A 144,179-nucleotide genomic window follows, 5' to 3' on the forward strand; every position below is an offset into this window, starting at 1 on the left:
AGAAGGCTGGAGGATGTCTACAGGAGCCTCACCTTATAACTGTGATCCAACAATCGCAACTGCAATGCTTTGCAGTGCTGGCTCCCGTGGGGAAAAATAATTGCACAAATTATTTCCTGCAAAAATATGTGCATTTATTATTTTAGATTTGACTAAAAACCATGTTGTCCACCTTTTGCAAAAAAACAAATGCACATATATGCAGAAAGAAAAATCATTTTTTTTGTGACCTCAATCAGCAAATAGTGCACACAATGCCAACCTCCTGCAGACTCCTCCAGCTCTATGTCCATCCCGAGGTACAAATTTTCAGTTGGGATGCACAAACATGGATGTTTATCCATGCTGCAAATTCCAGCAGCAAGAATCTACTGATTCCTGCAGCTGGGATCGACAGTCACGGATTTATATGTTGGGACTTTATTTACTGACTTGCCTATTAATCACAAGAAGCGCTGCACACCTTTTCTTTATGATTATTTGAAGGCCGTATGTTCACCTTTTGTGTCAGCTGCTTAACGATTATGCAGAGCTCCTGTTTTCTTTTCTTAACCGTACATCATGGGACACAGAGCCATAGTAATTACTATGTGGGCTATAGGCCACCTTCAGGTGATGAACACTGGCACACCCTAAGACAAGAAGTCCACTCCCTATATAACCCTTCCCACTACCAGGAGTACCTCAGTTTTTTTTGCCAGTGTGTTAGGTGTTGGTCATGAGTAGAGATGTGCTGTGCTGAGCTCCTCTGGAGCAATTTTTGCTGGGGCCAGCAATGCAGGCGGATCCATTCAAAATGTCTTTTTAGGTTGAATTGAATGGTACCCAGGCCTCGTGGCACAAGAAATTAGGTTTAGCCCATAATGCTTCTCTTTTTAGAGAGCCACACCCCGGGATCCAGTACTTTTGGTTTTTTCAGCCATAAGGTTTTTCTGGCAGTCTTTTACGGGTCCAGGAATGTGGATCCCTCCATTAAAAAGGGGCACCGGTTCCTGAAGGTTTTTAAAATGGAGCCCACTGACTGGGGAAGATTGGGTCTGTTGGTTTTACTACAGAAATCCCTGCGCCGGGAAAGGTAAGTGGAGATTTTTAAGGAATTTTTAAGTTTCTTACGAATTGTCTCCTTTAACCACTTGAGGACCGCCGTATTGCCATTGTACGTCAGCACAATGGCACAGGCAGGCATAATCACGTACATCTACGTGATTGCCTTCCAGCGGGTGGGGGGTCCGATCGGACCCCCTCCCGCTGGTTACGGCGGTCCGATTCGGTCCAGGAGCGCTCCGTGATGAGGGGATGGCCGTTGGTTTTCGGCCACCCCCTCTGGATCGCTCCTGGCCAATGAGAAGCTTCCTCCCCTGTGTATTGTTTACACAGGAAGGAGGAAGTGATGTCATTCTCCTCGGGGCGGTCTTTTTGACCGGACTACGAGGAGAACAGTAAAAGTAAGTGTGCACCAACACTACACTGACATGTAGGTACACACAGGCACACAAACCCCCCCCTGATCCCCCCCCCCGATCGCCCCCCGATCCCCCCCCCGCCCCCCCTCCCCCCCCAGTCACAGTGTCACTGATTGCATTGATCATTTCTTTACTGATCAATGCATTCAGTGTCAGTTGTGACAGTAAAAACTGTCAGGACAGTTAGTGTTAGGTCCAGGGTAGCCCCCTATCACCCCCCAATAAAGATTTAACCCCCTGATTGCCCCTAGAGTTAACCCTTTCACCCCCTTTTGCCAGTGTCCCTAAGCGATCATTTTTCTGATCGCTGCATGTGTCGCTAGGTAGCTAGTTATTTTTTTAGGTTCACCGCCAGGTTTTTATAGCGCTAGGTACCCCGATATACTACCCAATAATGTTTTTAACCCCCTGATTGCCGCTAGTTAACCCTTTCACCCCCTTTTGCCAGTGTCACTAAGCGATCGTTTTTCTGATCGCTGCATTAGTGTCGCTACAGTCGCTAGGTAGCTAGTTATTTTTTTAGGTTCACCGCCAGGTTTTTATAGCGCTAGGTACCCCGATATACTACCCAATAATGTTTTTAACCCCCTGATTGCCGCTAGTTAACCCTTTCACCCCCTTTTGCCAGTGTCACTAAGCGATCATTTTTCTGATCGCTGCATGTGTCGCTAGGTAGCTAGTTATTTTTTTAGGTTCACCGCCAGGTTTTTATATCGCTAGGTACCCCGATATACTACCCAATAATGGTTTTAACCCCCTGATTGCCGCTAGTTAACCCTTTCACCCCCTTTTGCCAGTGTCACTAAGCGATCGTTTTTCTGATCGCTGCATTAGTGTCGCTACAGTCGCTAGGTAGCTAGTTATTTTTTTAGGTTCACCGCCAGGTTTTTATAGCGCTAGGTACCCCGATATACTACCCAATAATGGTTTTAACCCCCTGATTTCCACTAGTTAACCCTTTCACCCCCTTTTGCCAGTGTCACTAAGCGATAATTTTTCTGAACGCTGCATCAGTGTCGCTAGTGTCGCTAGGTAGCTAGTTATTTTTTTAGGTTCACCGCCAGGTTTTTATAGCGCTAGGTACCCCGATATACTACCCAATAATGGTTTTAACCCCCTGATTGCTGCTAGTTAACCCTTTCACCCCCCTTTCACCAGCGATCACAGTATAAGTGTCACTGGTGACGCTGGTTAGCCAGTTAGTTATTTAGGTTCCCCGTCAGGTTTTTATATAGCGCCAGGGACCCCCATATACTACCTAATAAAAATTTGAACCCCCTGATTGCCCCTAGTTAACCCTTTCACCACTGATCACCGTATAAGTGTTACGGGTGACTCTGGTTAGTTTGTTTTTTATAGCATTTTATATTCAAATCCGGAAGGCAGTGCTTGGTTTTCGGGGTCCCGTACGTGGCTAGGCTCCCAAAAAGTCCCCCACATGTGGTATCCCCGTACTCGGGAGAAGCAGCAGAATTTATTTTGGGGTGTAATTTGACTTCTGCACATAGCATGTGTGAGCAATATATCTTTTAGTGACAACTTTGTGCAAAAAAAAAAAAAGTTTGTAATATTCCCGCAACTTTTGGCAAAATATAAAATATTCCATGGACTCAACATGCCTCTCAGTAAATAGCTTGGGGTGTCTACTTTCCAAAATGGGGTCATTTGGGGGGGTTTTGTGCTATTTTGGCATTTTATGGCCTTCGAAACTGTGATAGGTAGTGAGGAGTTAAATCAAAAATTTGCACCCTTAGAAATCCTGAAGGTGGTGATTGGTTTTCGGGGTGCCGTGCGCGACTAGACTCCCAAAAAGTCCCACACATGTGGTATCCCCGTACTCGGGAGAAGCAGCAGAATGTATTTTGGGGTGTCATTTCACATATGCCCATAGCATGTGTGAGCAATATATCATTTAGTGACAACTTTTTGTAAAAAAAATTTTTTTTTTTTTTTTTTGTCATTATTCAATCCCTTAGGACAAAAAAAATAAATATTCAATGGGCTCAACATACCCATCAGCAATTTCCTTGGGGTGTCTACTTTCCAAAATGGGGTCATTTGGGGGGGATTTGTACTGCCCTGCCATTTTAGCACCTCAAGAAATGAGATCGGCAGTCATAAATTAAAAGCTGTGTAAATTCCAGAAAATGTACTCTAGTTTGTAGACGCTATAACTTTTGCGCAAACCAAAAAATATACGCTTATTGACATTTTTTTTACTAAAGACATGTGGCTAAATAAATTTTGCCCTCAATGTATGACTAAAATTTAGTTTATTCGATTTCTCTTATAACAAAAAGAAGAAAATATCTTTTTTTTTCAAAATTTTCGCTCTTTTTCCATTTATATCGCAAAAAAAAAAAATCGCAGAGGCAATCAAATACCATCAAAAGAAAGCTCTATTTGTGGGAAGAAAAGGATGCAAATTTTGTTTGGGTGCAATATTGCATGACCGCGCAATTACCAGTTAAAGCAGCGCAGTGCGAAATTGCAAAAAGACCTCTGGTCCTTAAGGTGTTTATTGGTCCGGAGCTGAAGTGGTTAAAAAGTAAATATTGTCATTCGTCATTTCTCAGATCATGCTGTGTCAGCGGAAGCTGACAGACTTCTCTCCGGCTTGCAGTCACAGGACTCCGGTAAGATGGTGGGGGGCGATTTTTTTCCTAAAAATATCCCCCACCTGGACAAAAGCTCTCCCCCTCTCCCTGAGTAGAGGGAGAAGCCAGAACGATCAGCGGATGCCACTCCATTCTCCACCACCTTTGTACGATGGTTTGTCACAGCTCTCCTCCTCGCCGCCCCTTCTCCCCCCACACACACACGCCGATCCCATTGGATCGGAGGCTTGCACGGGAAAAAAGTCTTTTTTTTAAAAGAGGAGGGGGGCCATGGTGGGAGTACGGAGTGGGTGTGGCTTAGCGTGGCATTATCATGTGGCAACCACCAGCGTGGGAGAATTTTTAAATGGCTCCATTTTTGTTGATTGCAGCTTTTCAAGAGACAAAAGCAAAAAGGGGCATGTAAGTGGTGACACAGGCATTCCCTTGGCACATTTACTGAAGCATCAGGCTGAACGTCAATAGCAGAGACAGTTGCTGGACTATTTGCTCAAGCAGTGAATGCGATTTCTTCTGGAAGTATTTCTGCATTTGTGCATTGGGCTATGGTCAGAAGGGGAGGTAGAAATACCCCAAAAAGTGCTTAAAAGGGACTTCAAGTTCTAAACAGCCTAAATAATCTCTACAATGGCATCCTCCCCTGAGTCTGGGGTGGCCATTCAGGCTAAGCGATCAGGGCTATCAAATATTACTGTCTATATTACTGAAGAGAGTTGTTCCTCAAGCCATGATAGGATTGGCTAGCAGCTTTTATCGCATCCCAGAATGGGATAAAATGCGACGGGTTCCTTTTCATTACCCAGGACCCTCAAACTGAGGATCTGGAGGCAGGAGTAGATAAATTTCCCACAGGGGACCGTGAAAAGGCTGATGACTCCTCTTCTGAGGGGTCAAATACAGGGGGATCGGCTTCAAAATCTGAAAGATTGATGGTGCAATTCATACTGAAATTGTCCGCTCCACATATTTGCTACTTTTCATTGAGGTGGTTGATATGCCCATTTTTTGTTGGGTTCACTAAAGCCTCCTTAGGCTGCGCATGCCTTTCCTGTCCATTCGCTGCTGGAAAGGCTTATGTATTCTGAGTGAGGATCACCCAGATAAGTATTTTTTTCCTCCTCATAAAGTTTTAACACTTTATCCTATGGAGGAGAAATTCACTAAGAAGTGGGAGATACCAGCGATTGTTGCTGCTATATCCTCTGAGCATTGTCTATCAGACAAGTCAAACCTTCATTCACAAATGCTTAGGGATCCAACGGATAAGCAGTTGGGAATTCCTATTAAAAAAAAAACAAAAAAAAAACCTCTTTGTTTCTGTGACTCAACCTGGGCTAGCAGCAATTGGTGTGTGTCAGTCCTTGAGAGACCAGTTTAAACAGGTGCTCAAGGTTATTTCTGACCAGCAGGCCCAGGATTCAGCCGAGTTCCACTGGCATTATGTTTGGCAATAGACGCCATGAGAGATTCTATTTTTCAAGCCCCGAGCCTTACGCTTGGGCTGGTGCATAGGCATAGAATCTTATGGTTGAAAGATTGGCCAGCCGAAGCGTCATGCAAAGTTCCTGTGAATGGCTGTTTGGGGATGATTTGGATAAATATATCCCAAAAAAATTCTAGTGGAAAAGGTACCCTTTTGCTAGTTAGGAAGAGGAGTAAACGTATTTCATTTAAACAGTCTCCTCCAGTGCCAGGAGCATCTGCCTCCGGGCAGTCACGACGGCCTCTGCCGTCAAGTACAAGAGGGAAACTGAAGCACCCCCGCTCACTCCAGTGGGGGGAAGACTTCTGCAGTTCTCAAGGGTCTGGCAGGAAGAGTATCAGAGCCTACGGCCACATCACCCTGAAAATGCCTGATCTCATCTGATCTCAGAGGCTAAGCAGGGTCGGGCCTGGTCAGTACCTGGGGACCACCTGGGAATACCAGGTGCCATAGGCTGCAGGTGGGTGACTTTCTCAATAACTCTAGGGTAAAAGCAGTTCGGAAATTCCCAGTCTCCTCATTTTCTCAGATTCCAGAGGAAAAGAAGTCTCTCTTTCAAGCATTGGACCATCTGTTGTCTCAAAAGATTGATCTTAGTGGTTCCCATGCAAGAGCAGGAATTGGGGGTTTATTTAAACCTTTTCACGGTATCAAAACCAAATGGGTAGTTCAGACCCATTCTAGATTTCACGGATCTAAACCTGTTTATGAATATCTGCTTTTTTCGCATGGAGTCAATCCAATTAGTGGTCTCCATGCTACAAGGTGGAGAACTTCTGGCGTCAACAAACATCAGGGATGCATACCTCCAATATGCCTATATTTCCCGCTCACCAGAAATATCTACGTTTCAAGGTAGAAAATCTTATTTTTCAGTTTGTAGCTCTGCCTTTGGTCTAGCTACTGCACCTCGAGTATTTACAAATGTCCTGACCCCTCCTGTAGCCGGATTAAGGCCCAAGGTATAACGATTATAGCTTCCCTCAACGATCTGCTCTTGATAGACCAGTCGTTGGCCTGCTAAGACCAAAGTAGGATCTACAGTGAGCTACCTGGAATAACTAGGTTGGATTCTTAACCTAGAGCAATCCTCCTTATTGGAATACTTAGGTCTTATTACTGATACAGCCCAGAAAATTGTATTCTTGCCCCAGGCGAAGATCAGTACCATAAAGGAACCAATTCAGGTGGTCAAGGCAAAGAAGAATCCTCCTATACGACTTTGCATGAGGTTGTTGGGAAAGAAGGTGGCTTCATTCAAGGCCGTTCCTTATGCCCAGTTTCATCCGAGGCTGCTGCAAAACAGTATCTTATCAGCTTGGATCAAGAAGGTCCAAGCTCTAGCTTTCCCAGCGTGTCTGTCTCTAGGATGCGCTGAAGCCTCAGTTGGTGGTTGATAACCAAGAATCTGCACAAAGCAAAATCCTTCCTACCAGCTACTTGGAAGATGGTAATAACAGATGCCAGCCTTTCGAGTTGGGGAGCAGTCCTGGAAGAGGCATCTGTCCAAGGGAAATAGTCCAGGTCAAAGATGACCTTGCCCATCAACATTTTACAGATCCGGGCAGCGTGCTTGGCCCTGAGGGCCTGGATGTTCAGGTTATGGAATTGTGCTGTTAGGATCCAATCCAACAATGCCACAGCAGTGGCCTTTATCAATCCCCAAGGGGGCACAAGAAGTCGTGCGGCCCAGAGAGAGGTGAATCATATCTTAACTTGGGCAGAAAACAATGTACCTTGCTTATCAGCAGTCTTCCTTCCGGGAATAGAACATTGACAGGTGGACTACTTGAGTCACCAGCAGTTGTTCCCGGGGGAATGTTCCCTTCATCTCAATATCTTTCTGGCAATATGCCGAAGATGGGGGATCCCAGACGTAGATCTGTTTGCGTGCAGGTTCAACAAGAAGATTGACAACTTTGTGTCAAGAACAAGGGATCTGCTAGCATGCAGAACAGATGCCTTAGTGTTCATGTGGTATCAGTTCTCACTGATTTATGCACTTCTGCCTATTCAGCTTCCATGACTGCTTTGCAGGATCAAGCAGGAAGGGAGATTGTGATTCTTGTGGCCCCGGCAGGGCCCAGAAGATCTTGGTATGCAGAGATCATAAGGCTGGCGGTAGGAGACCCATGGACCCTACCACCACGTCCAGACCTTCTCTCGCAAGGTCCGGTATTCCATCCTACCTTACAAACGCTAAATTTAACGGTTTAGCTATTGAGTCCCACATTTTGAAGAAGCGTGGGCTGTTAGGTCCAATGGTATTTACCTTTATTAATGCAGGGAAGCTGGCTTCTAGAATCATATTATTATAGAGTCTGTAAAGCATATGTCTCCTGGTGTGAATCAAGGGGTTGGCACCCCAGGAAGTATGTCATAGGGAAAATACTTGACTTTCTGTAGATGGGGTTAGAAATTAAGCTGGCCTTGTGTACTATCAAAGGCCAGGTCTCGGCCTTTTCGGTATTTCACATTCCTTGGTTCATAGCTTAATCCTCCGGTTAGTCACCCCTGAACCCTTGAGACTGAATTTAGTTTTGTCTGCAATGCTAAAACAGCCTTTTTTGAGCCGATACATCATATTCCCTTGGTCCTTTTGACAAGGAAACTCATTTTCTGGTAGCCATATCTTCTGCAAGAAGGATATCAGAGTTGGCTGTTCTTTCTTATAAAGAGCCATATTTGATTATTCACAAGGATAAGGTAGTATTGCGTCCTCATCCTAAGGTAGTGTCTAGTTTTTATCCAAACCAGGATATTGTTCTACCTTCATTTTTCCCAGAACCCTGTTCTACGGAAGAGAAATTACTACATTCGCTTGATGTGGTGAGAGCACTCAGTCTACTTGAAGGTGACTGCTCAGATTCAAATGGATTCAGCAAGTAACTGTTCAGGCTTATGGTTTAAAGAGGGAGATTCCACCCTCTCAAATCAAAGCGCACTCCACTAAGACTTTTAGTGCTTCGAGGGAGTGCATCACCAAGCTTCCATGGTTCAAATCTGCAAGGCCTCAACTTGGTCTTCAGTCCGTACAGTTACCAGATTCCATCAGATGGATGTAAAAAGACATGAAGATATCACCTTTGGGCGCAGTATGCTGCAGGCAGCAGTATAAGTCCTCTGATCTCATGGTGCCCTACTTTTGTTGTTTCCCCCTCCCCTCAAGTTGCCATTGCTCTGGAACATTCCACATAGTAATTACTATGGCTCTGTGTCCCGTGATGTATGTTAAAGAAAATAGGATTTTAAGAACAGCTTACCTGTAAAATCCTTTTCTTTGAAGTACATCACGGGACACAGAGGTCCCCCCCCCCTTTCTGGTATACATGTGTATTGATTTGCTACAAAAATTGAGGTACTCTCAGTAGTGGGAGGGGTTATATAGGAAATGAAGGTGGCCTATAACCCACATAGTAATTACTATGGCTCTGTGTCCCGTGATGTACTTCAAAAAGAAGGATTTTACAGGTAAGCTGTTATAAAAATCCTATTTTTGAATAGCTGAGGATGCTGAGCCTATACAGTGCAGTGACAGACTGTTGGCGGATGTATGGCCATATAGTGCTAAGCCTACTGTTGCATCAAAGCACCCCATTATCAGTGAGTCCTACACTATTCATAGAATAAAAGGTCCTGCAGCTCAACCATGAGAGACAAATTCCTCTTCATGGGAGAACTATAATGGGTCCTCCTATAACACATATGGTATAACCAAATCCCCATATTTTTGAATATGTTTAGGTGTTTTAAATGGCCTTGCAGGATTTAAATGTCACTTCTGTATGCGTGCACTGTAATCTATTTTGTTCTGATTGCTGTCTTATAGCAGCACCATCTTGAATGTAAACACATTTTTAGGGTGTGCCCTCCAAGTCTGTATATTGTAAAGGTCCTGACCAGATCCCTTGGGCCAGAGCACCCCCCCTTTCATTACCTTTTCATTAGTGTCCACCTGTGCATTTTTAGGGTGTGCCCCCCCCCCCAAGTCTGTTGGTATATTTCACAGCCAGTGATGACCTGCAGGGATCATGGCTAGATGTACTTTCCTAGCCACACACAGATATCAATCCCAGCCACTGGAATCAGTGTTCTTCCTGCTTGGATTCACAGATTGGTTAAATGTCATGCAAATGTATCCTTAGAAAGTAAGTGTTAAAATGGACTGAATGAAGTAATCATCACACTTGTATTCCACTGGAAACTGCAACTCTATCTGCAGCATTGGAAGATGCAGCGTGTAGTTTATTCATTCACGGATCTCGATAAATGGCACGGTTGTGTGGGCAGAGCCTCAAAGATTTCAAATTTGGCAGCTGCTCCTGGGCAGAAGAATCACCGCATGCTGTCCACTTGACACCCATATTTAGGGTGCAACATGATACCAAGAGGCCCTCTTGTTAGAAATTCTATATATAGCTCTACAGTTCACGTGGATTTGTGTTTGGCTTCCTGGTTCCTGCTTGCCGTGTGCTCTACATTTGTCTCAGTTACTGACTTTGGCGAGTTCTCGACTATTCCTGTCTGCTTGTGAACGTGACCTTTTGGTGTGTCCCCGACCATCCCTGTCTGCCTGTGACCTTGAAACCTTGGCGTGTACTCAGTTGATCCTGTCTGCTAGTTGCCCTGACCTCTGCCTTATCCCTTTACTATCCTTGCTGCTCCAGCCTGCTGTTTCCTTCTCCTGTAGTCTACCGTGAGCGTGAGCTGTGAAACCCTAGGGGCAGCGATCTAGGGCCAGACTGCAGCGAAGTCCATCCTCACCACTGGAGGCTCTGTTGAACACCTGCTGGCTCTTAGACTCTGTGCCCTGGGGAATTTATGCTCTAGCTCCCACTGGGATCTGTGTTAGTGATCCAGTAGACCTGCTTACTGAATCTCCCTGGGTACAATCAGAAGCAGTCAGTTCTAAGGTCCACTACCTTAGCAGTGCACTTCCGAATCCTACGGAGTGCATCTGACACCTGGTCTGAGGTGACCTGACACTGCTGCTTAACTGCAGACAAGAAACGGGTACTTTATTATCAGAGAAAAGACAGAGCATACCATAGATGCAGCTACAAACTTATAAACACTGCCTGAAGAATATAACCTGTGGTTGTACTAAAATACACGAACAATGTATTTCAACACCCCCACTCAACAACTACTCCTTATATTAGTCCCATTTCAGATCTCAGTTCTATAAATCTGTTTCTTGTAAGCGGTTTTGTCAAAGCATCTGCCATCTTCATCAGCAGTTCTGATCCACTTTTGTTTGAGTTGGAAGTCTTTGCATCTCATCCCATGAATCTGGTTTAAAAGCTACGTGAACAACATAGAGAGGTTTGACTGGGATGATTTTATTGCTTCTGGGGGGGGGTCTCCTGATTGAAGTCTCTCGTAGCCTGTCACTTTGTTGGCTATCGTCATGTGATACTGATGTGGAGTTTCCCTTAGTACAGGTTCACACTGGGGCGGCCTCATAGTCTGACTCTGAAGCTGCCCCGCACAGCGCGACCTCGGCACGGCTTGCACACAACTTCTTTAACCACTTGGGATCCGCGCTATTGCAAAATGACGGCAATAGCGCGGACCCACATTTCCGGGACTACGTCTATTGACGTAGTCCTGGTTACGAGCGGCCTGCGCGCCCCCTGAGGGGCGCGCGCGGCGCGCTCTGTGATCGGCGAGTCCGTGAGACTCGCCTGATCACCGATCCGTGTAAGGGGTCGATCCCGACCCCTTATCACGTGATCAGCTGTCAGCCAATGACAGCTGATCATGTGATAAAACGGAGCCGGTAATCGGCTAGTATTCCTCCTCGCGCTGACAGCGCGAGGAGAAAAAAAAAAAGCCGATCGCCGGCGGCCGTGTTCGGGACATCAGTCCCGATCACGGCCAGCAATATAAAAGGACACCTGCCCCCTGCCAGTGCCCACCTGCCACCCGCAGTGCCATCCTGAATAAAGTAAGTGCCCCCCTGTCAGTGCCACCCAGCAGTGCCCATAGTGCCCACAGTGCCACCCAGCAGTGCCCACAGTGCCACCCAGCAGTGCCCACAGTGCCACCCACAGTGCCACCCAGCAGTGCCACCCACAGTGCCACCCAAAATCTGCCTCAGGTGCTGCACCCCAGTGCCGCCCATCAGTGCCCAGCAGTGCCGCCCATCAGTGCCCAGCAGTGCCGCCCATCAGTGCCCAGCAGTGCCACCTATCAGAGCCACCTATCAGTGCCACCTATCAGTGCCCATCAGTCCCATCTATCTGTGGTACCTATCAGTGCCCATCCGTGCCACCCATCCGTGCCACTTATCCGTGCCACCCATCCGTGCCATCTTATCTGTGCCCATCTTTGCCCATCAGTGCCGCCTTATCTGTGCCCATCGGTGCCGCCTTATCTGTGCCTATTAGTGCCGCCTTAACTATGCCTATCAGTGCCCACCAGTGCAGCCTATCAGTGCCCACCAATGCAGCCCATCAGTGCCCACCAATGCAGCCCATCAGTGCCCACCAATGCAGCCTATCAGTGCCGCCTAATCAGCGCACTTCAATGAAGGAGAAAAATGACCCGTTTGCAAAATTTTATAACAAACTATTAAAACATGATTTTTTTTTTTTTTTTTTTGCATCTTTTTTTGTTTGTTTAGCAAAAAATAAAACTCCGAGCTGTAACTAAATACCACCAAAAGAAAGCTCTATTTGTGGGAAAAAAATGATAAAAATTTCATTTGGGTACAGTGTTGTATGCCCGCGCAATTGTCACTCAAAGTGCATCAGCGCTGAAAGCTGAAAATTGGTCTGGGACTGAGGGGGGTTTAAGTGCCCAGTAAGCAAGTGGTTAATAGAAGTCAATGCAAGCTGCTCCGAAGTTGCCCCCAAGTAGTACAGGAACCTTTTTATAAGTAGGAGCGACTTGAGTCGCTCCTTTTGGAACTGTTCCATTGCACTGCATGGAGTGTGATTTGTCAGTGACCTAAGTTGCCTGACAGGTCGCCCAAGTGTGAACCAGTATTTCATTTGAAGTATTTGTTCATGAAATTATTAACACACTGAAGTTTCACCGACACTTACACTTCTGCTGATAGTTACCTTGTTTGTGTCTTGATGTGGAGAATTCTGTATCCCATGTGAGAGTCACTGTACCCCACAAGCCACAAGTATAATTTCCTTTGCGCAAGCTTCCTCATACGTCGATCGCCCTTCTGTGGCAGCCGTCACTGGCTTCTCTCCCCACTGATCCTGCACATCACTCAGAGAGAGCTCACTGAGGATCCTCCTCCACTGCTCAAATGTACACAGACAGGAGGAGGAGGTACCAGGTTGGAGAGATCTTACACTGCAAGAGGCCTGCTGATACATCTGCTACCTGAGGTCTGCTTATGAATGGAGGAGGGGGACACAGTAACCACCAGGAAGGGGGGAGGGGGTGCAGGTAACAGGGATGCACAGGCACCCCCACTCCCCCACTAGCACAAGTCATCTCCCCTCCAAAAGCACCCTCCTAGCACATGTCCTCTTGCCCCCTTCTCCCCCAAATCAAAGATGCCACCTGCCACTATCTGCTCTCATCCCAGGGGTCCCTCTCTCTCTCCTCATCCCAGGGGTCCCTCTCTGCTCTTATCCCAAGGCCCCTCTCTGTGCTCATCCCAGAGGTCCCTCTCTGTCCTCATCCCAGGGGCCCCTCTCTGTCCTCATCCAAGGGTCCCCTAAAAAACAACTGGGGCTTGTTTACATTCACAGTTTGGGGGTGGTAAAACCTCATAGTTTAGCCCTCTTTTACCCCCACCCCAACCACATCTCCTTTAACTGCAGTGGCCAGCGGTGTAAACATGTTGCAGCTGCAGCAGGAATTATACACTCTGTCACTCCTGCCAAATGTGACCCATACAAGTGAATGGGGCTGCTCTGCAAAGGCGGTGCAACCTTGTGCAGTACAGCGACCAGGGGGTTAAAGCAAGCAATAAGGAGGTGTTGTATTGCCTCCTCGTAACCTGATTTAACCCCTTCGATCCCACACTAGCATGCTGCAACTGCATGCATTACACGTAGTTGCAGGATGTTTGCAGAGTGGCCCTATTTACTTGAATGGGTTGTGATCATCCACCAAAAGCAACATGGGTTATAATTCCTGCTGCAGGAAGTGTACCTCTTCAGCTACTGCCTCTGCAGCTGAAGGGGGTAGGGACCAACCTCTGTAATGTGGGCAGTGTGTCAGGGACACAGGGGGGGGCCCAATGAGTTGGCAGTCCACCCCTGGTAAAGACACAAAGGGGGTTTATTTACTAAAGCTGGAGAGAGCAAAATACGTCACATTTTTTATTAAAACCAATCAGCTTTCAGGTTTTATTGTCAAAGCCTAATTGAACAAGCTGAGGTTAGAAGCTGATTAGCTACCATGCACAGCTGCACCAGATTCTCAGTGCACCAGTTTAGGAAATCTACCCCAGGGTCTGGTTACAGATAAGCTCAGAACTTATATTGCAGAAAATGCAAATTACAAACAACCCCAGCGGGAGAGCTCCGCTAGGGTAACACATACAGTATAGTTTTTGGCAGGGAAGCAGCTGGTAGAGATGCACTGACAGCATCTGTCTTCAGAGGGTGGATTGCGACCTGGCTGGTCCAGTACCAAAAGGGAGGGTACAGTGCAGGATTGCGAGTCCATAGTCGCCTGGAGCCTTTCCCTGTTGCTATCACTGCCAAGAGTCATCTTGATGAAGCATAGCTCTCCAAAACGCTGCCACCAGGAAACCACGGAGAAACCACGTTTCCCTTGACTTCCTCTCCAGGCTGTGATACCATTCCAGTCGAACGCCACCTACAGTGGAGAAAGCAGACTGCATCTGCCTACCAGCTATATATTCTGCATCATGTCAAATGGCACTTGATGAGAATGTAAGGCCATCTGTGGAATATTATAATTTTTAAAGTAGAATTCTGAGAGATCACTAACTAATCTTTAAACATACGCATCCCCCTTCTTACACCTTTACTAACTAACTTATAGAAGAACGGTACATACACTTACCTGTTTTTAGGTTGATTTGGTCTGGTCTTGTGATGGCCCCTGTAGCAGCCAGCGCCGGCTACAGGGGAGAGGAAAGAGAGAGAGAGTGCTCCAACAATGGCTGGAATGCCTGAGCTTTGACATCACCCATAGACTTTCTATGGGCCATTCATTATTGTATCCCTCCACCCGAGGCCACAGCTAGCAAAGAGAGGGAAGCCGATCATGTGACTGGACCAGAGTGGCCTGAATATAGATAAGTATATGCATCTTTCAGAAAAAGAGGTGTAAGTGGTGCTGCCAAGCGTCAGTGCTTAAATAGAAACTAAAAAGGTAAAAAAGTGACCTTTCCCTTTAAATAATTATTGTACTTGGTAAAAAGTGCATCTCCCAGCTGGGAACAAGATATGTGCCAATCTAATAAAATACTTCCATCAGTGATATTGATACCAATATGTAAATCATAATAACACAACTCTATCAAAGAATATTCTTAAAAGTGCTACAGTGCAAAAAATAGTAAACAAATGTGCAAAATGGCAAATAATGTTTCCATAAATATACTATTAATGTCCTCCAATTCCAAGTAAATAGTGCTTTAATATTTGTGCAAAATATAACTTGCAAGTGAACGGGTGAGGCCACTCGTGCTCGCACCTCCAGGACCACAGGTACCAAAGGGCACTATATATAGATTTTCCGAATCCCTTGTGTGGCATCTCTTATCTCCTCCACCTCTTCACTGTATTGCAGGATTGCAAATAAATTTTGCTGACAGATTGTAAAAATCTGTGCTTTTTTTTTACAACTGTCAGTAAATATCAGGGGCTGATAATTTCATGCTATGTTGATTTTTGAAGTGTAATCATGCAAATTACTTTGTTATGGTTATTGTCAGTAAAAAGTGTGCTCCGTCAGGGGGCGTGGCTTGGAGCTCGGAGCGGATGGCAGCAGGCTAGAGGAGCTCCGTTATACCCTCAGCCCTGACAGCGCAATATCCACCATAACCACCGGAGATCATGAGCAGACCCACCCGCCACAATTCTGGAAGCCGCTCCCGTCGTTCCACACCGACACCGGGCACCAGGAGCATCCCGGACATCTTTAAAACACAGCCCCGCCGCAGCAAGGCCTTATCCAAGATGGCGCTGCCTTGTGGTGAAGACGAGTTCAGCGAGGATTCCCAATCCGCATATGAGGAGGAGGTAAGGGATGCACAGACGGACCACCCTCTCACCCTCACGGACATGATGAAGATAGCCGCAGATATTAAGGGCACCTTTTCATCCGCCATCACGGAGCTGAAGGCAGACGTTTTGTCTATTTCTGAAAAGCTAGAGAGAGTGGAGAGGGCTGGCACTCACCGAGACACAGCTATAGCACGCCTGGACAAAATCACCGACTCACACACGGCCCATCTCATTGCAATGAACAGACAGTTGGAGGATTTGGACAATAGGGGGAGAAGGAACAATATTAGGGTGAGAGGCATCCCGGAGTCGGTTGAAGCCAGCAACATTCCTTCTGCTCTACAATATGTGTTTAATGAGCTACTGGAACGCCAAACCGACACCCCAATTGACTTTGTGCGGGCTCACAGAGCCCTGAGAGCCAGGCCTGCTGAGGCGGCCCCCCCACGAGATGTGATCTGTTGCCTCTCGGACTTTAAATTGAAAGAGGACATTATGGCGAAAGCAAGGCGCAATGCCCACATCACATTTAATGACACTGAAATCTCCATTTTCCAGGATCTCTCTCCCATTACTTTGAGCAATAGGCGTGCGTTGCGCCCCCTGCTGGAGGCCTTACGGAGACAGAACATCCCCTATAAGTGGAAGTTTCCCTTTGCTTTGAATGTGACTTACTCGGGCAGACAATTGTACTTACGCACCCCTGATGAGCTACCAGGTTTTTGCCGGGACATTCAATTGCCCTTGATTGAGCTTCCTGACTGGTACAGGGACTTTCACTACACACCTGCTTCTCAAGCCTCTCAGGGATCCCCCCATTCTACCCCCTCGAAGCCTCCGCACAAAAGGGGGAAGTTCCTGAAACAACCTATTCCAGGCTCCAGCGCTACCCCACGACGCTCCTCTGCGCCTAGAGCCTTGCAGATGAATCCGGATCCAGAATGAGGTTCGTTCGGCTATGGATGCTACGCCCGAATTTTAGTATGTATAGGATCGGCTAAGACCAGACGAGCACCTCTTCGGATACAAGTTTTCGTTTTAACGTTCGCTGACGTTGCTTACCTCCTTGGTTGCTGGCATCTTTTCTCTTCGTTCATAAGGTTGGTTCGTTTTGTTTTTCGGCTTACTCACCTATAGGAGAACGGTTGCTGATCGTACAGGGGCACACCGTCCGGATGCACGAAGGGCTTAAACCGATTTATTTTTCTTTTTGCACTATGTACCCTTGCAAAGTAGCCCTGAGTGGTCAGGCCTTAAAAACGCATTCTCCCAACATACACTGGAGATGGACTTGTCACCTGCACAAACGCGGCCCATGACTTGCCCTTGCCTGACTCCTGCATACCGAGCTTGGAGACATGTCGTATTGTTATGCTTTTATTGATGGACGTCGTGACCCGCAGCAGCGGTCAGCTGAACTGACTATTTCAGGTGCCACATGCTGGCGTTACACTGGTTTATTCCCGCTACCGGGAACTATGGTTATGGTGATATTTATATGTTACATTTTGGTTAGTTTTAGTATGTTAAACATAGGGCTGGGGGGGCGTGGAGAGCAGCAGATACTTTGGAACAGACCACTTATCCCGGATTATCTGGGATCTGGACTGTTGACGTGGTTCTGGGTGTTACTCCCACTACCCCCACAAGGGGCACCGTGGTTTGGCCCCGTGATTGACTTCCCTGGCTAACTAGGGTTGTCGTCCGGTGGGTCATTTCACGGCCCCGCTTCTTAGAAATCACCTCTGGGGACTGCTCTCCAGAGGCTAATTACCAGTTCTCTTGTCCCACTTCCTTGGTGTCGGTTAGTGGGCTCCCCCTTCTCTTTTCCGCTACTTCTCCCCCCCTCCCACCTTTTACTCTACCCACTTTCCTTCCTCCTCTTCCCTCCTCTCTTTCCTGCCCCCCCCCTCTGCTCCCCCTACCTCCTGTGGCTTTCTCCTTGCTCCCCTCATCCACCTCTTTTTTCTGATTCTCATTTTCTCTCTCCTTCACTCGACTCCCTTCCTGCTACACGATGATTTACTCTGCTCTGGGTGGGAATCCTACTGTAATTTCGCACAACGTGCGTGGTCTCAATACTCCACAAAAACGGTCGCAACTGTTGCGCCACCTGGGGAAGGGGAAACCGTCCTTTGTGTTTTTACAGGAAACACATTTCAGGGCTAGTGAGATCCCTAAATTGACGAACCAATGCTTTCCTAAAGCTTTTCATGCAGCTAGCCCTGACTCGAAAACTAAAGGGGTCTCGATCCTGTTGGGTCGGGACTCTGGCTTCGAGCTCACTCAGCAAATGGCAGATCCTGAGGGACGGTTCCTCTTCCTCAAGGGGAAGGTGGGGGAGCTCCCTGTCACGCTGGCGAATGTCTACTTCCCAAATGTAGCACATGTGAGTTTTTGTCAGAAGTTGATTGATGAGCTTTCTGGGTTTGCTGCGGGGTGCATAATCCTGGGGGGGGATTTCAACATCTCGTTGGACCCCCTTTTGGATACTTCAGACGGCAAGTCTGCAATTTCATATCGCAAACTTAAAAAGATAAGATCCCTGCTGCATTCTATGGCACTGATGGACTCATGGCGGGTCAAGTACCCCCAGGGTAGGGATTTCACTTATTTTTCAGCTATACACAACAAATACACTCGCATAGACTTTTTATTTCTGACACAAAGGGACCTACCCACTATACTAGACGCTCGCATTGGGACGAGATCGGTGTCTGATCACGCGCCGATCTCCCTGACCTTAACACTACAGCCGACCCGCCGACAGACGAGTAACTGGCGACTTAACCCAGCATTGTTGACGGATCCCACGACCTTGGAACAGATAAGGGAGACCATACAACACTATTTCAGTGAAAATACGACTGCTGATGTTTCCCATATGACTGTTTGGGAGGCACACAAATGTGTCCTTAGGGGCAGACTGATGGGCCTGGCAGCACAGAGGAAGAGGGTAGCGGAAAAGGACTTAAAGGATGCTTTTGCAAGAGTGAGGGTTTTGGAAGCACAACACAAGAGATCAGTGGCAGTGTTACTGGCTGATGACCTCTTGCTGGCACGCAGGACTCTCCAGGAGAAGTTAGACCTACAGGCCAAGCGGATCGTGTTCTTCCGTCGGGGCTTCTTCTACGAACACGGCAACAAAAGTGGCAAATTTTTGGCACGAGCTTTGAGGGGGGTGCGGGCCTCACATACCATCACCCAGATCAGGAACCGCGAGAATCGACTGGTTCATGATACGGACAGTATTGCGGCGGGATTTCACGGGTTTTACTCGAAGCTGTATAACATTCCCCCCCCCCGCATAAACCAGCTCGGGTGGAGGGATCGAGACGCGAGATCATAGAACAGTACCTTCAACGCAGTGGCATGCCGGGTCTCTCGGCAGAGGATGCCGGGGAACTGGACAGGCCTATTGCAGCCTCGGAGCTCACGCAGGCTATCCAATCATTGAAAACCGGGAAGAGCCCAGGCCCGGACGGCTTTTCAGCCATTTACTATAAGACCTTCGCACATCTTTTGGTGACACCCTTATTGAAGGCCCTGAATTCTCTTCCCGAGCTCCGGGAGGTTCCACCGACCTTTAACCTGGCACACATTACGGTGCTCCCCAAGCCGGGGAAGGACCCTAGTGCCTGCTCAAGCTACCGGCCAATTTCGCTGCTCAACTTGGACATAAAGCTCCTGTCAAAAATTATAGCTACCAGGCTGAACACATTCTTGCCCGAACTGATTGGTCCGGAGCAGGCAGGCTTTATGCCCGGGAGAGAGGCTCGGGACAATGTCATCAAAGTGGTGAATCTCTTGCATTGTATGAGGGGGAGCGCTGTCGAGGGCCTTCTCCTGTCCACGGACGCGGAGAAGGCCTTCGACAGAGTGGCGTGGGACTTCATGTTCGCGGTTTGCAGGCGGGTGGGTTTTCAGACGCGACTGTTGGCTTGGCTCTCGGCGCTGTACCACCGCCCGACGGCTCGTTTGAAAATAAATGGGTCTCTTTCCGAACCTGTAAGCATACGTAACGGTACGCGCCAGGGATGCCCGTTATCGCCAATATTGTTTATCCTCGTACTCGAACCATGCATCCGCATGATCAATGCGAACCCATCAATTAGTGGCCTCAGGCAGGGACTCACGCATTTCAAGCTAGCCGCCTACGCGGATGACCTTCTTTTCATATTGTCCCAGCCCCACATCTCGATCCCTAATTTATTAACTGAATTTGAGATCTTTGGATACCTTTCAAACTTTAAAATTAACTGCGAGAAATCGGAGGCGCTGAACATATCCCTGGGTCCTGCGTGCCTGCGGACTGCCAAGTCTAATTGTCCCTTTAAGTGGGTAGACCACAAACTCAAATATCTGGGGATCTGGCTCACGCCCAACTCAGACAGTCTCTACGCACAAAACTTCCAACCCTTTCTGAACGACCTGCGTGAGGACCTACAGGCAGGCAACGCTCACCCGTTGTCTTGGTTCGGGAGGGCGGCTGCCATTAAGATGACAATATTACCGAGGGTACTATATCTTTTTCACACTCTTCCCATTAAGTTGCCTAGACGGTTCTTCATTCACCTGCAAGCATTAGTGAGAAATTTCATATGGGCCAACAAGAAACCCCGAATTAATTTTTCTACCTTGACTTTGCCGAAGGTAAAAGGGGGTATCAATCTACCAAACTTCAGATTCTACTACTATGCGACACACCTGGTTCGCATACTGGACTGGAACTGCCATGCCACGACTAAAGACTGGGTGAGATTGGAAGCTGGCCTGTCAGATACGCCACTGAGGTTCCTGCTGTGGGTAGTGAAGGAGGCTAGACCGGCCATGCTTACAACACACCCTCTGATAGGGCCAACTCTAGAAGTCTTTGGGGAAGCATCACGTCGGTGTGGACTGGCATCCACGCCGGGTCCCTTGACACCCTTGGTTCACAATTCTTCATTTGCGTCTGGGCACTCTACGGTGTCTTTCCCACATAGGGCTGATGGGACACCCACGACTGTGACACACTGCTTGGAGAGGAACAAACTTAAGACCTTTCAAGCCCTGGCGCAGGACTTACAGGCAAAACACTTCACTTACTGGCAGTACAGACAGCTACATGACTATATTCACTGCGCGACCAACAGATCGCACGTTTTGAGAGAACAAACGTGGTTCGAACAATTGTGCATCACGGGTGAACCAGTGAGAGGGGCGACATCCCTGATCTACAATTGGCTACAGACCTCCAGGACTGACCGCTCGACCAAACATAAACTGGACTGGGAGAGGTTTTTCTCCAAGACCTTTACGGACGAGCAATGGAACAATGCATGCATACTGGCACACAAATGCTCTATAAGCACTAGCACACAAGAAACAGCGTATAAAGTCTTGACGAACTGGTACCTTACACCAGTTAGACTTAATAAATGGTTCCCAGGCACGTCAGAATCCTGCTGGAGATGTGGAGGTGATGGAGGTGATATGTTACATATCTGGTGGAACTGCCCGAGCCTTAAAGGGTTCTGGGACGGGATCTGCTCGCAGATTCGCGCCATCACAGAGACGGGCATTGACCTCACACCTGAATGCTGCTTACTCCACATCTCCAGCTACTCGTTAAGCAAATACAAAAAATCAATGGTGCGCCACTTGCTGAACGCCGCTAAGGCGATCATTCCCAGACATTGGAAGTCCACGCGCCCTCCCTCTTTGAGGGAGTGGCTGTTAGAGGTGGACTCCCTGTACAAAATGGAAGAAACGGTGGCGATGGCTGCCGAACGGACTGACAAATTTCACAGACTGTGGAGACCTTGGTTTACCTTCAAATACTCAGACGCTTTTGCGAAACTTCAAAATGGTTGAATCCCTAATAGCTATGTACATGTCTGTTTAGTAGTAAGATGGTCTCATGTGATTTAAGCTAGGCCCTACATTTCAGCTCAACTAATTTGCATATTGAATTGGGGTTATGTGCCGGTTATAATGTAACATCTTTGCTGCCGTTCTGAAGCCAGCTGGTGTACCCAGGTCAAGCTATTGACAGGTTCTCGCTTTTTCTGTTCCGCACCTCTCCCAATACGGGGTGCGCCCTGCATTTTTCGGGTCCCGGTTCCCCTCCCCCCCTTTTTTCTCTCCCACTCCCTCCCTTCCTCCCCACCACTTTTCCTTTTACCCCCAATCCCTTTTTTTTCCCCCCCTTTCTTTATAGACACTTAAAATTCACCCCCACCATTTGCAAGTATCTTAATACCTGGATTATCGGGGGTTTATGGTCGATTACCTCATCAGATTCCGCATTTACAGAGGTCCTGATTTATGTTGGGAGGGGGTCCCCCTTTTTCGGGTCCCCTCCCCATGCTGCTTGATGTTACCGAAATATAAAGTACTCTGTAACGGTATCTAGGACTGAACGATATGATATGTTGTGCATTGTGGGTTTGATCCCACGACTGTTCCTTAGTTTTTATTGTACTATATTGTGATGTCAAATGCTTCAATAAACTTTTATTGGTTAAAAAAAAAAAAAAAAAAGTGTGCTCCGTCAGTAAAATGTTCATGTTTTGTCAGTATAAAATGCTGCGGGAGGTTGGCAACCCTGCTGTATGGGTCAGTGGATATGCTCACATGGTAACAGATGGACAAAGGCAAACCTCATAGCATAAGTCTGTCAAGCAGTTAATTTGTTAAATATGCCAAAAACACACTTACATTCATGAGGGAATAAAATGCATGTAATTTCAATGTGTCCGTGATGCCCTGCATTGCACGGACCGAAGAACCGGAAACCAGAAATGACACGCCAAGCCCTGCCCTGCATGGGGTGACATCATCAGGCTGTTTCTGATGAAGTCACGCTGACAAAAAGCGCAAGACGGGGCTTGGAGCGTCATCGTGTCACTTCCAGTTTCCAGTTTTTCATAATAATAAATGCACATTTTTTTTTACCTGCAAAAAGATGTGCTATTATTATTATTGTTATTTATTTTTTTAAAAGGTGAACTTACCCTTTAAGATGAGTTAAATTGTTCCTGGAATATGTGAAGGAGAGAGTGACACCTAGTGGTGAATTGTTATCCTGAATACCAGTGCCTTGCAAAAGTTTTCACCCCCCTTTTACCTATTTTGTTACATTACAGCCTTTAGTTCAATGTTTTTTTAATCTAAATTATATGTGATGGATCAGAACACAATAGTCTAAGTTGGTGAAGTAAAATTAGAAGAATATATACATAAAACTATTTTTCAGAAATAAAAAAATTATAATTGGCATGTGCGTATGTATTCACCTCCTTTGTTATGAAGCCCATAAAAAGCTCTGGTGCAACCAATTACTTTCAGAAGTCACATAATTAGTGAAATGATGTCCACCTGTGTGCAATCTAAGTGTCACATGATCTGTCATTACATATACACAACTTTTTGAAAGTCCCCAGAGGCTGCAACACCTAAGCAAGAGGCACCACTAACCAAACACTGCCATGAAGACCAAGGAACTCTCCAAACAAGTAAGGGACAATGTTGTTGAGAAGTACAAGTCAGGGTTAGGTTATAAAAAAAAATATCCAAATCTTTGATGATCCCTAGACGCACCATCAAATCTATCATAACCAAATGGGAAGAACATGGCACAACAGCAAACATGCCAAGAGATAGCCACACACCAAACCTCACGGACCGGGCAAGGAGGGCATTAATCAGAGAGGCAGCACAGAGACCTAAGGTAACCCTGGAGGAGCTGCAGAGTTCCACAGCAGAGACTGGTGTATCTGTACATAAGACGACAATAACCTGTACGTTCCAAAGAGTTGGGCATTATGGCAGAGTGGCCAGAAGAAAGCCATTACATTCAGCAAAAAACAAAATGACACGTTTTGAGTTTGCGAAAAGGCATGTGGGAGACTCTCAAAATGTACGGAGGAAGGTCCTCTGGTCTGATGAGACCAAAATTGAACTTTTCGGCCATCAAAGAAAACGCTATGTCTGGCGCAAACCCAACACATCACATCGCCCAAAGAACAACACAGTGAAACATGGTGGTGGCAGCATCATGCTCTGGGGAAGTTTTTCAGCAGTCAGGACTGGGAAACCTGTACCACTCTGTGTGTGATTTGAGGCTAGGACGGAGGTTCACCTTCCAGCAGGACAATGACCCCAAACGCACTGCTAAAGCAACACTTGAGTGGTTTAAGGGAAAACATGTAAATGTGTTGGAATGGCCTAGTCAAAGCCCAGACCTCAATCCAATAGAAAATCTGTGGTCAGACTAAAGCCCCATACACACTATCAGATTTTCTGCAGATTTTTTCCTTCAGATTTACCAAAACCATATAATATGAGGTCAAACCTTAGGAGTTTCAATTTGTATGCAATCGGGCAGGCCCCTGCATTACATGGTTTTGTTAAATCTGAAGACAAAAATCAGCAGAAAATCTGATGGTGTGTATGGAGTTTTAAACATCGCTGTTCACAAGTGCAAACCATCCAACTTGAAGGAGCTGGAACAGTTTTGCAAGGAGGAATGGGCTGTGATAGCCACAAAAGGTGGCTCTACAAAGTATTGAATTTAGGGGGGTGAATAGTTATGCACATTGACATTTTCTGTTATTTTGTCCTATTTGTTGTTTGCTTCACAATAATAAAAAAAAAATCTTCAAAGTTGTGGGCATGTTCTGTAAATTAACCACTTAAGCCCCGGACCATTTTGCTGGTCAAAGACCAGAGCACTTTTTGCGATTTGGCACTGCATCGCTTTAACTGACAATTGCGCGGTCGTGCGACGTTACTCCCAAACAAAATTGACGTCCTTTTTTTCTCACAAAAAGAGCTTTCTTTTGGTGGTATTTGATCACCCCTGCGGTTTTTATTTTTTGCGCTATAAACAAAAAAAGATCAACAATTTTCAAAAAAACACATTATTTTTTACATTTTGCTTTAATAAATATCCCCCAAAAATATATAATAAAACATATTTTTCCCTCAGTTTAAGCCCATACATGTTCCTCTACATATTTTTGGTATAAAAAAAAATGCAATAAGCATTTATTGATTGGTTTGCGCAAAAGTTATAGCATTTACAAAATAGGGGATAGTTTTATGGCATTTTTATTAATCAATTTTTTTTACTAGTAATGGCGGCGATCAGCGATTTTTATCATGACTGCGACATTATGGCGGACACATCGGACATTTTTGACACATTTTTGGGACCATTGTCATTTATACAGCAATCAGTGCTATACAAATGCACTGATTCCTGTGTAAATGACACTGGCAGTGAAGGGGTTAACCACTAGGGGGCAGGGTAGGGGTTAAGTATGTCCTGGGGAGTGATTCTAACTGTGGGGGGACGTGGCTACGTGTGACATGTCACTGATCTCTGCTTCCGATCACAGGCAGCAGAGATCAGTGACACTGTTTACATTAGCATCTCCCCGTTCTTCCTCTCCGTGAGACAATCGTGGGTATCCCCACGGACATTGACTCACAGAGCTCGCCGCATGCCCGCAGGCTGCCTTTTAAAGGGCAACATACAGGTACGTTAGTTTACCTGTATGAGCCCTTCTGCCGACATATATCGGCGTGAGGCAGTCGGTAAGTGGTTAAATGATGCAAATCCTCAAACAATCCATGTTAATTCCAGGTTGTGAGGCAACAAAACACGAAAAATGCCAAGGAGGTGAATACGTTTGCAAGGCACTGTATCAAAAAACTGAATTTTTTTCTTTACTAAAAGTCATATTCAATTCCAGACCAGGTATCAAGTAATTAATATATATATGAAATAGTGATAAAGTATTCAAATCGCCCTCACATATCTCAAACACATCGTCCAAAAATTGGAACCAACATTTACAATTTTCGTTAAATAAAACGTTGTTAAAAAAAAAAGTATTTGCATATGGGAGTGCGACATTAGAACCCATCGTCGCACCCCTAATCTGTAGATATGTCTCTTTGAAGAGGAAAACATTCTCCTCTAATACAATTTGCAATAATTGCATAAAAAAAATTAATTTGTGTGGTACTGTATAACCGTGATGCAGTTAGGAGGCTGCGACAGGCTTCTATACCTAGTTCATATGGAATTATTGTATATAAATTTGAGATATCCCAAGTGACCAGAATTGAGTTCATAGATATAGTCAAATCCATAATTTTCAATAAAATGTCATACAAATCTCGTATATACAGCATTGAACACTATGAGACAACCCATAGTCATTTGGATTTTTATGAATCTTAGGTAACATGTATATAACATGATTCCCCCCCTCCTTCCCTATTCCTCTCCCTTCTTATTTTTGCTTTTGTTGTTTTGGTAAAAAAATAAATGCTCTATAAGCAGAGATATTAATATTTAACCACTTCAGCTCTGAAAAGATTTACCCCCTTCCTGACCAGAGCATTTTTTGCAATACGGCACTGCGTCGCTTTAACTGACAATTGCGCATTTGTGTGGCGTTGCACCCAAACAAAATTGATGTCCTTTTTTTCCCACAAATAGAGCTTTGATGGTATTTGATCACCTCTGCGTTTTTTATTTTTTGCGCTATAAAAAAAAAGAACAACAATTTTGAAAAAAAAAAAAGCATTATTTTTTGCTATAATAAATATCCCCAAAAATATATATAGGTATTCTTCTACATATTTTTGGTTAAAAAAAATCACAATAAGCGTATATTGCTTGGTTTGTGCAAAAGTTACCGCGTCTACAAAATAGGGGATAGTTTTATGGCATTTTTATTATTTTTTTTTATTAGTAATGGCGGAAATCTGCGATTTTTAACATGACTGCAACATTATGGTGGACACATCGGACACTTTTGACATTATTTTGGGACCATTGTCATTTATACAGCAATCGGTGCTATAAAAATGCACTGATTACTGTGTAAATGACACTGGCAGGGAAAGGGTTAAACGTTAGGGGCCGATCAAGGGGTTAAGTGTGTCCTAGGAGTGATTCTAACTGTGGGGGGATGGGCTAGTACTCGCATGGCAGCGATCATTGCTCCCTGTTCCCTGCCAGTAAATATCACTGACAGGGAAGGGGTTAAACACTAGGGGGCGATCAAGTGGTTAAATGTGTTCCCTCAGTGTGTTCTAACTGTAGGGAGGATGGGCTCACTAGAACATGACAGAGATTACTGCTCTCGATGACAGAGTGCAGCAGCTCCCTGTCATGTTGCTAGGCAAAACAGGGAAATGCCATGTTTACATAGGCATCTCCACGTTCTGCCTCTCCGTGTTACAATCGTGGGCCACCGGTGGACATCGAGTCCGCGGGACCCAGTGCCACCTGTCCCCAGTGCCACGTATAAGTGCCATCTGTCAGTGCCACATATTAGTGCCATCTGTCATCAGTGCCACATCAGTGTCACGTGCCATCTGTCATCAGTGCCATCTGTTATCAGTGTCACGTGTCATCAGTGCCACGTATCAGTGCCATCTGTCATCAGTGTCACGTGTCATCAGTGCCACGTATTAGTGTCATCTGTCATTAGTGCCACGTGTCATCAGTGCCACATATTAGTGCCATCTGTCATCAGTAGAGAAGCAGGATCTCCCAATCTATGGATAGTGTAGAACCCACTAATCATGGGGTACTTTGTCACAGTAAGTGGGCTTAAGCACCATATAGCAATATGGTGTGACCAAATCTCCATATTTTTTGATAATGTTTTTTTGAAAATGTCTAGGTGTTTTTAAAAAGCCTTGCTGGAGGTAAATGTTAGTTTTGCATGTGTGCGCTGTAATATTTTTGTTCTGTTGTATGGTCTTATGGCAGCACCATCTTTATGCATTTTTTTAGGTTGTGCCCCCCAAATATCTTGTTTGTCATTCGGAACAAAGTCCCGGGACACTTTTTTGGTTGTAGGAGGAGCGTATTATAAATAGGGGGCGGGGCATGCGTTTGTAGACGTGTCATAGTAAAAAAATAAAAAGCTGCGAAGATAAATGGACGTGAAATAGTGAGCGTGGCTTGAATGGGCATGGCTCAAAGGGGTGTGGTTAGAGTCTGAGATGAATGAGGGATGAAGAGGGAAAGGGGGAGAGAAGAATGAAGGGACAGCAGCCTCAGATCCTACACAACAATAGAAATATGTGTATTCTAGAAAGTTTAACAATCAGCAGATAAAGATACTCCAAACACCTGGTGTTGGCGCTTCAATCATCTCGGCACGATGATTGTTATGGTGCTAGGATGATTGAAGTGCATTGTTTCTATGTAGCGACCATAACCCTTTGTAGGGCGGCCTTGACTTACTGGGCTTACCGGTTACCTCCGCTTGGCTTGTTCTTCCACGTCTAGGGGTTCCCAGGGTTGACACTCAACAAATTGAACGCTGACAGAAATAAAGTCCTTTTTGAAAGGTTTTATTTTGCAGTGATAACATCCAATAGCACAGTCTCTTAGGGAACAAAGGGCACGGGTGAAGAACTTAGGTACCTTGAACTGCAGGTCTAAAGCCGCGTACACACGGGCGGACTGTATGGCCTACTTAGTCCGTCATACAATCCGACGGACAGTCCGTCATACTTTCGAATGAACGGACTTGACCACACACGGATGCACAAACAGTCCATCGAAAGCTTGCGCAATGACGTGTACAGCACGTACGACGGGACTAGAAATAGGAAGTCCAATACACAGCAATGCACCCTTCCGCCGTGTAAATCCTTTCTGAGCATGCGCCATTCTTAGTCCGTCGAACTAGCCTACTGACAAGCGGATTGTCCGCTGAAACCAAAGTATGACGGACAGAATTTCGAAAAATCCGAAATACTTAGTACGCCAGACTGCACGCTGAAAAAGTCATCTGAAGCCCACACACGAGCGGACTGTCTGCTGAAATGTGTTTCGACAGACTAAGTAGGCCATACAGTCCGCCCGTGTGTACGCGGCATAACAAAGTCTCTAATTCGTAATTATAAATTATCCTTGTGCCACAATATTTAAACAAATCAAGAAAAACGTATGGTTGCAGCAAAAACACCAGCAGGGGCTCAAACCCTCCCCGAAAAAGATATGCTGTGTATATGTTGAATGGTGTTGCGCTCCACACTTAATACAAATAAATAAATTGATATATATATATATATATATATATCAGTATATAATACACAGATAAAATAACTACTATCACTTTCAAATAGTGAATAAGTGCCAACTCGGTAATATCCAGTCGCATACAATATGACGATAGGACCCTCTTAAACTAAGGTGCATCCAGTGACAGTAATCAATAAAGTGCATACAGTGCTAGAAAAATATAGCCAAACTACAATATATATATTGGAGTTCAAAATTATGGTACAATCCAAATAGTGCATATAATGTGAAACACAAAATATATGATAAAAAATAAAAATAAAAAATGTGTGTTAGCAAATATGAACAAAGCAATAAAAGATCAATGTCCAATAAAGTGCAAAGATAATTAATATCCCATAGTAGTGATAGTGTCTCTGTCTATAGCAAAAAACATCAATCCGTATTGCAACATGCACTCTGTGTCATAAGCATATGATGACTCCGTGAACAGAGAAAAGTTCCACCGGTGATCTCGTGAATCCTCAAAAAAATCAGTGTCCAAACACTAGGTGCAATGGCTACCTTACCTCACTGCTGTGAGGTAAACAGCAAATATTAATTCCAGCAATAAGATGGTGTAGGTAATATAGGTGGTCCCCTCTAGGTCCTCAGCCATAAACCATTACTCATATCCTTACTCTCTTCACAGACGAACTTGGTGTGAATGTCCCAAGCCTCTAATTCCACCCAGAGAGTAGCCACTCGCAGCTGGGTACGTCAAGGCTGAACAGATCTCTAGCCAGAGATCATGGCAGTCAGCACTTTGATTCAAAACTTGGAACAATCGTATGAACGTGTACAAGTTGTAACTAAGAGTGAACAGGAACCCTTTTCCTCAGTACCTGAAACGTTCTCTGTCTCCTTAATAGTACTGGAAAAAGCGTTGATTCGTCAATGTCCTTCCCAACTCAGTAACCAGGCACTTCTCAGGATGCCGCTTGTTGGCCCTCCTCCGAAGAGTCCTCCCCTGGTCACTTCCACGAGCTGTGGTGCCCCTCCAAGCTGAGAGCAGACCCGGACATCTTAAATCCTCCCTCAGTTACTGCGCCTCGGACCAGCCGGTTCCGAGACTCGGGAACGGACGGATCCCTACCCCAGACCAGACGGGTCTACTTGGGGTAACTAACAGGAACATGTTGGGGATGTTGGTCACCCCCTGACCGGGACCCCTCGCGGGGCTACCCCGGTCCTGGAAAAAGAACATGTGAGGTGCACATGACAGGCCTGGTTCTGGCCTGTCATGTGCACCTCACGACACACATGACCAAGCAGAACTTCTAACATAGCCCAGCCAAACTGATGTTAAAGTCAACCTACATAATTAACCCTCAGAACCCCTACTGTTCTGAGGCAAAAACTAAATTTACACCTGTGTGACACTTTAGCCAAAATGTCACCCGCTACATCTATTATTACATTGTAATAGAAAATGAAATCATTCAACTCACCATAATGCCGAATCTCCTTGCATCAGGTGCCCCCAGCAGAGTCCCTCCTTGCATCAGGTGCCCCCAGCAGAGTCCCTCCTTGCATCAGGTGCCCCCAGCAGTGTCCCTCCTTGCATCAGGTGCCCCCAGCAGAGTCCCTCCTTGCATCGGGTGTCCCCCATCACATAGTGCCCGCCCTGTACTGCGCTTGCGCAGTATGGGGGACAAGGAGAAGCTGAACATCTCCGAAGATAAACGGCGCTTGCGCAGTGAGTCCAGGTTCAAGCCCCACCATCCAAGTGGACATGGATGGTGGGGCTTCAACCTGGACTCAGTCCGCAGGTGCCGTTCTTCTGAGACTTTCAGAGTCTCCTTGTCCTCCGTACTGCGCAAGCGCTGCGCCTGCACAGTACGGGCCGGACACTATTCGATAGGCGGACACTTTTTGTCAGAACACCGGCGCCGTGTGTTCAGTGGAGAAGGGAGGGGCCGTTCCGTGCAGCTAACCCTGGCTTCAGTATTGTGAGAGGAGAAGCCGATTCATTGGCTGCACAGATCGAGCCCCCTTCCTCTCTCCACTGAGCACAAGGGGGAATGATGTAGCGGCGGCCATTTTGTTGAAGCCTGCTGCTCCAAAAATTGGAAAAGCAAACATAACTGATTTCCCTGGGCAAAATCCCGAATCGGGACAGCCTCTGATCGGGACGAGGGTCCCAAATTCTGGATTGTCCCGGGAAAAACGGCACTGTTGGCAACTATGCGCTGTCCCTCTTTCCTCCTCATTTGTCCCTCATTTTGGTCTGATCAATATAGTTGTATATAAAATACACTATCTTTCAAAAAGTTTCCCAGTGCTAAACCTTTTATCCAATTTATAAATTGCTGCATTTGTAAATTCTAAGGGCCAGTATAAAGGAATAATAGGGGTAAAAAGCACTTGTGGGTTTAATCAATCTTTTTTTTTTTTGTACAGTTCGCCTTTAAGGGAGGTGTGTCAGGGGACGTGTACTATTCCTGCATACTTTTGCTAATAGGTGTCCCTTATTCCTATCTCAGAAAGTTGGGAGGTATGTTAAAGCAGAGCTCCTCCCGACATGCTGAGCACACATTGTACTCCGGAGATAGAGAGGAGAGCGGAACGTTTGTACAGGGTGAATGTTTCCGGGGGGAAGTTGTTCTTTGCTGCACACGAGTGAAAAGAGGTCCCGGTGATAGCAGAGAAGGTGGGCAGTGTTGTGTCTGGTGTGACAGTGATAGTAGTAATAGTCCCCTGGCTGTGAGTTGGGTCAGGTATGTGTATGGTGTGATCTGTCAGCTGTTTCCTGAGATGAATGGCAGACTGTGCATAGAGGACAGGGGGAGCTCCTCCTATGAAGGTGCTATAAGTCAGGGTTTATTCCAGTAGGTTGAGGTCCTATTCTCACACTATGATACACAAGCGCCAGGTTGTGCACATTGCTGTGCTACACACATAGGACAGCCTGTTCAGTGCGCTCACTTACGTGCCACAAAATCGCTCACGCACCTTTTTGTGCTTCGCGCCTCTCTTGTTGCATGAAACAATGCAAGTCCGCCTGCTGTGTTTGGGGTGTCATTGAATGACGCTGCAAGCTTGACATGCATTTACTAAATGCCATGCTGTGAATACAGTCTAAAACCCCACGTTTTGTTTGCTCAGTTTGTTTTTCCTAAAATACAATTTCCACATTTCTCAGTCTTGTTTGCACCCCTGTGCTGCTGATCTTCTCCGGCCTCTTTAAGACACTTTGGTTCCACTTGTGCCTTGAAGCTGTCAAAGCCAAAAGCCAATCATAGCTGGCGGAGGCGTTCTCTGCCCTGCAGCCCCATGTATACACAACTCTTACATATGTGGAGCAGGGAATGCCTTCGCCACTTATGATTGGCTGTTGGCTTTGACAGCTTCCTGGCGGCATGGCTCAGGCGGATTTGAACTTTTGTCAGAACGCTCCTGAGCTCATCCCTACTCAGGATCGGCTTACTGACAACCATTCCTGCGTAATGTGTGGCAGCATGGCCACAGGTAGACTCTCTGCAGGGGCACGGTGACACAAATGGGAGACAGTGGTGACAGGAACAGGAAGTGCTGGAGCATGTTTTTATGTCAATGAAAATAGATTTAAAAAAAGTGAATCTGACTTGTGAACATGTTTTAAAGTGATTTGTAAAGTCTCTTTTTTTTTTTCCTATAAAAATATCAAACATGCCCTACCTACCTACCCTATGCAGTGGTTTTGCATAAAGCCCCCAGGGTCCTCCTCTTTTCGATGCCCATGTGTTGGTGGTCAGTGGGGTCGATTAAATACCTAATTTGTCAATTGGGGAATAAAAGCCACTGTATCAGTGGGTGTAAAACGTGACCTTGCATTGTGGTCGTTGGGAGTATAACAGGTCCCTGTGTTGCCCAGTCAGTGGGAATAATAAATGATTCTGCATTAAAGGATAAGTTCACTTTAAAAAACAAAACAAAAAAAACAATAATAATAATTTTGCAGATAAAAAAAAATAGGCATTTATTATTATTTTTTTTTGGAGTCTGTAAAGCATTGCACCAGCGATCGGCAGATTGCTGGTGCCATGCAGGTCTGTCAGTGTATCTGTGTGCCTGTACATCCCGTATGGGCAAGCAGATACACTGACGGGAAGAATCAGTTAATTACCACGGAGCTCCACAGTGCCATGGTAGTTATTTGAGAACTACAAGCCAACAGCCACAAAGGATGTCAGGGCTTGTAGTTTATTCACACATATAGCTGTGTGAATAATTGCCACGGCTGCGCTGATTTCAAAAAGTGACAGCTAGTATGGTGACCTGCTACAGGGAGAGGGGAGACTGGGCAGCGGCTGCAGTATTGACAACATGTTCCATCCTAAAAGTGAGTGGAACATATAACATGCTCTCAAAGATCACCTTATCCTCTAAGCTCGGTACACGAGGCAAATATTGGCCAGTGCAACAGAAGCTGGCTGACCTTCATCCCATGTGTACACCAGCCTGTCCTACAGAAGTTGGCTTAAAGGCCAGCTTCTGTTGAATGGGCATGCTGGAAACAGGCAGACAATGGCTGTGAACACTGACCGTGGGGTTCTGGCGAGAGGCAGTCCCCCTGTCACAACAGAATAGCTCAGTGAGGAGACTGCAGTACTAACATTGGATAGTTAGTACAGTGGGTCCTTCCCAGCTTGTCAGTTTATTTATTTTTTGTTCAGCTTGGGGGGGGGGGGGGGGAGGGTTGAACAAAAAAAAAAAAAAAATATGATAGTGTGTACCAGGCTTAAGTGTTTAGTGGGAGGAATCGTGCCACAGCATTGGTTTCAGTAAAAGCTGTAAAATCCCCCCCCCCCCCGCATTAATGAATGGGAGTAGTAGAATGCCCTCCAACATTTGTGTTGGGGGGGTGGTAATTGAAGACCATCTAGATATTCAATCGGAGTAATGAAAGACAGCCAATACTTTACAGGTATTATCGGGTTGGAAATCACCTCAATCGATGGTGCCTTTATATATTGCTGGGCGGTGAAGCATTTTTGTTTCATTGCCTGGCACCCGCTACAACTCTGCACATCGGCTCACCTAGCATGCCACTGGTATAGAGCAAATCACTGCCTTCGTGTTCTCTTTTAAGGCCTGTTCACTGGAGTCCAACTGCCTACATGCTTTTTATGTTTCAAGGTATTTATTGATATTAAAGTGGTTGTAAACCCACAAATAAAACCCCTGCAAGACAAAGGCTTAATGAGCTAGTATGCATAGCATACTAGCTCATTATGAAATACTCTCCTTAGATTGAATCCCCCGCAGCGGTCCCAGCACATTGTTCTGCCTGGCGACATGTATCCTGGAGTTATTTATGGGTATCTCGGGCTCCGGCGCTGTGATTGGCTGGAGCCACCGGTAACTGCACGTCAGCTGAAACAATGGCGCGAACTAGCCGTTGCTTCAGTGCGCGTGTGCCGATGACATCAGCACATGCTGATACAGGGGATATTTCCTAAAACGTGCAGGTTTAGGAGATATCCACGGTAGCAACAGGTAAGCCTTAATATAGGTTTACCTGTAGTGAAAAGTGGTTGTAAAGGGTTTGCAACCACTTTAAGCCACAATGTAAAATCAAAAGCAAGCATATGGGTCACCCTCGCAGGGGCTAAGGAATAATCATGTTTTACTGAAAAATCCAAAAGGAATACAAACATAACAATAATAGTTAAACCTTCTTGGGATTGGGATGATATTGAAGCATAATTAAGGTGAATTGAAGGCCATACACTACAACCTACTCACAGTCCTCTCAGGGGTGGTCCCATTCCTGAGACCAACCCTAAAGGATGGAGTCTGTAAGAACAAGAAGAAAAAAAAAACTGAAAGAAGGTAGAAGGGAGTAAGAAAAGACAGTTTAGAGAAGGAAGGAGAAAAAGGAAGGAAAAATAACTCAGACTTCGATATGCCGCCGGAACCAGTCGGAGAAGGCCTGAACAAGCCCGTTGGAGTGAGGGAAACTCATAGGAAATCCTTGAGGAATTTAGCGTGTGAGTCATTCACGATGCTAGACATCTGCTCATGAAGCATCAAGGCAGTCATACGTGCCTTCACCCCTTGAAAGGCAATGCGACGGGTCTTCCAGGCCTGGGCTATGGGCCAATTAGCAGAAATAAAAAGATAAGTAGCCAGCTTCTGCTGGGATGTATATAGGCCAGGATTTGGGCAATGCAATAGGGCCAACTTTGCGTCCCTGTGGACCGTAATGTGGAAGAGGGTCTGGAGCAGGCCGAAAACCCTGGACCAGAATCCCACCAGTCTCAGGCAGGACAAACCAGGTATGCAGGATATCTCCTCTTTGCCCTCAGTTACAAAAGCATCTGTCACTACTACCCGAGCATGGGCAACCCAGGCAGGGACCCAGTACCACCTAAAAAGAACCTTATACATGGCCTTGAGTGTATTTATTTGTATTAAAAGAATATTTTGCAACTGTTTTCCAAGCCTTACTCCAGTCCTCTAAATCTATTGGAGACTGGAGGTCCCGCTCCCATTAAGATGTGTAGGAGAGAGATGCTGATGATGGGCATTCATTCAGAGATGCGTGGCACAGGCCAGCAATCCAATATTTTTGTTAAAGTGAAAAGTCTCCCTGGCTGGGTCCTCGTGTGTCTTACTAATGGCTTTCCTGAGACAGAAAGGAGTGGGAGGAAAGAAAATCTTGGACCCACATGAAGCCCCGGTAGAGCCACCAGGGAATGCCTGGGGGTTCTGTCAAACTTGGGGGAAAGAGGGGGTTAGGGCGTGATGGGCAGAAAGGAAGACATCAAATTGCCTGAATAGCGGACCGAATCCCATACCCTTAGACTATGCAACATTATGGGGCTCAAGGATGGGGAAAGTGACTTATGGGGAAGCCAAAGCAAGGCCTATATTGAATATGAGTCACAGTTAGGCAGTTCAAGCAACACCCAAAAGGGACATCCAAGGCCGTTCTGAAGCATAGCCAGCGGGGAGATCTGCGCCGCCACATATTATCTAGAAACATTAGGAACCCCCAAAACCCCTTGTAGTCTATAAACATATAGAGTGGATCTAGAAACTCTTGGGTGTTTCTGGGCCCAGATAAATTGGAGAATCAGATTCTTTAGGAGGCAAAGAAAAAAGGGGGGCACTGGTAGCATGCATAAATAGTATAGGGCAGTGATGGCGAACCTCGGCACCCCAGATGTTTTGGAACTACATTTCCCATGATGCTCATGCACTCTGCAGAGTGGTTAAGTATCATGGGAAATGTAGTTCCAAAACATCTGGGGTGCCAAGGTTCGCCATCACTGGTATAGGGTCTTGGGTAAGATTGTCCTTTTGACAGCAGAAATCCAGGAGAGAGAAGGATATTGCCAGAAATGCATAAGGGAGGTTAAAGTGCACAACAGAGGGTAATGGCAGAGAACAAAGAAGAGTAGGATCAGTTTGATCCTTAGATAGTCGATCAAGTGGAGTGCCAAGCGGTATGGTAAGTCCTCTTGAAGCTGTTCCACAACATTGGTGGAAAGAGTTACATTCAGTGCCGTCGTCTTAGAAAGGTTGATCCAAAGACCCAAAAAGGCCAAGAAGCGATCAAGTGTGAGCTGCAGATTGGGGATAGAGATAAGTGGGTTGGTCAGGACCAAGAGGGCCATTATCAGCAAAAAGCTTAGTCTTATATTGAGTCCCCGTGTAGGACACTCCTGATATGTCCAAATTGGCCCTGATTGCTGTCACGTCTAAATGCTTTTTGATGTTTGATCCAGCTCTGAGTTGAAAGATACACAGGGCCAAGGACCCTTGCCTCAGCCCCGAGTGGCAGTGCCTGTTGATTGATCAGGTAGCTAGTTCTCCATTGTGTAGAGTAGAGGAAAGAGTCTTTAGCATTCCTATAAACAGAAGTATCAGGTTTTTCTCCACTGGGTGATCAGCGGGGAAAAAAAGTTTCTCTCTTCATTCATAACCCATGTCAGATTAATTTCCGCCATCATTGTGCCATTGTGGAGATTTCCCTTCAAGTCCTGTCCCTTAGCCAAACAGGAAGCGAAGAGTTCCCCTCTATTTCTTTTCCGGGGGCAACCCAAAATGTGGGTTTTTCTTTTATTTTATATTTTAATCATTAACAGAACAGATAGGGTAAATCTCATTAAAAGAGATAAACGGACAGCAGTAATAACCGACAGGAGTGCTCTCTCCACTCTATCCATCTAAAACTAAAAAAAAAAAAAAGTTTTTCCTTTTAGTTATACTTTAATTTTTCCTCCTTTTCAGGTCTACCAGCAGTAGCTGGTTTTGTGGATTTAGAAAGCTGCAACATTCTGTGGCTGATATTGGTGTTATTGTTATTAAGTGATATTTCCTATTTACCTGATTTAAAAAGAACAAATAGAATTGTACTGTATATATCTCATAATCCATACCTGTTGTTCTATTGTTTAAAGCGGAGTTCCACCAAAAAATGGAGCTTCCGCTTTAAGTACTGGTGACCCCCTGACATGCCACATTTAGCATGTCATTTTTTAGGGGGGGGGGAGCAGATACCCAGTTTTAACAGGCACCCAGCTTCATCTTCCTCCCTCCAATCTTCTGGGACATGTCACAGGTCCCAGAAGATTGCCCAGCCATTCACAATGCTCGCACAGTGCACACCCGGCTGTGAAGCCACAGCCCATCCGCCCACAGTTACAGTACCAGGGAGAGGAGCTGGGCTTTGTGCGCCTGCATCGCTGGGCCGTGGGACAGGTGAGTGTCTGTTTATTAAAGTCATCATCTAAGCTTTTTGTAGCTGCTGACTTTTAAATGGGGGGAACTGCGCTTTAATATCTCCCTCCCTTTGTTTTTCAGGATAAAGCAAAAAATGGCAGAACATTTAAAGGTGGATGAAGAACCAGAAAGAACTAAGCGGTGGGAAGGTGGCTATGAAAGAACATGGTAAGAACTGTGCCTTCATTGTGTGATATATCCGTGATTCCAGGCCACACTACCCATGTGTTTAAAATAAATTGCTTTTCTTCTTCAGGGAGGTTCTCAAGGAAGACGAGTCAGGATCCCTGAAAGCCACAATAGATGAAATTTTATTTAAAGATAAAAGAAAAAGGTATTTTTTTGTTCTTCTAAGTAATGCAATGCATCAGGATAATAAAGGAAAATGAATAAATGTTAAATTTGTTTTATGCATTTTTAGTACAGTTACTTAACCACTTTCAGCCCAGCCTATAGCAGATTGACAGCCGGGAAGTGGTTCTGTTATCCTGACTGAGCATCATATGACGTCCAGCAGCATAACATGCCGGCGCATGCAGCGTGGGGGTCGTGAGTGCGGCGTGTTAGTCTGACACTCTCCATCTCTGATCATAGTAAGGAGCCTCTGTCAGAGGCTTCTTACTACGTGATTAGCTGTGACCAATCACAGCTGATCATCCCATGAACCAGGAAGTGCCAGTAAACAGCATTCCTTGGTTCGCACTGGCAGGGAGAGCCGATTAGCGTCTCTCCCTGTAAGAGGGGGTGTCTGTGCTGATAATCAGCACATTGATTATCAGCACAGCCCCCAGCAGATGTGCAAATCAGTGCCCAACAGCTGCCAGCAGTGCCCCCTCAAAGTCTCTCAGAGCCCACCACCGTGCCAATCGGTGCCCAGCAGTAACACCTGTCAGTACCTCATCATCAGTGTGCCCATCAGTGCTGCATATCAGTGTCGCCTCATCAGCGCCCTGTCGGTGAAGGAGAAAACAAAGTTTTATGACAGAAACTTCGAAAAACTTTTTTTCAAAAATGTTGGTATTTTTTAGTTTATTTAGCAAAAAATAAAAACCACAGCGGTGATCAAATACCACCAAAAGAAGGCTCTATTTGTGGGAAGAAAACTATAAAAATGTAGTTTGTGTACAGTGCTGTATGACTGCGCAATTGTCAGGAAAGGGGGGGGGGGTAGTGCTTGGTATTGAAGTGGTTAAAGGTGATTATAAAATGTATTACAAAACAAAAAACAAAAAGGAAAAAAAAAAGATTTTCATTACCATGCATTATTTTCTTCTTCTTTTCTAATGCATTTTTAATTCATATTTTTTATATACGAAGGATAGTTCACAAACATTATCACATAGGTTCTAGACTATACAAATTATTAAAGAGTTAGTTCACATCAAGTGATGGAATTGATAAAACATCAGAATCAATCGAATCGGACAGTGTTCTGCCAAAAACTCCAACACGCCAAAAGCTCCAACCACATCACTTCTGGTGACTCTCCAGCAGCAATAATTGGAGATTTGGACGAGTTGCCTATTTTCACAGAACAGCGGCAGCGCAAACCGTACGGTACACAGCGAGTTGGCTGTTTTGACAGAAAACCGGGTAAGGAGGAAAAAAGATGTTGCCACCTTGGAGGCGGCTTTGTTGTTAGTGTCAGGTGGACTAACAATGTCCACTCATTATATGGTGTACCATAGTGTATATGCTGCCCGCTGTTCTGTCAAAACAGCCAACTCGTCCAAATCTCCAATTATTGGTACTGCAGATTCACCGAAAGTGACGTGGATGGAGTTTTCGGCAGAAGACGGGAACAGACTACATGGATTATGATGATGGATAGAGAGGAGAGCAACAAGGATTTCAAATACTTTTCAGATGCGTTGTGTGTTTATTTTTTCCTTCCTGCCTTCTAGAGGTAAGGTCTATGTTGCCAGGAACCTAGCAAAACAAGTGGGGGTAAAGTAAAGTTTGTATTTGGCAATATACGTTTAAATTCACTGTATGGTTTAAGAATTATTAAAGAAATTTTGCATGTTTATACAGTAGGTGAAAACTCCGTTACACTAGTACAGGATACCCTTTTTAACATTATGGTAGGCACATGTAGAGTATCTCACAAAAGTGAGTACACCCCTCACATTGTAAATATTTTATTCTATCTTTTCATGTGACAACACTGAAGAAAACGGTTTAAACATTAATGACTGTGTGTTAAAGTTATTTTGAGGGGACAGAAAATTTTAGAAGTTATACAAGCTGTACACTCACTGCTTTACATTGTAGTAAAGTGTAATTTCTTCAGTGTTGTCACATGAAAAGATAAAATATTTACAAAAATGTGAGGGGTGTACTCACTTTTGTCAGATACTGTAGAACATGGCCTGATACAGTGCTTGCACAGAATGGCATATAGTGATTTATAAATGTTATCCAGGTTTTTTTTTTTTTTTTTTTTTTTTTTTTTGCCATACAGAAAAAAACATAATCTGTAAACTGCAACAAATAAAGAAAAGAAAACAAAAAAAACCTAAAGCAATAATGGCTCGCACAGTAATTCGGGGGATCTGTCAGGATGTAAAAATCCTTACTTCTGTTAGCACACCAATATAAATAATACCTAGATATTTTGAACTACAAACTGTAATTACAATAAACGAGGGCCTACTCTAATTGAGTGGGTGATTATAAGAGTTCACAGGTGACAGTAACCGCTACCTACTCTGCCCATGCAATGTATAATTTAATCCATATGGATCCAATTCATTTTTACAGAGTTTTTGAGCATCGTGGACAAGTTCGACTTGGTATGGTAAGCTATTTTAACATTTTCTAAGGATTTAAAATAGTGTGCGCACTGTCTGACCACTAAGCAGCTTTTCCTATGGTATTACTATATAACAGGAAAGAATCTCCCACAGGACTTTGTTGCAGCAATAGAAATCACACAATAGATGTGTGTATATGTGTGTATATATATATATATATATATATATATATATATATATATATATATATATATATATATATATACAGATTGGAGTGGGTCTGTGATGGAATGTTCACCAGCTCATTGGGACAAGGAACCCTGCGGGTCCTCGGTCCATGGATTTTTTTTTTTTCTGCAGAAGTTTGCCTTTTGCACAAGATTAAGATCCTGTGATCTGCTCCAACAGCCGGCTGGGTGACAGGCTTGATACCCTTATCCTTGTAGTCTCCCCAGCCTGGCCAGCAAACGTTTGCAGACCAGAGCTCCGCGATGGGTCGGCCACGACATGCCCCCCCCCCCCCAGGCTCCAGGGGCAGCCGGTGAGCGTAATGCCCCGGGCACACATATGACCGGGCTACTGATGTCTGCGTCACAGTGTGCCGGGCCAGCAGCTCCCCCCCCGTACAGATTGGAGTGGGTATGTGATGGAATGTTCTCCAGCTCATCGGGACTAGTAAGTACAGCTCTCCCTGCCTCGGTGGGGCTGAGCAGCTGGGCATTCCCTGGGAGGTCGATTTGGGGGTCCCTCACCTCCCTCTCTTCTCTCCCTGTCCCTTTCTTCCCTCCCTCCCTCCCTGTGGGGGATGTTGCCTGGGCTGCTGAGCAGTGTGTGTGCCATAGACGGGCTCCCTGGGGTGGGCGCTGTGCTGGGTAGCTGTGCCCTGGATGTCTATAGATCTCTACCCTGGGGGTCTGTGTCTGCTGATCGCTGTAGCACTGTTTGCTGCCATTTATTCTGCCTGTGTTCACTGTCTCTCATTGCATACAGTGCTCGGCGGACTTGTTTGGTGTGATCGGGGAGCAGCATGGCCAGAATCCATTTTGCTATAGTCCGACGGCCATTTTCCCTGTGATTATGTCCTTTGTACTGGACGCTCAGCAGCCATTTTGTTGAAGCCTGAACATGGTTTTCATACTTGGCGCTGTCCTCTGGGGCTCAGAACAGCGCGGTTTTCTCTCACAGGCATCTGGAAGCTGACACAGGACACAGGCACATCTAGTAGGACAGCGCAGAACTCGGTCAGGGTGGTGAGTCCTGCGGAGGGGGTCCCTCAGCCTGCAGCAGTTAGGAGGGTGCCCAAATCCCCAACAGGTGGCAGACAGGGTAGGGTCAGCATGGCTTCAGAAACTGGTGTTTCCTCACCCAAAATCCAGGCAATTGCAACCGGTTCACCTGCAGACAGTGCCCCGGACACTTTGTCGGCAGTCCTTAACACGTTCGTTGCCTAGATGGAAGCGGTGCGCGGGTGCAAAGGTGGTAAAAGTTATCCAGGGCTTCAGTGTCAGCAGTGGTGCTGAGGCGCTTGATTTGGCTAAAATGCTGACCGGCTGACCAGGCATCTAAAAAAGCCCTGACGGATTTTCCCTTCCTTGGTAAGCGGCTCTTTAGAGCCTCATTGGAATGACATTATTAAAAATGCCACAGGTGTTAAGAGTACCTTACTCCCACAGGCCAGGAAGGCTAAGGAGCCACGGTGTAGGCAAGGGCCCTCATTTTCCGCTCACAGATTTTTCGTCCTCCCAGGGCTTTGGCTAAACGTCCCCAGCCCGACAGGACGAACTCTGAAGGACAAAAGCCTCCCTGTAACCGCAAGCCTGCGAGCAAAAGTGCTATCGCATGAAGGTTTGCCCCCGCCCGCATCACGGGTGGGGGGTCGCCTTCGGGAGTTTGCAGCCTGGTGGGCTTCTCGGCTGTCTGGCCATTGGGTCTGCGATCTGATTTCCTCTGGCTACAAAATAGAGTTCCTCTCTTGGCCTCCAAACAGATTCTTCCCCTCCAGCATACCCGTACTCCCGGCTCGCCGGGAGGCCCTAATGGGGGCGGGAAGGGACCTGCTGTGTCGCGGTGATGGTACCAGTTCTGGAGCTGGAAAGGTTCCAATCTTGGACCTGAAAGCCCTCAATTACTTTGTGAAAGTACAGAGGTTCAGAATGGAATCAGTTGGCTCAGTAGTCGCTGCACTCCATCAAGGGGACTCCCTGGCGTCTTTGGACATCCAGGATGCATACCTGCACATACCCATACATGATAAAAATCACAGATCGCCACCATTAATAATAATAATCAAATTTAATAATAAAAATGCCATTAAACTATCCTCTATTTTGTAGATGCTATACATTTTGCGCAAACCAATCAATATACACATTGCTTTTTTATTTATTTTTTTCTTTGCTTTTTCTCAGAATTGTCCCACTTTATTTTTTGCGCTATAAACAAAAAAAAAAAAAAAAAACCACAGAGGTGATCAAATACCACCAAAAGAAAGCTCTATTTGTAGGGGAAAAAAAAGAACATAACTTTTGTTTGGGTACAACGTCACACGACCGCGCAATTGTCAGTTAAATAGACAGTGCCATATTGCAAAAAGTGCTCTGGTCAGGAAGGGGGCAAATCCTTCCGGGGCTGAAGTAGTAAAAAAGTTGTTCTCCAAACCGGCCCTCCCCCCAAGTTTGTTAAAATAACTTGGTTTGAAATGGCAGTAAGGGCCGGTTCACACAGCGAGCCGCGGCGAGGCGTCTCCGACTTACCTCGCCGCGACTTGCGGGGAGCTCAGCGGCGACTTGCAGAGGACTTCTGCATAGAAGTCAATGCAAGTCGCCCCCGAAGTCGCCCCGAAGTAGTACAGGAACCTTTTTTCTGAGTCGGAGCGACTCGAGTCGCTCCTCTCAGAACGGTTCCATAGTACTGAATGGGGGCGACTTGCGGGAGCGAGGCGAGGCGAGCCGTGTCGCCTCGCCTCGCGTCGCAGTGTGAACCGGCCCTAAATGATGTAAAAATGTCATGTTCCCTGGATTTCTTACTTTTCAGGAAAAGTGGATACAATTGTTGCACAGACATCCCTAGTGCCACTGTATTTAGAAAAATCACTTGCATGACCCCTTCGCCAAAATATTCCAAGAATGCTGCTGATACTAAAGTGCGAGTTGTGATGGGCCCCTATTCCAGTCTTTGCCCTATCCTGCAGAAAACTGGACAACAAATATTTAATTTATATGTAAAAGGAGACGGTGGTCATGGGACTTTAAATGAGGCATGTCACTACCCAGAGTCAAAATAACATTAAGTAAGTGGTATAGAAAGTTTATTGCAATCCAAGAATAGATCTACATAATCTTAGAAAAACACGGTACGTGGTAATGAATCACAAAAGTCATAAAAACCAGCTGACATATAAAAAGCACATTTTAGAACCCATAAATAGATCTTGTATTGATGCATGATGGTATATGTACAATAATGACGCAACCAAAAATAGGTATAAATTGCAAGAACCAGACTGTCTTAGCATCCTTTAAAAATCGCAGTGGAACTCGATGCGTTTCGTGGAACATTTCCACTCATCAAGAGTACGGTATAAGTAATGTCTATAATAGTGAAAAAGTAAAAAATATATAATAGTATACGGTCAAAATTGTTGAACACTTTCCTATAACAGGAATGAAAGACGTGATGTAGGAAAAACAAGCAGACTGATACTTATTAGTCAGCTGTAAATTAGCCCGGTTCCCAAAGGGAGGGAGAAAAAGGGGGTGACACCAATACAAGGCTGAGGCAGGAATGAGCCATCCATACCAAAGGAACAGAAAACAGCAGAAAAATCCATGGGATGCAGGAACAGCTCACGTACACACTAATTTAAAAAAGTGACGAGGGCTAAAAGGAGTGCCTAGGGCAAAAAATAAGAAAAAAACAAGTGTATAGGTGGGGTCAACTAGGATCCCAAAGTGAATCTTACAAATGTGATTCCATGGAATAGACTGCAGTTGCAATGCCGCTCAGGTGTAAAGAGGCATATACTGACCTGCTCAGGCTATATGCATGAGATACGGGACGGGGCACCACCAGTGCTATGCCATTGGCCAATGAGCACAATAGGTGATATGTGAACAAACCAACCATACAAAAATGCATGGAAGGAGCAGGTGCAGTGGAATGTAATCGGGTTACTGGGACGATAAAATGTATATAAAATGTAAATATCACGAATGTGACAAGTACTGAAAAAATGTAATGAAAAAATATAAATAATGTGTCTAATTTAAAAAAAGCAAAAACATAAACAAAAGTGTATAGGTGGGGTCATCTAGGGTTCCAAAGTGAATCTTTCAGGTGTTGTTCCATGGAGTAGACTGCAGTTGTAATGAGGTATAGAGAGGCATAGACTGACCAGTACCCAAGATACAGGACAGGACCCCATCAGTGCTATGCCACTAGCCAATGAGCACAAGGGAGTGTACACAGGACCAGCTTTGGCGCATGAGCAGTGGGTGTGTGGATCCCCACACACCCACTCTTGGCATGAGATGTAGAGGTCGGCCGATATTTGGCTTTTTTTTTTAAGAAATCGGTATGTGCCAATTTTATGCAAATTAGGCAGATTAACACAGTTGCGCAGTGTACCATAGTCAGAAGGTGAGTGTGGGGACTGGAGGCAGGGGTGGGCTGGGCTGGGGGGCAGGGTGGAAATCCCCCCGCCCCCCCCGGCCCGCCTACCTTCTATTCAAAATGGCCGCTATCATACGCGCTGTCTGCTGACCCCCCCCCCCCCCCCCCCCCTGCTGGAGAAAGTTGGCCATGGCGGTGGCCGCCTATTGGCTGTTACCATCCGCGCTACATTCTGGGAGTCGTAGTCCGGAGGCAGAGGTGGGACGCGGATCACGTGAGGGTAACTAATGGAGCTCTGTTTTCTGTCTGTGGCGAGGGGAGGGAGGATGGTGGGCACTGATGTGGTGGCAATGAAGGACATTGATAAGCTGCACTGGTGGGCACTGATGGGCTGCACTGGTGGGCACTGATGGGCTGCACTGGTGGGCACTGATGGGCTGCACTGGTGGGCACTGATGGGCTGCACTGGTGGGCACTGATGAGGTGGCACTGATGGGCTGCACTGGTGAGGTGGCACTGATGGGCTGCACTGGTGAGGTGGCACTGATGGACACTGCTAGGCTGCACCCAGCTCTCCACTCTAAACAATAAGCTCCTACCCAGCTCTCCACCCTAAACAATATCCTCCTCCCCCGTTTGCCACCCTAGATTTTATATTGGCCGCAAAAATCAGCAACATATATCGGCCATCAGCCTCCCCAATTTCTAAATGTCGGCATTGAACAGAGAAAAACCCATATCGGTCTACCTCTAATGAGATGGATGGAAGACATTGCCACATCCCGGCATTGATAGACGTCATGGGCAGGCAGCATGTGCATAGCACCAATGTGCAGGATAGAACTCCCCGCCCACAGCCCAATGGGGATGAGGAGGGGAGACAGTGCCGCACATTGCAGCCCTGGAAACCAGACAGAGGCAATAAGACCCCACCCCACCCACCAGCTGGGCTTGCTGGAAGGTGAACAGCAAAACAAAACTAAGAATGACAAACTTGGTGATGTTGGTAAACAATATATATAGATATAGTATGGTAATAAAAAACAAGGGAAACAAGAATAAATACATGAGGCATGTACATTTATTCTTGGATTGCAATAAACTTTCTGTACTATTTACTTCATGTTATTTTGACTCTGGGTAGTGACATGCCTCATTTAAAGTCCCATGACCACTGTTTCTTTTACATATAAAGTAATTTAGGGATAGAGGCATGTCACTGTGGCGATTAATAGGTCATATCTCCTGCCATTTAACAAATATTTAATGTTTTTGAAGCTTTTTATTTTATTTTACTAGATGCGCCACTTGTATGTGATCGTTGATGGGTCAAGAACAATGGAAGATCAGGATCTGAAACCTAATAGGCTCACATGCACACTGAAGGTAAGTTGAAATTACCCTTTTATTTCCTTAAAGCACTGTTTCCCAAATCTATCCTAACACAGGTAAGCTGCATTACATTGCAGACACTTTAATTACTTGACCTGTGCCACTGTGACTTTACCTGCAAAACTTGCACTAATGGTGGGACCTGAGGACACAATGGAATCTTTGTAATTTTAGGTAGTATTTTCAATTCACTACAAATTTGCTTGATTAAAGGCAAAGCAATGCAAATCTTGGTTTTGTAAAATTCTGATCTCAGAACACTTTTGGGTTTGCATTAAAATATAGCAAACTGAAGATGTTGCCTATAGCAACTACTCGGCTCCCTGCTGTCATTTATTTATTTTTTCTAGTGGTATTTTGAATATGAATGGTTGCTATGCTATTTAGTTTTCTCTCTTTCTAGAAAGTATCTTCAAAAAAACTGACTATGCTGATATAATCTCATACTATATTAACACCTTCCCACCAGACCTATAGCAGATTGATGGCTGGGCAGGCCTTTCGTCCTTCTGAGTACACGTCATATGATGTCCTCCCAGAATTCGCAGCTATGCCAGCAGTGCGATCTTTCATCGGCTGTGTCCACCGGCCCATTGCCAGTATTATTTGATTGCGGTTACCAATCACAGCAGATCACATGACAACTGTAAACAATGGATGGCTCCCTTGCATGCCATCCATTGTATACAATTGTGTTGCTAGCTGCGATTGGTCACAGTGATCACATGATATAAACAGGGCCAATCACAGCCCGTCTGAATCATATGTTTAGCTTTTGCTAATTGCAGCTAATTGCAACTAAAGATACTGATTGAATCAGTTTCATTCAGTAAAAATGGTTGCTTATACCAATGAAATGCTGATTGCTTTTTTTTTTTAACACACTGTGACCAGTCAGTGTCCCTGATCACCGCCACACCAGTTGTATGATAATGCTGTACTGCACTGGTGACAGTATGTTTAAAAAAAATTTACAACTTCAAAAAAACTTGCCATGCCACAGATGTGGATTGCCCATATGGGTTGGAAAAGCTGATCTATCAGCATAGAGGTAGCGGCTCAAAATTTGGTTGGCTAGCTACTCTGGGACTGGCCCTGACTGATTTAGTAATGAACAGGCTATTACTGTAAAATGTGGTATAATCAATCTGCATATGTGCACTGTAGATGGTATAACTCAGGGGTGTCCAACCTTTTTTCAAAGAGGGCCAGATTTGATGAAGTGAACATGCGCAAGGGCCGACCATTTTGCCTGACATTCTTTGCACCATTAAAATTCGGTCTAAGTGTGTTCGCTCGAGCTCTAATACACTGCCCAACAAGAATTCTCTTGCCTTTGTGGCTGTGTGTAGTAAAGAGATGAATTCAGGCGTATTATTTGGATATACCGTATTTATTGCCATATAACATGCACCTTCACTTTAAGAGGGACGTTTCAGGAAAAAAAAATTAAAATTTTAAATTAAGAACTGTGAAGCAAAATAAGGGTCAGTGCCCATCTGCAGACCCACCATTGCCAGGAAGAATCTCACCATTTTCCATCAGTGCAACCTTGGTGGGGGCCGGAAAAGCGCCAAAGAGATCCTAAAGGAAAATCTCCTGTTTACACAGCGGCCTCTTTAAGAGAGAGTCCCGCCTCCTTTGGACAGAACAGTCATCCAATGGCAGAGCCGGAGGCGGGACTTCCTATTACAGAGGCTGCTGTGTAAACAGGAAATACTCCTCCTCTGTGCACGGCACTCGTCCCACCTCCTCCCTCCAAGGCAGCCGGACTATATACCTTTTGGGGCCCTGGCGCTGGGAAATCGTTGGGGGCCACAAAAGATGTATATGTTTAAATAACCAGGCCGTTCAAAACCAGACCGTGGGCAAGACTTTGGACATGCCTGGTATAGCTGATAAGCCTATTCGGTCATACTGTGGATGCTCCAGGAGAGATGGGTTAATTTCTGGACCTTACTAATAATATCATTGCTCAAATATCTCATGAGATCTGTTTTCTTAACAAGCCTGTACTGACCTCTAGCTGCAAATACTGTAGAGTAATTCATCCTCAAATTACAGAACCTGATGTTTGTTTAGATTAGAAGGGTGGCAGGTCCTGCTGCCAGGGGAGAGAGCTGCAATACTATTTCAGTTGAGGATACATTTCTCTATAGTGGTTGCAGCTATTGAGATCAGTGAGGGCTTTTTTTTTTTTTTTTAAACTAATTTACTGCTTGTTAAGAAGGTCATAGCCTTGTCCACAGCTTTCATATAAAACAAAATAAATGATTTGGAGTTTGTTATACTTCATGACCAATTAAACTTATTGATTAACATACACTAAAATAATTATTTCCTTTTCCTTTAGCTGTTGGAATATTTTGTGGATGAATATTTTGATCAAAACCCAATAAGTCAGGTATGTGTAATATTTTTACATTTGTTACCTAAATGATTAGTAGTATTATATTACATTGATCAGATTGATTATTCTTCTGTGTATTCAAGCATTGTTCCCTCATGTAAGTATGCATTTCTTGTGAAAAATAATGATTTACAGTGAGGCAAAAAAGTATTTTGTCAGCCACCAATTGTGCAAGTTCTCCCACTTAAAAAGATGAGCGAGGCCTGTAATTGTCATCATAGGTATACCTCAACTAAGAGACAAAATGTGGAAACAAATCCAGACAATCACATTGTCTGTCTGATTTTTGAAAGAATCTATTTGAAAAAATGGTGGTCACCTACAAACAAGCAAGATTTCTGGCTCTCACAGACCTAAGAGGCTCCTCTGTCCTCCACTCATTACCTGTATTAATGGCACCTGTTTGAGGTTGTGGACAGGTGTCTTTCATACTGATAAAAAGTTCAGTCACACTCCAAACTCCACTATGGTGAAGACCAAAGAGCTGTTGAAGAGAAACAAAATTGTAGACCTGCACTAGGCTGGGAAGACTGAATCTGCAATAGGCAAGAAGATTGGTGTGAAAAAATCAACTGTGGGAGCAATAATTAGAAAATGGAAGACATACAAGACCACTGATAATCTCCCTCAATCTGGGGCTCCATGCAAGATCTCACCCCATGGGGTCAAAATGATCGCTGAGCAAAAATCCCAGAACCACATGGGGGGACCTAGTGAATGACCTGCAGAGAGCTGGGACGAACGTAACAAAGGCTACCATCAGTAACACACTACGCCGCCAGGGACTCAGATCCTGCAGTGCCAGACGTGTCTCCCCTGCTTAAGCCAGTACATGTCCGGGCCCGTCTGAGGTTTGCTAGAGAGCATTTGGATGATCCAGAAGAGGATTGGGAGAATGTCATATGGTCAGATGAAACCAAAGTAGAACGGTTTGGTAGAAACACAACTCGTCGTGTTTGGAGGAGAGAGAATGCTGAGTTGCAACCAAAGAACACCATGTCTACTGTGAAGCAAAGGGAACAGAACGACTGATCCGTGTACATGAAAGAATGAATGGGGCCATGTATCGTGAGATTTTGAGTGCAAAACTCCTCCCATCAGCCTGGGCATTGAAGATGAAACATGGCTGGGTCTTTCAGCATGACGATGATCCCAAACACACCGCCCAGGCCAGGAAGGAGTGGCTTCATAAGAAGCATTTCAAGGTCCTGGAGTGGCCTAGCCAGTCTCCAGATCTCAACCCCATAGAAAACATTTGGAGGGAGTTGAAAGTCCGTGTTGCCCAGCGACAGCCCCAAAACATCACTGCTCTGGAGGAGATCTGCATGGAGGAATGGGCCAACATACCAGCAACAGTGTGTGACAACCTTGTGAAGACTTACAGAAAACGTTTGACCTCTGTCATTGCCAACAAAGGATATATAACAAAGAATTGATATGAACTTTTGATATTAACCAAATACGGTACTTATTTTCCACCATAATTTGCAAATACATTTTTTCCAAATCAGACAATGTGATTGTCTGTCTGGATTTGTTTCCACATTTTGTCTCTCATAGTTGAAGTATACCTATGATGATAATTACAGGCCTCTCTCATCTTATTAAGTGGGAGAACTTGCAAAATTTGAGGCTGACTAAATACTTTTTTGCCCCACTGTAACGCTTAACTAATGTTAATGAAACCTAGTATTTTAATGACAAAAATTATATTGATGTAAAATGACAATTGCAGTTAAAGTATTTCGCATATCTTTGTGCACCAACCCTGTGGTCCATTCATCAATAGAATTGTTCTGCTCTGTCTTTAGAACTTGTTTTAGCAGGCTTTGCACTTGTTTCAGTGAATGAATACAGCTTGCTCTTCACATCAGCTTGCAGTGCTTCTGAAATCATTCACGGATGCATTTTACCTGTAGTTTACCTCTGTCTAGACCTCCATTTGACCTACTTCAAGCTGCTTTTACATTCCCATAGGCTTGTATGAGGGGAGAAGGAATCCTGACCATGAAGGCAACAACTTATGCCTAATTCACACATTTTGGTAACTGGATTCAGTTGGAAAATGTGTGAATCCTGGGTGGAAATTGTGTGAAAGTCAGTGGCGGGGCGCCGCCCCCCTAAAGCTACTTTATATAAAAAAAAAATAATGACCGTTTAAGTATGTGCAGGGTGCCGGACACACAGCTGCTATGGGAAGCATGACATGTTTGCAATCACGATTGCAAACAAGAAGCTCTATTGGCTTCCTTTAGAAAGTCCTGAGGGCGCTGAGCGTCTTTTATCTTTTGACATTATTAATTTTCTGTACAGCTGATTGTCTAGCTTTGATTAGACTTTCTAAGCTTGGTAATCGGCTTCTTCCTGTCAGGGACAACCTTATTTCCTTATTTCCGAATTCTGCATGGGGGCCTCTCACTTCCTGAAAACTTTGTCCTTCTCTTCATCACATGCATGCCTACTGTTTATTCTAAACGCCCCTATCTTGCCCAGCCTTGCCCCACCCCCCTAGCCTTTTTAGACAAGCCTTTCCGGCCCCACCCCCATCCCTCCTCTCTTTCACAGATCTCCTCCTGTCTTCATAGCTTCATTTTGGCCAGCAGTTTCTCCTGAGATGCAGGGAGGGCAGGATTTGGAAGTATATTCTGTTTGTTCGAAATTGTAAGATTACAATGCAACATGCTGCAGATTTTTTACAGTGTACAATCATGTGGTGGTTCTACATGGCACTGTGATGACACTGTGTGCATGGTGTGGCAGACGCCCAGCTGAGGGATCTACATGCGAGTATTGATATTAAGGCTCCGTTTCCACTAGTGTGACTTTTCATGCGACCTTGGACACACAAAGTTGCATGACCAGTGACAGCCCATTGATTTAAAAAGCAAACGTTCCCATCTATGCAGCTTTGAAAATCAGGGACTTTGAAAATGTGCCTGCACTACTTTGATGCGACTTTGATCTAGAGTGTAAAGTTGGATCAAAGCTGCGCTCAAAGCCGAACTCCAAATCGCACTGCTTTGGAGTCACGCTAGTGTACGACTTTGGAGTGTGACTTTGATGCAGCGTTGATCCAGCTTTACATTCTCTGGATCAAAGTCGAAGCAAAGCATTGCAGGTACCTTTTCAAAGTCACATAGATGGGAACAGGTGCTATTGAAATCAATGGGCTGTGCGTTGTCATGTGACTTTCTGTCTGAAGTTGCATGACAAGTTGCACTAGTGGAAACAGCCTTAATGTGGTTGCCTGTACTATGATTATTGTAGACTGTGAGTTGAGACCCTGGAGCACTTCCAGCTACACTGACAGTTCCCTCCCCGTATCCAGCTCCTTTCTACTGTGCACACCCATACTGTGTATGTGCCCTGCAGCTCCCACCTTCCTTGTGTGGATGGGGCTTTTTATTTCTTAATTTTCTCATGAATTAGGATGTGCAATGAGAGAACGCTGGGCAGGAACCTATGATAGTTCCTCCCATCCTGTATATGCCCACTGGCTAGACAGGAACAGTGTCCCTCCCAGGAAGTGATGTCACTAGCTTTCTGGAATCACACCCACTAGTTGGTTTTAGTCTCAGAAGGAAGTAGAATTTAAGTCATGTGACAGCACTGAATGCTGCAAAGATAGAAAAACTGGTATTTTTTTCCATTTTGAGACATAAGGCTGAACTTGGCTCACGTTAATGATTGCAAGGGAGAATTTAAGTGTTAGGGTGGACTTCCACTTTAAAGTGATTTTAAAGTCTTCGGTTATTTTTAACTAAAAAAAAAAGGTTATACTTGCCTGCCCTGTTGCAGTAGATTTGCACAGAGCAGCCTCTTCTTCTTGGGTCCCTCCCTCCTGCTGAGTGCCCCCACAGGAATCAGCTTGCTATGGGGGCACCCGAGCCAAGTCGCAGCTCCCTGTGTCCATTCAGACAAGGATCCGTGGCTGTGCCACTCCCCTTTTCTCTCCTTATTGGCTGACTGACTTTGACAGCAGCAGGAGCCAATGGTGCTGCGCTGTTGTCTCAGCCAGTGAGAAGGGGAGCCCCGGACAGCTGAGACATTCCTGCAGCATCGCTGGATCTAGGGGAACCACAGATAAGTATGGGGGGTCGGGGGGGGGGGGTGCTGCTGCTGCACACAGAAGGCTTTTTATCTTAATGCATGCATTAAGATGAAAAAAACCTTCTGCCTTTACAATCACTTGTAAATGTCACCCTCCTTTGGTCATGCATTCAGCCACGCTTATCTGATATTACCCGTTATAATAGTGTTGTCTGGCATTTGTACCATCTTGTATACAAAATATAAGATGACAACTCCATTTTAAATTCTCCTTTTAATTTCTGTCTCAATTAATATTTACCATAACAAATATTGAGTGTGAATTTCTCTAGCTGGGGTACATGCATCAATAAAAACCCAACAGGGGCTCTAACGCTTTACCACACTCTCCAGAATGGGGAAAAAAAAGTTTTGGGGTTTAGGCTTTAGGAATGCGTATGCCCTGATCTATGCTTGACATTCATATACAAATGATGCATCCTATACTTCTTGTAAAAAGACGAATATAGAAAGTAAACTGGAGTTTGTTCCCCCCTCAGTTTCAGCCTGATATAGAGATGGCATGTTCATAATAACATAGAACAAGGGCCTGCAAATTTGCAAAAAAATTGCAAGTTTTTCCAGTACAAGAGATACAATGGAAGTTTTATAGATATTCACTGGTCCCAAAAAAATAAATAAAAAAACTGTTTTTATAAATGAATGCATGAATAAAATATAAATGAATGAATAAGTTGTACTTGGGTGTTTATTTAATCAGGGTGATATGATTCAGCACAACAGAGAAAGAAATGTGGTAAAACAAAAAAAAAATAAAAAATTCTAAATAAACTCGAGCCAAGAATAATATTTGAAGAAAACTCCCAGTCTGCACCTTTCTCATCAGAGTCCCCCTTACTTCAGAGACCACATCAGAGTTCTCCCTTATATCAGGGTCCCTTAAAGTGATTGTAATTTGGATTGGATTTGGCCTGCGGCTTGTAGTTTGGAGACCACTGATATAGAAGGTTCGGTCGTTTTGGGGAAAGGAGTAATCAATAGTGGTGTTTCATTTCAAATAAAATGCTTACCTTGAAAGTAAAAGAAATCTAGAATACATTTGGATGCTGGAGATCTAGAAAATGACAGCCGCATTGGAAGGCTTCCATAGCAATGGAGGTGATTGTCGTGTTCAGTGGTTGGCTTAAAGCATTCGTAAACAGCAACAAAAAAAATAGCATAATGTCCTTGTATGCATTGCATATTAGCACATTATGAAAGACTTGCCATAGAACAAAACCCTCCAGCATTGCGCTGACAGAGCTTCCATCCTCACCCGGTCTTCCTAATCGGTTTGTGGACTTTCACGGTTTGACTGGCCGAGCTGTGATGACGTCACTCTTGCGCATGTGCGCTGGAGTCATGGCTGTGGCACAGTAGAGCTGCACAATTAATCGTCAAGAAACGTCATCACAATTTTTATCCCCATTGCGATCTTGACTAAAGTGTTTCACCATTCTTGTTATACAAAGAATTCTCTCTGCTCTTTTGAAGCCACAGCCCTCAAAAAAAAGAGAAACTGGGCAGTCTGCCAAGAATGATGACATTCTTTATCAGTTGAACTTAAGTATAAACATTGTAACAATTTGTCATTGGAATAGACTTCATGTGTAAGTGAAAGAAGTTTAACCACTTAAACACTAAACCTTTTTTTGACATTTATTGGTTCCTAGTAAAAAAAAAAAAAAAAAAAAAAATATATATATATATATATATATATATATATATATATATATATATATATATATATATATATATATATATATATATATATATATATATATATATATATATATATATATATATATATATATATATATATATATATATATATATATATATAATAGTAGACACCCTAGAGAATAAAATGGTGGTTATTGCAATATTTTATTTCACACTGTATTTGCGAAGCGGTCTTTCAAATGCAATTTTTTGGGAAAAAATTACTTTAATGAAAAAGAAAAAAAAAAACTAACCAGTAAAGTTAGCCCATTTTTTTTTTTATAATGAGAAAGATGTTACGTTGCGAGAATTGTGATCCTTTTTATTCTAAGCAAAAAAATCGTAATTCTCAATTTGTGCAGAATCGTGCAGCTTTATGGCACGGCTCTCTTAATGGACGGATGTCACCGGCTACTACTATAGCAAATATCTCCTAAACCGTGCAGGTTTAGGAGATATTTACTGTACGCACCGGTAATCCTTATTTTAGACTTATCTGTAGATACAAGTAAATAATGTTGGCCTTACTACCACTTTTACTATGCCCTTTATTAGCCCAGAAGTGTGCACTTTTTTTTTCCCCCTTGCTCCTAGGGAAGAGATGACGGCAAAGAGCCCAGAAGCCTCATGTTCAGCCTCTCTGCATGTCCCTGCAAAGGTGAAAGGGAGAGCAGTGGGGAGAAGTATGTAGTGGCAGAGTTGCTAGCTGGCAGGTGCAATATGTGGGGTCTTAAGGACCGTACACACGATACAAAAATTTCGACATGAGACTAGCATGCAACAAAAAACTGGGCAAACTGAAGTCTGAAAACCTGATTGAATATGTGTAGGAGGCTTTAGGCTTGGTTCACACTTATGCCGTTTGCATTTGAACATTTCTGCAATGCTTTTTGCTTTGTGTTTTTGCACACATGATTTTGCAGAAAATTGCATGTTCAAATGTTATGCTTTTTTTTTTTTGCCCAATTTGTTTTTGGGCAGAGTAAAAACTGCACAATGCAAATTGTGTTAAAATTGGGCCAAAAACACACTACATACTTTACTGCAGCTTCTCCATTGAAGTCTATTAAACCCAAAAAAGCAAAAAAAAACAAAACACCATTTTGCATTTACAAAAATGCCTGACCCTTTCCAAAAATGCATACTGAAGAAAGAGAAAAAAAAAAAAAGCATAGAGGTGAACGTATCCCATTGGAAACCATGTTAAATGAACAGTAGTGCGTTTTTGCAAAAAACACATTAATATGAACCGAGCCTTAAAATGCAACTCTTTTAGTGATTAACTTTTGTCATATTTTTGATCACTTTTAGGTAGGCCTCGTTATCACAAGAAATAAAAGGGCTGAGAAGCTGACAGAGCTTGCTGGTATGATAAGTATATTTAAAATTATGTTTCACTTACTTTATTTTTAGCTTTTTTTTTTTTTTTTTTTTTTTTCCACATGCTACAAAGAAATGTTTTTGATTGTGGCATTTGCGTTGGCCCTGCACCAAATACAAAATGCTGTTGATATACATATCAAGTGAAGATGACAGATCTGACTGGTTTAAGAACCAGCAACTCCCATGTTCATTGCTGCTGACTTACATGAAACAAAGTAGATGCTGCTGCCATTTATACTTCTAATATTGACAATACTGAGCAGCAAGGCCAGGAGCCTGTTTTAAGAGACAATATTCAAAATATTGAAATATAATATGTATTTTAATGCCTGTGTACAACTGGGATAATTTATTCATTCCTGGTGGAAAGTCTGGGTTAGAGATCAGCGGTGTGAGAGTGCCGGGGGATGTAGTTAAGTCAGAGATCTGAATCACTTTTTGTAGGTTTTTAAGTGTCACCCCTATAAGAGGGTGTCAGTTGTCTGGGGCAGGAGTCCCATGGTATCCAGAGTGAATGTGTCACAGGTATTGGACCTATATTATTTTCCAACACCACCCAATCCCTATTGTCTGCGTGACATGTCCAGTCTATAATTCGAGTAAGATGTGAGTAGGGATGCACCGAAATTTCGGCCGCCGAAACATATCGGCCGAAAATGCCCTTTTCGGCAATTTGCCGAAAGGAAAAAACGGCCGATAATTGAGCCGAAAATGGGGCGGGGCCTGGGACGGAACTCCGCCCCCGCCCCGCCCCTGGTGCCTCCCATGATGGGGGTGAATAGCGCAGGACTGATGCAGCCAGCGATGCCCCTCTGCAGTGAAGAGAGCCGTCTGGTTGAATAGAGCGCCGGGAACATCACAGCTTTAATTTCAATAGCTGTGTGTTCCCCGTCGCGCGCCGTCACACACAGCACCTCCCCCTTGTCCGGGGTTACTTTGATAGACTGATCACCTGTCCAGATTGGACGGGTGATCTGTCTATCAAAGTGCCTGGACAAGGGGGAGGGGCTGTGTGTGACGGCGCGCGACGGGGAACACACAGCTTTTGAAATTAAAGCTGTGATGTTCCCGGGGCTCTATTCAACCAGACGGCTCTCTTCACTGCAGAGGGGCATCGCTGGCTGCATCAGAGGAAGGAGATTTTCACAGCATTGCCACATATTGATAAGATTATTTACATTAGACTAATGTGTTTATCTAAGAAAACTATTGATAAGAGCGGACATTCCCTGTAAGTAAACACATTATCACCTCCCAGAATTACACCTACAACTGGGGATGCACCAAGACAGTAAGTACTCGCTGATTACCTGGCTGCATCACTGGGGGCAACACTGGCTGCATCACTGGGGGCAACACTGGCTGCATCACTGGGGGCAACACTGGCTGCATCACTGGGGGCAACACTGGCTGCACTTATCTCTTTTATCAGGTCGCCAGTCTCTGACCACCTCCTGTACCGTGTCGCCAGCCTCTGACCACCTCCTGTACCGTGTCGCCAGCCTCTGACCACCTCCTGTACCGTGTCACCAGCCTCTGACCACCACCTGTAACGTGTAGCCAGCCTCTGACCACCTCCTGTAACGTGTCGCCAGCCTCTGACCACCTCCTGTAACGTGTCGCCAGCCTCTGACCACCTCCTGTACCGTGTCGCCAGCCTCTGACCACCTCCTGTACCGTGTCGCCAGCCTCTGACCACCTCCTGTACCGTGTCGCCAGCCTCTGACCACCTCCAGTATAGAAATATTTTCTAGGATTCTAGGTAGGACTGTCATTTTGATAATGGCTGCTCTGCCGAACCATGAGAAATATTTTAAAGACCATCTCTCTAGGTCCCTGTTTTGTGTGGTATTTTTTGTGTTCTCTTTCAGTGTTAAATTTACTGCTTTAGATTTTTTTTTATAGTTTATTTTGAAGTTTTGATATGTAGCTGTATTGTGTGAATATATTCCATGGATCGGTTTCGGATTATTATAGTGCACCATTGAATTTGATTGTTCTGTGCCTGTTAGCTGGTGTGACAGTGGTCTTAAGTGGTTTGCTAGGAATTTTGCAAATAATTTCAAGTCGAGATTAAGTAGGGAAATCGGCCTGTAATAGTGGGGTCCTTGTTAAGCTTGGGCAGCACTGTAACGTGAGCTCTCAGAAAATCATCTGGGATCTCCTGGGGGTTCTTTTAGATAGTTAAAAGTTTTCAATAGATGTGGTATCAGGAGTGTGGAAAAGGACTTCTAGTAGTGAGCTGTAAGGCTGTCTGGCAAATACAAAAACGCAGAAAAGGGCGCCTCTGGGTGCAGATTTTTTTAAAACTTCATAAATGTATTAATAAACAATTTTGCACTCACATATTCCAAGATAGAAATGGGCATTGACATTAGGGTCATGTGTTTCGTTCCGTCATATAGGTGATCCAGTCCGCAGATGTCCTGTTGCTCCACTGGGCGTCTCCACTGTTTAGTTGTTGAATTTGCCGGCTTACAGTGGACGCAGTGTGTATCACCCCAAAGCGAGGCTTGGAGCGCTGTGACAAGCGGGACGCAGAGCTATGACGTCACTTCCTGGTGACGTGTTTCCTAAGCGATCAGGTAGTGATGGATAGACGACCACGCTCTTTCATCAGGCCAATCTTTTGATGTGGAATTTCCCTCAAAAGACTAATACATTTAATTTGGACTTGATTTTTAATATATACAGAGACATCTTTTCTGTAGTTGCATTGCATGTTTATATGCTTTTATGTGGACAGTCCTTCCTTTCTTGGTGATATTACTTTTGGTTCCTTGCGCCTCTACTTGTCTTGTGTAAGGCCGTCTGGACCTGGGCTTTTCCCTGGCTTGAGAGATATAATGGCCATTATTAGTTCTGTTTCCGTGATTGTGACTTCCATCAGTTAGCGTGGGTAGGCCGCTGTCGGTAAGAAATTGATGGATTATTTGTGTCCGCTTCCCAGGATGGTGTATGTGCATTTTGGCAAGTTGTACAAATATATATTTGTGCAATCTTTTGAGTGTCCTGTACTGTTTGATTATTTTTTATGACAGATCTGTAAACTGTAGTCTCTTCCTTGGATCAAGTAGGGATGTATGTAGCCGTTTCTATCACTAGGGAATGCTTGTGTTTTGTTTCCATTTCACCTATTGCATGTGCCAGGTCATTAAGTTTTTTCTTTTCCCTTTATTTCACTGCACCCATCCTGATTCTTTCCCCTTATCACAAATTGTGGGCCTCCCATATTGTCAATGGAGACAACTCATCTGTGTTATTTTCTGTACATTTTCTGTAAAGTAGGTTTTTAAGGCTTCTGTTATTTTACTTAGTCCTGATGTGTCTGTGAGCAAGGATGGGTTTAGGCTCCAATTGCTAGTTCTAGGCCGTCTGTGTCTACAGTGTCAGTGAGATAGGTGCATGGTCCAAAAATTTTTTAATACAAATTCTGGCAGATTGCAAGAGAGGTAGATCCCTTTGGGCGAGAAAAATGTAGTCATTGCGTGAGAACTTATTGTGTAGGGCAGAGAAATATGTGAAAGCTTTACCCGTAGGATTAGTAGTGCGCCATGTATGTAAGTGAGGCTAACAGAGTTGTTTTTTTTTGTTTTGTTTTTTACGCAGTTTTTTGTATATTGGGCTGGATTTGCCATCTGATGTGTCTTGTAGTGGGTTTAGTGATGTGTTAAAGTCTCATCCCAGCACTATGCAGCCTGAGCTCTTTAATTCATCAACCACATGCTGGCAAAAAGTGACTTGGGCAAAATTGCCGTTTTTAAGAAATAGAAAACTACCCTCTGTGTCTGCATGCTGCTGAGATATAGCAAAGCCTGCATTCTTTTGTGGAGTAAAATAGATACGCCTTTAGATTTGGAAGTGGAGTTTGTAGCATGGTAAACTTGTGGGTGTTGCTTTTCATGTAGTCTTGGTACAGTACCTGTTTTGAAGTGTCTCCTGGAGAAACACCACAGACGGCTTCACTTTGTTTAGTTCTCCAAGTATGGAGGTTTACTTCTCTGGTGTATTTAAATCCCTGACATTATGAGAGATAGCAAAAGGTATCAATCATAGAATAGGACATAGTTAACACAATAGACAGTATACCTTAATTGAATGAGTCATTTCAATGAATTCCTTTGCAGATAGAAAAGAATAGGAATTTATGTGGTCTAGGAAGTAGTCTAGTTACTCTCTAGGGGAGTATCATGTGAGGATAGGAAATAGGTCTCCTGGCATCAAACTTTGGGAGAAAGGATTCATGTCCAGTTAAAAAGCCAAACAGAATCCGCTGTTAGGGGCAATGGGAGGTTATTACCACAGTAATGTCAATAATGAGTGTGAAAGAAACCTGTAGTAATAAAATGGTGTAAGCAAAGCCTCCCGCGGCCCTCAAGTAAAGCAATTGAAATTATTCACCCCCCCTTCACCCATTTAAGTGATAGCATGAGCCTATTTCATAAGGATGGCGTTAAGAGCAAATGGTAATTGAACAATGAAACCCAGATTATATCAGATATCCTGATGAATCTGAAAGACCTGGCTTTAATCAGACTCCAGCATGATAAACATTGTAAACAGTCAAAGCATTATAAACTGTATAAACTAACAGACCGACCCCCCCCCCCCCCCCCCCAAATACACTAGCAGGAGTTCTGACAGTAATGTATAGTGGCGAGAATCATATCATATATTAACTTGTTTGCTCTGATAATGCCTTGTTTTGACTTAACCAAGCAAGGGCCACAGTTCGACCAATTTGGAAGAAGAGAGGAGTCCGAATCTAAATAGAATACCCCTCCATATTATATATGTGCCCAAGGAAATACCTTGAGGAAATGTGTATAGTCAAAGACCGAGGGGTAATTGTATGTTCATTTTTGGTCAAGCTGTGGGCCCAGCACAGTAATCAGTAGACAGAAATACTCGTGCTGAAAGATCAGGTTGGTTAGTGGGTGAGGATATTTCTGCATACGCAATTTACATAAGCTTATAACCAATAATATTTCAGGATCCATTTAAGTTCCAGAGATACCGGAAATCATAGACCCGACAGGCATGTCAAGTCTAGGATCTCTGAGTTGGGGAATTCCAAGGTCTGGCCCTCTGAAGTTATCACAAGGTAATTCCAACTTTCACCACAAGATAGTGTCCAAGGTTAATAAATCTCTGTATGGAAAAAGCGTTCTCTTATAGCAGCCATTCTCAACCAGGGTTCTGTGGAACCTTGGGGTTCCTTCAGAGGTTTCTAAGTGTTCCTTAAACTGTGGCTAATGAACCACCTATTTGATGATGCCTGCAGAGTTGAAGGTTCAGCACCGCTTGGCAAAGCCAGCAGCATGACTCCACATATCATTTTTAGCTGTCTTTAAGGGTGGCATTCTGAGCACCACTTTAAGGTGGGACATTCTTCCTATTGACCACTAATCTAAGGAGCATTGTTCCCATTGAGTCCTGATGAATTGGTTTTAGTAAGGGTTCCTTGAGAAATGAAAATTTAATTTTTGGGGTTCCTCTAGGGTTAAAAGGGCTGAGAAAACCTGTCTTATAGGATTAGATATCTGGGAAAGGCATAATATCTCAGGGAAATAGGAATGTCTGTCCTAGGTCATATCAGAGAGGGAGGGAGGGGAAGTTGTAGTTGGCAGATAAATCATTCAAGTTCATGGCCTGTGTAACCATAATCACGTAGATTACCTCTTCTATGTGGTTATTGTTACACAGGCCATGAACTTTATTGACTTACCTGCCAACTACAACTTCCCCTCCGCCTCCCTCCCTCTCTTATATGACCTAGGATGGACATTCCTATTTCCCTGAGATATTATGCCTTTCACAGATATCTAACTCTATGAGATAACACTTTTTCCATACAGAGATTTGTTAACCTTGGATACCATCTTGTGGTGAAAGTTGTAATTACATCGTGATATCTTCAATGTGTAACAATAATCACGTAGCTTACCTCTTAGGGTGACGAGGAAGAGGTTCAGTCCAACATGTAATCAGAAATAACCTGTACAACAATTCCATAGGAGAGGCATAAGCAGGGTAAAGTACCGTGTTTCCCCGATAGTAAGACACCCCCGATTGTAAGACGTATCGGGAGTTTCATAGGGGTCGGCTAATATAAGCCGTACCCCGAAAGTAAGACGTATGTCTTACTTTCGGGGAAACACGGGGGTATTGCCGCCTCCAGTGACGTACGGTACTAAGAGTGGGGCGGGGGGTGCGGGCCGCACCCTGGGGGGGGTGCCAGGCCAGCGCCCTCCCCCTCCGACTGAAGAGACAGCGCCGTTTTGATCAGTCTCGGCCGAGCAGAGTGAAGCCGCCTCCCCCTCCTCTTGTATGGCTACACAGTGCTGTGTATGGAGGAGGAGGAGGGGGAGGCGGCTTCAGTGAAGCCGCCTCCCCCTCCTTCTCCTTCATGGACAGCACTGTGTAGCCATACAAGAGGAGGGGGAGGCGGCTTCACTCTGCTCGGCTGTGAGTGACAGCCGCTGCCCAAGACTGATCAGAACGGCGCGACGCAGGTGTCACTGGCTCTGTGCCCTCCCGGAAAAAGGTCAGTGCATACAGAGAGAGACCAAGGAGGGGGAGGGGGAGGGGGGGTGTGAAGAGATTCTCTGCAGCTCTTGTAACCGCAAGATGCAGCTGAGGAGGACTACAAGTCCCAACATACCGGGCTGTGTGTGCTTACAGTTCTCCTCTGCTGAGCATAGCAGCTTTGTATGCTTGGACTTGTAGTCCTCCATAGGTTAAAACAAAAAATTCGACACTTTTTATTCCAATATAAGACATACCCCGAAAGTAAGACATAGTGGGGCTTTTGGGGATAAAAAAAAAGTAAGACACTGTCTTACTTTCGGGGAAACACGGTAGCTGGCAAAAATCAGGTGTTGTCTTGAGATCTATGTCCTTTAGCAGAGTAAGGTGATTTACCATAGCTGGGACCTTGTGCTTGTTGAATTTTTTTTCTTGGTGGAGGGAGGTTTGGAAGAGGATGTTTGGGGGGGGGCGCTCCCTGTGGGGGAATACGGAATTCCGTGTACCATTCCCGCAGGTCAATCAGGGGTAGTTGCAGTTGCTCGCAAAAGGTTGGAATGTCCTCTGTCATCCTCGGGTAGTATTGTTTGCCCAGAAACGTGCCATTTAAGGCAAAAGGGAAACGCCAGCGATAAAGTATTCCTTTGTCCCTTAGAGCAGCAAGCATAGGGCACATGACTGGCCTGTTCTGCAGAGTAATGTGAAAGATCTTGGAACAGGGAGATATTATGTGCATTAAAGCAGATTTGCTCATTCCATCTGGCTTTGTTCGGGATCTCTTTTACTATAAAACTGTGCAGACAGCATATAATAGCCCTTGGCGGTACTGTGTCTGTGGGACAGGGATTCAGGGCCCTGTGTGTCTGCACAAAATCTATTTCATTGTCTTTAGGGTGTTCAAGTAGCTCATTGAATACCGCCTGAAAATGATATATATATATATATATATATATATATATATATCACCCTAGAGAATAAAATGGTGGTTGTTGCAATTTTTTATATCACACCGTAATTTGCGTAGCAGTCTTTCAAATGCAATTCAAATTTTTTTGAAAAACTAACCAGTAAAGTTAGCCCATTTTTTTTGTATAATGTGAAAGATTTTACGTTGCGAGAATCGTGATGTTTTTATTCTAAGCAAAAAAATCGTGATTCGAGGTATCACGGCGATCGGTAGAGCGAGAGTAATAATTCTAACCCTAGACTTAAACCATGCAACCTGTAGAATTTTTTTAAAAATCGCCTATGGAGATTTTTAAGGGTAAAAGTTTGTCGCCATTCCACAAGAGGGCGTAATTTTGAAGCATGACATATTGGGTATCAATTTACTCTGTGTAACGTCATCTTTCACAATATAAAACAAAAAATGGGCTAACTTTACTGTTTTATCTTTTAATTTAAAAAAAGTGTATTTTTTACAAAAAAAAGTGCACTTGTAAGACTGCTGCGCAAATGCGGTGTGACAGAAAGTATTGCAATGACGGACATTTTATTCTCTAGGGTGTTAAAAAAAAAAAAAAAAAAAAATAATAATGTTTGGGGGTTCTAAGCAATTTTCTAGCAAAAAAACCTGATTTTAACTTTTAAACACCAAATCTCAGAAAGAGGCGCAGTCCTTAACCACTTGCCGCCCGCTGTTGGCAAGTATAGGTCAGCAGAATAGCATGGCCGATGTGTCCGCCATAATGTCATAGTCACGCTGATCGGCGCCATTACTAGTTAAAAAAAAAAAAATTATTAATAAAAATTCTGTAAAACTATCCCCTATTTTGTAGATACTATAACTTTTGCACAAAGCAATCAACAAATGCTTATTGCGATTTTTTTTTTTTTTTTTTTTTTTTCCCCAAAAATATGTAGAAGAATACATATCGGCCCAAACTGAGGGAAATTTTTTTTTATATATTTTTGGGGAATATGTATTATAGCAAAAAAAGTAAAAAATAATGTGGTGTTTTTTTTTTTTTTTCCACCATATTTTTTTGTTTATAGCGGAAAAAACTAAAAACCGCAGTGGTGATCAAATACCCCCAAAAGAATGCTCTATTTGTGGGAGAAAATGGACGTTAATTTTGTTTGGGAGCCACACCGCACGACCGCGCAATTGTCCGTTAAAGCGATGCAGTGCCGAATTGCAAAAAGTGCTCTGGTCAGGAAGGGGGTAAATCCTTCCAGGGCTGAAGTGGTTAAAAAAAAGAAACCACAAACCACACTCAGCTTTTCCAAAAAAAAGCTCCTACAAACGTATGAATCTGATCCCCTGCAGGGGGCTGGCGCCCCTAATGGACCGGCCTCTCCTGGTAAGACCCCTTTCACATGGAGCGAACTTTGTTAAGCAGATCCGCCTGCTCAGCTTAGGATCTGTCTCCTGATCCCCGCTGAGCAGTCACATGACAGGTCCGTGTACTCTCCGCTGATGCAGAATAGACACGGACACAGCTGCTGTTCTCTATGGGCCGGTCGGATGGAAACTGTCCGCCTGTCCAATTTCTTCGGATACCATCCGATCTGCTGGATGGATAGGGGATGGGATCCCCATCAGTCTGTTTTTAGCAGACAGGACACATGTCCATTTACATAGGCCTCGCCATAGGGAACAATGGGTGATCTAAAGGGGCCTAAAGTCTTGTTCACACAGGGCATACACAGCATACATTTACAGGGATGCACAGGTGTTCCATGCATCTCCTGTGCAGGCAGTCCCATTTGATGTCATTTGGAATGTAGCCACGGCACGAACTGAGCCTTTTCTCCCAGTTTTACATCTATGTAGGTCCGCGTGTCCCTGAACTGCCTGCGTTCGGAGTGATGTACGCACACAGATGTCAGATTGGGAACAGCAGCTATGCCTGTGCAGCCATTGCATCCCAATTGACATAAATGGGACTGCCTGTATGGGGATGCATGGAACACCTGTGCGGGTAAACATGGCCCTCCATGGGTGTACACTTTAGTAGGTCACATGTGAATGAAGCTTTAGTAGTAATTTAGCAGAAATTGTGTAAGTAATGATGCGTTTACAGTGCCTTGCGAAAGTATTCGGCCCCCTTGAACTTTTCAACCTTTTGCCACATTTTAGGCTTCAAACATAAAGATATAAAATTTTAATTTTTTGTGAAGAATCACCAACAAGTGGGACACAATTGTGAAGTGGAACGAAATCTATTGGATAATTTAAACTTTTTTAGCAAATAAAAAACTGAAAAGTGCTGCGTGCAAAATTATTCGGCCCCTTTACTTTCAGTGCAGCAAACTCACTCCAGAAGTTCAGCGAGGATCTCTGAATGATCAAATGTTGTCCTAAATGACTGATGGTGATAAATAAAATCCACCTGTGTGTAATCAAGTCTCTGTATAAATGCACCTGCTCTGTGATAGTCTCAGGGTTGTGTTGAAAGCGCAGAGAGCATCATGAAGACCAAGGAACACACCAGGCAGGTCCGTAATACTGTTGTGGAGAAGTTTAAAGCCGGATTTGGATACAAAAAGATTTCCAAAGCTTTAAACATCCCAAGGAGCACTGTGCAAGCTATCATTTTGAAATGGAAGGAGTATCAGACCACTGCAAATCCACCAAGACCTGGCCGTCCCTCTAAACTTTCAGCTCAGACAAGGAGAAGACTGATCAGAGATGCAGCCAAGAGGCCCATGATCACTCTGGATGAACTGCAGAGAACTACAGCTGAGGTGGGAGAGTCTGTCCATAGGACAACAATCAGTCGTACACTGCACAAATCTGGCCTTTATGGAAGAGTGGCAAGAAGAAAGACATTTCTCAAAGATATCCATATAAAGTCTCGTCTAAAGTTTGCCACAAGCCACCTGGGAGACACACCAAACATGTGGAAGAAGGTGCTCTGGTCAGATGAAACCAAAATCGAACTTTTTGCCCACAATGCAAAACGATATGTTTGGCGTAAAAGCAACACAGCTCATCACCCTCAACACACCATCCCCACTGTCAAACATGGTGGTGGCAGCATCATGGTTTGGGCCTGCTTTTCTTCAGCAGGGACAGGGAAGATGGTTAAAATTGAGGGGAAGATGGATGCAGCCAAATACAGGACCATTCTGGATGAAAACCTGCTGGAGTCTGCAAAAACACGGAAACTGGGATGGAGATTTATCTTCCAACAAGACAATGATCCCAAACATACAGCAAAATCTACAAAGGAATGGTTCACAAATAAACGTATCCAGGTGTTAGAATGGCCAAGTCAAAGTCCAGACCTGAATCCAATCGAGAATATGTGGAAAGAGCTGAAAACTGCTGTTCCCAAACGCTCTCCATCCAACCTCACTGAGCTTGAGCTGTTTTGCAAGGAAGAATGGGCAAGAATTTTAGTCTCTCGATGTGCAAAACTGATAGAGACATACCCCAAGCGACTTGCAGCTGTAATCGCAGCAAAAGGTGGCTCTACAAAGTATTAACGCAAGGGGGCCGAATAATTTTGCACGCCCCACTTTTCATTTTTTCATTAGTTAAAAAAGTTTAAAAAATCCAATAGATTTCGTTCCACTTCACAATTGTATCCCACTTGTTGGTGATTCTTCACAAAAAATAAAAATGTTATATCTTTATGTTTGAAGCCTGAAATGTGGCAAAAGGTTGAAAAGTTCAAGGGGGCCGAATACTTTCGCAAGGCACTGTATGTGCACTATTAATGATTTTAGTGTATTTTTGGTGAAAATAGCAATATGATGAACGTTTGCACAATTATTTCAGGGCCCAAAAAATCTGTAGCACTTTTTTTATTTTTTTTTTTATTTTTTTTTAATTCTACAGGTCATGTGTTTCAGAAAATGTCTAGTTTGACAGATCTTTTTAAATTCTGAAAGCTGTAAGTGAAAAATGGTAACCTCCGGATTTCTAGAGTAAATTGTTTGATTTTATTTACAGTTTTGCGTACCTTCAGTTTTCACCATTTCACAAGGTGCAATTTAACCACTTCAATACTGGGCACTTTCCCCCCTTCCTGCCCAAGCAAATGTTTAGATTTCAGCGATGTCGCTGTTTAAATCACAATTGTACCCAAACAAAATTTTTATCATTTTCTTCCCACAAATATAGCTTTCTTTTGGTAGTATTTGATCACCACTGCAGTTTTTTTATTTTTTGCTAAACAAATAAAAGTACGAAAATTTTGAAAAAAATATTTTTTTTCTTCGTCTCTGTTGTAAAATTTTGTAAATAAGTAAGTTTTCTCCTTCACTGATGAGGCTGCACTGCCGGGCACTCATAGGGGGCACTGATGGGCACTCATAGGTGGGCACTGATTGGCATCCCTGATTAGGAGGCACTGGCAGGTATTGCTGGTGGGCACTGGCATCATGTGTGAGCACACAATGCCACCCATGGCCACCAGGGGTTCCATACCATATCCGAGGGGGGCTGCGCACACCCCCCCCCCCCCCCCCCCGGCTGATATTTGGTAAAGCATCTCCGTCGGAGATCTTGCCTAGATCAAAGTTGCGGTGTGTCAGACTGGCACGCCGCAACAATGATCGGCGGGGGCGCACATCGGTTTGTTATCCTGACCACATCGTATATTGCAACCACTTTGCCGACATCATTTTGCTATATGGCGGGTGGCAAGTGGTTAAAACATACAAATATTTGTTGTTTATTAACTCAATACAGTTTTAACTTTTATATTTTCTAGGAATTTAGCTGGTATTTTGTACATTTTGCCATGTATGAATCCATTATTAATGATTTTAGTGTATTTTTAGAAAAAATACTGTTTATATCCACATTTGCGCAAATATCGTACTGCCTTAAAATTAGTAGCTCCTTCTTTTTATTGTACTGGCCATGTGCTTTCAGAAAATGTATGGTTTGGGGGTCTTTTTAAAAATTCTGAAAGCTGTAGGTGAAAAATTAAAAAACCTTTGTATACGTCCAATTTTTACTATTTCTCAAAAAGGCGCAATTTTAAAATTTTACAAATATTTGGTATTTATTAATACAATGCAATACAGGTTAAGCTTTTATATTTAGTAGGAATTTAGCATAATTTTTTGTAAAATTTGCTGTTTATATCTGCTAGAAATTATTTTATAAAAATTTTCGCGAATATATTGTTAAACAACTGCGCAAATATCGTGGGGCCTTAACAGTCAGGAGCACCTTCTTTTTATTCTACTGGTCCTATGCGCTCAGAAAATATATGGTTCGCTGGGATCTTTTAACAAACTCTGAAGGCTGTAAGGGAATAATGAAAACCTTCAGCTTTTTAGAGAAATGTGGTTATTTACATTTGTGCATATGTTCAGTCTTCACCATTTTGCAAAAAGGCGTGATTGTTAAAAATTACAAGTATTTGTTATTTATTACCTCAATACAGGTTAAAGTGGTTGTATACTCTTTTTTTGTAACTTTTACCTACAGGAAAGCCTATAATAAGGCTTGCCTGTAGGTAAAAAAAAATATCTCCTAAACCTGTACGGTTTAGGAGATATTCCCCTCGGTATGCGCTGCTGACTGCATCGGCGCTTGCGCACGAGGGGATTCTCGGCCTGAAAATCCGGCAGTGGCCGGCCGGCCGGAATGAAATCTCCCGCGCGCATGCGTGGGAGTGACGATATCGCGGCTCCGGCCACTCACAGTGCCGGAGTCGCGATACCCGGAAGAAACGCAGAGGGAGCATGTCAGCTCCCTCGGCGTGGATCGTGCCAGATGTCGGGGCCTCGTTCTAAGGTAAGTATTTCATAATGAGCTAGTATGCGGTGCATACTAGCTCATTATGCCTTTTGCTTTGCAGGTGTTAAAAAAAAATAAAATAAAAAAAAAATAGCGGGTTTACTACCGCTTTAATATTTAGTAGGAACTTTGTAAAATGTACTGTGTTTTTATCTGCTAATAATGATTTTAGTGTATTTTTAACGAAAATATTGTTTTGATAAACATTTGTACAAATATCATTGTGCCCTAAAAATCAGTAGCAGCTTATTTGTATTCTAATGGTCATGTGGTTTTAGAAAATATATGGTGGGGGGGGGTCTTTAACAAACTCTAAAAGCTGGAAAGGAAAAATAAAAAAAAGCAATGGAAAAATTGCAAAAATGGCCTGGTCACCTGGGTGTGAAAATGGATCACAGGGCCTGACAGCAAAAGGGTTAAAGCTAACACTGGCCAAAAGAGAAATCGATATATCTTTTTAAATGTTCTCATGTATTTTTGTCTATAGATTGTAGAAAATAAAATATTTGCAAAATGATATTGGCAAAAGAAAGTTTTGCTTGAACCAAAAAAAATGCTTGTATTAATTCCTCATGTTAAATTCAGACAGGGTTTTTGGATAAACAGGGCTGTGGCATAAATGTAAACATTGCTTTGGTCCATAAGGGGTATACAGGTGCGAGAGCTGAAGTGATTAATCGTGGATTTTTAATTTTATTTTATGCAGGTAATCCCAGACAACACATAACTGCCTTGAAGAAAGCTGTAGACATGGCCTGCAGCGGCGAGCCATCTCTTTACAACTCCCTCAACCTTGCAATGCAGACACTGAAGTCAGTAGCCTTGTCTTTGTAGTGTTTATCAATATATTTGGGGAAAATACTCAAAGTGAAACATGACTTTGGCCATTGCTAGTTTTTGCTAGTTTTGTACTTCAAGTGTTTTTTTTTTTTTTTTTTAAATAACAAACATGTTATACTTACCTCCACTGTGCAGCTCGTTTTGCACAGAGTGGCCCCGAACCTGCTCTTCTGGGGTCCCTCTGCGGCTGTCTCTGCTTCCTCCCTCAGATGCTTCTCACGTTCATGCGAGCTCCCTCGCATGGTGAGAAGCACCTTCGGGCACGCTCCTGTGATACAGCCGGTGGCTATAGCCGCTCGCTGTATCACACGACCCCGCCCCCGGCGCTCCGCGTCAGTGGATGTGTTTGACAGCAGCGCGAGCCAATGGCTGCGCTGCTTTCCATCCATTCCAGCCAATCAGCAGCCAGGCTGAACGGTGGAAAGGACGTCGGGGGATGAGCGCGGGACTTTCGAGGGGTCAGGTAAGTAAAACGGGGGGCTGGGGGGGGGGCAGCACTGTCAGATGTTTTTTTTCACCTTAATGCATAGAATGCATTAAGGTGAAAAAACATTTACCTTTACAACCCCTTTAATGCATTCCTCACACACCCCCCCCCCTTTTTTCTTACCTGAGCCCTCATTTGATCCAGCACTGGGCACGTCTGCAGCGCTTCTCTTCCCTCACTTCCAGGTCTTGCTGGCTTTGCTTGGGCAATTGAAACTTTGGGTTCCCAGTGCTGTTAATCAAAGCCAATGACAAGGGAGCAGAGGGCAGGGCCAAGTCCTGCTGTCTATGTCAATGGACGCAACAGCAGAGCTCGGAAGTGAGCACGCATGTGTGCCCCCATGGGAAGCGGCTTCCTATGGGGACACTGGACAGAGAGGAGGGACCAGGAGCGCCGGTGGGGGACCCGAGAAGGGGAGGTTCACGGCCGCTCTATGGAGTTCCATGGTACAGTAAATATAGATCTGTTTTGTTTGTTTTTATTTTTACCTTTACAATCGCTTTAAGGTACTAAATACGTGTTTCATCTCCAGCCGCTGACTTTGATTTTTAAGAAGGAATCTTATATGCTGTAGTTCAGTCACCTAGAGAAATTGGTGATTGTTACAGTATACCACTGTTTATTTATATTGCTAAAATATGTGTTTTTAACATTTATATTGGGCAAATTGTTTTACTGTATGTTCTAACAATTTGCTCATTACATACGTGGTCTGTAAGTAGTAAGTATAATGAGGTTGATTTACTAATGGGAAATAATACTGCGCACTGCAATCGCACTTTAAGGGACAATTTTTATTTTTATTTTCGTTTTTTTGATTAGGTTTTGCAAATTTTACAAGGAAAGCCGTTCAATACCCAGTGAACAGAACAGTTACAATATGCAATAATGAGGTTGTACCATTTACAATGTTGCATAAATAGAAGGTCAATACTCTAAGGTGGAAACCTTAATGCAATGTTTTAGGTAAATGGAAGAAGGCAAAAAATTTGAGGAAAGAAAAAACACAGTACTATTATTAGATATATTATTTGGTATCTATTGTATTGTTAACTAAAAAGAAAACCATGGGAAGTAACATTAATGTGTGCGCACGGTGGGTGGTCAGTCTTCACTTGTTGAGATAGAACAGGTATTAAGGAAGGACTCTATCTCTGCCACACCGCCCACCTATCATGGTATCGCGTGTAGTTCCCACTATTGTACGCCAGTATTTTTTTATAACTGGATAACGTCCATTTTTTTAAACTTCTGATATGTTTGGGGTAGAAGGTGATTTCCAGTATTTTGCGTTTTAATGTGCGAGCCAAGGTTGTATGTTTTTAAATGTCATAGTTCACACCAGTGCTTGCAGTTCCAATGCGTTCCAGAAAAAATAAAAAGTGGAACATTTTGCATTTTCATGTACTGGAATGCCGTAAAACGCATCAAAAACACCTTGAAACGCACCTAAATGTACCAAAAATGCACTGGAACACACATGTCCTTAAGGTTAAGAAAAAGAGTGGGAAAAAACGCACTGGACTGCATCAAAAATGCATCTGGAATGCATCCTGACTGTGTTTATATGGTGGGAACTGGCCCTCAGTGCATTTGCTCTAGATCTGAAGGGAAGCTCTGCTGATTTCGATCATCCAATCATGTACAAACAAAAATGCTGTGTTTTTTATTTTCCTTGCATGTGATGACGTATTCTTTGCAAAATTAAGCTTTACCTCATTTACTAAGCTCTGGAGCAAGTACATCTGCAGTGCACAGTATATTTTCCCCCAATGTGTACATACCTCTACAAACCAACCAGAGTTCACTTACTGAAGTCAAACCATTACAGTATGGAATCTGCTTGGTTGTTATGGGTCCATTGCGCTCTCTGCTGTTTTACTGAGTAAGCCCATATCTGATTCACTTACCAGAAGTGATTTCCAGTAAATATCCTAGTTGAACCTTAAGGTTGGGTACTATCTGTGATTTATTTGCAACTAACCGTTCTATTTTCAGGACAAGTTTTCGAAGGTCTACCACCCCCTCCTCCTCAGTCCGAGCATTATTGATACACTGTGTATCAACAATGCCCGTGTGTACTGCTCATGATATTTTTGTTTGTTTATTTTTTGCATGAACAGTTACATTTACAGGACAAGCTTTTAGGGGTCTACTACCTCTTCCTTCTCAGTCCAAGCAGTATTAATACACTGTGAATCAGTACTGCTTGAGCCAAGAAAAAGGTGGTAGGACCCCTAAGCTCCATTCATACCTGTGTGCTTCCGGAACATGCAAAAAATGTGCTAAAATGGGCAACATGCTTGCAGGTGCCATTTAAGGGAAAGTTAACCCTGATGGGTTTACTTCCTCTTTGATTCCCTGCAAAGGTAAAGCATAATGGACTACTATGCATCGCATAGTAGTCCATTATGTGTCACTTGCCTGACACAGGAGCCAGCGAAGTCACCGCTGTCCCCTGTAGTTCTGAGCGTACATCTTCTTGGTGGGTCTCGCTTCTCCGGCGCTGTGATTCGCCGGAGCAGCGATGACGTCACGCCTGCGCACGGGAGCCGACACTCGCGGCATATCGCCACGATCTGCGGCTTACCCAGTGCGCCCGGCAACGCTGTCTACAGCGCATGCGCCGTAGACAGCGGTGGCTGTCTTCAGGTAAATATCTCCTAAACCGTATAGGTTTAGGAGATATTTCTTGGACCTACAGGTAAGCCTTAATCTAGGCTTACCTATAGGTCAAAGTGGTTTGTAAGGGTTTACAACCACTTTAAGAATTAATGGCACCTGCAAGCATGTTGCCCATTTTAGCACATCTAGTCATGTGACAATGTGCGAGGCTCATCGCTCAAAGAAGGTGCAGGAGCTATTTTGCAGCCCATTAAAAAAAAAAAAATATGCACAAAAAAAAAAAGCCAATGGGCGCATTGCACAGATGTGAATAGGGCTTAAAAGCTTGTTCTCTTAGTGCAGATAAAGTATCATGAACTACTAGTACTTCATTGCCTTGTTGAATCGAATCTTAGAAACACATGTAGCTACTAGAGGGAGAAAGTACAAAGCTACACACAAATAATCATCATAAAATCATGGAATGAAGTCTATATGCAAATCATCATGAAATTATGGAATAGGATCTATACACACATGACCATGGGACAGGAAGCAACTTGAGGTCACATCAAAGAGTAATTTCATTTTTTTTTTAAAAGAAAGTCAAATGGCATCTAGCTGACCAGTACACAGGGAAATATATCCATTTTATTTTTAAACATGTAAAGGCTCTGTTAGGACTGTGCGAATGGAATGTGAGTGAGGCTTTTTATGTATCATTCATGTTAGAGTTCTTGTGCTAAGGTTGATAATTGAGATATGTATCTTTTTTTTTTTTTTTTTTTTTTTATGTAGACACATGCCTGGCCATACAAGCCGTGAGATTCTCGTAATTTTTAGCAGCTTGACAACTTGTGATCCTTCTAATATTTATGATATGATAAAGGTAATTGATGTATTTTATAACATCTATTATAAGAGATGCAGATTCCTTGTTATTAGGCTGCACAGTGTTTAGGTTACAGGGAAGTGCATCTTTATGTTGTAAACATTGTGATTTCCAGATACATAGCTTCACATTCAAACTTATTACAGTAATATCTAAACAATGTACCTAAATTTGTGATATGCTCTATAAATTACTGCCTCTGTGGCTAGGAGGAGAATATTTCTCATGAAAATACTATGATACAGTAATTATAGTGTACAGTATAATTTAGATCAGGTTGTATACAGGCTGCAGTGTTGATGATGGACTTCTTTTACATAGATATGTTAGTTCTAGGTATGGTTTCCTCTTAAAGGGTAAGTCTTCCAGTGTTGTTGTTTAAGTTTATAGATCATTTTAAAAAGTGCTGTGCTCAGATATCAATTCATACAAGCATAAACACATAAATTAGTATGATGAAATCAATTCTCATGTGAAAAAAATAACCATCGAACAAACAAAGTAAATTAAGAAATACACCTCCACAAATGTGAAAAATAGCAAATGCTCAAATAAGTAAAAGTTCACAAAATGTAAAAGTATAATAGAAAGTTCCAAAAAAATAGTGAATCCTCTGAGAGATAAAACTTTGGCAAGAAAACTGGTAGTAGAAAAAAACCTCCACCAAAGCTGTGTCTTGTGTGTAAAGGCACCTTACCAAAAGGCAAGACCAACTATAACAGATGGTCAAGTACGCTCTGTATCTAATCCATGTGCCAAGCGAATCGCCAGACCTCCAGAAAAGACCCTCCGTTATCACTCAAAAAACATCTGTCACAAATCAAGAGAAATGGAGAGAAACTCTCATGGTGTAGTATTTAACCACTTCAGCCCCGGACCAATTTTCAGCCTAAGGACCAGAGATCTTTTTACAATTTCGCACTGCACTGCTTTAACTGGTAATTGCGCGGTCATGCAATGTTGTACCCAAACGAAATTTGCGTCCTTTTCTTCCCACAAATGGAGCTTTCTTTTGATGGTATTTGATTGCCTCTGCGATTTTTATTTTTTGTGATATAAATGGAAAAAGACCGAAAATTTTGAGAAAATATATTTTCTACTTTTTGTTATTAGAAAAATCGAATAAACTCAATTTTAGTCATACATTTAGGGCAAAATTTATTCAGCCACATGTCTTTAGTAAAAAAAAATGTCAATAAGCGTATATTTATTGGTTTGCGCAAAAGTTATAGCGTCTACAAACTAGAGTAAATTTTCTGGAATTTACACAGCTTTTAGTTTACGACTAAACGTGCTAAAATGGCCGGGCAGTACAAACCCCCCCCCAAATGACCCCATTTTGTAAAGTAGACACCCCAAGGAAATTGCTGAGGGGCATGTTGAGCCCATTGAATATTTTTTTTTGTCCCAAGCGATTGAATAATGACACAAAAAAAAAAAAGTTTACAAAAAGTTGTCACTAAATAATATATTGCTCACACATGCCATAGTTATATGTGGAATTGCACCCCAAAATATATTCTGCTGCTTCTCCTGAGTACGGGGATACCACATATGTGGGACTTTTTGGGAGTCTAGCTGCGTACGGCACCCCGAAAACCAATCACTGCCTTCAGGATTTCTAAGGGTGCAAATTTTTGATTTCACTCCTCACTACCTATCACAGTTTCGAAGGCCATAAAATGCCAAAATAACACAAAACCCCCCCAAATGACCCCATTTTGGAAAGTAGACACCCCAAGCTATTTACTGAGAGGCATGTTGAGTCCATGAAATATTTTATATTTTGCCACAAGTTGCAGGAATATTACAATTTATTTTTTATTTTTTGCACAAAGTTGTCACTAAATGATATATTGCTCACACATGCTATGGGCATAAGTCAAATTACACCCCAAAAGAAATTCTGCTGCTTCTCCCGAGTACGGGGATACCACATGTGGGGGACTTTTTGGGAGCCTAGCTACGTACGGGACCCCGAAAACCAAGCACTGCCTTCCGGATTTAAATATAAAACGCTACCAAAAAAAACTGTTAGCTATTGCAGGGATCAGGCCTGACTCTGCGATCGCTGCAGTTATGTGTTTAGTGTTTTGTAAGTGACAGCGATCGATCGATACTGCACTTGGGTGGGCTGGGCGGAGGGGCACAACGCAGGTGCTAGCAGGTATCTGGGCTGATCCTGCTAACAATGCGTTTTTTGGAACCCTAAACTGCTGGGGACGCTAGTATAGATCTGATCAGATCAGATATTGATCTGTTCAGATTCTATACCACTACGGGAGGTTTATGCTTTGCGCGTGGGTGTTAGCGGTACTGGCACTAACCTAGCGCTGCCTAGGGCGACGCAGACCCTGACCCTAAAACCTAATTGATATCACCTGCCGGGTGATCAGGGGGTTAAACCTTTATTGGGTAATAAATGGTGGGTGCCCTGATGCTATAGATCGGGGGGGTTTGTATACCTATGTGTGCCTATGTGTTAGTGTAGTGTTGGTGCACACTTACTTTCACTTCTCCTCGTAGTCCGGTCAATAAGACCGCCCCGAGGAGAATGACATCACTTCCTCCCTACCTGTGTTTACTATACACAGAGGGAGGAAGCTTCTCATTCGCCAGGAGTGATCGAGAGGGGATGGCCAGAAACCAACGGCCATCCCCTCATCCTGGATCGCTCCTGCAGAGAAACGGACCGCCGCATCCAGCGGGAGGGGGTCCGATCAGACCCCCCACCCGCTGGAAGGCAAGCACGTACATGTACGTGCTTGTGCCTGTACATGCCATTGTGATGACGTACAATGGCATGCGGCGGTCCTTAAGTGGTTAAATATGAATGATTAAAAATACTCGCAAAGCCAATGTTAAAAAAAAAAACAACTTCGTATATTGCGGTACACAGGGATCTTAATTCTCTCCTCGTGCTGTAAATCTGTCCACTTTTGAGTCCCGGTTAGCGTGGCCCCGTTGCTCTCACTGGTCCGGTCTGTTGTGTTTTGTCGCAGTGTATGTCATCAGGGGGAGTGTGTTGGTTTTTTTTTTTTTTTTGGTTTTTTTCAAAGCTTAATTGAACAAGCTGAAGTTAAAAGCTGATTGGCTATCATGCACAGCTGTAGCAGATTGTGCATGCTCCAGTTTTAGTAAATTAACCCCTTTGTGTCATTTTTTGCGGCAAGGCTTTCATTTCTAGGGCTATCTCCACCACATTTCAGACCTCACTCAGCACATTTATGTCCCATGCGGTAGCATAATTTTAGCTTGCACCCCTAGAGTTTTTTTATAAATCTTTTCTTAAACAGAAATTTATGAAATATTCTGTTTTATTATAATTCATTACTATGCTGAGCTTAGTATGCATACTAATCTTTTACGTTATAGCATAGCTATATCTGTAATGCTCATGGACAGCCCATAAGAGGAAAAATTCTTCAAGCCGCATCCCTTTCCACCCTTGTTTAGTTCTTGTTTCTGTTCTGAAATCCAGAGTTAGACATATTGGTAACTCTATTTCCAGTAATCTTCCAGGACAGCAGGGTTCCCTCCTTGTTATGATGTTTTGTGATCCTGTATATGATTTATTTGAGATTATAGCCTTTGTTTCTTGTTTAACCACTTGACCACTGGGCACTTAAACACCCTTAATAACCAGACCAATTTTCAGCTTTCGGTGCTCTCACATTTTGAATGACAATTACTCAGTCATGCAACACTGGACCTATATGAAATTTTTGTCCTTTTTTTTCACTCAAATAGAGCTTTCTTTTGGTGGTATTTAATCACCGCTCGGTTTTTTATTTTTTGTGCTATAAAAGAAAAAAGACCAAAAATTCTGTAAAAAAAAAAATGAATTTTTCTTCGTTTCTGTTATAAAATTTAACAGATTAGTAATTTTTTCTTCATAAATTTTGGCCAAAATCTATACTACTACATATCTTTGGTAAAAATAAGTACAAATTGGTGGATATTATTTGGTCTTTGTGAAAGTTATAGAGTCCACAAGCTATGGTGCCAATATCTGAAAATTGATCACACCTGAAGTACTGACGGCCTATTTCAATTCTTGAGACCCTAACATGCCAGAAAAGTACAAATACCCCCCAAATGACCCCTTTTTGGAAAGAAGACATTCCAAGGTACTTAGTAAGAGGCATGATGAATTTTTTGAAGTTGTCATTTTTCCCACAATTCTTTGCAAAATCAAGATTTTTTTTTTTTACTTTTTTTTTTTTTTCACAAAATTGTCATATTATCAGTTTATTTCTCACATACAGCATATGCATACCACAAATTACACCCCAAAACACATTCTGCTATTACTCCCGAGTATGGCGATACCACATGTGTGAGACTTTTACACAGTGTGGCCACATACAGAGGCCCAACATGCAGGGAGCACCATCAGGCGTTCTGGAGCACTCAGGACAATTCTGACATTTCTCTCCTACATGTAAAAATCATCATTTATTTGCTAGAAAATTACATAGAACCCCAAAACATTATATTTTTTTTAGCAAACACCCTGGAGAATATAATGGTGGTCGTTGCAACTTTTTATCTCGCACGGTATTTGCGCAGCAATTTTTCAAATGCTTTTTTTTTGGAAAAAAAACAATTTTGTGCTTAAAAACAAAACAAAAAAAAAAACAGTAAAGTTAGCCCAATTTTTACATAATGTGAAAGATGAAGTTACGCTGAGTAAATAGATACCTAATATGTCACTCTTCAAAATTGCACACGCTCGTGGAATGGCACCAAACGTCGCTACTTAAAAATCCCCATAGGCTACGCTTAAATTTTTTTTTACTGGTTATATGTTTTGAGTTACAGAGGAGGTCTAGGGCTAGAATTATTGCTCTCGCTCTAACATTCGCCGCGATACCTCACATGTGTGGTTTGAACACCGTTTTCATATGTGGGCGGGACTTACGTATGCGTTTGCTTCTACTTGCGAGCACATGGGGACAGGGGCGCTTTAAAAAAATATTTTTTTTTATTGTTCATTTTACTTTATTTTAGTTTGACTTTTTTTTTTGCCCAAAAATAAATTTTTTGATCACTTTTATTCCTATTACAAGGAATGTAAACATCCCCTGTAATAGGAATATGGCATGACAGGTCCTCTTTACAGTGAGATATGGGGTCAATAAGACCCCGCATCTCACCTCTAAGCTGGGAATCCTGAAATAAAAAATTAAAAAAAGATTCTGGCTTTGATCGTATTGGCGAGTCAGTAGAAGCACCGGAGAGCGGCGGGAGGGGGGGATGTCTATGGCTGGGTATTGCAGGGTATCTCCGGGTATGGCTGGGCATCTCCGGGTATGGCAGGGTATTGGCAGGGTATTGCTGGGCATTGCAGAGTATTGGCAGGGAATTGAGGGGTTAAATTTCAGTAAGCAGCGATGTGGGCACTGCAGATGCAGCCCACAGCGCTGCTGACACCGATCTCTTCCCCCTCCGCTGTACCGATCGGTACAGAGAGGGGGAGGGAGGGTTTGTTTACAAGTGATCACTCCGTCATTTGACGAAGCGATCACGTGGTAAACGGGCGCAATGAGCGGCCGTTTACCATGATCCGTGATGCGCCGGGTCCTTTGAACCCGGCGGTCACAGATGCTCTCGAGTGCGCGCCCCACTGTAGATGGACATCCTTTTTGAAGTTTGTCACTTCCTGTGAGCTCTACTGAAAGAAAAAAATATCTTCCTGTAAACTCCTAATCTCTCCTAACCGCTCCCCTCATGTAATGTGTGTGTGTGTGTGTGTGTGTGTGTGTGTGTGTGTGTGTGTATATGTGTGTATATATATATATATATATATATATATATATATATATATATATATATATATATATATATATATATATATATATATAATCTCTCATATAACATATTTTTGGGTCTAGATACGCTTTATACTATAGAAAGGCTGTAATTGCCCTTTAACTTATACCATAGATACTTGGGCAGCAATTTTCAACCAGGTTTCCATGAAAACGTAAGGTTTCTCCAGAAGTTCCAAAGGGTTCCTTGAGCTGTGGCTGATTGACCTCCCTTCTGATAATGGGTCTGCCACTTCAGAGCCAACTAACATGATTCTAATGATCTTTTAGGCTGTCTATAGGGGTGGCCTTCTGACAACCACTGTGAGGATGGCATTCTTTCCACTGACTACTACTGTAAGAATAATTTTTCCCAACTGACCCCCAAGTGAATTCATTTTAGCAAAGATTCCCCAAGACCCGAATTTATTTTAGGAGTTCGCCTGGGGTTAAATGGTTGAGAGAGGCTCCGCTAGAGGATGGCTGGACATGCAGGAACACCGTGGCCTTCCACCAGCATTCCAATGTTACAATGCACATAAGGCTCGGTTCACACAGGGGCGACTCAGATCCGACTTCAGGTCGCCCCTAGTCGCCTCAGGTCGGACAACATTTAAAAATCAATGTAAGTGAATGAGAGCCGTCTTAATGCACGCTACTGAAGTCGCTCCGACTTCAAAAGAAGTTCCTGTACTACTTTAATCCGACTTGTAGGCGACTTGTACCCATTGATTTCAATGGAGGTCGCCTCCAAGTCGGATCTCTGTCTATACGGAGGCGACTTTGACAGAATTATTAGCTCTGAAGGGGGAACTCCACGCCAAATTTCTGAAAAAAATTTGGCATGGGTTCCCCCTCGGAGAGCATACCAGGCCCTTAGGTCTGGTATGGATTCCAAGGGGATCCCCCTACGCCAAAAAAGCGGCGTGGGGGTCCCCCCCAGATCCACACCAGACCCTTATCCGAGCACGCTACCCGGCCGGCCAGGAAAGGGGGTGGGGACGAGCGGGCGCCCCCCCCTCCTGAGCCGTACCAGGCCGCGTGCCCTCAACATGGGGGCGTGCGGCCCCCCCACCCCAAAGCACCTTGTCCCCATGTTGATGAGGACAAGGGCCTCTTCCCGACAACCTTGGCCGTTGGTTGTCGGGGTCTACGGGCGGGGGGCTTATCGGAATCCGGGAGCCCCCTTTAATAAGGGGGCCCCCGGATACCGGCCCCCCACCCTATGTGAATGAGTATGGAGTACAATGTACCCCTACCCATTCATCTGTAAAATAAAGTACAAAAAAAAGCAAAACACACAAGATAAAATAGTTTATTGCACAGCTCCGGGGGTCTTCTCGCCGGACTCCTCCGCTATCTTCTTCTAGCTCTTTTGCTAGCGGAGGAGCCCGGCTTTCTTCCTCGCCGCCGCTCTCTTCTTCCGACTTCGGGGGTCTTGTCCCCCTCTTCGGTTCTTCTGCCGGGCCACCGCGCCTTCTTCTAGCTCTTTTACAGGCGGTGGCCCGGTCTCCTGTCGCCGCCACCGCCTTCCGTTCTTCTTCTTCTCCTGGAGATGTTGACTCAACGCTCTCTCCGGCCGCAATGCCAGGGACGCGCTGCGTGGCGACTTATATAGGGACAAGGGGCGGGGTCATCGGTTGATGTCACATGACGACAGTCCCAGCATCCTCCGGGACTGTGACTTCGTAAGGGGGTGGGGTCACCATGTGACATCAACCCATGTGACATCAACCGATGACCCCGCGCCTTGTCCCTATATAAGTCGCCGCGCAGCACGTCCCTGGCATTGCGGCCGGAGAGAACGTTGAGTCAACATCTCCAGGAGAAGAAGAAGAAGAACGGAAGGCGGTGGCGGCGACAGGAGACCGGGCCACCGCCTGTAAAAGAGCTATAAGAAGGCGCGGTGGCCCGGCAGAAGAACTGAAGAGGGGGACAAGACCCCCGAAGTCTGAAGAAGAGGGCGGCGGCGAGGAAGAAAGCCAGGCTCCTCCGCTAGCAAAAGAGCTAGAAGAAGATAGCGGAGGAGTCCGGCGAGAAGACCGCCGAAGACGGAAGACCCCCAGAGCTGTGCAATAAACTATTTTATCTTGTGTGTTGTGTTTTTTTTTTGTACTTTATTTTACAGGTGAATGGGTAGGGGTACATTGTACCTCATACTCATTCACATAGGGTGGGGGGCCGGTATCCGGGGGCCCCCTTATTAAAGGGGGCTCCCAGATTCCGATAAGCCCCCCGCCCGCAGACCCCGACAACCAACGGCCAGGGTTGTTGGGAAGAGGCCCTTGTCCTCATCAACATGGGGACAAGGTGCTTTGGGGTGGGGGGGCCGCACGCCCCCATGTTGAGGGCACGCGTCCTGGTACGGCTCAGGAGGGGGGGGCGCCTGTTTGTCCCCTCCCCCTTTCCTGGCCGGCCGGGTAGCGTGCTTGGATAAGGGTCTGGTGTGGATCTGGGGGGGACCCCCACGCCGCTTTTTCGGCGTAGGGGGTTCCCCTTGGAATCCACACCAGACCTAAGGGCCTGGTATGCTCTCCGAGGGGGAACCCACGCCAAATTTTTTTCAGAAATTTGCCGTGGAGTTCCCCCTTCAGAGCTCATTCTCTGGCCACGGCAAAAGTCGCCTGGCCTGGGACGACTTAAAGTTGTGTTGTAAGTCGCCCCAGGTCATGTCTGAAAGTCGTGTTCAAGTCGTCTCCAAGTTGCCTCACAAAGTCGTCCTGAAGTCGTGTCGCCCCTGTGTGAACCGAGCCTTAATATGAAAGCTTTGTATATCTAAACATTTGTGTTTATGCCTTTGCTGGAGAGGGGGTTGAGAGGACAGCAGGTGTGGACAGCATCTACTGTCAATGCTTATGGGCAACTTTATATTGAACATTGTTTAGAAAGTGCGATATTGTTTCAGCAATTGTTCAGCTACCTCATTTTACATATATTTGTTTTCATATTTTTGTCAGAGCCTGAAGGCCAGCAAAATTCGGGTGTCTGTCATAGGTCTCTCAGCTGAGGTTCGGGTCTGCACTGTGCTCACTCGGGAAACTGGTGGTAAGATAAACGTTAATAGCTTATATAGAGCACAAGAATCATCCTTCAACAATGTGGTTTACGGCTGTGCTTTACTTATGCCACTTGAAAGCATGGACATCTAGAGACTGCAACATTTCTGACGCTTTCCTGTACACAGGGAGCCACAAACTTGGCCCTTTCAATCTAAGTTAATTTGTTTGCATTGCTTTGTTTGCATTGCTTGAGCAAACTGAAGCATAGTTAAGATTCCAATAAGAATTTCAGAAACTATACTAACAGTAAGCAGTGCAGTATGAAGTGAATAAAAAATGTTTGGCCTATTCGGCCCCTTGCACACACGTTTAGAGACTGTAAATTCCTCTAACGTAAAGTACCTGTTACTTCCTCGTGCCTGGGGAAACTGCAGGTGCCACGTACAGCCGCACATACAAATAAATGGCTGTACACGATCACACTAACAATAAGAAGACTTTACAGCCACACAATGCATCTAGATTCTTGTGGAAGAGACTGGGCAAAAGCAAGTTTGCCCACTTAGTGTTACTCCATCTAGAACAACTAGAATAGTCAACCTACTCCACTAGCCAGTCACAACTAGGTGTACAAACTCAAGATTGTGAACTGAACAGCAACACTGAGCACCCAGACAGCTTGCACTGGCAGGCAGGGTGGCATCCTGGAATCTTTTGTAATACATGGCCAGGTGTTACCGAGGATCATTTTGATAAACGCGTGGCTCTGTGCCTTCCCTGGCAGCCCTGCATCCACCTGCAATTAACTGATTTTTAACCTTAAAGTGGTTCTAATGGCTCAAAGTTTTCATGCATTCTATGCATGCAGGTAAAAAAACCTGTGTGCAGTAGCCCCTCTAATGCTTACTTGAGACTCACTTCAATCCAGCAATGTGCATGGGAGCCTCGGCTCTCTGGGGACTCTCTCACCCCTCATTGGCTGAGGCAACAGTGGGAGCCAAAGTGAGCAATCACAGCCAGTGAGCAAATTAGAGAGAGGGATGGGGTGAGGCCAAACGTGGCTCTTTGTGTGAATGAACATGCAGAGCCGTGGCTCAGGAGCGAGCCCACTTGGGTGCCCCCAAAGCAAGCTGCTCGATCTGGGGGCACTTGGCAGGTGGGAGGGGTCGACTGGGACCCAAGAAGAAAAGGATACAGGCAAACCACTGCACAGAGCAAGTAAGTATAACATGACTTTTTACTTTAGTTTCAATGTTTAGTAGGGAAGGGGTAAACTGCTATTTGGCTTATTTTTTAATCATGTTATCCCACCAGGGTTTTTTTTCTGAGTGAACAGAATTCCCGTTGGAGGATTTTCCCTAACTTCTTGCTCTGGTCACACATTTTGGGGATTTTCCATCTCTTTCTTGATGATGATTGCCAGGAAAAATAGAGGGTCAAATCTCCATAGCAGGAACACAGGCATCAGTAAAAAAAACTGGACAGAGTCTAACCCACCCTTACTCTAAAAACGAAACAAAAAAGTGCTTTAACCACTTGCTTACTGGGCACTTAAACCCCCCTCAGTCCCAGACCAATTTTGAGCTTTCAGCGCTGATGCACTTTGAGTGACAATTACGCGGTCATACAACACTGTACCCAAATGAAATTTTTATCATTTTTTTCCCACAAATAGAGCTTTCTTTTGGTGGTATTTAGTTACAGCTCGGAGTTTTATTTTTTGCTAAACAAACAAAAAAAGATGCAAAAAAAAAAAAAAAAATCATGTTTTAATAGTTTGTTATAAAATTTTGCAAACGGGTCATTTTTCTCCTTCATTGAAGTGCGCTGATTAGGCGGCACTGATAGGCTGCATTGGTGGGCACTGATGGGCTGCATTGGTGGGCACTGATGGGCTGCATTGGTGGGCACTGATGGGCTGCATTGGTGGGCACTGATGGGCTGCATTGGTGGGCACTGATAGGCTGCACCGGTGGGCACTGATAGGCATAGTTAAGGCGGCACTAATAGGCACAGATAAGGCGGCACCGATGGGCACAGATAAGGCGGCACTGATGGGCAAAGATGGGCACAGATAAGATGGCACGGATGGGTGGCACGGATAAGTGGCACGGATGGGTGGCACGGATGGGCACTGATAGGTACCACAGATAGATGGGACTGATGGGCACTGATAGGTGGCACTGATAGGTGGCTCTGATAGGTGGCACTGCTGGGCACTGATGGGCGGCACTGCTGGGCACAGATGGGCGGCACTGCTGGGCACTGATGGGTGGCACTGGGGTGCAGCACCTTTGAGGCAGATTGGGTGGCACTGTGGGTGGCACTGTGGGGTGGCACTGTGGGGTGGCACTGTGGGCACTATGGGCACTGACGGGGGGCACTGACGGGGGGCACTTACTTTTGCTTTTATTTTATTTCAGGATGGCACTGCGGGAGGCAGGTGGGCACAGGCAGGTGGTCCCTTGTATTGATGGCCGTGATCGGGACTGATGTCCCGATCACGGCCGCCGGCGATCGGCTTTTTTTTTCTCTCCTCGCCCTGTCAGCGCGAGGAGGAATAATAGCCGATTACCGGCTCCGTTCTATCACATGATCAGCTGTCATTGGCTGACAGCTGATCACGTGATAAGGGGTCGGGATCGACCCCTTACACGGATCGGTGATCAGGCGAGTCTCACGGACTCGCCGATCACAGAGCGCGCCGCGCGCGCCCCTCAGGGGGCGCGCAGGCCGCTCGTAACCGGGACCACGTCAATAGACGTAGTCCCGGAAATGTAGGTCCGCGCTAATGCCGTCATTTGGCAATAGCGCGGATCTGTAGTGGTTAAGAACATGTACTGCTGCAGATTACAAAAAATAAATGGAAAAGTAATCTGTTATCTGTTCTATATTAAAGAGGAGCTGCAAGAAAAATATTAAAAGCCAGCAGCTACAAATATTGCAGCTGCTGACTTTTAATAAATTGACACTTACCTGTCCCAGGGTCCAGCAATGTCAGCGGCAGATGACGAGCAATCGCTAGTCTCTGTGCTGCCCCCGCCGCCATCCTCTGTCAGGGAATCGGGAAGTGAAGCTTTGCGGCTTCACTGCCCGGTTCCCTACTGCGCATGCACGAGTCGCGCTGCGCGTCTCCACTGGTCCCCGCTGTGTCCTGGGAGCTGTGTGTTTCCCAGAACACAACGGGGGGGGGGGGGGGGGGTTCATTTGAGGCGAGCTGCGGCTAGCTTGTCCCGGGAAGTGGGTGCAGTTACCTGCACCCCCCTCCCCCCTGAAAGGTGCCGATTGTGGCACCGGAGGGGGGGAGGGATCAGATGAGCAGAACTTCCACTTCAGGGTGGAGGTCCGCTTTAAGTAAAAGTTTACTGGTACTTTTTACTGATTGGTGTTTACATTTCAATCTGCTTTCTATATTGGTGAATGTTTGTGATTTTTTTTATTTATTTATTTTTTCTTAGGCGTTTATCATGTCATCCTGGATGAGAGTCACTACAAAGAGCTCTTGATGCACCATGTAAGCCCACCTCCTGCAAACAACAGTTCTGAATGCTCTCTGATACGAATGGGTAAGGGACCTTTAATTTACTTTCTGATTATTTTATTATTTCCAAGCAAAGAAGACAATTTGTTTTTTCAAGTTTCTGATTGTAAAGCATGGTATCATATCATGTACCGTGTTGTGTATCGTTTTTGTATCCGATCATATCATGCATGTATTTGGTTGCATTCTTCCCAGATAAACAATTAAAGCTGAACTCCTGCATGCAAATGGGCACTCCATCCACCATTTCATTATTATATGTGCATAACTCCTCCCAAGGTCCAGGCCACTGCTTGTGTCAAGGCTATGGATTTTTGAGAGGATACTGAGGCAGGGTGTTGTGAGGTTTACAGGAAGCTATATACATCACCTTGCCAGCCCCTCCCACCAGTCACGATCCTCCTGCAGAAAGGCACAGTGAAGACAGGCAGCCCATACATTTCTTTTCTTAGTGTGAATGGTGGAATCCCCCCCCCTCAGAATACACCGATTTAGTGCTGGTGGCACTGATTAGGAAAAACCAGACTAGCTGGTCTGTACACAATTTTATGGGTAGATCGACGTCTGTACAACCAGCCTGCCCATACATGGATCGAAATTTGGGCAGCCCCTGCTTAACTAGAGAATTTCGATCCATGTATGGACAGCTTTAAAATGGGGAACAGAAAGGGTAATTAAGGTATACTGCAAATGGGAAAATGAAAAGGGTTTAATAAATATGCTGCAAGAAGACTATATGGAGACTTAAGATTTAATTAGTGGTTAAATAAAGGGAACAATATCTTACATTTCTGAATGCTTGTGTTGACATACAATGATGACATTTTTTAATGTAAACTTGTTTCCACTCTAGGTTTCCCTCAGCATACCGTGGGTTCCCTGTCTGATCAAGATGCAAAGCCTTCTTTTAGTATGGCGTATGTATCAAATACTATGTAAATGAGGGATATGTTTCAGCAAAATGGTTATTAATTCAAGAGTTTATGCACCAACTGTTCCAGCTGTATAAACAGAATATAAAATCGATTCAGTTACAACTATGAACAAATTGTGAAAATTTTTACAAATAAAGTATGCTGCACTAAATAAATCTTATTTAAATGCAGATTAACATAATTAGATACTTGGTGATCCTGCCAATAAACTTTCATTCCTTTAGTGAATCCATCCATTAATCTGCAGTCTGAGGAGGATAATTATTTATTTATTGCAGGTACTTATATAGCGCTGTCAATTCATGCAGCGCTTTACATATACATTCACATCAGTCCCTGCCCTCAAGGAGCTTACAACCTAAGGTCCCTAACACACATTCATACATATATTAGGGCCAATTTAGACAGGATCAGATTAACCTACCAGCGTGTCTTTAGAGAGTGTGGGAAGAAACCAGAGTACCTGGAGGAAACCCACGTAGGCACAGGGAGAACATGCAAACTGCAGGCAGATGGTGTCATGTTCGGGATTGGAACCAGTTACCCTTTTTGCTGCTAGGTAAAGGTGCTAACCACTACACCACTGTGCTGCCCATAGCATCCATGGCTGGATACCAGACCGGATTGACTTCAGAAAAGGCATGTATATCGATTTTTGCTCCACAGGGCCAGATAGACCAGTCTCAGAATGTGGCTGCAAGTAGATTCAGGGTTAGTTAGTTTTGGCTGAACTTCCACTTTAAAAAGTATTTTTTTCCTACTTTAATGCAGATGAAGTTTGCTTTCTATAGTTCTTTCCCCATTATCGGCAGGCGACGTGGTTCCCGCATCTTTCACAGTGCTTTACTCCTATTGAATGCTGTATGTTTGACTGTAATGGATATTGTTTGGCCCAAAAAACCCTTTAAAGTTGCATTAAACATGGAATTCTGCTTTAATAACAAGGCACTTCTTGTGTGGCTGATATTTTTATCTAAATAGCTGTTAAAATAGACAAAATTTAACTGAATCACCAACAGCTTCCTCTAGTATATACAGATCTAGTTCATATAGATATGCAGATATCGCTTCTGTATAGTTATTAGTGTTGTCACTGGGGATAACCCTACCCCTCCCAATGATTGACTACAGGACTGGTATTTAATGGGGTGCATCTGGAAGAAGTGATGCAAGGTGGCTGCTTGAATCCTGCTTACTGGATGACATCACAAATAGGATTCCCATACTCATTCCAGTAAAAAGTAAAATAATAATCAAAAGGTTGACCACTGAGGAACTTTATAATAAAGTGAAACTTTATTCTTTAAAACTGAGGACATTGAGCAACATTCACTTGGTTATTTTCACTCTTTTTTTTTTTTTTTTCCCCCAAATAGTTTATTTTTATTTTTTATTACAAGTTTTGCAGTTTTACCAAAAATCAACAAAAGAAAGAAAACAAAACACAATAAAACGTCACCAACCATACATTCCCTCAATACAGTGTTAGGAAGTGACAACCACATTTTAAAAAAACATGTATAAAAAAAAAAGGATTGGGTCAATATCCAGAGAGTATATAGAGTGCTACACAAACCCCTCTACAACTCAACTAAAGTGCCTACACACAGTGCACTTTGGCCATTCATACCGGCCTGTTTATTTTCACTTTTTAATACAGTTTATTGATACTATATTCTATTAGTTCGTAAACCTGGCATAACTGCCTTGTAGAGAATGGTAATGAACCTTTTTTGTTTTGTGTATGGAATATGCCAATTCAGAGATGATCTATTTTACTTGCTGCGCTTATTGTTAGTTCAGTAGATGATTACAGACATAGCATTGGTGTAGTGTTTAGTTACTTATATTGTAACTATGTATGTTCGTATGCTCAAAATTTCCTGTTTTTTTCTGTTTAAGGCACCTGGATAGCACAAATGAGCCAGGCCTGACGTTAGGAGGCTACTTCTGCCCACAGTGTAAAGCAAAGTACTCTGAGCTCCCAGTAGAATGCAAAGTGTGCCGTGAGTATATGGACACATTCATTAATTTATTAAATGCTGCTGTAGAGAATATATTTCATTATGGAAGGTTTCTGAAAAATAGTGTTTCCTTTTTCTTTATCGTACATCACGGGACACAGAGCAGCCATAGTAATGACTATGTGGGTTATGCACCACTTAGAGGTGAATGGACACTGGCAGATCAATCAAACAGGAAGTCCTCTCCTATATAACCCCTCCTACACAGGAAGTACCTCAGTTTTTATTTTTGCCAGTATCTGTAAGGTGGTGGTCACCGATGTGATACATGTGCTCTTGGAGCATACTTGGAGGTCTGGAACAGTTCTACTGAGAATCAAGGACATCAATCGGATCCATTTGTTAAAAAGCTGTCATCCAAAATGGATGGTAGCCTCATTGGATAGGAGAGCAGATTCCACAAGGTTTGCCTGTGATGCAGCCTCACTGTGCTGGACGCTGCATAATGGAACCCTGTGCAGTGTTTTTTCTGACCAATGTGCTTTTCTGCAGGGGGCTTTAAAGGTCCAGGGGAGTGGACCCCAGATTAAGGGGGACCCAGTCCCTGAAGGTAATTTATGACAACCCGCCGTGATGGGTGAAGATTGGACTCCTGTTACATTCAGAGTCCTGCAGCAGGAATGATAAGTCTGCATTTTGCTTTTTTTTTTTTTCAAAGTTTTCTTTAAAAAAAAAATCTGACGGTCTGCTCTCCCAGTGGCCACTGGGGCAGTGTTCATGCTCTGTGTACTTCTCAGGAGTACTGGGCTGCAGTATCTCCTCCAGCCGCTAGAGGGGGGTTTGCTCTGTATGGCCTACTCGTGTATAGACAGGAAGTAGAAGGGCAGCCCTTTTTTGTGTTTTCTGGTGGACCATGTGAGCTGAAGCATCTGCAAGGCCTCTCAGACATAGCATCAGCTCATGGCTACATAGGGAAATGCAAACTTTCTATGGGAGCGCTATGCGACCAGACCAGTCTGGTTCTATGTTGCATAAAGGAATATTAATTGTACAACTGTTTGTTGATATACCCCTGTTCGAGTATCACTGCACTTTTAAGGAGTTGCGTCTCCAGAATAGTGTGCATTTGGTCTGCAGGAGCTGTTTTGAAGCAGCATAGAGGCTGTATTGGATGCCTATGTGCTTGGCTAATCCTGCAAAACTTGTATAGGGCCAGGTGCAGTTGAGCAGGGGCATGCTTGCAAACTGGCTTGAATGCATTTTGCTTAAATGCATGTTTGCATGAAGATGAAGATACATGTTTATTAGTGGTGCACCGAAATTTCGCCCGCCGAAACATATCAGATGAAAATTGTGTTTTTAGCAAGCAGCTGAAAGAAAAAAAATGCAGATAACGATCCCGACAAAGGGGACCGAGTCCGCCACGCAGGGTGCCGCACATGTGTCATTCTGGTGCGCCCGGTCAGAGTCCTTCCCTCTCTCCCCTCTTCTCTCTCCTCTCTCCCCTCTTCTCTCTCCTCTCTCCCCTCTTCTCTCTCCTCTCCCCTCCCCCTCTCTCCTCTCCCCTCCCCCTCTCTCCTCTCCCCTCCCCCTCTCTCCTCTCCTCTCTCCCTTCCCTCCTCTCTCCCTTCCCTCCTCTCTCCCTTCCCTCCTCTCTCCCTTCCCTCCTTCCTCCCCTAATCTTCTTGCAAGTGTCAGATGTATCCTCACCAGTGCCTGGTAGTGCGATCTCATGCTGTGTCACGAGCTGGATTGAATCGCTGGGCAGCACTGTAACAATGATATTGTTACAGAGGCTGCCGGTGATTCAGATCCAGCTCTGTGACATAGCGTGAGATCGCACTGGCGGGCTGCATCTCATGGGCACTGGCGGGTTGCGAGGCTGCGTCTGATATGCACTGGTGAGGCTGCATTGATCTCTTGTACCAGGTCTGCAGTCTTTGACCATCTCCTGTACTAGGTCTGCAGTCTCTGACCATTTCCTGTATCATGTCTGCTAGAGGTGCACCGAATCAAAATTTTGCCAATATTATTCACAAAGTAAGAGATTGCAGACATATGATACAAGAGATGGTCAGAGACCGCAGACTGCATTTTTCTTGAGCTTTTCTTGCACTAAAAGTGGCAATAATGGCCAACAATAAATTCATATTAATTTAAATTGATGATATTAAAAGTGGAATTGAATACAGTTATATATAAATATTCATATATTTTTTATAAACTGTAATTTTCAGTTTCGGTTTTCTGCTAAATGCATTTGGCATTTTTGGATTTGGCACCAAAATTTCCATTCGGCACACACCTAATTTTAAGGCCACTACATGGTCTTTGGTTCATACATTTGAAGGATTTTACCAGATGGATATCAAAGCCACGGAGGATCCTGCTTTGGATACAGGATGTTACAGGTGGCAGAATAAGTCCTTCTAAGGTGGCAGTTTCTGTGATTGTCTCCCTCCCCTCAAGTGCATTGCTTTAGGACATCCCACATAGGCATTACTATGGCTGCTCTGTGTCCCATGATGTACGATAAAGAAAATGTTATTTTTCCTACAGCTTACCTGTGAAATCCTTTTTCTTTTAGTACATCACGAGACACAGAGGTACCTCCCATCTTTTTTGGGATATTCATTGCTTTGCTAGAAAACTGAGATACTTCTTGCGTAAGAGAGGTTATATAGGGGAGGACTTCCTGTTTGATTGATCTGCCAGTGTCAATTCACCTATAGGTGACGTATAATCCACATAACTATGGCATTACTATGGCTGCTCTTTGTTCCGTGATGTACTCCAAGAAAAGGACTTTAAGGTGAGCTGTAGGAAAAATCCAATTATTTGTAATGTAGATAAAATATTGAGTTTTAGAAGTGTATTTGTGAATTTGCCTTTTGTTACAGTTGATATATTTCTCTGCTGATATTTATTATATCCTAATTGTACAGTAAAGCATGCAGACTGAATTTTCATAGGCCCTGGGTTATAGGCGTGTACCTTCAAGTGCTTGAACACTGGCAAAGCTTTTGAGAATATGACCCTAGGATCCCTCCCTTATAATTCTACCCCACTCCGTGCGAAAAATGATAAAGACTATGGAGCCGTACAGGGATCCCCGCAGAATGGGATCTATCACCTGTAAAATTGCTTTGGGCACTGGATCCTGGATTTTGGCACTTCATGCAATGCATGTAGTAAGTTGCAGGATGCTGTGGGATGGCCACTGTGACGGGGGAAGCCTAGACCTATACAGGGACCAGCAACTGACCAGAAAGATGAGACAGGTTCTGCCAAGTAGTATTTGTTTTTACGATTAAAACGATATGGGAATTGTGTTGGACTTTTATTCACCTATTGAGTGTTTACATTTTCAAACTTGATGGTAAAATTTGCACCATTCAGGGCTTAGTCTATGTCTTACCTCACACAGCACGTCACACTAATACACCTGTCCTTTAAAACCTGGGTTTCAACAGCCATGGCATTAAAGCCAGTGACTGAGATGCAGAATGGTACAAGGGGCCTTGGGACAGCAGGTCTGGCCTGTTCCAGGGGTCCTAAAATGTGAGAGTGTCTGTGTACAGGCTCTTCTGGGCCAATTTGGTAGGCAGCTTATAACCCAGGATTAATGAGTATACAGCCTATGTCCTGTACTGTGCTCCAAGATAGATTTATTTTTTGTTTGTTTTGCTGCTTTTATAAATCCTCTCTCTTCCCGTTAGGCCTTACTTTAGTGTCTGCTCCGCACTTAGCACGGTCCTACCACCATCTTTTTCCATTGGATGCTTTCAGAGAGGTTTCCACTGCAGAATATGAAGGGGAGAAGTAAGTTTATTTTTTTTTTCCCCACATATTAAAAAATATATACACTTTGGTAGTTTTGTGTGTTCTCTGGCTGATGTCAGAGGTGTTTTTAAGATGCTGCAGTTTTCTCAAAGGCAACCTGTCGATATGGTTTCAGTTTAGAGTAGTTGAAGCTTCCATGTGCTCTAGTAGTATAATTTTATTTGAAAGTAGCAGCCTCCAATACAGGATAGAAATTGGATATCCTGGCTGATTTTGTCTCTTTATTTTTAATATGCGTTTTATTGAATTTTACAAGTTATTTAAACAATAATAGTAAATGAAGTACACAAGTACAAAAATTACAATACAGTACCAGTTTTTGTTCTTGGTCACCGAGAGAAGGAATGGTGCACATTGTTTATCTCTTCATTCATATTTTATAATGTACAGTGGAGGGCACAGGAACATAATTTTGTCTGTCTGGTTCAGATCTGATTGACTGTTGGTGGCATATCATTTTGTCTAGCTGTGCCTATCACTGCCATACAAGGGAGTTACGGGTGCCAGAGTGGCAAGGAAATGTTTTGATATCCAGATTCATCTATCACCACTCATCTTGAGGGTCATAACATTTAATACCGTTCACAAATTGTCCATTAGGCCTACCTTGACAAAGGGGTCTATCCATGGATACAATACAGTATGGTGTTAAAGTCTCCTAAAAATGTAGCTATCTGATGACTCCGGGCTTGGGTCAATATCAATTCAAGCAGTTGAGCGTCAAATAAAAAGGGTACATAAACATTGAACAAAGCTATATTCAGCGACATACTGTATTAGCAATGGACTGATATGGTAATGGGTATCATTCCCCTGTGCCTATTTTAAGGTCTAGTACCTTAAAGAAAAGGCCTTCAGAAATTAGGACTGTGACATATCTTGAGTATAAAATCCACATAAAAACTGATTGCAATAAAATTTTTATTCACAGTAGAAAATAGAAAACATATCAAATGTTTAAACTGAGAAAATGTACCATTTTAAGGAAAAAAATTATTTAATTTTGAAATTGGTGGCAGCGACACAAGTTAAGACAGGGCAACAAAAACATGGCAAAGTAAGTGCTGGAAGAACATTTTGCAACTAAATAGGTTAATTGGCAACAGGTCAGTAATATGATTGGGGTAAAAAGAGCATATATTAGAGAGTCAGTGTAAAGATGGGCAGAGGTTCACCAATCTGTGAAAAGCTGCGTCTAAAAAATGTTCCCATCCAGACAATGTATTTTTAGAGTAGGTCTTGCATGTTTCAGCAGGACAATGCTAAGTCATACTGCATCTGACATCAGCATGACTTTGTAGTAGAAGAGTGGGTGCTTAACTGGCCTGCCTGCAGTACAGACCTTTTCATCAATTGAAAATACTTGGTGCATCTTGAAACAAAAAATATGACAAAAGCCCCAGGACTGTTAAGCAGTTAGAATCCTATATCAGGCTGGAATGGGACATCATTCCTCTGCCAAAACTCCAGCAACTGGTCACAGATTCCAGACGTTTACAGAGTGTTCTTAAAAGAAGAGGGGATGCTACACTGTGGTAAACATGGCCTTTATTTATTTTTTTCTTGTCAAATGAGTAGATGGGTAGTCCTTGGCAAAAATAAAAAGGGCAGTATAAAATAAAATCAACTGGAAATGGAAACCTGAGCTGTGCATATACACTCTCTCCGGCAACTTTATTAGGTAAGCCTGTTCAATTGCTTGGTAACACAAATTGCTAATCAGCCAATCATGTCAGCAACTCAATGCATTTAGGCATCTAGATGTGGTAAAGACGACTTGCTGAAGTTTAAACCGAACATCAGAAAGGGGATTTAAGTGACTTTGAACATGGCATGGTTGTTGGTGACAGACGGACTGGTCTGAGTATTTCAAAAGCTTCTGATCTGCTGGGATTTTCACACACAACCATCTCTAAGATATACATATACAATGGCCTGAAAAAATAATCCAGTGAGTGGCAGTTATGTGGATGAAAATGCCTTGTTGATATTGGAGGTCAGAGGAGAATGGGCAGACTGGCTCAAGATGATAGAAAGGCAACAGTAATTTAAATACCCACTAATTACAACCAAGGTATGCAGAATACCATCTCCTGAATGCACAACCCTTTAAACCTTGAAGCAGATGGGCTACAGCAGCAAAAGACCACACCGGGTGCCACTCCTGTCAGCTGTAAACAGGAAACTGAGGCTACAATTCGCAGAGGCTCACTAAAATTGGACAATAGAAGATTGTAAAAAAGGTTGCCTGGTCTAAGTCTCGATTTCAGCTGCGACATTCAGATGGTAGAGTAAAAATTTGGTGTAAACAACATGAAAGCAAGGATCTATCCTGCCTTGTATCAACGGTTCAGGCTGGTGGTGGTGTAATAGTGTGGGGGATATTTTCTTGGCACGCTTTGAGCCCCTTAGTACCAATTGAGCATCAATTAAATGCCATGGCCTGCCTGAGTATTGTTGCTGACCATGTCCATCCCTTTATGACTGAAGTGTACCCATCTTCTGATGGCTCCTTCCAGCAGGATAATGTTCCATGTCACAAAGCTCAAATCATCTCACCACTGGTTTCTTTAACATGACAATGAGCTCACTGTACTCCAATGGCCTCCAGAGTCATCAGATCTCTATCCAATACAGCACCTTTGGGATGTGGAACGGGAGATTCACATTATGGATGTGCTGCCAACAAATCTGCAGCAACTGCGTTATGTTATCATGTCAATATGGACCAAAATCTTTGAGGAATGTTTCCAACACCTTGTTAAATCTATGCCACCAAGAATTAAGGCAGTTCTGAAGGCAAAAGGGGGTACCAACCTAGTACTACCCAGGTTTACCTAATAAAGTGGCCTCTGTGTATGTATGTATTTTCTATATTATATATGAACCAGTCTCTACTCTCCAATCTCTTAGCCCTTGTACACACGGTCGGACATTCTGACAACCAAATCCGTTGGATTTTGTCCGACGGATTTTGTCCGAAACTGTTGCATACACACGGTCGGACAAAGTTGTCGGAAAATCCGATCGTTCAGAACGTGGTGACGTTATTTCGTTACAATGGGACTATGTTCATGCTATTAGCCAATAGCTTTGGTCTAGGAATTTGATCTGAGCATGCGTGGCACTTTGTCCAATTGGAATTCTCTACACACAATCGGACAAAGTCCGATCGGATCATGTTGTCGGAAAATTTTATAGCCCAGCTGGAAAACTTGGTCCGTCGGATATTCCGATGGAAACAGTCCGATGGAGCCCACACACGGTCGGATTATCCGACAACACAGTCCTATCGGACATTGTCCATCGGAATATCCGACCGTGTGTACAAGGGCTTAGACAAAAACTAGCAATTAACCCATGCAGTGAGGCTGTGACCACAAAATAAATTTTGCCTACAGTTCAATTTTGAGTTATAGCACATTTTGTTGGTATATTGCCGTTTTGCTTTTTATGGTCATGGTGAAATAACTATATATTAATAAAATACTTATGCAACATATACTTAATTTCACCTACTTAAGGTATTGTCGAGGCTGTGATGGAGAGATAAAAGATCTACAAGTAAGTGCCATAATTTTGAAGGGAATTTTTTTTTTCTTTTACTACTTTCCTTGTCTGACTCTTTTTGTAGCCCACTGAAAAAATTGCTGACCTCATTCTGACAATGCTTATTGGCTTGCTGTTGAGGCTGGCCATAGATAGATAATTATCCTTTTTGTTCAGTCGGTTTGAAAAAAAAAAATGACTTGGTTCTCCCATACACACATTCGTTGTGGATGGGGGAATCATCCCTGCTGTGCTATCGTTTTCTGACCATGGGAAGAGTTCTCTGCTGTCAGAATACACCGATCAGTGCTGCCGGCTATAGCTGGTTGTGCTGATCAAGCTGCAAAATTCTGCAGCCACCCTACCTATCAATGGATCAAAATTTGGCCAGTCCCTGAGTCACTGACCACGAACAAGTATGTACAGTTGTGCTCATAAGTTTAAATACCCTGGCAGAATTTATGATTTCTTGGCCATTTTTCAGAGACTATGAAAGATAACACAAACTTTTCTTTCACTAATTTTTAGTGTTTGGCTGAAGCCATTTATTATCAGTTAACTGTGTGTGTATACTCCTTTTTTTTTTTTTTTTATCATAATTACAGCATAAACTACCCAAATGACCCTGATCAAAAGTTTACATACCTTGGTTCTTAATACCGCATATTGCCCCCTTTAACATCTCGCCACTGATAAGTGAACTTGCGGCGAATCCGCCGCAGTGATCAATTCTATCTGAAACTGGACCACTCACTGAAGAAGAGGATACTGGGGTTATGGTAGCTAGCTGCTGCCATAATGATATCCCTCTTCAAAGTGGCGACGTATATCGTTGGGAGTCGGTCCGAAAGTGGTTTAACCAGTTGCCGACCGCCGCACGCCGATGTACGTCGGTAGGATGGCACGGGCAGGCATAAGGACATACATGTACGTCCCTTGCCTCCCGCGGGTCGGGGGCCCGATCGGGCCCCCGCCCGGTGCCTGCGGCGGTCGGTTTTCGTCCGGGAGCGATCCGGGACGAGGGGGCGGCCATTCATTCATGGCCACCCCCTCGCGATCGCTCCCGACGAATAGAAATCCCCGGTGACATCACTTCCTCTCCTGTAATGTAAACACAGGAGAGGAAGTGATGTATTCTCTCCTCCGTGTCGGTATTTTTCGTTCCGACACGGAGGAGAGCGGATCGGTGCGTTGCACCAACACTCTACACACACAGTAGAACATGCCAGGCACACTCACACCCCCCCTTTACCCCCCGATCACCCCCCCAATTACCCCTGCCCCCCAGTCACAGTGACACCAATGTCATTTTTTTTTTTTTTTTTTTTTTTTTGCATTGGTGTCATTTGTGACTGTAATAACTGTTAGGGCAGTTAGGGTTAGCCCCCTTTAGTTCTAATGTACCCCCCTAACCCCCCCAATAAAGGTTTAACCCCGTGATCACCCCCCGTCGTCAGTGTCACTAAGGCTGGGTTCACATTGCAGCGGTTTATGAGAACGAATGTGATTCGCACCGCACTGCAGTGCAAATCACATCCGATCTCTGTGCGATTCGAGTTCAGCCATTCGCCGCACCCGCCGCACCCGCCGCAAATTCGCACGGGACCCTTTTTTTGGCCCGCAGCAGAATCGGATCGCATGGGTGTTCACACCATGCGATCCGAGTTTGCAGATCGCACTGCGATATGCGAACTGATCTGGGGGTGTCAGTAACATTTCACTGACACTCCCAGCAGTTCGCATAGGGCAGTGTGAACTGCCGCCGGGAGGCATGCGGGAACCCGCCGCGGATTCGTGGCGTTCCCGCATCGCTCCAGTGTGAACCCAGCCTAATAAGCGATCATTTTTCTGATCGCCGTATTAGTGTCACAGGTGACGCTTGTTAGGCAGGTAGGTATTTAGGTTCGCCGCAGCTTTTTATAGCGCCAGGGACCCCCATATACTACCGCATAAAGCCCCCTGATTGCCCCCTAGTTAACCCTTTCACCAGTGATCACCATATAACGGTTACAGGTGACGCTGGTTGGTTAGTTATTTTTTTATAGTTTCAGGGCACCCGCCATTTATTACCTAATAAAGGTTTAACCCCCTGATCACCCGGCGGGTGTCATTTGTGACTAATAACTGTTAGGGCAGTTAGGGTTAGCCCCCTTTAGTTCTAAGGTACCCCCCTAACCCCCCCAATAAAGGTTTAACCCCGTGATCACCCCCCGTCGCCAGTGTCACTAAGGCTGGGTTCACATTGCAGCGGTTTATGAGAACGGATGTGATTCGCACCGCACTGCAGTGCAAATCACATCCGATCTCTGTGCGATTCGAGTTCAGCCATTCGCCGCACCCGCCGCAAATTCGCACGGGACATTTTTTTTGGCCCGCAGCAGAATCGGATCGCATGGGTGTTCACACCATGCGATCCGAGTTTGCAGATCGCACTGCGATATGCGAACTGATCTGGGGGTGTCAGTAACATTTCACTGACACTCCCAGCAGTTCGCATAGGGCAGTGTGAACTGCCGCCGGGAGGCATGCGATGCGGGAACCCGCCGCGCATTCGTGGCGTTCCCGCATCGCTCCAGTGTGAACCCAGCCTAATAAGCGATCGTTTTTCTGATCGCTGTATTAGTGTCACAGGTGACGCTAGTTAGGCAGGTAGGTATTTAGGTTCCCTGCAGCTTTTTATAGCGCCAGGGACCCCCATATACTACCGCATAAAGCCCACTAATTGCCCCCTAGTTAACCCTTTCACCAGTGATCACCATATAACTGTTACAGGTGACGCTGGTTGGTTAGTTATTTTTTTATAGTTTCAGGGCACCCGCCATTTATTACCTAGTCTCACTAGTGTACCCCTAAATTTAGGGGTGTCTACTTTCCAAAATGGGGTCATTTGGGGGGGGGTTTGTGCCATCTTGGTATTTTATGGCCTTCAAAACTGTAACGCCCTTAGAAAGCCTGAAGGCGGTGCTTGGTTTTCGGGGCCCCGTACGCGGCTAGGCTCCCAAAAAGTCCCACATATGTGGTATCCCCGTACTCAGGAGAAGCAGCAGAATTTATTTCTCAAATCGCCTTTCAGGACAACCCCGGAGAGAGTAGCTCCACCTTGCAATCAGGAAACACATGCCCACTTTAAAAACACCTCCTCCTCCTCCATGGCTTCAGTTATTGTGTTTCCTCCTTGGAGGAAGCATGTGCCTGAACCAGGGAGAGCTACACTCTCTGCAGGGGAGTAAGGCTTACCTTTTGTTGCAGGTTGTTTCTCTTTGACCCCCAGCAGCATCTCCACGGGGAGAGGACTCCTGGAGCTCCTGGTCCCGCCATCTCACGGGAGTAAGGACCCTCGGAGTGCCGGCGTCGGGTGCCCGGTGTCCGCTTGTTAGCGCAGGGAGGGCTCTGTTGCTGGCGGAGGCCGCTGCAGGTCAGCGGCATGGCTCCGTTTTCGGCGCCGGGTCCCGGGCGGCGACGGCGTCGTTCACGGTGACGCGCGGGCGCTCTGAGGGGGCGTGGCGCCGTGGTTCAGCGCCTGGAACGCAGGGGTCATGGGGCGGGTCAGGTGACCGTGTGCTTCCGCTTCCGGCCGGCCTTGATGACGCGGCGGCCGGGAAAATTTAAAATGAGAGCTGTTTGTAAAATAGCTGCCTCACTCAAACGATGGAAGAGTGCAAGCCAGCTATGGCGGAGACAGGCGCCCCCAGCACCGGTCCAGCCCAGGTACGTAAGGTGCACTGGCACCCTCTGCTTTACTGTGGGTATGTCTTTGTTTGTTCCCCCCTCTTGGGGGCCTGTCGCTGCAGGTCAGAGGTGGACTTCGCTCTGACCTTTTGCAGCCTAGTTCTGGGGTCTCACTAGTAGGTCTGTTTGGTGGTGGGTCTCTGCACTGGCTTGGTGTTAAGCAACTGGTTGTTGAGAGCTTTTAGTGAATTAAACCTGTATGTCGTTTCAGGAAAAATCACTAGGAAAAGCTAGACCAGGTCAGAGAAAATGTCCTTCCTGCAAAACCCCCCTCAGAGATTCATGGCAGAAGGCAATGTGCAGAAATTGTATCAGAGAATTGGTGGAAGAGGAAACATCTCAACAATATAAGGATTTGTTTTCTTCGGTTAAAGAGCTGACAAACTCTTTGAGTTCAGTCAAGTCCATCCTGATACAAAACCCTCCCGCACAGACCGAGCCTCAGAACTTACCGCCCAGCCCCAGGGCGTCGTCATCCAGACAGGTGGAAACTGAAGAGTCTGGAGACGAAGGGGGTAGTACTCTCATCTCCTTCAGGGATTCTGAGGAGGAGGAGGAAGAGGAAGAAGATAGCAGGGGCTCCAAATTCAAGCTATCACTAGAGGAAGTAGATGATATTTTAAAAGCAATCTACACTACTCTAGAAATTCAGGAAGAAAGAGTACAACTGTCAGTTCATGACAAAATGTACCAGGGGTTGGACGAAACAAAACGGCGAGTTTTTCCTGTCCACAGGGTCCTCTCAGACTCAGTGAGAAAGGAGTGGAAGGACCCAGAAAAAGCCCCTTTCTTCTCTAAAGCTCTCAAAAGAAGGTTTCCCTTCGAAGATAAGGACTCAGAGGTTTGGAACAAGAAACCCAGAGTCGATGCAGCTTTCTCGCAGGTATCCAGACGAACGGATCTAGCCTTTGAAGATATGGGGATCCTTAAAGACCCAATGGACAAAAAAGCTGACTCCATCCTTAAAAAAGCTTGGGATGCTGCGTCAGTCAGTCTAAAACCAGCAATGGCAGCTACGGTGGTGGCCAGGAATCTGGAATGTTGGGTAGAGAAGCTGAAGAGCCATATTGAGGCGGGGACACCCCGCAAGGATCTCTTAGAGTCCTTTCCACTGATCCTGAATGCAGTCAAATACATGGCGGATGCATCAGCAGAATCAGTTAAACTGGCCGCTAGGTCTTCGGCTCTTGTAAATTCAGCCAGGAGAGCAGTTTGGCTGAAAACATGGTCTGGGGACACTGCCTCTAAGGTCAAGCTGTGTGGTCTTCCCTTCTCGGGTGACTTGCTCTTTGGTCCTGATTTAGAGTCTGTGCTGGATAGAACAGCCGATAAAAAGAAGGCTTTTCCAGTTAAGAAAAAGCAGATGGCTAAAAAGAATTTTCGTGCTTTTCAGCAGTCCCATAAAAAAGACCAGGAGCACAAGAGCAGATGGGGTTCACAGAAGGGCAAAGGCAGGGGTGGAGTCCTCTTTAGATCTCCCCCAGAGCAGTCCCCTAAGAACAAGTGACAATATCTCCCCAGTGGGGGGGAGACTGTCAGCTTTTCGCGAACAATGGGACAGGCTGTCTCCAAATCTGTTCGTGAAGAGCGTTGTCGATCAGGGGTACAGGTTGGAGTTTTCAGAACTACCCCCGAGCAGGTTTTATGTGACAACATTGCCAAGGGATCAGGAGAAGGCCTCTGCAATGAAGCTGTTGTTACAGGAGCTGATACAGCAAGAGGTTCTGATTCAAGTCCCAGTAAGCCAGCAGGGCGGGGGTTTTTATTCACATATTTTTCTGGTGAAAAAACCCTCAGGGAAGTACCGTCTAATCCTGAATCTGAAATTCCTGAACAGGTTCATTCGGTACAAACATTTCAGGATGGATACAATTTTCTCCATCACAAAGCTGTTGATCCCAGAATGCTTCATGGCATCCCTGGACCTAAGGGATGCCTACCTTCATATACCAATTCATCAGGCATCGCAGCAGTTCCTGCGCCTGGCATTGAAGGTAGGGAGTTCGGTATGGCACCTCCAATTCAGGGCTCTGCCGTTCGGACTCTCGTCCTCTCCCAGGGTCTTTACGAAGATTATGGCAGAGGCTTTGGAACCCCTGAAATTGAAGGGGATTCCAGTCGTTCCTTATCTGGACGACCTTTTGTTTTTTGCAGACTCCAGGGAGCAGGTCCTAGTCAATCTCCAGAGGGCCCAGTCTCACCTCGAGGGCCTGGGATGGCTTCTAAACCTAGAGAAGTCAATCCTGACCCCCTCACAGGAAATGAAATTTCTGGGGTATACATTAAATTCGATTCTCCAGAAAGTTTTCCTGCCGTTGGAAAAACAGGAAAAGTTACAGCTAGCTGTACAGCGGATACAGAGCAACCAGACAGTCTCAGTCAGGATGGCTATGGCAGTTCTGGGCCTGCTTACGGCAGCAATCCCGGCTGTTCAGTGGGCCAGGTTCCATTCCAGACCCCTTCAGAGGGAGGTTCTGTCAAGCTGGTCCCATCAGGATCCTTTGGAAAAACAGCTAAAAATTTCGTCAAAGACGAAAAGGGCTCTTTGGTGGTGGAGAGACCAGGCAAACCTCTCAAGGGGCCTGGTGTGGACCTTTCCTGTGGACAAGCGCCTTACTACAGACGCAAGTGCCTGGGGCTGGGGAGCCCATCTGGATGGTCAGACATCTTAGGGGGTCTGGTCCAAACAGGAAGCTCAAAGATCATCCAACTGGAGGGAGTTGAAGGCGATCTTTCTGGGTTTAGTGGCATTTCAGCAGAGTTTGAGAGGCCACCATGTTCAGGTGTTGTCAGACAACACAACAGCGGTTACCTACATTATGAAGCAAGGGGGAACCAGAAGCAGGAGCTTGATGGAGCTGGCCAATCTGTTGTTAGCCTGGGCAGAACAGAACACAGCCTCACTATCGGCAGTGCATCTGAAGGGCTCTCAGAATTTGTTTGCGGACCTCCTAAGCAGGCGCAAATTGCTAGAGGCAGAATGGAGTCTGAATCAGGAAGTGTTCCTGATGATCTCCGAGGCCTGGGGGGTTCCTCAGGTAGACCTTTTTGCCAGCCAGCAGAACTCAAAGGTGGACAGATTCTTTTCTCTTCACTGAGGAGATGCAGCAATAGGGTTGGATGCATTCGCTCACCCCTGGCATTACCAGCTGTGCTATGCCTTTCCCCCCTTTCCTCTAATTCCACTAGTACTGAGGAAATTCAGGGAAGAAAGGACAGACTTAATACTAGTCACTCCTTTTTGGCCAAAAAGACCCTGGTTCGCGGGTCTTCGAAACCTAGCCTCGAAGCCCCCATGGAGGTTACCACTCAGAAAAGATCTGTTATCCCAGGGGACAGTAAGTCATCCAGAAGTGGAACTCCTGCAGCTAACCGCCTGGTTTCTGAGGAGGACCTGTTAAAGGCTAAAGGTCTCTCAGATAAAGTAGTAAAGACCCTGCTGTCCAGTAGGAAGGCAGTTACACAGGCAATTTACATGAAGAAGAGCACGGTGTCAGTCTTGGAGTTTCTCCATGAAGGAATGGAGAAGGGTCTCGCAGCCAGTACCCTGAAGACTCAGGTGGCTGCCTTATCAGTTTTCTTTGAAAAGACTTTATCTAAAGAAACTTTAATTTCTAGATTTTTTAGGGCTCTTGCTCGAAATAGACCAGTAGCCCTTAAAGACTTTCCCAGTTGGGATTTGTCTACAGTTTTACAGGGTCTCTCGGGAGCACCGTTTGAACCCTTACAGGAAGCTTCTTTGCAGAAGGTGGTTTTAAAAACAATCTTTTTGGTGGCCATCACCTCGGCCAGGAGAGTCAGCGAGCTCCAAGCTCTAGCTATTACAGAACCCTTCCTTAGAATTTATCAGGACAGGGTGGTACTGAGGACGGATCCAGCATTCCTACCGAAAGTATCCTCAACTTTCCATCGATCACAGGAAATAGTGTTACCTACATTCTCTGCAAGCCCAGCAAATGCAGGAGAGGAAGTTTTTCACACATTGGATGTGAGAAGATGTCTTTTACAGTTTCTGAAAGTTACTAAAGAATTTAGAAAATCAAACGCCCTCTTTGTGATATTTTCTGGATCACGCAAGGGGGAGAAAGCTTCTAAAAGTACGCTGGGTAGGTGGCTTAAGTTGGCTATAACAGAAGCCTATAAAGCAAAAGGAGAAATACCTCCCTCAGGTATTGCTGCCCACTCTACTAGATCCACGGCAGTTTCCTGGGCTGAAAGGGCCGGTGCCACGCCTGAACAAATCTGCAAGGCTGCCACTTGGTCCAGTTATTCGACATTTCTCCGGCATTACCGGTTAGATCTACTGTCTGCAGCAGATCAGGCCTTCGGCAGGAAGGTACTGCTGGCAGTAGTCCCGCCCTAGGGTAAGTTTCTCGGTTATCCTCTCCGGGGTTGTCCTGAAAGGCGATTTGAGAAAGACTCAGTTAGACTTACCGGTGACGGTATTTCTAAGAGCCTTTCAGGACAACCGTTACTTCCCTCCCTAGGTTATGCTTAGTAAATGTATTAAGTTCTACCATGGTGTTGTGCTTTCTGTGCTTTGTTTTCCAGCGTCGGAAGGCCACAATAACTGAAGCCATGGAGGAGGAGGAGGTGTTTTTAAAGTGGGCATGTGTTTCCTGATTGCAAGGTGGAGCTACTCTCTCCGGGGTTGTCCTGAAAGGCTCTTAGAAATACCGTCACCGGTAAGTCTAACTGAGTCTTTTGGGGTGTCATTTCACATATGCCCATGGCATGCGTGAGCAATATATCATTTAGTGACAACTTTGTGAAAAAAAAAAAAAAAAAAAAAAAGTTTGTAATTTTCCCGCAACTTGTGGCAAAATATAAAATATTCCATGGACTCAACATGCCTCTCAGCAAATAGCTTGGGGTGTCTACTTTCTAAAATGGGGTCATTTGTGGGGGTTTTGTGCCATCTTGGCATTTTATGGCCTTCAAAACTGTAATAGGTAGTGAGAAGTGAACTCAAAAATTTACGCCCTTAGAAAGCCTGAAGGCAGTGATTGGTTTTCGGGGCCCCGTACGCGGCTAGGCTCCCAAAAAGTCCCACATATGTGGTATCCCCGTACTCAGGAGAAGCAGCAGAATTTATTTTGGGGTGTCATTTCACATACGCCCATAGCATGTGTGAGCAATATATCATTTAGTGACAACTTTGTGTAAAAAAAAAAAAAAATTTTTTTTTTTGTCATTATTCAATCGCTTGAGGCAAAAAAATAAAATATTCAATGGGCTCAACATGCCTCTTATCAATTTCCTTAGGGGGTCTACTTTCCAAAATGGGGTCATTTGGGGGGGTTTTGTACTGCCCTGCCATTTTAGCACCTCAAGAAATGAGATAGGCAGTCGTAAACTAAAAGCTGTGTAAATTCCAGAAAACGTACCTTAGTTTGTAGATGTGACAACTTTTGCGCAAACCAATAAATATACAATTATTGACTTTTTTTTTACCAAAGACATGTGGCTGAATACATTTTGGCCTAAATGTATGACTAAAATTGAGTTTATTGGATTTTTCTAATAACAAAAAGTAGAAAATATCATTTTTTTTCAAAATTTGCGGTCTTTTTACGTTTATATCGCAAAAAATAAAAATCGCAGAGGCAATCAAATACCATCAAAAGAAAGCTCTATTTGTGGGAAGAAAAGGACGCAAATTTTGTTTGGGTACAACATTGCATGACCGCGCAATTACCAGTTAAAGCAGCGCTGTGCCAAAGTGTAAAAAGACCTCTGGTCATTTACCAGCAAAATGGTCCGGTCTGAAAGTGGTTAAAAAGAGTAAACACAGTTGATTTGATAATAAATGGCTTCAGCCAAACGCTAACCATGAGTGAAAGAAAAGTTTTTGTGTTGTTGTTCATATTCTCTGAAAAATGGCCAAGAAAGCATAAATTCTGACAGGGTATGTAAACTTATGAGCACAACTGTAGATCAGGAAAGCAGTGTGAAGCCAGAGGTCATGGTCTTCATACTTGTTCTTTGTTCATGACTTAGATCAGCATCACAGCCAGGTAATTGACAAGAAGTCAGCAATGGAAGTCTCTGGAGTTTCCTTTAAATATGGGTAAAAAGCAGTTTTGGGGAGAAGTTACATTTCAGCATGAGCTCCTTACTCTGTGATCTTTCCTTTTTATTCTTCCTGCTTTTTGCATATTCAATAGTACCATACAGTGACTCTAGTGGGCAGCTGATGCTTCACTATGCCTGTGGATGTGGATTCCAGAGACTAGATGACAAACATACCTATACTGATAATGTTCACGATGGGCCCCATACACACTATCGGATTTTCTACTGATTTTTGTCTTAAGATTTACCAAAACCATGTAGTGCAAGGGCCTGCCTAATTGCATACACATTGAAACGCCTAAGGTTTTACCTCATATTATATGGTTTTGGTAAATTTGAAGGAAAATATCCAGCAGAAAATCTGATAGTGTGTATGGGGTTTTAGTTACTGTGTTTGCTTTAAACCAACTGTCCTCCATTTTTAAGGGATAAATTCACCTTTCATGACATGTTACACCCATATTCAGGGTGTAACATGTTATGAATGCACCGCCCCCGTGATTCCTACTGTGGCAGCAGACCGGAGGATCTTCTCCCCATGTCTGTTGCTACAATTCAAAAAAGTACTCTGTGAATGGAAAACTACAAGGTTCGGCAGCCTTTGCGGCTTGTAGTTTTCAATAAATTACCATGGCACTGGGAGCGCCATGGTAGTTCATTGAGTCTTCCTGTCAGAATGTCTCGTCTTCCTCATATGAGGTACAAGCAAGCCTATACACTGACATATGTGCAGGAGACCTGCATGGCATCAGCGATCTGGAGCTTAAGGACATTTATCAGAACAAGGAAGCTGTTATACAATTTTGTTCCTTACCAGTAGATTTTTCTAAAATTTTCTATTGAACATTCTAATAGTTATAAAGGTTCCAGTTGTAGTCATGTTTTTATGCCTAATACTCTAGTTAATGCTTTTGTTCTTGTCGCCAACCAGCCTGTCTGGTTTTTCTTGAACGCTCAGTGCCGCCGGCTATAGCTGGAAACACTGATCATTGGGAAGGATCCTCGCCGGCAGAATACAATAGCTCAGCAGAAGTGATTTTCCCCATCCATATCGAATATGTGGATGGGGGGAATCGGTTCGTTTTCTTTCCCAACTGTTTGGCCTGCCTTAAGTTCTCTCTGAGCTCTATGCTGCAGTTTACTGATGCAACAGATCTGAATGGTAGTAGCTTGGATAGTTTCAAGGCTGCAGATAAAAAAAAAAAAAAAGATTAAAAAAAAAAAATCATGCTTCAATAATGTTCTATAATACCTTTTTAAGTAGTAATTTTCCAAGCCGAACAGAATATACAGCTGGATGAGTTATTTAAAATATTCTTTGGGCGGCTGTTCTGTAGATCTAATGCCTGTGAATGCTTGCATTTAGAATGAGGTGTGATCAGCCGTAGCTTGGTTTCCAATTTGCTTCTTAGATTCTTCTTGGATTCTAATTTGTTACCTCTTAAATATATATGTTAACTTTTCTCTTTTTATCTTTTACAGGTTTACATTTGCACAGTGTGTCAGTGTGTCTTCTGTGTGGACTGTGACCTGTTTATTCATGATTCTCTGCATTGTTGTCCTGGATGCACTCACGCACAGCCAAACCCCTCTGTAATATGACAGCACCACCTCCTATGGTTTAAGTCAATTTTTCTCAGCATATACTTTTCAACATACTTTTAGTTTGTACATATTGTAAAAATTTGTTTAACATGTTTCTTAAAAAAAAATTAAAAAATTGCAACATGCACCTTAGCTGGCTGCCATTTCTTCTTTCACGGTTTTCAGTTACTGAACATTGCTAAAGTTTTTGGATACAATGACATAGAGCCTCCTTTAGCACACATTGGGGAATGGCAGGTCAGAACGCACAATCTGTTGGTGCTCTGTGATGTTGTTGAATAATATCTATCAATATATGAAGCACACACAAGAATTCAAAGATAAATAAGCAGGGGAAGTTGGATGCGGGAGACTAAGGATGTAAATTTAATCCCATTCCTGTTTTAGGGATCAGACCAAGTGACTGGTCCAGAGTGTTATCATTGTGGGTTTTGTGACAGAAAAATTCCACAAATTTCTAAAAACAAAAAAAAACACCTAGGTTTGCAGAGAAGACAAAACTCACAAGTTTCCTGCTTTCTGTTCTGACAGTAGCGGTGGTGGGGGCAGTATCAGTCACTACAAGAGAAATCTGTGAATTTCTCCCAATCTCCAACCTAAGGCTCAGTACATACTATGTTTTTCTTTCATTCAACCCAACGGGCTGGAAAAAAAAAAAGATTGTCATACTAACACACTTGATGTTAGTGTGGAATTCACCCACGTTGTACCTTTGTGTTCTGTCGGGAACTATACTGTACCCCCTGCCAGAGCACACTAACCAGCTGCTAGCGCTGGTCGTATACAGGTTTTCAAGCATGCCCATTCAACAGAAGCCTATACTACACTGAAATATTAACCAAAAACTAAAACTTCCCTTGTTCCTTACCAAGGCCATTTTTGTCTGGTATTCTTCCAGATTCGGGATCTTTGGCCATCTTGATATGCCACCCCAGTTGATGCAGCTCCCGGATATATGCACAGAAGTTCATATGTCTTGGCAGATGCCAGAATGTATCCTCAAGAAGATGGGAAAACAGGCAGATAAAACATCCTTTATTGCAAAACTATGTATTTTCTGCAATAAAATTCCTGGCTGTGCACAAAGTTTGTATGTTAAGTTCCCCTTAACAGACTTTCTTGGAAGGATAGAGCATAAGTTATAGGGTAAAATAGTTACCTTTCCTAAAAAAAAAAATTCTCTGGACTTCACCCTTTCGATAGTCATGTTACTCCCATCTTTTTCTTCAACCTAGGCGTTCAACCACATGAGCTACACAGGAGGATGGAGTCTAGATATCGGTTGTCCTCAACTCTTCGGTACGGAAGTCTTGGTTCACACTGGGGCAATTTGTCAGGCAACTGCAATGGGAACTGTTCTAATCGGATTGACTCAAATTTAACAGTGTGCTTAATTACAGTCCAAAAGTGCTCCAAGCGATCCCTTGTCTGTTCTCCACCATATATAATCATGAATGGATGCAGAGGAGACCCCAAACAAAGTCTAGCCATGCATTAGTGGCCAGCACCCCTCACTGTGGGTATGCAGGTAACACTCCTTTTACAGGACCCGTATGTTAGATGTGTCATCCAAAAGATCACCCAATAATTGCGGGAGGTAAGTTGTCGCCATTCATTAACGTTTTGTTTCAATAGATTATTATATATGGTGGAGCACAGACAAGGGATCACTTGGAGCACTTGTGGAGCACCTGTGTCACCACCAGTATTTGGAATTGGGATTCCTCTGTCTATCATTCACCAATTTTATGCCACATTTGTAGATTTGGCATTTTGAATGAACATTATTTGAGTTTTTTTTTTCTTTGCACTGAATAGTTGGCACTTTAATTGAAAATATTCTATTTGTATACCCCACTGGGCACTTTATTAAATAACATTTATGAATGCATGTTTACAGTGTTGCATGCATATATGGATGCACTTCCTTTTTGTGCACTTATAGCACTTTATTCTCAGTGTATGAGCACTACATGATTGTGATTACCTATTTGAAAACGTTTGAGTATATTTACAGTGCAACAAAATTGTTTTGATTGTTCTGTTTAATATTGGGATGTGCAATACAGCGAGTGTAGCTGTTAACCATTCTTCACTGATTTTAGATCATGACACTTAGCGCAGATTATTTTCTTTGTTTATGTTTTATTATTGTTTACAAAATATAACCTGTAACAAAAGAGTTTTTAATGTTGACACGCATTTTTGAATGTAAAGCGGAGTTCCAGCGTTTTTCAGTTTATAAAGTCAGCAGCTACAAAAAGTGTAGCTGCTGACTTTTAATAAACAGACACTTACCTGTCCCAGAATCAAGCGATGCAGCCGCCCGAAGCCTCGCTCCTCTCCCCTTCCTCTCTGCTACACTGTCATTGCTACTGTGGGCACCTGGCCACGATAGCCTGCTGGTTCACAGCCGGGCACGCACTGCGCATACGCGAGTGGAGTTGTGCTCTCCTAGTGGCTAGGCAATCTTCTGGGACCTGTGATGTGTCCTAGAAGATTGCAGAGAGAGGGGGCCGACCTAAGGGGAGATGAGGAATCGCTTAGGCAGCGAGAAGACAGGAGTAAGTGGGACAGGAAGTACATGCCAAAACCAGGTACCCCCCCCCCCCCCCAAAAAAAAAAAATGACAATGGCTTGTAAGGGAGAGAGGAGTGCTTAAAGTGTCATTTTCACTTTTGGGTGTAACAGCGCTTTAAAATTTTGAGTGGATAGGATTTAAAACTATTGACAAAGGCTTGTTCATACCTGTTGCCAAGGCATGTTATATATTTTTGTTGCTTGCCATTGCCATCTATTGGCCTTCCAATGCACTAAAACGCAGAACAAAGTTAGGACATGTATTATTTGCAAAAATGCAATGCACTGCAGAGCTGAGATGAGAATCTTTGTTATGGAGAAACCAAATCACGTGCATTTTAGCAAATTGCAACTCATGAAAATACAATAATATGATAAATATGTATAAATCATCCCCTTCCCCTTCCCCCCTTCTTATTGAATTAGTAATATCACCTGGACCAAAGGCTTTATTTCAAAATTAGGATTTAAATAAGCTCACATTCCTTAAAGCTGTTTGAATCACTGTGGCTCTGTGCTTCTGTATGTAATGCAGGCAGATCGTGGCTGGTGAGAGGCTGGCAGGGCGCTGTACCCACATTTCTTTAAACATCAGTGCACCTTGCCTTGTTACACCTTTTACGAGTCCTTGGCCCTGATGCACGTATTGGGCGGGCTCTTCGGAGGAATAATGCAAATATCAGAATGACTTGATGTCAGTTTGGAGGAGTGGGCATTCCTAGCAGGCCACATTTGCATGTAGACCGTCCTAGACAATGCCCACATGTGATAGTAAGCCTTTTATGATTAATAGAAATTAAATCCAATGAATGACAGGGACAGGCCAGGAACAGTCAAGGTGGAGAGTAAGGGCTAAATGATCTGGCCTCCACCTAGGAAATAAGGGGAGCTCTGTCTAACTTTCTGCAGCTTCTAATGCCCATTGTGCATATTTTGGAACCTGGTGGGCTGAATCTGCCCTAGACTCGTATACTTTGAATAAACCAATAGTGAGATCCCCCCTTCCATAGTTTCCAACCACTTAGATGCTTTGACGTTTAGGCCCACATTTGTATGCTCCAGCACATCTAGTTGCATTCACCATAGTTTAAAATACCCTCCTATTCCTCCTTTATTGAACTGTGTTGTAATTGTAATGTCCCCCTTTATATTGTAAAGCGCTGTAGAAAATCTGTACAATATATAAATCCTGTATCCTATATTATAAGTCCTATCATGACACAATACCACTGGTAACAGAGATCGATATGACAGGCAGTTTATAAAGGAGACTTAGACGAATGTTTGTTGATGCTTCTACACACGTGAGGGCTTGTTCACACCACAATTTCAGCATTCCGGATGTTTTTTGCATACGCATTTATATGCAATTTTTTTAATGCATTTTGACATATTTTCATTGCAGTCAGTGTGTTTTTATTTATTTTCCCCCCTCCTTTTTTATTTTTTTTATTTTGACACTTAGCAATTCTTTATTTTCATTGGAACATTTTGCAGTCTGTGCATTTACATGCATTTTGATGCGTTCTGGATTTTAAAAAAAAACGCAGCAGGTTGTACTTTTTGTTGATAGTACTGTAACTGACCACATTGGTGTGATCTAGGGCCCTTGAAATACATGGCCAACACTGTGCAGAGACTGGATGCGGCAAGCATCTGGTGTGGACCATCCCTAGCTATTTTTAATCCATTCTGATTTTAATAAAATATAAACAGTGAGCACAATGGATGTTTTTTATTCTGTTCTGCATAAGAATTCTTTGGAGATGATCACCAGAGTGACTGAGCAGAGAGGTGCTGCTAAACTGGGTTGCTTGACACATGCTGTATATGACTCCTATAATCATAGAGGTCCATCCAATAGGCAAGAACTCATCACAAGGACAATAGGGTGTGACTTGTCATGTGATCTGGACCTGAAAAATAGGTGGTTCTGTGCTGTGCTGTGCTGTTTGTATTTTGCAAAGAAATCGCTGTGTTGTGTGAAGCCAAGTATGTGCAAAAACCCCATAGATACCATGCAAACCAAGCAGTATATGTGCAAAAACACTATAAGTATTGTGCAAACCAAGCAATTAATAGTGCAACTCTATCACAAATTAATATTCTCTTCTAATAAATACATGTTCGTCGGTAATTAATAAATTAAACTGCTAATAATATTCAAGCATGTAAATCAAATCATACAAATGCTGTATAGTAAAGACAGTGAATGGGGATAAACATGTAATGTACTGTATGTCTCCCCAATACTCCACTATAGTTCATGTATCTTTGAATTAGTCTTTTTCAATATACACTTCTTGGCCACTTTATTAGGTACACCTGTTCAATTGCTTGGTAACACAAATTTCTAATCAGGCAATCACATGGCAGCCATTCAATGCATTTAGGCATCTAGACATGGAGAAGACAACTTGCTAAAGTTCAAACTGAGCATTAGACTGGGGAAGGAAGGGGATTTAGGCTGGGTTCACATCTCTGTTTTGGAGTGGCTCACAACAGCAGGGAGCCAGTGCATCCCTGTTCACTGTTTCCGGTCCAATTTCAGTCCGAATTTTTGGCTGAATTCGGACCTAAAAAGGAACAGAAGACGCACAGGACTCCTGTGCAATTCACTCCGCAACCATCCGAGAGCTGACGGGCTCCTGACATGCAAATTGGATGCGTAGAAACTCGAATATAATTTGCAATAGTGTGACTCCAGCCTCGAAGAGGAAGTAAACCCTGATGGGTTTTACTTCCTCTGTTTTCCCACCCGCAAAGTAGAAGCATAATGGGCTAGTATGCATTGCATACTAGCCCATTATGTTGCACTCACCTGAAAACGAAGCCCATGAAGTTCCCTGGTGGTGGTGGCTGCTTCCATCTTCACCCCTCTTCCTTCAGGGGATGTGGACTTCAGCTCTGTGACTGGCCGCAGTCACGTGACATCATTCCCGTGCAGGAGATGCCAGTCACGGCACAGGCCTTTTAGAAATGGTACGATCGTGCCCTTTCTTCCGATGATGTTGGTGCAAGTGTATATGGTCAATATATTTCCAGTACCTACAGGCAAGCCTTATTATAGGCTTAGCTGTAGGTAAAACTGGTGTAACTAGGTTTACAACCACTTTAAGGGACTTTGAACGTGGCATGGTTGTTGGTGCCAGATGGGCTGGTCTGAGTATTTTAAAAAAACTGCTGGGATTTTCCGCACAACCATCTCTAGGGCTTACAGAAAATGGTCAGAAAAAGAGAAAATATCCAGTAATTGGAAGTTGTGTGGAGGAAAATGCCTTGTTGATGGGTAGACTGGTTCCAGATGATAGAAAGGCAACAGTAACTCAAATAACCACTTGTTACAACCAAAGTATGCAGAATCCCATATCTGAATGCACAACACATCAAATTTTGAAGTAGGTGCGCTACAGCAGCAGAAGACCACACCAAGTGCCACTCCTGCCAGCTAAAAACGGGGAAACTAAAGCTACAATTCACACAGGCTTACCAAAATTGGACAAAGGAAGATTGGAAAAACGTTGCCTGGGCTGATGAGTCTTGATTTTTAACTGCAATGTTCAGATGGTAGGATCAGAATTTGGTATAAACTACAGGAAAGCGGTTCAACCTGAAGGTGGTGTAATTATGTGGGGGATATTTTCTTGGTACGCTTTGGGCCTCTTCAATTCAGCATCGTTTAAATGCCACGGCCTACCTGAGTATTGTTGCTGACCATGTCCATTCATTTATGACTACAGTGTACACATCTTCTGATGGCTCCTTCCAGCAGGATAATGCACCATGTCACAAAGCTCAAATCATCTCAATCCGGTTTCTTGTATGTTCTCAGCCCCCCCCCCCCACACACACTTGTACGCTCTCAGCCCCCCCACACATCTGTATGCTATAAGCCCCCCTCACAGGCACACATATGTACACAGACACGCACATGTACACCAAACACACGAGGAGTTCACATGTTGGAATTTACCAGAGTTGGCAGCAATGTCAGTGACGCAGCAGCTGCTGACTGGCACACATTCTGAAAGCCAGCGCAGCCACAGAGTTTTCATACACCCCTCCCTGCCTTCTCTCATCCCCGCCAGCCGGCCCGGGCCCTTCTAGACTCTCGGGCACCTTACAAGTGTGTGGGCTGTACCCCCCTGATGGCGGCCCTGTCCACAGTCACCAGATCTCAATCCAAAAGAGCAGTGGTTCTCAACCTCAGTCGTCAAGTACCCCCAATGGGCCATGTTTTGGAAACCTACCTTAGATAAAATAGCTCTTATTAATACCATGGGGGTTATTTACTAAAGGAAAATCCACTTTCCACTGCAAGTGCATTTGAAAGTGCAGTCGCTGTAGATCCAAGGGGGGCATGCGAGGAAAATAAAAAAAACAACATTTTAGCTTGCACATGATTGGATGATAAAATCAGTAGAGCTTCCACTTATTTCAGATCTACCCCTTAGATTTAGAGCGACTTCACTTCTAAGTGTACTTGCAATGCAAAGTGGATGTGCTTTTCATAAATAACCCCCCATGTCATTGATATTTAAAGCAGCTGTGCAAAGTAAAGGAAAACCTGAACACATGGCTTGTTGGGGGTACTTAAGGGACTGAGGTTGAGAACCACTGCAATAGAGCACCTTTTGGGGTGTGGTAGAACAGGAGATTTACATCATGGATGTGCAGCCGACAAATCTGCAGCAACTGCATGATGCTATCATGCCAATATCGAGATCAAAATCTCTGAGGAATGTTTCCAACAACTTGTTAAACTATGCCATGGTAAATTAAAGCAGTTTTGAAGGCAAAATGGGGTCCAACCCAGCCCAGTACTAGCAAGGTGTACCTAATAAAGTGGCTGGTCAGTGTATATATCTCGTGAGCGTATATATCTCCTCCCCTCTGTGTGATAGAAATAAACTTCTGTGTCTTTTCTATAGCAACCCACTGTGCTCGCTGGACTCTCATATTCTTACTACTTGAGTTTAGGCATGTAGGGATAATCTCTCAATGGTCCTCCTATCTCCTCTTTTTACCAGGGTCCTCTAATGGTTCTCTCCTGATTTCTGGATCTGTTTGATGAGTAGGGTCTCCTCTATGGTACACCTCTATTATGGTACTAAACCTTGCTCAGGGTATACAAAAGTGTGGAAAAGAATTTCCAACAGTGTAATAACATTTTGTGTAGGGAATTTATTAAAGCTACTAGTTTCACTCACATTACAAACAGTTGGAAATTGCATAACAACAACCTTAAGTCTGAGACTCGTACTTCCGTTTACATCTCTTCTGGTAAACCTCCAATCACGCCCTACGCATTATGTCACAGACACGTGACTTCTTCAGGGGATAGCGGCAGGCATATGTGTTGTCCTTAAATAGCTGTATGTATTTGCATGGAATGGCAGCCATTTTCTTGTAGACCTGTATGTGTACGTGCCGTGGCCATTTTATCTAAGCTGTCGCTTTTTGACAACAAGGATCCTTATATTTGGTGGCTTGTGTAAAGTATGTACATATTGTCTGTATACGTGGCTTACTGATTTCAAAGCAAACCATTTTCTCTTTGTACTTCCCATATGTCTGCAAACAAGTCAAACATTCCCCTCTTTCACAATTCAAGGTGAATATAAAGGACAAACTTTGGAGAGAACGCATTCATATTTTTACTTTAATTTGCTTCCTGAAGATTTGCTTCCTTTCTTGTTGGGCATCTATGCAATAAAGACGACATTTGTAGCATGAGAGAGCAAAACCTGTTTAAGGTTGGGTTCACACCTAATACCGTCCCCGTTAACCGGGTCGGGTCCGATTTCAGCCAAATTTTTTTGGCTGAATTCGGACCAAAAGATGCACAGGGCAAATTTGCACCGGAGCCACAACGTAGATATGTGAACTGGCTCCATAGAGAGCAGGTCAAAATCTACTGCTATTGCAAATTGGATGCAGAGAACCTTTATTCAATTCACAATGGTGTGAACCCAGCCTAAAGGAACACCATTGTGTATTTTTTCGGTACATATTTTAGGATTTTGTTAAGTTTTCATGATTTAAATGTGATTTTCTCAATCTTCCAGCATTTTATGGTGTTGCTTTGTTACACAGATATGTAAGACCAAGGCAGCCCTTTTAGAGCAGGCTATGCAATCATCATCCACAGGGTTCTTCTTTTGTATATGTGGCCAGAAGGCAGTAAAAACGGGCAGTTTAGCAGCGTCCCCCCCCATGAGCTAAAGTTGTACAACTGCTGCCAGACAAGACTGTACTCATTGAAAAAGGAAGAAACACCAGTGCCAAGAACAATGAATGGGAATTAAGATACAATTTTATGTGTCAGAGATCGACAACAAATCGCAGCTACCCTTAATTGGAAAACCAAAACGTATGTGAAAACAAAGAAAAGCAGCACTGGTCCTGCTGCATAAACCTCCCAAACTGGTAAATATAGTGTCTTATCCTGTAAACCTCACCTATAAATACCAGTATACAAACTCTTACTGTGCAAATTGTACATAAAGTGCAAGTTACACTATGAAATATAGTGCAAAATGTTACATAAATAAAGTGGGCATAGAAAATCAAAAATCCATAATATATGAAACATATGTGAAATAATCTTGAAGATCTAATCAAATATGTAAACATCAAAAGAAAAAAAATCAAAGGAAAAATAGTCCATAAAGTGATCCAAACAAAAAATCCATCGGTGTCACATCTGTAGATCTCAGTGATTTCCTTATTCACAGTGATTCTGTGTTTTAATAAACTTGCCACCCAGTGTAATTCTCCACCAATCACATTAAATTAACTCCCTAGTGTTAAAGAGGAAGTAAACCCTGGTGGGTTTTACTTTCTCTTTATTTCCCTGCAAAGGTAATGCATAATGGGCTATTATGCATTGCATTATAGCCCATTATATGTCACTTACCTGAAACCGAAGCCTGCAAGGTCACTGCTGTCCCCACTAGCAGCAAGCATCCATCTTCACCCCTCTATCTTCTGGGGCCGCAAAACTCCAGCTCTCTGACCGGAGTCACGTGACGTCACTCCCGCACATGCGCGTGGGAGCCGCCAGTAACAGCATGATCCCTATTAGAAACGGCACAATCTGCCCTTTCTAAAGTGCGCATGTGCCATAGACATCGGCGCTCGCCTTTTTTCTAAATATCTCCTAAACCGTGGAGGTATAGGAGATATTTCAAGCACCTACAGGTAAGCCTTAATATAGGCTTATAAAGTGGTTGTACAGGGTGTAGAACCACTTTAACGGCTGGTAATATTATAAACCAGCAGCTGTACCTCTGAACAATCTCTTGCTTCAATCTGTAACTGCTTCACTGCAGGCTTACCTCTCCAAGCCCTTGTATACATGGTCGGATATTCTGACAACCAAATCCGTTGGATTTTGTCCGAAACTGTTGCATACACACGGGCGGACAAAGTTGTCAGACAATCCGATCGTTCAGAACGTGGTGACGTTATTTCATTACGATGGGACTACGTTGGCTAGTAGCCAATAGCTTTGGTCTAGGAATTTCATCTGAGCATGCATGGCACTTTGTTCGATCGGAATTCTCTACACACGATCGGACTAAGTCCGATCAGATCATGTTGTCGGAAAATTTTATAGCCCTGCTCTAAAACTTTGTTGGTCGGATAGTCCGATGGAGCCCACACACGGTCGGATTATCCGACAACACGGTCCGATCGGACATTTTCCGTCGGAATGTCCGACCGTGTGTACAAGGGCTAAGTTTCTTATACAGGTCCAACATAGGTATAAAATGGAAGAAGGAAGGTTCCCATAGTGTGATAATATTTTATAAAAGGCTTTATTAAAGAGGAAGTAAATCCTGATGGATTTTACCTCCTCTTTTTTCCCCTGCAAAGTAAAAGCATAATGGGCTAGTATGCATCGCATACTAGCCCATTATGTGACACTTACCTGCAAACTAAGCCTGCGATCTCCCCGCTGGTGAGCGCATCCATCTTCACCCCTCTTCCTTCTGGGGCCACGGATTCCGGCTCTGTGACTGGCTGGAGCCACGTGACGTCACTCCTGCCCATGCACACGGGAGCCATCATTCACAGCACTTGCAAGTGAAGAAACAGCACGGAGGTCTGTTTCTTCACACTACAAGGTAAATATCTCCTAAACGATGCATGTTTAAGAGATATTTCCACTACATATAGGTAAGCCTTAATCTAGGTTGACAACCACTTTAAAATAGTAAAATATTTTTTAACATTTTTTGCAATATGGCACTGCATTACTTTGACAATTGTGCAGTCCTGCGACACTTTACCACAAAAAAAAAATGCATGTCCTTTTTTTCCCACAAATAGAGCTTTCTTTTGGTGGTATTTGATCACCTCTGCAGTTTTTATTTTTTGCGCTATAAACAAACAAAAAAAAATGACAATTTTTAAACAAAATATATTTTTTACATTCTGCTATGTAACCTACCCAATAAAATAAAAAATCGAATTTCTTCATAAATGTAGGTTAATATGAATTCTACTACATATTTTTGGTAAAACAAAATCCCAATAAGTGTGTATTTATTGGTTTGAGCAAAATGTATAGCGTATATAACAAACTATAGGATATTTTTTATTTATTTATTTATTACTAGTTATACTTTTTGGGAACCAGTGTCTCTAATACAGTGATTAGTGCTAAAAATATGCACTGTCACTGTACTAATGACGCTGGCTGGGAAGGGGTTTATTTATTTATTATTTATTTCTGGTACTTATATAGGGCCGACAATTTATACAGAGCTTTACATATATATTGTACATTCACATAAGTCCCTTTCCTCAATGAGCTTAAAATCTAAGGTCCCTAACTCACATTCATACATACTAGGGCCAATTTAGAATGGAGCCAAATAACCTGCCAGCATGTCTTTGGAGTATGGGAGAGGTTAAACGCCAGGGGCGATCAAAGGGTTAACTGTGTGCCTAACCAGTGTTTTACAACAGTGTGAGAGGTACTTTTACTAGGGGAAGACATGGATCCTTGTCTCTGCTTTGCAGGAACACAGGATGCATGCCTTCCCTCCTGTCTGCCTTGTTTAAATAAGCATATTGCAGTTACTGTCACTGTGGCTGATGATCAGCGGGTGCCGGTGTTCTGGCATATAGCGTCCGTCGGTCGGATAGTGTGCGCCCGAACTGCGCAGGCGCAGCGCTTGCGCAGTACGGAGCAGAAGGAGATTTGGAAAATATCTGAAGATGAACGGCGCCTGCGCCGTGAGTGGAGGTGCTATCCCCACATCCAAGTGGACATAGGGCTGGAAATATTAGAGGGCCCCTCGCGGGCTTGCTTCGCTGGCCACGCTTTGGGCATGGCCTCGCTGCGCTTGCCTCTTTTTAGTCCAACTCTATGTCCACTTGGATGGTGGCGCTAGAGCCTGTACTTATGGCGCAGGCGCCGTTCATCTTCGGCTATTTTCGGAATCTGCGGTACCCGCTGACCGGCTCCTGCTGTTTGTAATCAAAGCGGGAGTGAGACGCTGGTGGCGCACATTCATGCCCCCTACCTGGGAGTGCAGGATCACTTGTATATAACTGATGTTGCACACAGCGGCGTCCCTGTAGCAGTAAAACTGCTATAGGGCAGTGGGCAAGTGGTTAAAATAAAATAGTATTTTGGTTTGTTAAAGCTCAGCTTCAGCCAAAACCTTTTCTTTGGTTATTGACTGAGTGGGTAATGGTTAGGAACTACTAGATTCTTATTTCTGTCTATGTCCCTATTGAGAACAGAGAAGGAAGAAAAAGGAAATCTTTTCAATAGGAACGCAGATCAGAACACATTTTTGTTATTATTGCCATCTGTGCCTTCCTGTTCTGGTGACAACCACTTTCCCTATTTCTTGTCCTGGTGTCTCAGGAACAGAAATGGAAAAGTGAAAATCTTCCTAATGGATCGTATAATTAACCACTCAATACAGGGCATTTTCACCCCCTTCCGGCCCAGGCCAACTTTCAGTTTTCAGAGCTGTCACAATTTGAATGACAATTGCGCGGTCATGCAACACTGTACCCAAATTATTTATCATTTTTTTCCCTACAAATGAAGCTTTCATTTGGTAGTATTTGATCACTTCTGTGGTTTTTATTTCTTGCGCTATAAACAAAAGAAGAGTGACAAGTTTGGGAAAAAAATTTAGTTTTTGCTATAATAATTATCCCAATTTGAAAAAAAAACAAAAAATGTAAAAAAAATAAAATAATGTCTGTGCGCTCTCCTCTCTCCTGAAGCAAGCCATTGGGGAGATCAGGTAACTAGACAGGAACAGTCTAAGAATTGGTAAGTATATACATTTTCCTTCTACAGCAGGGGTGCCCAACCGGAGACCTCTGATGTGGCCCGCGACCTCCTGCTCTGGGATAGAATAGAAAGAATATTGTTATTAAAGGTCAATTTATTAGTAAAATCACAGTGTATACATGGGCATATCTTTTCTGCAGTGGTTGTTGGGCTGCTTTCAAACTGATCCACAGTTGCAGAGCAGTTTACCTGCGGGTTACCTGCACAGAGCCATAGACTTCTATTGTTACCTGCGAGTTTGGTGAGCTTTCTGAAAGTGCACCAAACCTGCAGAATATATTAGAAGTCTATTACAAACTGCAGGAAAGCCAAAGGTACACTGCTTTGCATACGTGGTGCGGGTAAACCGCAGCGCACCAGTGTGAAAGCAGCCTTGGACCCCTTTCACACGGTCAGTCCAACAGTTCACACAATTGGATGCTTCATTCATCTCTAAGTAGTGGCAGACATAAACCGACTTGTGTTCTACCTCCAATACGATCTGGCAAAAAGTATCGCTTAAGTAGCCCTCGCTCTTCAAAAGGTTGGGCACCCCTGTTCTACAGGGTAGTTATAATAGGAGTTAGAAATGGGGTGGGAGCTGTTTTAGACTTAGTTATAGTCTTATATTCCACTTTACGTGCAAGCAGTGTAAGTATCAGATTTTTACCTGGCATCGCCCTCTTGAAGTCCCTATAAAGCTGGGCTGGATTTTGAGAGGAAGAAACCTTACAAGAAGCCTATTAGTTCATGCACTGAAAAGAAACATGCTGATAGGAAGTTAGAGCAGAGTGACAGGGGATCTTATTACTGTGCTACTTCTCCTTTCACTGTCCAGCCACAGGCTGGAGTGAGTCCGGGACCATCTAGGCTCAAAAGTGGCTTGAATGATACTTGCCAACCAGTCTTGAGGGCATCTTGTGGCAGGAAAGATGCACTGTATGGCAAGTGCACTTAATTGAGAATGAATATTGCAAAAAAAAAAAAAAAAAATACATATAAAAAAAAATATACGTTGGCTCGTGGGGTCCGGATAGCTGGCGCACCCCCCCTGCACAGCGAGGGTGCCGATGCTCGTGGCCGACGGTCACGGTGACCACCGGCCACGAACGATCGTGACCAGGAGAGACAGAACAGGGACGAGTGTGTAAACACACACTTGCCTGTTCTGTTCTGACAGAAGTGATAGATCGTGTGTTTCTATTAGCGAGGAACCACGATCTGTCACTTCGTCTAGTCAGTCCCTCCCCCTTCAGTTAGAATCACCTCCCAGGAAACACCGTTAATCCCTTCACCGCCCCCTAGTGTTAACCCCTTCACTGCCAGTGCCATTTTTCCAATAATCAATGCATGTTTAATCACACTGATCTCTGTATTAATACCACTGGTTCGAAAAATTTGTCAAAAGTGTCCAATGTGTCCGCCATAATGTCGCAGTCATGATAAAACTCGCAGATCACTGCCATTACTAGTAAAAAAAATGAAAAAAAATAAAAATGCTATAAATCGGGGCGTGGTTTGGATGGCCTCCGGAGTGGACATGTTCTCTTGAAGCTCCTGCAAGGCCTGCCTGCACACCGCTGAAGCCTACTTCTCTCTGCCTCCAAACATGGGCAAATCCCACAAGACGACGGGCCCCTGGGGACACTCCACTCGAGCCTCTTCCGCTCCGCCGCCGCTCATAACGGAGTATTTAAACTCCGAAGCATCAGCGGGATCACACTCGGCCAACATGGCGTCGGCGCCATCACCACCACGAGATCGTCCGGCAGCCGCCTCCTCCTCACCGCCGCAGGACGCATCGGGCCACAGGTATGCCTTACAGGGGGACCCCAGTGCAGGACATGCCTTTATTTCCTCCCCTGGCCCCCTGGATGGACCCTCTGCTTCCGCTGATGGTTGTGGGGTGGGGTGCCTGTCACAGCCATTCCCTCCCCCCGATGGACTCCCCGCCATCTCTCATGATCACTGGGGATCAGCTGTCCTCTCCCTCCCCCTCCTGGGACTCATCCATCCCTGACTGGGGCCCCTGTTCCCTACCGCAAAGGCCCCTGGCTGTGAGAGACAGACCTCCCCCCCCCGCTCCATCCCCTTCTCGGAGAGCTTACTCACAGGCTCTGCCCCACAGACTCCGGAGCCTCTGGAGGCTTATTTATCAGCCACAGGAGTGCAAGGCACCTCCAAGAAGGTCACTTATCCAGCTGGCACCCCCTCCCTTGTGCTTCAGGGCAGCCACCCCCTGCCAACAACCCGCCCGGCTCTCACCTGGGACTCTAACCCTCAGGCTGCAATGGACTCTGATCCTGAACCCGAGGCATGCTCATCCTGGCGAGATTATGTTCACTGCATGCCGACAAAACAGGACTTCCGTATGCTTATCCAAGAAGTCCGCGAGACCTGCAGATCTGAGATTAATATGCTGTGCACTGACCTCCATCAGCTATCCGCTAAAGTCACATCCCTGGAACAGGAGGCGTCCGATACTAAGACTGAAATCTCACAAATACACGAGCGTCTGACCGCGCAGGCTGCCACCCTCAGGGACTTTTAACGCCATCTTGAAGACCTCGATAATCGGGCCAGACGTAATAACATCAGGATTCGAGGGCAGCCACCCCCTGCCAACAACCCGCCCGGCTCTCACCTGGGACTCTAACCCTCAGGCTGCAATGGACTCTGATCCTGAACCCGAGGCATGCTCATCCTGGCGAGATTATGTTCACTGCATGCCGACAAAACAGGACTTCCGTATGCTTATCCAAGAAGTCCGCGAGACCTGCAGATCTGAGATTAATATGCTGTGCACTGACCTCCATCAGCTATCCGCTAAAGTCACATCCCTGGAACAGGAGGCGTCCGATACTAAGACTGAAATCTCACAAATACACGAGCGTCTGACCGCGCAGGCTGCCACCCTCAGGGACTTTTAACGCCATCTTGAAGACCTCGATAATCGGGCCAGACGTAATAACATCAGGATTCGAGGCCTCCCGGAGGCTACCCAGGATGAGGATCTTCCCGTGACTCTGCAAGCTATCTTTAACAATATACTGGGCCGCCCGCAACACCTTAAAGTCAAACTGGATCGTGCCCACCGGGCCCTTCGCCCTCGCGGACTAGGGTCCAGGTCAAGGGATGTGATCTGCAGGGTGCACAACTACACCCTCAAAGAGGATATTATAAGGAAAGCTCGCAACATGTGCACCATTAATTTTGATGGAACCCCTATACAGCTCTTTCCGGACTTGTCCTGGCTCACTCTCCAGCAGCGGAGGTCCCTGCAATCGCTTCTTACCTCCTTGAGAGAACACGACTTCCGATACCTCACTGCAAAGCGGGACGGCCAGTCTACCACCCTGCGGTATCCTGAAGACCTCCAGTCCTACTGCGAAGCTTTGGATATCCCAGTTCCATCTACTCCAGGCTGGGACCCCTTGCCGGCCCCCCGTCCTCGTCCAGAACCCTGGATCCAGGTACCGGGAAGAAGACGCCTGAGGCCGCCCCTGGCTGGCCCTCCCACGTCAAATTCCCAGAGATGACTTCCTGCCCTTCCAGGAACCCCCTCCGTACAAGTCACCCTGTAACTGGCCCAGTTTATGCCCTTTGTTTCATAAGGCCTCTGCCAGTGTTTGCTGCTCCCCCTTTACCCTACGGCTTGGACTTTGCTGATGAGACAACTCGCTGTGGACTATACTTGGTATTGGATCAGTGGTAGGGGAGCCTCTCGGCCACCCCTTTGTTGACGGACGCTTTCCACCCCCCCACCCCTCCCTTCCTCCACTTCCCCTCCTCCACTTCCCCCACTTCCCCACCCTCCCTGCTTCCCTTCCCTCTCTTCCCCACTCCTCTACCTTCCCCTTCCACATCCCCCTCGCCCCTCTTTCCTACCCCCCCTTCATTTTCCCCATCCCTTCATTTTCCCATCTTGGGTTAATGGTCACACTGGTTGGTTACAGTTTATTCTGGGTTTTTTTTTTACAGTTTTTTTCAGTTTTTTGTCTTTTACTCTCTTTGGGCCCAGCCCTGGTTGTGAGTACAGATTTCTCCATTTGATATGTGCAGGTTTTTATTTCTTTCTTTTTGTTGTTTTTGCATTTAGGCTTGTGATGCAGGCAGGCCTTGGAGCGGACCGCCTCCGCCCTGAGTCTACCTTCCTCTCCCCAGAGGCTCTCCGGACGGCTCCCCACTGTGGTCTCTTTGTTTGGAACTTTTTTGCCCCCCCCCCCCGGGCCCTCCGGAGATCCCCAACCCGCCACCTTTTTTAGGTGGGTTATATTGTGCTGGTATTAGTTTTTATTTTTATGCCTCCTATCTTTCTTTCCTGGCTTCTTTCCTCTTCTTTCTCTTTTCATCCTCACCCTAACAGGCGCCTCCTGCCTCTGGGGCTCAGGTCCCATTTACGGGACCGCAGCTCTCCGATTTCTGATTGTGCTGAGGGTGCATTTGGCGGCCCCTGGAAGAGCTTGGACCTCCTTAAGCCTGTCAGGTAAGCTATCTCCTCCCCCTATAACGCATCCACCATGATTGATATATTATCACTTAACGTAAAGGGCCTAAATTCCAATATTAAACGGAGCCTGGCGTTGTGAGAGTTTAAGCGCTCTGCAGCTGATATCATTTTTATTCAAGAGACGCATCTAGCCAAGACGGGCACCTTAGCTTTTGCCCTCAAATCCTACCCGCAAACATACATGGCCTCCAACCCTCGTAAGCGAGCGGGGGTGGCAATTCTCTTTAAACAGGGCACCCCCTTTCGGCTGCAATCCCTACTCTCAGACCCGCTCGGACAGTACCTTATCCTTAAAGGTACTTGGAACGGCGCGGAAATCACGCTCTGTAACATTTATGCCCCAAATGTTAATCAGGTTCCTTTTCTGACCAAAGTGTACAAACGGCTATTTGAGGCTCCCCACCAGTATCTGGTTATTGGAGGGGACTTCAACCTGACTTACTCCCCCGGTCTAGACAAACACTCCCTAGGATGCGGGAAAACCCCCCCGGAATACCGATAGAAATTCTACCCTCTTTCGCCAATTGACCAGGAAACCCGCCCTGTTTGACATCTGGCGCACCATGTACCCGTCAACTAAACAGTTCACCTTCTATTCCCATCCTATAAGTCCCACTCACGACTGGACTATTTCTTTGTTAATGCCCCAAACTTGAGAGCCTGTACGGACTCACACATTCAAGCCATCTCATGGTCGGACCTTGCTCCCATTAAACTTTCCCTTGCACTCTCCCCGGGTACCTTCCATACATGTAACCGGCGCTTAAATTACTTTTTACTTAAACATGGCCCTACCAGAGTGGAACTGGAGCAAACATTGGAGTTGTATTTTGCCGAAAACGGCTCATCTAGGGTCTCCACCTCCTCTCTGTGGGAGGGGTCATAAGGCAGTCTTTAGGGGCCAGTGCATATCCCTCTCCTCGACCTTAAAGAGGAACGCTGACGCAGCCCGTAGAACACTCCTAGATAGACTTAAGCATTTGGAAGCGAGACTGCTCACCTCCCCATCCCTGGCCACCCTTAGGGAGCTTATAAGTGTCTGGGCTAGGCTGAGGGACATAGACATGGGTAAGATAGAGAAGGCCCTGCTCAGGCTTCGGCAAACATACTATGACAAGGCCAACAAGCCACACACACTCCTAGCCCAACAACTTTGTGAACGGGCGGAGATCTCTTTGCCTGCCCTCCTTAAAGATGCCAAAGGCATTCTTCAGTCCCATCCCACTAAAATCGCCCAAATATTCCATGACTATTACTCCACCCTCTACAACGACCCGAATGTCCCACATACTCCCCCCTCACCTGACTTGTTCCACGATATCAACTCCTACCTGATGGGCTGTGATCTCCCTGTACTCTCCTCTGCGGTTCTCGAGACCCTTAACTCCCCGATCACGGAAGAGGAGATAGGGGACGTGGTCAAATCTCTACCGAATGACAAAGCCCCGGGCCCGGATGGCCTCCCATACCGGTGCTATAAAACCTTGATCCCACATTTACTGCCCCATATGGCGACCCTGTTCAACTCATTTCTCTCATGTACACCTGTCCCGAGAGACATGCAAGCTTCCTATCTAATGGTAATTCCCAAGGCAGGCAAGGATCACACCCTCCCATCTAACTACAGGCCAATTGCACTCCTCAATACCAACTTAAAGATCTTTACGAAAACACTAGCTGGCAGATTGAACACTCTTCTGCCGTCCCTAATACACAGAGACCAAAAAGTGGGTTTTGTGCCCCTTCGCCAAGCTGGGGACAACACACAGAGGCGTATCGACCTTGTGGAAGTTGCGAACAAGGCCAAACTGCAGGCTTTACTACTCAGTTTGGACGTGGAAAAGGCCTTTGATAGGCTGAGTTGGCCTTTTCTGTTTGCAACGCTCAGATGGGCGGGCATTGGGGGACCCTTTCTGAAAGCCATAATGCACATGTATTCATCCCCCTCTGCAAGTGTCCACACCCAATTTGCCACTTCCCCTGCCTTCCAGATCTCTAATGGGACCCGGCAAGGCTGCCAGCTCTCCCCCTCCTCTATGCCTTGTGTATCGAACCCCTAGCGGCCCATATAAGACAAAGCCCGAACATTCATGGGATTCCGGTCTGCATCCGAGATTTCAAGATCTTCCTATTCGCTGATGACGTTCTCCTTACTCTTATGCAGCCCCAAATCTCTCTCCCGAACCTGCACATCGAACTGGATAGATATATTGCCCTTTCGGGATACAAAATCAATAGCTCTAAAACGCAAGCCCTCCCCCTTAATATACCCCCCCCAAACTTTATCTGTCTTATCACAATCATTTAATTATGCGTGGAAGACGTCCTCTCTAAAATACCTGGGAGTCCACCTAACACCTTCCTACTACTCTCTCTATGCAGCCAACTTTCCCCAACTGCATGCATCTATCAAGGCATCCCTGGCCAAGTGGAAATCTCTGAGGTTGTCGCTGCTTGGTCGTCTCGCAACACTAAAAATGACCATTCTAACCAAACTTCTGTACCTTTTTGAGACATTACCCATCCCTGTCCCTACCTCGTATTTTAAAAAACTGCAGGGTGATCTTCTAAATTTTTTCTGGAACTATAAGAGACACCGGATCAGCAAATCGGTTCTGTACGACCCCTGCACCCAGGGCGGCCTTGCGTTCCCCAACTTAGCCAAGTATTACTTAGGTGCCCAGTTGTGCTCTGTGGCCTCCTGGTGTACTCTCCACGCCTTTAACCGCTAGACGCAAATTGAGAAACTGTGGTTAGCCCCTGTCCATCCGAACTCCATGCTCTGGAGCTCCGATATAACAGCTGGGGGAATGCAGCTCCTGGGTCCCATGCCATTACTGCTCACGCTCTGGCGATGTGTGAAACTGTGGTATCCGCTTACTACTGCCTCCTCCCCGGTGACCTCATTTCTGTTCACGCCTAATATCCCGGACAGCCTGACCTCACAGATGTCCCACTTCTGGATGGAAAAAGACCTATTCCATTATGGCCACCTAATAGACCCCAGAACTAGATTTTTAAAATCTTTCCAGGACCTGCAAAACACCTTTAATTTACCCAGACAGGCCTTCTTCAGTTATCTGCAATTATGGCACTATGCGCAATCTTTTGTGGCCAACCTTCGCTTTTCCCCTTTAACTGAATTCGAAAAAATATGTTTGGAGGGCTCTTCCCCGAAGGGTATGATCTCATGCACCTATAAGCTTCTGATCGTGTCCCCGTCACCAGATGGGCCACGACACGCCTATATGGGTAAGTGGGAGCAGGCCCTGGGTGAAACTATACCCTTAAAGAGGAAGTAAACCCTGATGGGTTTACTTCCTCTTTGATTCCCCGCAAAGGTAAAGCATAATGGACTATTATGCATCTCATAGTAGTCCATTATGTGTCACTTACCTGACACAGGAGCCAGCGAAGTCGCAGCTTTCCCCTGTAGTTCCGAGCGTCCATCTTCTTGGTGGGTCTCCGTGGGTCTCACTGCTCCGGGGCTGTGATTCGCCGAAGAAGCGATAACTTCACTCCCGCACATGCCCCCAGGGAGCCGACACTCGCGGCATATCACCGCGATCTGCGGCTTACCCAGTGCGCCTGCTGTCATGCGCCGTAGACATTGGTGGCTGTCTTCAGGTAAATATTTCCTAAACCGTATAGGTTTAGGAGATATTTCTTGGACCTACAGGTAAGCCTTAATCTAGGCTTACCTGTAGGTCAAAGTGGTTTGTAAGGGTTTACAACCACTTTAAGCACGTGGCAGCGTTTCTGGTCGCAGGCTTCCAGAAGCTCCATCTGCATGCTCTACAATAAGAACTAATACAAGATTTTATTCTATTGGTATCAGACCCCGGACCTGCTCCACTCCATATACCCCTTGACTGACTCTCGCTGCTGGCGTTGCCATAAAGATAGGGGAACGCTATTCCATATCTATTGGACTTGCCTCCTACTTCTCCAATCCTTGCTCCGATCCATCTGAGGTGCCCTTAGATCTGAAAATGTATCTGTTAGGCCTACCACCTACCTCTTTCTCTAAAATGTCACAGAAACTACTGTCGCATGTGTTAACTGCAGCACGCTGTCTGGTGGCCCTAAAGTGGAAACACACGGACCTCCCTTCCCTGTTCGAACTGCACACCAGGATCAGAGTTAAAAGAATGGAATACCTGACCGCCTCCCTGAATGACACCCTTGATAAGCACAATAGAATATGGGAATCTTGGGACCTGTTGGAGACTCCCCCAGCCTTATGATCCGCGACTCTCTCCTCACGGAGCCTAATGCTGCCTGAGGTGGTTGCCCTTGAGACGATACTGGACCCCTGGGGCAGGCGGCCGACTTAACCCTCTACCACACTATTTCTTATCTTTCTTTCCTTTTCTTGACTTAGCTTTTCCCATCTCTAATGCTCCTATTTCTATTGAGATTCGCTATGGTGGCCCTTCTATTATATGGTAGCTAAGTCTGATCTCAGGGGTCGCAAGCTTCATGAACCGGCAATAAGCCTTACCCTTGGCTGCGATGTTTGTTACACTGTCAATCTGATGTTGTGATCATTATTGTACTATGTATCCTCCTGTGCTCTATATTGGAAATGCTATGTTCTCTTTTTTTTCTTTTTTTTTTTTGCTGATGCTCTTTTATTTCTGTTCCCCTTTCTTTTTTGAAATTAATAAAATTGTCAGTTCTCAAAAAAAAAAAAAATGCTATAAATCTATTTTGTAGACGCTATAACTTTTGCGCAAACCAATCAATATACACTTATTGTGATTTTTTTTTTGTACCAAAAATATGTAGAAGAATACATATCAGCCTAAACTGAGAAAAAAAAAGTGTTTTTTTTATATATTTTTTGGTGATATTTATCATAGCAAAAAGTTAAAAAGAATGCAGTTTTTTTTTCATAATTTTTGCTCTTTTTTTGTTTATAGCACAAAAAATAGAAACCGCAGAGGCGATCAAATACCACCAGAAGAAAGCTCTATTTGTGGGAAAAAAAGAACGTCAATTTTGTTTGGGTACCACGTCCCACGACTGCTTAATTGTCAGTTAAATTGACGCAGTGCCGAATCATAAAAAGTGCTCTGGTCGGGAAGGGGGTAAATTCTTCCAGGGCTGAAGTGGTTAATGGGCTGTTTATTTTTTATCTTGTTATGTTTGAAATGAGTTTAGCTTTAAAAAAATTAATGATAAATTATCACAAAGTCCCAAGTCTAAATTGGACACTGAAAAAGTTTAAAGTGTTTACTTTGTGTGTCCCCAGATGCAGTTATTTAGAGGCACATAGAATAAAATCGTTTTTTTTTTTTTTTTTGCATTGGAACACTGCTATGGAAAGTATTGGCCTCACATCAGGAGGCCTGGGCGAGAATATCCCATTAGGATATGAAGTCCCATTCATGACTCCTTGTTACGAACACTCTGCTGGGTTACCTTGCAAATTACAATTTAGGCCAAATGGCTGTATCAACCAGGAAGTAAAACTCAAAAAATATGATATTAAACCTTGTTGCCTTCCAACATATTCTGCTTTGTGCCCGAAGGGCACACATCCCCCTTCTTCAGAAACAGCTACTATGGAACAGTCCATAACTGTCTTAACGTGTTGTGCTTCTCAACATGTGCCGCTTTGCCCCTGAGTGACACACAACCATCATTCTTCAGCGACAGCTTCCATGGCACCATTTTGTGTCTTCTCCTTTCCGGTATCTTCATGATGGGGTGCAATACAGGCAAGGGGTGTCCATTCACTCACCATTAGCCAACACACACTCAGAGCCACATATCAACCAGCTTACAGATACAGAACCTGGAGGAGGACCTTACTCACCCATATTACTAACCTAATAGATGTACGTCAAACTATATTAGCAGGGGGCGTGGCTTGATGATGGCAGCGTGAGGATGTGCTATACAGAGCTCTGCATGAGCTGAGGCCGGGAAACTGCCATAGATGAGATCAGGCGAGCCCTTTCTACATGCCGGGGGACCGCAAAGCATTGGGGAACCACGGGGACCCAAAACCACTCACTGCTTTCTGCGGCAACACACCGTATTTCTTCTCCTGTGGCTCAATCCAAGATGGCGCAGCCGCGAGTCACTCCGGACATGGTGCCCGCCACTCACAACGTCAGCAAGAAAGGTACACAGGTGAGGGCTGCAGCAGCCGGGACCTCACACCAGCCTGTGGATTGGCCGCTTTCCCCTATCATATTCCCAGACCTGCCACGCATAGACTCCCAGCCCACAGACACAATGGTGGGGACAGGCAGCCACTCTGAGGGGGCCCTCTGGGACATTGTTGCAAGCCTGCCCAGCAAACAGGATCTAAATGCTATGGCAGCATCTATTGTGAAGCTCTCACATGGGAGCTTCATGATCTCCACCAGCAGGTGGACACTGTGGAGGAGTGAGTGACTGAGTTAGAGTTGTCTACAAATGCTACAGATGCCCACATCACCCCCCTGGAGTTGGAGCACAAGCCTTCTGCCGCCATCTGGTTGAGGTTCAACTGCAATTGGGTGACAGGGAAAATTGCAGCAGGCGCAAAAACCTGTGACTTTGCGACATTCAAGAGGCAACCATGGGTCCTGCCTTACGTGCCAAAGTGGCAGACATCTTAAATGAAGTCCTGGGCAAACCTCATACATCGGAGCTGGACAGGGTCCACCGAGTGCCGGGCCCTAGGGCACCCCCCCTCCTCTCAGGGCCATGCTTCCCCAGACTTACCATGGGACGTGCTCTGCAGGTTCTACTTTTTCACTATCAAAGAAGAAATCCTACGATTGGCATGGTCCAAGGGCACCATTGACTTTGACGGAGCCATGATTCGGATCTACCCTGATGTCTACAGGCAAACTCGGGCCTCACGAGGCATTATGCGACCTCTGCTGGATGTGATTCGTGAAGCTGGGGCCACTTACCGCTGGGGCCATCCAATCGTGTGGAGGCAGGGATGTGAATTCTACCTCCATTCCCTGGTTTAGCTACCTGACCTGTTAAGCCTAATTGATAAACCTGTCATCAGTGTTCCCAAATGGTTTGACTTTCTTCTTACCCAAGAGGTTTTTGGCCCACCTCTGCCAAGATCGCAACGACTGCAAAGACCTCAGTCTTGTGCCTCTAGTCGTGAGGCTCCAGGATCCCACCCAACTTCATCTGAGGCCTGATTTCTCCCCCACGGAGTTGGATTGGTAAGATTGTGCAACCAGGGACTTTAGTGCTTAGTTTCAGAGCCATTTAGCAACTTGGGGTGACCTCAGGGACTGGGTCTTTGGTGCCTCTGATGTGCCCTGCTTTTACGGGGTCCATGTTTTTTTTTTTTTTTAGCTTGTCTTCCTATAATGTGCTTAGGCAATTGAACCTTACAGCTTCAAGTACGGGACACTGGGATTCAGGCTTGGAAACCCATGGATTTGTTTCAGTTGAGTCAGGTCACCGGGCTTCTTCCAGCCAATCTAAATTCATATGTTGTGTTTTCCTGCTGGAGTCTGCTCGCTTTCTCTTGTCCGCCAATCTTTCTGGGAGGTGGGTGGGGAGACCAGCTTACAGGCTATGGGGGATTCTGGACAGGCCACGTAACCTGACATCTCTGTGATTAGTCTGCTATCCCCACGTGGCACCGCCTAACGGGGACAAGAATCCTGCTGGCTCATTGTCCTCCTGGTCCCCCCCCCCCCCCACTGAACCTCTCCATTTCTATGTCTCTATTTAGCCTCGAAGGGGGACATGGGCCTGTCCGGTATCCTATAGACGTATTTTAGCATTAAGGTGGTAACCTAGCTGGTCACTTGGCCCACTCGGATATCATTTCTCATGGTTTTTATGTGTTCATGTTTGGGCCCGCTGATTTGGTGTTCCAGGGGTTCAGTGCAGTGGCTCTGCACCTATCTATCCTTATTACAAGCTGTGTGGCTAACTCTGGTGCTACTTTGGAAGCCACCCCCCGAAACACCACACCAGCATGGTCTCAGTTGTTGGTTCTCTATTATTATTTTTATTATTATTATTATTATTATACTGTGTATCTCCAAATGTTTTGTTTCTTTTTTACTGACCTATAGCTGCCCGCTACCACCCCCAATTAGGGCGGACTCCCTCTTGGATACTTTCTGTGCTGATTGGGGGTCTCTAGTTCTTACATACTATAGAAAGACGTCTCTATCCTTTGTTCCTCCCTACTCTCTCCCATACCCCCCCCCCCCCCCCTCGTCTTTCTCTTTTGTACTATTTTTTTCTAGTTCTACTCTCTGCCTCTCGCCTAAGGGAAGCATCCCGGCTGGGTTGATTCTCTGCACAATATTGCACAAATGCTTTTGCAAAATCCAGATACACCATGTCTACGGGCCCGCCTTTAGATGGCAAATCACCTCCTCATAGAAGGTTAAAAGATTGGTTTGGCAAGAATGATTCTTCATGAATCCCTGCTGATTACTGCTAATGATACCGTTTTCATTACTAAAATCTTGTATATAGTCCCTTATCATCCCCTCCAAGAGCTTGCCAGTCCTCAGGATTAAATCGTCCAAAAGAAAGAGAAACTTTGTATTGTACTGGTAACTTAGGACCCTCTGGTATAATCCTAACCTTTCTTCATCTCTCGATTCCCACCTGCCTTCCCTTCTGGCCTAACAAGTCCTACATTGATCACACAACAGAAGTGGATGCATATTTCCAGGGGTCAAGTCCTGGGGAAAAAAGTGTGGGAACTCCCACCCAAGATCCACTCCCCTACCAAAAAAAAAAAAAAAAAGATACGCTCATATGCATATATATATTTCACATAAAATACAGTGACTGCAAATGCGACATGCTACAAGAGATGACCAGACTGCGAATGTGACTACAGGAGATGACCAGACTGCGAATGCGACATAGTACAGGAGATGACTAGACTGCGAATGTAACTACAGGAGATGACCAGACTGCGAATGCGACTACAGGAGATGACCAGACTGCGAATGCGACTACAGGAGATGACCAGACTGCGAATGCGACTACAGGAGATGACCAGACTGCGAATGCGACATAGTACAGGAGATGACCAGACCGGGAATGAGACTACAGGAGATGACCAGACCGCGAATGCGACTACAGGAGATGACCAGACTGCGAATGCGACTACAGGAGATGATCAGACTGCGAATGCGACTACAGGAGATAACCAGACTGCGAATGCGACTACAGGAGATGACCAGACTGCGAATGCGACTACAGGAGATGATCAGACTGCGAATGCGACTACAGGAGATGATCAGACTGCGAATGCGACTACAGGAGATGACCAGACTGCGACATAGTACAGGAGATGACCAGACCGGGAATGAGACTACAGGAGATGACCAGACTGCGAATGCGACTACAGGAGATGATCAGACTGCGAATGCGACTACAGGAGATGACCAGACTGCGAATGCGACTACAGGAGATGACCAGACTGCGAATGCGACTACAGGAGATGACCAGACTGTGAATGCGACATACTACAGGAGATGATCAGACTGCAAATGCGACATAGTACAGAAGATGACCAAGTAGCTAGTTTTAAAATTTAAACATGTCCTCAGCCCCTTTATGGCACCTCCTTTACATTCCTGTCCTCACCCCCTTTGTAGAACCCCCCTTCACATTCCTGCCCTGCCTCCCTTTTATATCACCCCTCCTCATTCCTTTCTGTTTCTGATACTTTCCCCCTCCCTCCTTCATAACAGTGCCTTCTTCCCTGTCTTACCTTACACAGGACACAGCAGATGACATCGGAAGTGCAGCAAAGGGATGGACAGAGGGCGGACCTGCCCCAGTTAACTGATTGGTTGATAGAATGCAGAGCAGTTCTATTAACCAATCAGTTAACTGAGCCAGCCCCTGCCCTCCGTGCATCACTGTGCTGCTCTTCCGATGTCAGCTCTGTGAAGACAAAGCAGCTAGCAGACTGTGTTAGAGCCTCGGGCGGCTCTGGTCCTGCAAAGGGAACGGCGTTCCTGCTGTGAAAAAAGTGCGGGGACGCCGTTCCCACGCGTTCCCGCAGGACTCGAGCCCTGCATATTTCCCTTTCCACATCATCCTCTAAATGTTCGTCCAAATACATTTGAGATGTTATATGGCTCAGATGGAATGCCAACATGACAATTACGATCCTTTTATCTATTCTCCAGAGACCTTGCCAATCTTTTCTCCACTAGGACGATGGAAAAATAAGAACAAGAGCAGAATCAATTCTTATCTGTAGTACCTTTTTACATTGATCAGCATGAACCCACTTCTTTATCTCCCTCCTTTTCATGCCTTTTGCAATCATTTTGTCCATGAGCCACTTCACTTTGACCACCTGATCACTAAGGGTCATAGTGAATGAGAAAGGTCCGGTCCAGTTTGCATTCCAGCATGATTTGGATGTTTTTCACCATAACCCTGTCTCCAATCTTTAAGCTAATGAAATGCCTTTCGGGCTGCTTCTCTTTAGTTACATGTTATTTGAAGTGAATTGCAAATACCCCTGTACCTGTTCTTGCAGCTGAACCAGAAATGTATCCCTTTCAGAACTCTCTCTCTGGGGGGGGGGGGGGGGTACTAAGTATTGGGTCTTCTGGATTGCTGAGGTTCATCATTCTCCCTTGTACAGCCATCAGGATTAAAGGCAGATGGATCAGCCAGTTCTTTACTGATTGCAATACCATCTTTTTAAGCCTCTCTTTTAGCATTTGATTCATTCTTTCAACTATTCCCGCAGACTGTGGAGGGTATGGCATGTGGAATCTTTGTTCTACTCCCAGCAACTCACAAATATTTTTCATGACCCTGCTGGTAAAATGAATCCCCCTATCTGATTGTAGGACTTTGGGGAACCCCCATTTTAAAAGTACTTTGGTCCACAAAGCTCTAGCTGTAGCAGTAGCCGAGTCCTTTCTTAGCTCTAGAGCCTCCACCCACTTTGAAAAGACATCCACAACTACCAGCAGATATCAGTATCCTCCAGGGGCACTAGGTAATGGACCAACAAAGTCAATCTGCAGGTTCTCCCAGGATCCATTGGCTACTGGTACCCTTGTTAATACTGGTTTCTGTCCCTTTGGTCTAGGGTTCATTTATGCACAGATCAAAAATTCCTGCACTACATGTGAGGTCTCCCACCATTATTTAGCTTGTACGAATTTCAAGGTACCCTGAACACCAATGTGGCCTGTCAACCTGTGATTCTCACGGGCTAAATCCTTTTGATGCTGGGAGGGCACTACAAAACTTTGTCCTTCTGAAGTCTCTCTTAACAGTAGATCGTCTTGTAATACATAATTTTGGGGCGCATCTGCTGCTTTTACTCTAAGCTGCTTTTTGATTGAGCTCAAGGCCTTTCCCTTAATTTGCTCATCCGCTAAACACGGGGTAGGTGTCCTTAGCACTGGCTAAAATTCATGTGAACCTTCTTTCATCTCCTGCTCCTCAAAATTATGTTTCTCCCAGGCCTGCCTCCCCTCAGCATCATAGGGTGTCCACCTGAATCCTATCAGGGCAGCCTCCTTTGCCAGCTCATCTGCCTTGTTGTTGCCCACTGTAACCTCCTCACACTTTCCAATATATCTCTGATCACCAAACTATGCACCAAGTCTTTCCCAGAGGCATCGCTGAAGCCCCTTGACTGCCACAAAGGCATGTATTTGGTCAATGACCTTGTGACATAGACGCTGTCAGAGAATATGATTATGGGACCTGAACTGAAATGCGTGATGGTCTCTCTCACTGCCTCCAGTTCAGCTCTCTGGGCAGAAAACTTCGAGGGCATTTGGTCATGATTTTCTCATTGGTCTGGGAGCACCACAGGGCATATCCTGTGTGAAAACTTCCTCCATCCCAATAGCTTAATCCACCCACCCGGATTTTAAGGTCTTCATTACCTGTTGCTAACCCTTTGGGAGGATACCCCACTGAGGGTATGTTCCAAAAGCATTTTGATTGGAGAACGGGATGCAGAATGATTTTGCCGAATCTCACAACATGCTCTGTGGCGAGAACCGCCCAGTGCACTGCCAAAAGGTTTCTGACACATCCAGTATCCGACAGGATACCTGCATCAGACTTACCTTTAGCTTGGTGAAAGCTTGCTCATGCTCTCCCAATCAGTCTAAAGGGTCTGTTTCTTTCTTGTCTCCTTTGACAAAATCATACATACCTTCAATGAAGTCCCTGCAGAAACCAACTATCCCCAAGATTTGTCACAGTGCAGTCTTAGTTCTTGGTCTTGATAATATTCTGATAGTTTCATATTTGTTTGGGTCTGAAGTCCTCCCTACCTGTGAAACTATCACATCCAAGAAACAGACTGAATCCTTCATCAATTGTGCCTTTTTGGGGTCTAATTTCAGACCTGTATTCTCAATTGGTGTAAGGAACACCTCCCAACCTGCTCTTTTGTCTCTGTTTGAAACAAGATGTTGTCCACATACTGAATGATGCATTCTGGCTCAGAAAATGTTTTCAGAATGTCCACCATAGAGATATGGAAGTATGTTTAGCTGGATTTTAACCCCTGGGATAATTGACAGAATGCATACTGTTTCCCCTGAAACATAAAGGCAAGTTTGTTTTGGATGTTCTCATGTACAGGAATGGAAAAATAGCCATTTGATATGTCAATTGATGAATACACTTTTGCTGAGGGTTTCAGAGCTGTCATCATGTCTGGCATCTTAGCAACTACATTTGTAATAGATGCGGTACATCTGTTTAGCGCACGTAAATCTACAGAGGGCCTCCACTCTCCCTCCTACTTTACTGGCCAGAGGGTTGCATTAGTTTTAGATTGACAATCTTTAACCTCTTGCTTATTGGGCACTTAATACCCCCTCCTGCCCAGACCAATTTTTAGCTTTCAGCGCTGTCACACTTTGAATGACAATTGCACGATCATGCTGCGCTGTACTCAAATTACATTGTTATAATTTTTTTTCACACAAATGGAGCTTTCTTTTGGTGGTATTTAATCACCACCTGGGTTTTTTTTTTTTTTTGCTAAACAAACAAAAAAAGACAGACATTTTTGAGAAAAAAAAAATATGTTTCAAAGTTTGTTATAAAATTTTGCAAACGGGTAATTTTTCTACTTCATTGATACTTGCCGATGAGGCGGCACTGATGGGCTGCACCGATAGGCACAGATAAGGCATCACTGATAGGCACTGATAAGACGGCACTGATGGGCTCTGATGGATGGCACTGATAGATGTCACTGATGAGCACTGATAGGTGGCACTAATGGCCACTGATGTGCACAGGTAGGTGGCACTAATGGGAACTGGTAGGTGGCATTGATAGGCAGCACTGGTGATGAGGCACTGATTAGTGACATTTATAGGTGGCACTGATAGGTGACACTGTGGGCACTGATGGTTGGTACTGTGGGCACTGGTAGGTGGCGCTGGTGGGCACTGGTAGGTGGCACAGGTGGGCGCAGAAGCCTCAGCAGAGGCTCTCCACGATCGGGACTGATGTCCCTCTCACAGCGTGAGGGGAGAAAAAATAGCCGATTACCGGCTCTGTTTACATCACATGATCATTGGCTGACAGCTGATCACGTAGTAAGGGGTCGAGATCGACCCCTTACTCCGATCTGTGGTCAGCTGAGTCTCATAGACTTGCTGACCACAGAGCACGCCGTGCAAGCCCCTTGAGCACAGGAGGACGTCTATGGCAAATTAGGTCCACGCTATAGCGGTCTTTCAGCTATAGTGTCGATGAAAGGTGGTTAATTATATTTTGCGTCAAATTTCTCACTGTACTCTCTATGTATGGGATAGATTTGGCCGGAATTTTGTACTGACGCTGAGGTGGCCGATCAGGGCCCTCAATTTAACAATCATGTTTGAAATTTTACCACACTGCGCTTTCGACGTTGCCCACACTTTATTATGTTGCCACAAGATCTTAGTAAATAATTGGTCCTTTGTTTTCAGCAGTGCCTGTGGGTCAAGGATCTCATTGGTTTTAACTGATGTAACTTCACAACTGTATATAATCATGTGCACCTTACCTTTGTACCTAGACCCTTTCCACAGCAACCAACTACAGAGATTAAGAATCAGTCCATGTGCCCCCATGACACAAAGCCCAAAATAGTGCCCTCATGTGTTGGGGAAAGAAACAAACTGTGTTCCACACACATCCTCTCTATGTCTATGGGCACAGGTATTGGCTGCTCAGAAGGTACCAGCTGTCCTCCGAATCCTCCCAAGGAAAATTTTTCTCCCAGTAGGATCCTTTTTAAGTTTGATATTCGTTAAGCTGATGGCTGCACCCATATCCAAAAGAGTGTTTGTGCGATGGCCCCCTACCACCTATTGGATACGTGGTCTGCGACCTTTGTCCTTCTCCAGATGACATACTAGGGACAACACCAGGGCCTTACATCCCTATTGTTTAAAATAAGGATGGAGGTGGGACTTTATATTCCTCCTGGTTTTCTTTGAATAATCTTCCTATCCTCTGTAACTCCCTCAAAAGAGAACCATATAGTGTAGCATCAGATGCTTTGTTCAGCTCCGTTATCACCTTATCTGATCCAGGCTTTTGCTGCTCTTATGCCAAGGCTTTTTATCACCCATACCTCTCCTAGGCATTTTACAGTCCTTTATTAAATGGCCTGTATTTCCACATTTGTAACACCTACCTGCAAATCTCACCCTCCCTTCGCTTTTAACTACCTCTGAAATTCTTTTGTGGGGCCTATTGTCTTGACCAGTCTCCTGAACCCAGTCCCTTAATATATTTATAAAGTTCTGGTATGACGTAGCATTCCTCAGTGCAATTCTGTTATGCTAATCAACACATGTGCACTTATTAGCCATAAAACACAGAAAACTACTCTCATCAGGATACATATAAGGATAATTTTATGCAGCTTTATAAATGGAGAAATATTCACTGAAAACAAGTATTGAATCAATTCCCCTCCTAAATTTTGTATTCTCTAGGGCGTCTGAACCTCTAGTATCTCTTTCTCCCATTATGCACGGCACTTCCTTCATTCTATTTGCTGAGTTTCCACAATTTGAGTTTATCTCGGGAGATAGACCTCTGTGACTCCGGACTGGTGGTTGCAGTTTTTCACACAGTTGCAATGGAAGCCATGCATGAAGGAGTGCGCACGCATCTCTATTGTTCAAAGTTTACTGTGTCACAACAGCTTCCAGCCTGTATGAGAGACTAATGGGTAAAGCACTAGTGTCACATTTTCCCAAAATCTGGCACAGATTTGTGAAAATCTTGTGTGGTGAGTGTTGTTGATTGGGTGCTACCCTCCCTTCTTATGGTCCCTATTCCTTGCCCAGTCCTTTCTGAAGCAGAGTAAAGAAAGAAGAACTCTGATTTGGGGCCTCTTCGGGAATGTTAGCTGAATATACTGGTTGCTGTTCCCCCACTATCCTGTCTCCTTGTTCCTGTTTTACAAAGGGATGTGTATCCTTGTTTGCACAATAGCTGTGCACCTTATCCATTGCCTGTGCTTTCAAAGATAGAATGGTATGATCTTTTTTGGTTAGCTGAGTTTTACACTCTTGTAACTCTCTCCTAAGTATTTCCTCTCTCTGTTCTAAAGATGCAATTTACTGTTCCCTCAACATACATGTTTCCTCCAACTCATCCAATCTATGCTCCAAGGCACCATTCTCAGTTACCAGTTGTTCAATCTCATCCCTCACTTCAGCACATTTACAAACACTAGCATCTCCATTCGCAGGTATAGCTGAAATACCTTTATCCATGTGAACAAGACAGTTGAAGTTCAACTGCTCAAATTCCGCGCCATGTGAACAAAAAAATAATAAAATGTACAGAAAGAGCAGCTCCCTAGAAAAGTGAAAAAAACACCTATGAAGTGATAACGATAATTAAGGGCGCTCTGTGGAAAACATTATCTAAACCACCGATTAGTCAAATAATTTTCTTTTGTGTCTGTTCCCTACTGCAGTAGTTATTAATTTGGAACCACTAATCAATATGAGGATAGGAGTTGCCTATCATCAAAATATCCATTTCACCACCAATTAGTCAAATAATTTTCTAAACCACGAAAAAACAATGGCTGTAAAAAAAATACTTCAAACAGTGTAGTAATTTCTAAACCACTAAATAACAATGGCTGTGAAAAAAAAATACTTCAAACAGTATAGTAATCACCAGGGTAAACATGTGCATATATATAATGACAATAATTACACTGGAGAAATGGTGAACAACAGTGAACCACCAAACATAATCATAATAATAGACAACGTAAAGTCCCAATGAATGTCTCTACAGAGAATACATCCTGCCGAATTCTACCAATCCGGAATCTGAATGTGAATGTGAATGTGATTGCTACATCACGATAATATTCGTGATGTAGCAATAAATTGGGAAAAAGGCTTGCGACTCCCTCCACCATACATGTAGAACTACACCAGTAGTGAAGATACAAGTCCAAACTGCTTACCAGACCTGTTTGACCACTTTAATTAAAAAGTAAGTCAAACAACGCTTGTACAGGATAATGCCTGCTCATATGCATACTGATGCGAATGGTAGTAGATGGTGTGTCTCTCTTCACAGATTTTTTATTTTTTATTTTCTATTACCTATTTTTTATTAAAGTCAGTATTATGCTATGGATCTTTTTGTATTTTTTCACATTTTCCGCTCGAGTCTGTGAAGAGAGACATACCATCTACTACCATTCGCATCAGTATCCATATGAGCAGGCATTATCCTGTACAAGCGTTGTTTGACTTACTTTTTAATTAAAGTGGTCAAACGGATCTGGTAAGCAGTTTGGACTTGTATCTTCACTACTGGTGTAGTTCTACATGTATGGTGGAGGGAGTCGCAAGCCTTTTTCCCAATTTATTGCTACATCACGAATATTATCTCCTTTTCACATTCCGGATTGGTAGAATTCGGCAGGATGTATTCTCTGTAGAGACATTCATTGGGACTTTACGTTGTCTATTATTATGATTATTTTTGGTGGTTCACTGTTGTTCACCATTTCTCCAGTGTAATTATTGTCATTATATATATGCACATGTTTACCCTGGTGATTACTATACTGTTTGAAGTATTTTTTTCACAGCCATTGTTATTTAGTGGTTTAGAAATTACTACACTGTTTGAAGTATTTTTTTTACAGCCATTGTTTTTTTGTGGTTTAGAAAATTATTTGACTAATTGGTGGTTTAGATAATGTTTTCCACAGAGCGCCCTTAATTATCGTTATCACCTTTATTCATACTTTCTATCTGCTCTATTAATTGTGTTCTGTCCTTATATGTCAGGGTTGGGCTCAGCCCTTCCTTCTCTGAGCTGGCCGCTCAGCTGTCAGCTAATTGCCAGCTCCCATCTCTCTCCACAGTTACTCAGCTGTTGATGATATCCTGTTCTTCAGTCCTACCTACTGAAACCGTTCAGTCCAGAGGAGCTCTGCCTTCGCTTTGGTCAACATCACAGTGACGATCTCCTGCGCTCCTGTTTAAAGACTTGCTTTGCTGACATACCTTCTGGCTCCAGATCCTGCTTGCTGTTTCTCTATGTTGATTCCTGACATCTGGCTTGGCTGACTATCCATTCCAGTAACTGAACTTTGGCTATGTTTTGACTACATTTGTTCTTTTTACTTTTATTATTAAACAAGTGTGATTTAACTGTACTTCTGTCTCAGCCTGATTTCATGGTTTCTGACAGTAGGCGAAGGCCATGAATTCAGAAGATGCAGTCAATCCACTTATTGGTAATATTTTTTCCAGATTCAATGAACTGGATCACCGCATGGATCAGTTTGCCATGGCGTTACAAATGCTCCTGAGTCGCACGGCTCACCTGGAATCTCCCACTCTGGCCACCCTGGTACAACCTATGTTGCAGGCCGACCCTGCTGCTGCAACAGTCTCTGTGCAGGCACTCGCCTCGAGTATTTCCTCTATAAGAGGTATGTCTGGTTCTGCTCCGCTTCCCCATCGATTTGGGAGCAATCCAGTCCAATGCAGAGGATTTCTCTACCAGGTTGAGATATACTTTGAGATGCTTCCCCAGGCGTTTCCCACGGACAGAAGCAAAGTAGGTTTTGTGATGTCTTTGCTTTCTGAGAGAGCCTTGGCCTGGGCAAACCCTCTATGGGAGACTCAAAAACCTGTTGTCTTGAGCTACTCTGAGTTTGTGGCTTTGTTTAAAAGGGTACTTGACGTTCCCACATGCTCCGCTTCTGCTGCCAAGTGCCTCGTGTCCATTGAATACAGTACAAGAATTGTTGCCAACTACGCCATTGAATTCTGTACTCTGGCAGCAGAGGTTACGTGATTGCTTTTTCTCATGGACTCTCGGATACCATCAAGGATGAGATGGCAGCCCGAGATATACCCACTGAGCTAGAGAAGTTGATCATGTTTGCCATCCTCGTTGACTCTAGACTCAGAGAAAGACTCTCTTTTATGGAGCGCTTGCGGAAGACTCCTGTACGTTTGTCTCCGAGCTTTGCAGTCCCACCCATGCCTCCCTCACCTTCCATGCCTCATGGTACCGAGTCAGTCAGTGAAGGTGAACCCATGCACTTGGATTTCACACGTCTCTCTGCGGATGAGAGATCCTTTAGCAGAAGGGAGAGATTATTTTATTGTGGCCAGCAGGTCATTTTTTGAAGTCTTGTCCTACCCATCCAGGGAACGCCCGAACCTTGGGGTCCTGCGTTGTACAGACCTTAGGTGGCGTTGTTTCATCCCCACTTATCCGGAAGGATAAGCCCCTGGTTTTG

At 44.5% G+C, this 144,179-nt stretch overlaps 1 protein-coding gene and 1 pseudogene across 3 annotated transcripts; both read left to right on the top strand.

Moving 5' to 3' along the window:
- The first annotated feature begins 5,906 nt into the window (after positions 1–5,906).
- On the top strand, positions 5,907–6,020 carry LOC143941562 (5S ribosomal RNA; annotated as a pseudogene).
- Positions 6,021–31,350: 25,330 nt separating this feature from the next.
- On the top strand, positions 31,351–108,149 carry GTF2H2 (general transcription factor IIH subunit 2). Of its 3 annotated transcripts, none has more exons than XM_077462477.1 (16): positions 31,351–31,482; positions 37,626–37,712; positions 37,801–37,878; positions 40,308–40,344; positions 46,211–46,297; positions 48,657–48,707; positions 55,836–55,890; positions 69,848–69,953; positions 73,871–73,961; positions 82,735–82,822; positions 86,235–86,342; positions 87,171–87,234; positions 89,155–89,258; positions 92,936–93,038; positions 96,584–96,623; positions 107,895–108,149. In XM_077462477.1, exons 2-16 carry the CDS (start codon positions 37,639–37,641, stop codon positions 108,012–108,014), a joined length of 1,206 nt encoding a protein of 401 aa, XP_077318603.1. In that variant the 5' UTR covers positions 31,351–31,482; positions 37,626–37,638; the 3' UTR covers positions 108,015–108,149. The 3 variants fall into 3 exon arrangements, with proteins under 3 accessions (XP_077318603.1, XP_077318604.1, XP_077318606.1); XM_077462478.1 differs by having other exon boundaries at positions 31,425–31,549; XM_077462480.1 differs by lacking the exon at positions 31,351–31,482 and adding an exon at positions 36,099–37,523.
- Positions 108,150–144,179: the final 36,030 nt, after the last annotated feature.

Source organism: Lithobates pipiens, unplaced genomic scaffold (genome assembly GCF_037356315.1).
Source record: "Lithobates pipiens isolate NorthernLeopardFrog02 unplaced genomic scaffold, aLitPip1_a1.2 Scaffold_3, whole genome shotgun sequence".
Classification (NCBI taxonomy): Eukaryota; Metazoa; Chordata; class Amphibia; order Anura; family Ranidae; genus Lithobates; species Lithobates pipiens.

What these genes read in the sequence shown, in the direction of transcription:
- GTF2H2 (XM_077462477.1), top strand. Translation starts at nt 37,639, where the DNA reads ATGGCAGAACATTTAAAGGTGGATGAAGAACCAGAAAGAACTAAGCGG. An exon ending in ATATTTATGATATGATAAAG is followed by an intron (nt 73,962 to 82,734) that starts GTAATTGATGTA and finishes TATTTTTGTCAG; the next exon opens with AGCCTGAAGGCCAGCAAAAT. An exon ending in AGTAGAATGCAAAGTGTGCC is followed by an intron (nt 89,259 to 92,935) that starts GTGAGTATATGG and finishes TCTTCCCGTTAG; the next exon opens with GCCTTACTTTAGTGTCTGCT.